Source organism: Rosa rugosa, chromosome 3, assembly GCF_958449725.1.
Source record: "Rosa rugosa chromosome 3, drRosRugo1.1, whole genome shotgun sequence".
In the NCBI taxonomy this organism is placed as follows: domain Eukaryota; kingdom Viridiplantae; phylum Streptophyta; class Magnoliopsida; order Rosales; family Rosaceae; genus Rosa; species Rosa rugosa.
In genome coordinates, this window is record NC_084822.1 from 53,126,839 (window position 1) to 53,265,084 (window position 138,246).

At 38.3% G+C, this 138,246-nt stretch overlaps 18 protein-coding genes and 2 long non-coding RNA genes across 24 annotated transcripts; 12 read left to right on the forward strand and 8 right to left on the reverse strand.

Moving 5' to 3' along the window:
* Positions 1–4,454: 4,454 nt before the first annotated feature.
* On the reverse strand, positions 4,455–11,007 carry LOC133737937 (uncharacterized). The gene is made up of 10 exons (XM_062165396.1): positions 10,999–11,007; positions 10,789–10,878; positions 10,118–10,153; positions 9,510–9,628; positions 9,296–9,397; positions 8,898–8,948; positions 8,710–8,787; positions 7,062–7,112; positions 5,154–6,975; positions 4,455–4,497 (listed from the first exon to the last, which is right to left on the reverse strand). Exons 4-10 carry the CDS (start codon positions 9,550–9,552, stop codon positions 4,455–4,457), a joined length of 2,190 nt encoding a protein of 729 aa, XP_062021380.1. The 5' UTR covers positions 9,553–9,628; positions 10,118–10,153; positions 10,789–10,878; positions 10,999–11,007.
* Positions 11,008–13,943: 2,936 nt separating this feature from the next.
* On the reverse strand, positions 13,944–21,868 carry LOC133738045 (vacuolar protein sorting-associated protein 35B). Of its 2 annotated transcripts, XM_062165480.1 has the most exons (22): positions 21,647–21,868; positions 21,476–21,572; positions 21,245–21,368; positions 20,785–20,970; positions 20,579–20,666; positions 20,325–20,381; positions 20,145–20,234; positions 19,896–20,018; positions 19,738–19,812; positions 19,563–19,622; positions 18,871–18,987; positions 18,425–18,664; positions 18,286–18,351; positions 18,039–18,128; positions 17,447–17,536; positions 17,241–17,330; positions 15,694–15,762; positions 15,430–15,510; positions 15,180–15,287; positions 14,989–15,092; positions 14,797–14,910; positions 13,944–14,719 (listed from the first exon to the last, which is right to left on the reverse strand). In XM_062165480.1, the coding sequence occupies exons 1-22, from the start codon at positions 21,737–21,739 to the stop codon at positions 14,509–14,511; spliced, it is 2,373 nt and encodes a 790-aa protein (XP_062021464.1). In that variant the 5' UTR covers positions 21,740–21,868; the 3' UTR covers positions 13,944–14,508. The 2 variants fall into 2 exon arrangements, with proteins under 2 accessions (XP_062021464.1, XP_062021465.1); XM_062165481.1 differs by lacking the exons at positions 21,476–21,572; positions 21,647–21,868 and having other exon boundaries at positions 20,785–20,950.
* Positions 21,869–24,521: 2,653 nt separating this feature from the next.
* On the forward strand, positions 24,522–27,001 carry LOC133738205 (protein kinase STUNTED-like). Of its 3 annotated transcripts, none has more exons than XM_062165669.1 (6): positions 24,522–24,763; positions 25,097–25,535; positions 25,612–25,860; positions 25,959–26,119; positions 26,220–26,447; positions 26,525–27,001. In XM_062165669.1, exons 2-6 carry the CDS (start codon positions 25,106–25,108, stop codon positions 26,894–26,896), a joined length of 1,440 nt encoding a protein of 479 aa, XP_062021653.1. In that variant the 5' UTR covers positions 24,522–24,763; positions 25,097–25,105; the 3' UTR covers positions 26,897–27,001. The 3 variants fall into 3 exon arrangements, with proteins under 3 accessions (XP_062021653.1, XP_062021654.1, XP_062021652.1); XM_062165670.1 differs by lacking the exon at positions 24,522–24,763 and adding an exon at positions 24,790–24,911; XM_062165668.1 differs by lacking the exon at positions 24,522–24,763 and having other exon boundaries at positions 24,956–25,535.
* A 193-nt stretch (positions 27,002–27,194) lies between these two features.
* LOC133738207 (uncharacterized) lies at positions 27,195–29,449 on the reverse strand. The gene is made up of 3 exons (XM_062165671.1): positions 29,270–29,449; positions 27,906–28,158; positions 27,195–27,814 (listed from the first exon to the last, which is right to left on the reverse strand). Exons 1-3 carry the CDS (start codon positions 29,339–29,341, stop codon positions 27,363–27,365), a joined length of 777 nt encoding a protein of 258 aa, XP_062021655.1. The 5' UTR covers positions 29,342–29,449; the 3' UTR covers positions 27,195–27,362.
* Positions 29,450–29,700: 251 nt separating this feature from the next.
* On the forward strand, positions 29,701–31,965 carry LOC133738176 (uncharacterized). Its single transcript, XM_062165636.1, has 6 exons — positions 29,701–30,128; positions 30,309–30,443; positions 30,551–30,629; positions 30,795–30,889; positions 31,357–31,524; positions 31,613–31,965. Exons 1-6 carry the CDS (start codon positions 29,801–29,803, stop codon positions 31,771–31,773), a joined length of 966 nt encoding a protein of 321 aa, XP_062021620.1. The 5' UTR covers positions 29,701–29,800; the 3' UTR covers positions 31,774–31,965.
* Positions 31,966–33,276: 1,311 nt separating this feature from the next.
* LOC133739640 (probable BOI-related E3 ubiquitin-protein ligase 2) lies at positions 33,277–34,762 on the forward strand. Its single transcript, XM_062167424.1, has 2 exons — positions 33,277–33,987; positions 34,068–34,762. Exons 1-2 carry the CDS (start codon positions 33,649–33,651, stop codon positions 34,584–34,586), a joined length of 858 nt encoding a protein of 285 aa, XP_062023408.1. The 5' UTR covers positions 33,277–33,648; the 3' UTR covers positions 34,587–34,762.
* Positions 34,763–39,039: 4,277 nt separating this feature from the next.
* LOC133737939 (uncharacterized) lies at positions 39,040–43,298 on the reverse strand. Its single transcript, XM_062165397.1, has 4 exons — positions 43,248–43,298; positions 40,864–41,102; positions 40,654–40,715; positions 39,040–39,444 (listed from the first exon to the last, which is right to left on the reverse strand). The coding sequence occupies exons 1-4, from the start codon at positions 43,296–43,298 to the stop codon at positions 39,350–39,352; spliced, it is 447 nt and encodes a 148-aa protein (XP_062021381.1). The 3' UTR covers positions 39,040–39,349.
* Positions 43,299–46,668: 3,370 nt separating this feature from the next.
* Positions 46,669–51,629, forward strand: LOC133735560 (protein FREE1). Of its 2 annotated transcripts, XM_062162962.1 has the most exons (11): positions 46,669–47,765; positions 48,774–48,860; positions 48,955–49,086; positions 49,223–49,354; positions 49,486–49,551; positions 49,638–49,748; positions 50,016–50,036; positions 50,483–50,575; positions 50,793–50,826; positions 51,009–51,079; positions 51,273–51,629. In XM_062162962.1, exons 1-11 carry the CDS (start codon positions 46,854–46,856, stop codon positions 51,348–51,350), a joined length of 1,737 nt encoding a protein of 578 aa, XP_062018946.1. In that variant the 5' UTR covers positions 46,669–46,853; the 3' UTR covers positions 51,351–51,629. The 2 variants fall into 2 exon arrangements, with proteins under 2 accessions (XP_062018946.1, XP_062018947.1); XM_062162963.1 differs by lacking the exon at positions 50,016–50,036 and having other exon boundaries at positions 46,670–47,765.
* Positions 51,630–55,621: 3,992 nt separating this feature from the next.
* On the forward strand, positions 55,622–57,846 carry LOC133735561 (GDSL esterase/lipase EXL3-like). Its single transcript, XM_062162964.1, has 5 exons — positions 55,622–56,038; positions 56,581–56,711; positions 56,813–57,046; positions 57,136–57,391; positions 57,493–57,846. The coding sequence occupies exons 1-5, from the start codon at positions 55,636–55,638 to the stop codon at positions 57,681–57,683; spliced, it is 1,215 nt and encodes a 404-aa protein (XP_062018948.1). The 5' UTR covers positions 55,622–55,635; the 3' UTR covers positions 57,684–57,846.
* A 1,875-nt stretch (positions 57,847–59,721) lies between these two features.
* Positions 59,722–61,026, forward strand: LOC133737940 (uncharacterized). Its single transcript, XM_062165398.1, has one exon. It carries the CDS (start codon positions 59,722–59,724, stop codon positions 61,024–61,026), a length of 1,305 nt encoding a protein of 434 aa, XP_062021382.1.
* Positions 61,027–63,768: 2,742 nt separating this feature from the next.
* On the forward strand, positions 63,769–65,892 carry LOC133737941 (uncharacterized). The gene is made up of 2 exons (XM_062165400.1): positions 63,769–64,163; positions 65,190–65,892. Exons 1-2 carry the CDS (start codon positions 63,769–63,771, stop codon positions 65,890–65,892), a joined length of 1,098 nt encoding a protein of 365 aa, XP_062021384.1.
* A 27,578-nt stretch (positions 65,893–93,470) lies between these two features.
* On the forward strand, positions 93,471–96,517 carry LOC133736573 (GDSL esterase/lipase EXL3-like). Its single transcript, XM_062164114.1, has 5 exons — positions 93,471–93,789; positions 95,156–95,286; positions 95,395–95,628; positions 95,725–95,980; positions 96,075–96,517. Exons 1-5 carry the CDS (start codon positions 93,504–93,506, stop codon positions 96,263–96,265), a joined length of 1,098 nt encoding a protein of 365 aa, XP_062020098.1. The 5' UTR covers positions 93,471–93,503; the 3' UTR covers positions 96,266–96,517.
* Positions 96,518–100,556: 4,039 nt separating this feature from the next.
* LOC133736575 (uncharacterized) lies at positions 100,557–103,663 on the forward strand. Its single transcript, XR_009859616.1, has 3 exons — positions 100,557–101,819; positions 101,944–102,453; positions 102,682–103,663. It is a non-coding gene; the product is annotated as an uncharacterized LOC133736575 (long non-coding RNA).
* A 1,451-nt stretch (positions 103,664–105,114) lies between these two features.
* LOC133736574 (GDSL esterase/lipase At5g42170-like) lies at positions 105,115–106,896 on the forward strand. The gene is made up of 5 exons (XM_062164115.1): positions 105,115–105,499; positions 105,611–105,741; positions 105,838–106,071; positions 106,154–106,409; positions 106,492–106,896. Exons 1-5 carry the CDS (start codon positions 105,247–105,249, stop codon positions 106,683–106,685), a joined length of 1,068 nt encoding a protein of 355 aa, XP_062020099.1. The 5' UTR covers positions 105,115–105,246; the 3' UTR covers positions 106,686–106,896.
* An 850-nt stretch (positions 106,897–107,746) lies between these two features.
* LOC133736572 (uncharacterized) lies at positions 107,747–111,834 on the forward strand. Its single transcript, XM_062164113.1, has 3 exons — positions 107,747–109,474; positions 109,851–110,330; positions 110,931–111,834. The coding sequence occupies exons 1-3, from the start codon at positions 109,358–109,360 to the stop codon at positions 111,636–111,638; spliced, it is 1,305 nt and encodes a 434-aa protein (XP_062020097.1). The 5' UTR covers positions 107,747–109,357; the 3' UTR covers positions 111,639–111,834.
* Positions 111,835–112,932: 1,098 nt separating this feature from the next.
* Positions 112,933–114,424, reverse strand: LOC133736057 (uncharacterized). The gene is made up of 3 exons (XR_009859391.1): positions 114,298–114,424; positions 113,761–113,858; positions 112,933–113,338 (listed from the first exon to the last, which is right to left on the reverse strand). It is a non-coding gene; the product is annotated as an uncharacterized LOC133736057 (long non-coding RNA).
* A 2,697-nt stretch (positions 114,425–117,121) lies between these two features.
* LOC133737942 (ubiquitin-ribosomal protein eL40 fusion protein-like) lies at positions 117,122–118,073 on the reverse strand. The gene is made up of 2 exons (XM_062165401.1): positions 118,065–118,073; positions 117,122–117,672 (listed from the first exon to the last, which is right to left on the reverse strand). Exons 1-2 carry the CDS (start codon positions 118,071–118,073, stop codon positions 117,160–117,162), a joined length of 522 nt encoding a protein of 173 aa, XP_062021385.1. The 3' UTR covers positions 117,122–117,159.
* Positions 118,044–119,207, forward strand: LOC133739078 (SKP1-like protein 1B). Its single transcript, XM_062166793.1, has 2 exons — positions 118,044–118,446; positions 118,809–119,207. The coding sequence occupies exons 1-2, from the start codon at positions 118,141–118,143 to the stop codon at positions 118,980–118,982; spliced, it is 480 nt and encodes a 159-aa protein (XP_062022777.1). The 5' UTR covers positions 118,044–118,140; the 3' UTR covers positions 118,983–119,207.
* A 137-nt stretch (positions 119,208–119,344) lies between these two features.
* Positions 119,345–123,207, reverse strand: LOC133739077 (CO(2)-response secreted protease-like). The gene is made up of 9 exons (XM_062166792.1): positions 122,597–123,207; positions 122,223–122,512; positions 122,015–122,126; positions 121,373–121,883; positions 121,189–121,289; positions 120,831–121,076; positions 120,636–120,750; positions 120,335–120,545; positions 119,345–120,235 (listed from the first exon to the last, which is right to left on the reverse strand). The coding sequence occupies exons 1-9, from the start codon at positions 122,794–122,796 to the stop codon at positions 119,676–119,678; spliced, it is 2,346 nt and encodes a 781-aa protein (XP_062022776.1). The 5' UTR covers positions 122,797–123,207; the 3' UTR covers positions 119,345–119,675.
* Positions 123,208–135,997: 12,790 nt separating this feature from the next.
* On the reverse strand, positions 135,998–137,635 carry LOC133739817 (protein FD-like). Its single transcript, XM_062167624.1, has 3 exons — positions 136,786–137,635; positions 136,590–136,667; positions 135,998–136,504 (listed from the first exon to the last, which is right to left on the reverse strand). Exons 1-3 carry the CDS (start codon positions 137,323–137,325, stop codon positions 136,445–136,447), a joined length of 678 nt encoding a protein of 225 aa, XP_062023608.1. The 5' UTR covers positions 137,326–137,635; the 3' UTR covers positions 135,998–136,444.
* Positions 137,636–138,246: the final 611 nt, after the last annotated feature.

Genomic DNA, 138,246 nt, shown 5'->3' on the forward strand with positions numbered 1-138,246 from the left:
TTCAGATCCTGAAGTATTCTGACAAATGAATCTACTTACACACAGCAATCAAACCCAAAACATACCAATTGAATGAAAACTTGGGGAGTTTTGCTCACCTGGGTTTTGGTCAAACCCCGGAAATCTACAGCCTCATGGGGATTTCCACTTTCCCAACTCCTTCCCACTTGAGGAGGCAAAGAATACTACAAACAAAAACAAAATTGAAGCTTTAAACAATTAATCTAAAGTGAAAAATGAATCACTTAAAAACAGAGGAAAAAGGCAAAAATTTACCTCGGGTTTTGCGTCTAGTACCAAGAAGAAGAGACGTCACTTCTTGCTCATGGCATTATCAACCTTAGAAGAATACCTGTGAGCATCATGGACGAATTTAATCAGGAAACCAAGGGATCTACATAACCTGAAAATCAAGACAGAAATTGAACACAACAGCACACACAATAACCCACAAAACCAAAGCTGTTCATAATTTACCTCTCCATTCATTTCATATGCAAGTAAAACCTCATCTGAATTTGTTGCTTGAATTAATGAAATTGATGACTTATAAGGTCCCCCTTGAAATCATCAGATTCTGAATTCAAAAAGTACACCCTTTCTTCCAGTGTTCAAAGTAACAGCTATCTAACCTAAAAAATGCATATCAATCTCTGTTAATTGCAAAGAAAAACTCAGAAACTGGATGAGGTATGTGTGGCAAAATAGTAAACACATAATGTAAGACTTTGGTTTTTGTACATGAAGGCATTTACCTCACTACCATTGTTAATGAAATACCCACCTTGGTCATAAAGACACTTGTCCATCAAGTATTTCTGCGACGATAACTCGAATGGAGCATAACTGGGACCTGATACGAATACTGAGAAGAAAATTTTATATTACAAATCAGTAAAGCCCTAACTTTTAACAAAACCCAGCCAGGGGCACGATGACTATCAAGCACCACATACCCAGTTGTAAAATGCAAACAAAAACACATCTTCGTACCTCAATCAATTCGTTTCAATACTGCGTTCTTCTTCCTTCAACTCCTGATTCTAAATGCCATCATGTTACACTGGTAACAGAATATGAAAAATGTGTAAATCAGCAGTAGATGACTATACCATATTAAAGAGAATGGTACATTCCTATTCCTTTTTGCATTGATAAGTAAACATAATATAAAAGTTCAAAGAAAGCCAGAGGGCAATTCCATAAAATTTATCACCACACAGATTCACACAATGTAGACAAAATAGAGTCATATTGTTACTGAAAATTACAAACCTGTTTTTGGAGAAGTTGGGGAAACCTAAGCTCAATCTTAGTTGGAGAGCTCAATTCTGAAATGTTTATAGGTAATTCACGTGGTGGAGAAGGAGGGGATTGCAGAGCTGCAGGAGGGGACCGTGGCTTTGCAGGAGGTTGTTGTAAAACGCAAACGAAAACACAGTTTTGTACCTCTATCAATTTGTTTTAATACGTACTGTGTTCTTCCTCCTTCAATTCCCAGAAGCTCCAAAATTATCTGCCCTTTGTGTACAGATCGAGTAGACAATTGAATTATCTACCTTTTCCATTTAGCTTGTCAAATTTTGTAATTATAAAGACAATAGACTTGTAATTTAGCTATCTGGAAAACCCAATCGACCAAGATGATCCTAGATATACAGTTGACAATATAAATCTCTTCATGACAAAACATAAAGCAGAGAGAAAATGCAATTGTATATAATCATGATTAAATCCATATATGTATACACACATCAATTCAAAATTGAATTTCAGAAACCACCACCAAACTACTTCAGAAACCATCATATTTTTATAGACCAGTTGGGAAATTAAAGATTCAATTTTGAAGAACCCAACAATCAATTATCAGGAAATTGAGATAGCTTACCTGAGTATTGGAAGTATTCACCAACAATCAATTACTTGATTTCTTCACGGGTTCTTCCTCCCTTCCAAAGAAGAGACCAACCATTCGGAGATTGGAGAGGTCGAACTCAAGACCGGAATTGTTGATTCTGCACCGAAGATGGTGATAGCAGCTTCCCGAAGATAGAAAGAATCAACCACTTTCCTTATATAGTACAATCAATGGCAGCGTGTAAATTGGCAAAAGATGAGTGCAAGGTTGTAATTCTAAAGGTCATTCCTTCAAATTTTGAACTATTCTATTTCCATCTAAAGTAAACAACGTTGCTTACCTTAAGCTTTTGGTCAACTGCAAATTCACTATGCTTTCACCTTCTTCTAGATGAAATCATTATCCTCCTCTGGTTGCAATCGTTTGTTTCATATGTATTGGGTCCACATTTAGATCAATTGAAAGTGATAGAACACATATTTTCAAATACTTATTTTAGTGAAATTAAATGAAAAGTATTTATTACTTTGGTCACATGTTTTAATTCATAAATTTTGTAAAATATCTTTGTAAACTATGTTTTTAGTATATTTGTTTGGTAGGGTAAAGCTATGGTATGTTAACATTTCTCATACATCAACTATTTTTACCACTTTAAGGACTCATGTTACCACTTTGAGGACTAATATTACTATTTTGAGGACTCATATGGTAAACTAAGAAAATTTACCACTTTAAGGACTCATGTTACCACTTTGAGGACTAATATTACTATTTTGAGGACTCATGTGGTAACTAAGAAAATTTACCACTTTAAGGACTCATATTACCACTTTGAGGACTAATATTACTATTTTGAGGACTCAAATTACCACTTTTAAGGCAATTGTATGCATGTCATACGTTAACATTTTGTAGAATTTTCCTGTTTGGTATATCATTATTGTTCTTTGTCAAAATTTTTAAACCATTTATCGATGTAACTCTTGAAAGCGCAACATATAATTGTCCATGAGTAAAAACAGGTTCAGGCAGATATATACCGACTTGATTTAGTGATTGACCTTGGCTTTTATTAATTGTCATAGCATAACATGGTCTGACTGGAAATTGACGTCTTTTAAAAATAAATGGCCATTTATTTTCAGTTGTTGTAAGAACAATTCTAGGTATAAAAACTTTTTGACCTGTATTATTTCCTGTCAATATCTTAGCTTCTATTAATCGATCAAATAAATTTATAACTACTAATCTTGTACCATTGCATAATCCAGAAACTTGGTTTAAATTTCTCAACAACATGATTGGCATTCCGATCTTTAATGTTAATTTATGCGATGGTAATCCACTGAATTCGAGTTTATTTAAAAATTCTATAGGGTACAAAAGATCAATATTTTCATTGCTTTTAGAATTTGGTGAAATACTGTCTGAACTTAGATAAGTTTTTAAATTACCTGGTAATAAATTTATAATATAATCATTTATATCACGTACTGTTGTATTTCGTGGTGTTATTATTGCACGTTCTTTTAAATAATCAAATTTATTGTAATTTGTGTTAAAATCTGAATAAGTTGCTAAGAAAATTGCTTCTATTGGATCTGTATAAGCACGAATAAGTATATTATCTGGAATTTGAACCCAAAATGTATCTCTATCATTTTCATAATTAAGCGAATGTATTTTACCTTCTCCGATTTGTAATAACCAGTTTGCAAAAGCTGAAACATTTTTTTTATCTTCGTCAGTTAAATTTTTTTTTGATAGTCTCATATTTTCTGTTAAATGAAATATTTTAAATGATTGCCAGAGATATGAATGGTTTAATGAAGCTTCAATTATTTGCTCTTTAGTTCCTCCTGCAATTACATGTAAAATTTGTCTAAAATCTCCACCCAATAAAATAGGTTTACCACCAAATGGTTTATCAATTTCTATATTATTTGAATTCGATAGAATATCGCGTAGAGATTTATCTAATGATTCAAAACAATATTTGTGACACATTGGAGCTTCATCCCAAATAATTAATTCTGTTTTCTCAATTAGTTTTGCAAGTTGAGTACCTTTCTTTATTGGACATATTGATAAATTATTTACTGTAAGAGGTATTTTAAATCTAGAATGAGCAGTTCTGCCATTTGGAAGTAATATCGAAGCAATTCCAGATGAAGCAACAGCCAAAACAATTTTTCCCTCTGATCTGAATTTGCTTATTATTGTATGCCATAAAAAAGTTTTACCAGTTCCTCCATGACCATGAACAAAAAAAGTATTACATGTTTTTTCTTGAATTGCTCTAATGACTTCATCGTAAACAATTTTTTGACATGTATTTAATTGAGTCACAAAATTTGCATGTTGACGTTTTAATTCAAGGCAATTATAATCCAGCTCTTCTCGTAATAATTTATTGTTTAACAGTAACATTTTATTTATATCAGGCATTGGCAATTGATGATCTTTTAAAGAGCTTGATGACAAATTGAATATTTGTTCTAATTCAAATAACAATTCATTTTTTAATTCCAACTCGGGTAAGTTTAGATTTGGGTTTCCAATTTCATTTCTAGCTTTATATAAAATGTCATCACACATATTTACCCAATGTGATTCTAGTAACTTTAGAGGGTCTGCAACATTGCAAAATAGAATTATTGTAACAAATAGTTGACGAATTTCATAAGCTGTTCCAACTTGTGAACAATTTGCTAATGCTTCAATCCATTCTTTATCATCACCCAATAAACCTAAAGATCGACATGCTTCTTGATAAGAAGAGTGCACAATACCATTAATTGTTTTTATTGAATCGAAATCACGACAGCCTTTTTGAATATTTAATAACATTCTCATAAAATATAATTCACCTGCTACTGGATATATATATCTTAATCGACCAATCGTATGGTATTGTTTTCTTGGTGCCCAATATTTTTTATCACTATGCCAAACAAATTTAGTTGGAAATTCTACATAGGTTAATTGACGTCCCTCTGGATAACTTTGATTTGCTCTAAACCATCCAGTAAGCATAGTATCTTCTGTACTTTTACATTTAATTATAGATTCAAGAGATTCAGATTCATTAAAAACTATATTTTGTTCTGAAGGCATATGAATTTGTAAATGTTGAACAGCAGGATGTCGTTGATGAATCGGATATTCAAATAATCTCCACACAGATTCATGAGGAGTTAAATAACGACAATTAAGATGAGTTTGAATTTCATCATGAAGATCTTTATGTAGTAAAACTCGAGCTCGATCTGGTCCTTTATTAATATACTTAAATAGATATTTAATTAACATAGATTGAGAACATGACTCAACATTAATATGAGCGTTATATTTTAATGATAAATGTGAATTGTAAGGTACAACAAAATTATTGCCAATATGAATACCATTTTTTATCACAAATTTCGTATAATCATCACGACGTCTATAAATTGGAGGTGAATTTGCCTCAAATATAGTATTTGCATTATATGATTTAGGAAAGAATTTAGAACATTTTCCATCTCGCATGCAAGGAGATTTTGAATTTATTTGTCCGCAAGGTCCATGAATCATAAATTGACTAACAATTTCAAAAAGTTCTGGATTAATATTTTTGTCTGGTAATTCAGCTGAAATAATAGAATCTATATCAGCTGCTGTATAACATTTATATTCTTTTTTCAACCAAAATAACATATGAGCATGAGGAAGCCCTCTTTTTTGAAATTCTATTGTACAAACATCTGCTTCAACTTGTCCAAAAGGTTGTCCAGATTTGATATAAGTAATCATATTTTGTAATTTTATTCTAAAAATTCTAGAAATAATATCAGGTCTATGTTCGGCTTTACATTTAGTATTTTTTTCAAAATATCTTGATATTTCTATCCACTTAACATTGCAAGTAAAAGTTATAAACAAATCAGGATTACCATATTGTCTACAAATTGCCATAGCATCTTGGTAATTATTAATCATATATCTAGGACTTCCAGTATGAGAGCTTGGTAAAATGATTTTTTGTCCTAAGTTATTACCTTTATTAATTCCAGCTGAAGCTGCAGTAGAAAGATCTTTATAAATTTCACTTCTAAGATTTTTCTGATTCATTCTAATCCAATCTAAACAACTTTCTTCAACTGTTGCATAAGAATCAACTAAATATTGTTGAAACAATCGTCCACCTTGTAATAAAGTATTTGATTCATAATTTCTATCTTGAATTTGATATGCAACATAACTTCGCATTGACATTTTTTCTCTTTTTTGTTCATGATTTGGTCCGATTCGTTCCATTCGTAAATCTAGTTTATATCCATCTTCACCATATGGAAAAAGAATTGGATACTGTAATGACATATATTTTGGATGTATTTTAGAAACTCGCTGTAAGCATCCATTATTTGATTCGATAATTATGTCTTTATTCGAATTATATTGTCCAATGTCACCAACAATTAAACCACCAATTTCTTCGCTTGTTGGTTTTTCATAGTGTTTACCATCAATAGATTCGCAATTAAGTATACTCATATTAAATGAAGGTAATGAAGAATTTTCACATTTATCTCTCATTATGCGATATTCATTTGTTAATTCATTGATTTCATCAAACATTTTAATAAGTCCCTCAACGATATCTGATTTGATATTTTGATTAACATGAGTAGGATCAATAGCATTAATACGATTTGAAATTTCATTTTTTGTATCATATACATATAACTGAGCATATTTAGGAGATTCACCATCAGAAGGTAACATGGAACCTATTAAATGATGTACTTGACCACTAATTTTAAATATATAAGGACCATATCCAGTATTTATTTTATGATCAATTGCTGCTCCCATTGATGTAAAACAAAACATTGAGTTATAAACTCTAATATTTTCTTTAAAAAGTCTGTCATCTAATAATGTTTTAAGAAAATTGGGAGTTGGTCTGAACTTTGGAAGCTTGACTTGTCCTTTTTGACAACAATTTGTATATATAATTTCTGCATTTGTAGATGATTGTTTTACAGCTTCTTCAAACCAGAAATATGCATCGCAATAAGAACATTTATAAATATTGTCTCCAGAATCTTCATACTCCGTAGCGAATCCTGAAATCACAATTTTTTCCTTTGTGAAACAATTGGTATAATTCATAATTGTTAAAAAGCAATAGATAATATTCAAAAGAAATAACCTTGTCTGATTCTCTGATAGAATGCTTGACCAATTGAATGTGAATACTCACCTGTAATTGAAAATGAGCCACATTATTCATTAATAGAAAAATGAGATCATCATTATATAAAAATAATCAAAAGTCGTAACCTGTGAACATCCAATCAACAGCTAAAAGATGAAATTTGAACAAACCTAAATGAGCTTTCAGCTGAAATGGCCAAAATCCTACCATGTCTAGACTCTGGACCAATCATTCAGATATAACTAAACAAACATTAAAACTTAGTTTCAAGATTGCAGAGGGTTACATCGCTCTATACATATGTGATATCTATGTCTTTTTGTTGGTCATCTTTTTCAATTGGATGTTGCTCCAATCATTTTAGTCCAGCAAGTAAAAATTATTCTAGCTGCCACTTGAATTAGTGCTATTACTGTTTCTTTTATTTTAAAGTTTTTCAATGATCTCTTCTTATGCCTTTGATGAAGTCATAGCATTGCAAGGACTTTTTGCAAGAGCACTGAACATTTGTATCTCTAACTTATGAAGCACAACTGCTATACAGGTTTCCTTTTGATTCGGTATCTACCGAGGCCTTTAAGTACTGTAATATCAATATAAATTTTTTCCAATTTTGGTTCAGTGGTTTCCATTTAGTTCTGTTTTAGTTTCTTTAAGTGAAAAGGGGAAGTGTTTAAAGGGACATCCTTATTACTGCTGTGTTCAAATGGAAGAAGAAGAAAAGGAGTAATAGATCTGAGTTTGGTTTGGAGAGTAGGGATTTCAGGTTTGGAAATTCGCGTTTTTGCAGTTATATTCTTCTTCTGTTAGTTTTGTTTGTGCTGGGGTTAGAGATATGGGCATTTGAGTGGAATGGTTTTATCAATTTTGCTAACTTAAAAACTTTTATGTCTAGACTCTACTTAGTCTATTATGTCTGGACTCTGGACTAATCATTCAGATATAACATGCTTTGCTGGAAAATGGTAACTGATATCTTCTACTAATGGAAACCGGTGATAATTTACTAAATAATAATAAGATTGTGTTAACAATAAGATTTTGTTAAAATCAAAAGAATTAGAGAACTACATGTATAATCAGTTAGACAGTTTCTAGAACTCAATGAATTGTCAAATTATTAAAGCTTGGCTGTGCTATTTACATTTTTGTTGGGTAATAGTTTTTTTTTTTTTTTTTGCCTCTAACACAATCTAAAACCGAAAGGGTAACAGACACAAACACAAAAATAATAATAATAATCACCTATTTGTTTATTTTATATCATGATTGATATAAAGTAAATGCAGTAGAAAGGGTAACAGACACAAACACAAAAATAATAATAATAATCACCTTTTTTTTTTTTTTTTTGCCTCTAACACAATCTAAAACCGAAAGGGTAACAGACACAAACACAAATATAATAATAATAATCACCAATTTTTATTTTTTTTTGCCTCTAACACAATCTAAAACCGAAAGGGTAACAGACACAAACACAAAAATAATAATAATAATCACCTATTTGTTTATTTATATCATGATTGATATAAAGTAAATGCAGTAGAAATTAAACAGAGAAACAAATTATTCTGTAAATGTGGTGAAATGAAGACCAATAACTTAAATCCAAAGCAGATAAACTCCTCATAGAATGTACCTTCTGTACTTGAAGCAGTATTTTGTTCATCATTTGCACAAAAACTATTTGACATTTCAGCAGTTTGTTGTTGAGACACTATAATAAAAAATCAAGTGATATCAATTAATTTACACTTGTAGAAACAATGGTTTTACCTAAAACTGTTTATACAAATTAATGTCCCCAAATGTATCAAATATGCTTACCAGTCTTTAACCTCTTTGACCTCCTTGATGTAACCTGATGATATTCATGATCTGTAAAAAAAAAAAAAAAAAAAAAAAGATCATTAGATTGAATTACTGTTGGAAAACAATTTTCAGTACAATCACGTTATGCCAACATTTTTCTTCTTCTTCTCAATACAATGTTCAGTATCATCTTTGTATACTTATAACATTAGTTAAAACTCAGTTCAACAATTTGTTATAAAAATATATTTACAAAAAACAAAAAACCTATTTGCATTTGTATATCATGAATTCATTAATCAAAATAGACATAAACATTTAAACTGCAGTATATCAAAAGCAATTATTTTGTAAATGTTCTGAATATCAAACCAATAAAACCACTGTTGGAATTAAATCGCTGTAAAATGTACCCTCTGCATTAACTGATACATCCCTATTCAGAATTACAGCAGAATTCTGTTCGTCATTTCCACAGAAACTATTTGATGCTTCAGTAGCTTGCTGTTGACATGCTATAATCAAAATTTAAATAATGTTAGTCAATTTACATTTCTAAACAGACAACAGCTTTTGTTCAAACTTTTTACATAAATTAACATCTGCAAATATATCAGATATGTCTACCTGTTTTCCACCTCTTTGATCTCCTTGACTTGTCAGTTCTCATTGAAGTAGAATTCTGACTATTATCAACTGTGCTAGCATTCTCTTTGTTTCTCTCGATACGATTTTCGATGCCATCACTGTATTCAAAGATGTAATTTACTGAAAAGTTTAGATAATTATTGTTCGTAATAACAATTTGTAAATTAATTTATAAACTGATAACATCAGTTCAAACTAACAAACTGACGACAAACAAATTAATAACTCTTTAAGCTTAGTTTCAAGACTCAATAAACAGTCAATTGATAGTCTTGCAAAATCAGCAGTCAATCAACATACATAATCAGTTCTCTCTATTTCCTCTCTAAACAGTACACTTTCTCTCTGTCGCTCCATCAGCATAAGGTTATGCTTCAGTTTCTCATCACAACTCATCATCACCTGATTCATCTGAGGATCTTCTGAACAGAAATACTTACAATCCTAACAACAATCAACTCTAACAACAATGAAGTCCACATTTTATTAAAATCAAGTCAAGAACAATGAAGTCCACATAAGACTAAGATTTATTTATATAGAGATTAATAGTTGCAATTCTAATAACATGATCCAAACATTTGTACCTAAATTTGAAATACTTAGAACACTGTTCCTGATATCTGCAGAACAAAACACAAAAAAATTGATGACTTATTATAGCTATACACACAAAACAGTGTCCTTAATACAATATTTGATACTAAATAACATGTAAAAGCAGCACCCTCTAATCTGCAGAACTAATAAATTCCAATAATCCTTAGTTTCTTATTCTCCAATATCTCTTCTACATTCTGTTTAAACTCTGAATATCTCTTCTACACGCAAACAGCTTATCATGAATTTCACAACTTCGGAGAAAACCAATAAAAACCGCCAAAACAAAAGCAGCAACATACAAAGAGAAAATATAAACTGAGACATTCATATATGTTAACATTCTCCATATATCAGTCAATATCAGGAACTAACACCAGTCAATGAACTAATAAAAATTGATCACTCGATATATATTATATACTAACCATAGCCACGATTTTGAGCTTATAAAAACATGTCAATTCATTCAATTAAATAACCAAATCCATTACACTCAATTCACCTATGAAAATCAATAAGAAAGCAAGAAAAATGGAATTATACACAGAATTTTCACTTTCATACCACATATCCTTTGATCTGTGATAACTATACTAATAATCATTGATCACAATGTTCATTATACCACAACAACAACAACACATTCACTCCATACCTGAATAACAATAGAACACGAAACCAATAGCAAATAACAGATACAGGAACAATGGCAGAAAAACAATTGAGAGTCTCCTTTGCATAGAACCTACAAAATCAAAACAAAATAATCATCAGCACCCCAAAACAAACAAATCACCCAAAATAATTGAAACCATATTAATTGAAGACCAAAATTTTTCAAATCGCCCAAACATCAAAATCTGACCTCCAACCTCTTCCAACCAATTACTGAAATCGCAAACTCCACAACAAACAATATCCCTGAAACATGAACACCCATATCAATTCAAAAGCAACGACAGCAAAAACCCCAATGAAAACCCAAAAATGTAGAAATTTTCAAATCGCCCAAACATCAAAATCTCACCTCCAAGCTCTTCCAACCAATTACTGAAATCGGAAATCGCACAATGAACAATATCCCTAAAACATGAAAACCCATATCAATTCAAAAGCAACTACACAAAAAACCCCAATGAAAACCCAAAAACCTAGAGATCTACCGCGTAATACCTTCGATGTTAAACCTTTCACAATCCACGCAACCAAAAGCCGACCACTTATCCAAACCGAACAGAAACCAATCTCTTCCCTTCTTCACGTGATGATTCCAACGATTTAATAGCTTCTATCGCCTTCCTGTGCTCTACTCCCTTCGACTGCAAAAAGCCAACCTCACAATAGCCACCATCGAATAACAACGCACTACACCAATGAGACAGCGAAAAAGACCAGGGGCAAAAGCGTCACTTCAAATCGGGGCCTTAGGAACAGTGCTTAGGAACAGCAACTGACCTTTTGTATATAGGAAATTTCTTCTTCCTTTTCTTGGTCGTGAATAAACATTTCTTCATAACTTATTTCCAAATTGGACGTTTATTTCTCCACAAAAAAAAAAAAAAAAAAAGGGACGTTACGAGGAAGCTAAGGAAAAAATTGACTTCCGTTACTAGCTCACATGGTGATTTTAGATCTAATTTTTTTTTTTATTATTAGGTTTATGAACTATAGCGCACGTAGAACTGTAGAAGTGTTCACTTGATCAGTAACTAACTAAATAAACTATATTAAATCACTCTTAAATGTTAAAAACAAAACATATCAACAATTAACTAAGAAAACAAAAGAATCCCTCTCTCCGGGAGAAAACCCTAAAGGCCGACGTTTCGATCTGAGTAATCATCCTCGTCCAGCGGCGCACGGACGCATGGGTTGGCCTCTGGCCTCGCCGTCATCATGGAGTCTGCTGCCGGACGGGTATTGAATGGCTATTGCTCTTGTTCCATCGAATGGGGTTTGCTCGAGGCTTGTCGGTGGTTTTGGCTGGGATGGTGAGAGGCAGTGGTCGTGCTAACAGGTCCGGCGATAAAAACCCTGATGAAGGCGCCACTAGTCTGACTCGATGGCGGTGTGAGGTGAGAGGGCCTAGATCGAGATTGGTCTTCTCCGTGGTGGAGTGGGTCGGGGCGGCGTGGCCCGTGACGTTTGGGTCGTAAGCGGTGAGTGCTAGTGGCGGCGCGGATTGAGGCGGGTGCAGGTCGTGGCGGCGCGAGGCGGATGAAGCGGCTTGGTTGTTACGTACGACGGGACGTGGGCGTAGGAGGACTGGACTGGACCAAGCTGATGGGCCTTGGGTTGACCTTTGCTTTGGTGGGCTTTGAGTTTCTGGGCTGGGGTTCTACCCTAGTCCAATAGCTTCTAATTTGGGCTGGGGTTCTACCCTAGTCCAATAGCTTCTAATTTGGGCTAGGGTTTAGGCTCTTGGCCCAAACCTATGTTTTTAACTTTTTGTGTAATTACAATAAGTTTCTTGTATTAGAAACCTAACGAGTGTAGTTTGGTTTGTCTATTTGCTATGTTTTTTCATAGCTTATAGGCTCACTTTTAAGTGAGCAATAAGTTCAAAGATAGTTGGTCTATCCTATGTACCACTGTAGCTCCTCCACGAATCCTTGTTCTGGCCATTGTTGTGTGTCAGCTGGTGAGTATATAATGGTATTCTTGGCATGCGCTATTATCAATGGAATTACCATTATTTCAAAAAAAAAAAAAAAAACACCTCAACTTAAAAACAATATTCTCTACCATCGGATTTATATTCAAGGGTGATTAAGCATAATTTCTTTAATCAGGTACTAACTAAGTAACCATGCTCAAACACAAGTAGTGCAAGCAACTACTGCGGTGCTTTCCAAGAAAGTCGGAGCAGCGAAAACCCTAAGAAATTTTTCTATGCCTCGTCCGGCGGTGCGTCCATGGGACGTCGTCGTCGGACGGGCGAACTAGTTGTGTCAGTCCACCGGGGAGGACCAGGAGTTTTTGGGCAGGAGCAGAGGGCTGGAGGCTTGGTCGCGTCAGGAGAGAGAACGACCAGCAGAGGGGCTCGTCCTTGTTTTTCGTTCCGATCTGCGCGGCCGAGGTTTTTCGAGCAAGGGGGTGCGACGGAGGGATTCTGGTGCGCGGCGGAGGCAGGTTGTCATTGCGGTGCCCTGGTTTGGGGTTGAGAAGGTCTGACGGAGGCTGTGGTGATCGAACCAGTATCGGATCAAATTTCGGTCTGGAATCATGATCCACGACGTTCCTGCCGACGTCGTCAGTTGGTGGCGGTTTGATGCGGCGACGATGATCTATCGGAAGCCGCGGTGCTGGTCCGGCTACACAGGCGGGTTCACTCCGACCCGCGCTCCTTGGCTTGGTTCTTGGGCCTTTGGGTCTCCCTTTGGCTACTGGGCCGTATCTGGTAGGCGGGCTTTTTACTCCTTTTATTTTCTAGTTTTTTGTAGGCCTTTTTTGGGCATTCTAGTGGTTTTTTCCTTATCTAGTTGTAGTACTGGGTCTTAGTCTTGTCGACTTAATTCTCAGTATATCTAGTTGTACACCAATTGAGGTCTCTAGGCGACTAGATGTACTGTGTTCCGGATTACGTTGGGAGGGCTGGATCCTTCTAGTTTTCTAGCGCCTCCGGCATAGTACCAAAGGGGGATTCCGCTATGTTTATGATGTATTCAATGTCAATGAGTGTCCTAGTTTCTATGTACCACTGTGGGTACTAATACATCTTCTTCTCTGTCTTATATGACAGCGGAAGGGTATGTAATGGTCATTCTGGCCTTTGATCAATATATTGGCTACTGCCTTCTTCCAAAAAAATAAAATAAATAAATAACCATGCTCAATAACGCTTGATTCCAAATTCAAAATATCACGTTACATGTCTATTATATTAAATGTTGTTTATGATTTTTCTAACAAACACCAACTAACTATTTGTCTAGTAATATATTCTAAATCGAACTTCGTTGTATAGTTTCTATCTGTCAAACAAATAACCAACTATTTTGTATCATCTGTAGTTCTCAACCCTACACAAATACCACTTGCGTCAAACATATCTTTCACGGGGACTGTAGATATCCCTTCAAACTCCAACTACCTTCAAATTTAGAAATGTCGGGCCAAAAGAAGAACAAAAAAAAAAATGAGCTTCGCTCCAGGAGCAACAATGACACAAAACCGTCATCTAGAATTTCTAGATGCTACTAGTTGCTTGTCCTATCAAACGCAGAGGGAAGAAGAACTGTACACGAAGCTTCGGCTGCCACTTTGTTACAGTGGCATTTTTGAGCCATTGATTACTCATCCGGCTGCCACTCACCATCATTTCAACCCAAACAAATTTGTTTGTCCTTAAGTTTAAGAAGAAGACGTGAGTCAGTCACACCTTGATAGATGCATATTTTTCACCCATTGCCCCACCTTTCTGTTTCTGGAACTGTATGTACCGCAATGTGCTGGCAAAAAATGCATCAGAGGCTGGTTTCACATTACAAGAGTCACTTTGCAACTCGGTTGTAATTAACTCCACCAATCCCTGAATTGCAGCACTGGTAATCTGGGGGTTTCCTTTCTCAAAAAAGTAGAGGTACCTGATGCATTATTCATCAATCAATACGAGATCACCACAAAAGAGAGACTTCAATTTGGCAGAGTAAACCCTACTTACTTGTTTAGTATTTCAACAAAGAGTGTCACTGGCCCACTGCTACCCCGAGTTACACTGGCCATTTGTTGAGCAGCATTTGCAATTCTCAAGGCACGCTTTAAACAAAGCAAGACCCTGTAACAGAAAGCATTAGCGGTCATGACTTTGAGTACAAGAAACCGAGTCTAATAAATTGAATTTCGGCACATTTACCTTTCTCCATCTTTAACACCATCCTGATCATCAACCCAAAACAGGTGTGAACATGCATACACTGCTCTGCACTGGTCAGGTTTCTTCAAAAGCTTTGCAGAATACTGACACAAGGAAGAGCATATGTTATTAAGGGGTTTCATGAGAGTCGAAACAAAACGCTGAATCAGATAATACGAAGGCATTATTACCCCTGTGGCCTTGTGTGTTAAAGTATCCCTATTTTCAGTGCCAAACACATTCATCCTCTGAAGAGCCCCAATAATGAGATGTATTGCAGTCACTTGAGCTTTGGAATCCTAAAATCGAGTGCATAATTATGCAGTAGAACTGTTAAGGCTAATGTAACACTAGTCTCTTTATGGAAATATTGAGACCATATAAGCCACTTCCATGAAATTCTATTTAATAAATTTAAATACGAGACTGACAAACAAGTACCGCGATTTCTTCTTCATATAGTACAAATGCCTGAGTGAAGAATTCATAAGCAACAGGTTCAAGATCACAGTCGTTGGCAGCCTATTATTCATGGAACAAAACAAAAGGTTAGCCTGCAGCAACAACATCAAACAGAATTCAAGGCTTTCTTTGATTAATGGTAATAGCTCTAACTTCAAGGTTTACAGGATATGTGCAATTAACACAATACAGACAGCATTAGCCTGCAAACCACACACTCCCCGAAATGTAGATATGGCATACCTCAGCACAATGTAAGTACAGCCTTAATGCCAGTTCAGGAGACGGAATAGAGGAAAGAGCGTCTACAGTCTGAAACAAAGCAGACAATATCACAATACGCACACAGATGAGATCTAGAGTAAATGAAGACCACACATAATGCAGGAAAAATACAAGCACACAACATATGAAACACGTTATCCACTGAGAGAACTACACACATGGGAAACTGGAAAAGGTAAAAAAGTAGATTGTGGTAACTATACCACCAGATAACATAGATTACCAACTTTGTTTATCAATTAATCTATAGAAAATCTTCCACAGCAAGATCTACTGCATAAATATTATAACAAAGGCGTATTCATCTAGGGGGGTGAAATTTGCACACCCCCTTTTACATTCCACACACCCTTTGCATTTTTTTAATATTTCTTATCAATCCACTATATTTCTCTTCCAAAACTACCCTTCTCTCTCTCTCTCCCCCTCCCTCCCTCCCGGTTTCCACTTGGGCAACCCACACTTTAAGCTTACTACTTGAATTTTCATCATCAAAACGAATGGTGAAGGCCAAATTCAAAGTACTAGTCTCCGAATTCAAAACAATCTTTCGATTCTTCTTTCCCTTTCCCCTCTTAGCTGGTGTCACTGCAATCCTCCTAAAAAGCCCTCCATGAGCAGTATATACATGGCCATTTATAATGGACGCAAGAGGAAGCCCTTCAAAGCATCCCATGCATTTTCTATACACATGTTTACCTACTTTATCTTTACCATCGTCATCTCTATACTTGACTAGCACTTCCTTCTCAAACCCATAAACAGAAGTACAGTACTTGGATTCATGGTTACCTCTCAAAAGATAAACACTTTTCGGCATCAACACTTTCCAAGCCAGTAAAATCAAGAAAGTCTCAAGACCCCAAGCTCCTCTGTCAACATAATCCCCATTGAAGACGAAGACTCAATTCTCCGAAGGGTACCCAGCATCCTTCAGAAGAAAAAGAACGTCGTGCAACTGGCCGTGGACGTCTCCGACGACGACGACGGTGGAGTCAGGGCCGCAGTCGTCGATCTTGACGCAATTGGGTTCTTTGTGGAGAATCTTGGAGGCGCAAAGAGCCAAGGAATCGAAAACCCGGACGGGAAGAACCTCCGGGAATTGGGTTGGTGTTAGATTTCTTGAAGACCAATCGAAGACGGACATGAGGTTCTGGACCCAGTCCAGGCTGAGATTCCCGTCGGGGGGCCATTCGATTGGGAAGTCTAGCTCTGGCGGCGGCGACGATGATCCCAGGATCGCTGGTTCTGCAACTTTCGGGACTTGGTTTAAAGATAAAGATTGTTCTTGATGTTAGGATGTGGGTAGCGGAGGATTATAGTGAGATGGGTCAGATTCAGATTCAGGCGGAAACCGGGAGGGGGGGGGAGGGGGAGAGAGAGAGAGAGAGAAGGGTAGTTTTGGAAAAGAAATACAGTGGATTGATAAGAAATATTAAAAAAATGCAAAGGGTGTGTGGAATGTAAAAGGGGGTGTGCAAATTTCACCCCCCTTGATCTATTACCTGATTTAGAAACTGAAAAACTGTCTTCGGTGTGGCAGGCATATCTTCTCCAACTACCTCTCCATCCTGACCTTGCAGTCGCCTAACCAACTGCCACAACCAGTATGTGAGCTCTTCAGGATGACATCATTTCAACAAACTCCAGTATGCATATAAAGACATGACGAAATAATAATATGTAACAATAGAAGCACAAAGAGACATACCCCAAGTGCAGAAAATACAAGAGGAGGAACAGTAAAAGGTAAGCGCTTTGGCCCTCCATTCATTATGTGCTTCTTTACCGTACATATGATCTGAAATTCATTTAATCATAACACTAAAGTAAGATTTCTGGAAAACAGGACAGCCACCTAAACACATATAAGTAATGAAAATCACTACCTAGGATTCTTGGTCATGGACATGAATGCCCTGTTTTAATGTTGTTGCCTACCCTAATAAATTAAGATGCTTCTTTGTGAATCTTGAATATTGAGAAAAAATTATTTGACTACTCTAGCTTTTCTTATGATTACTTAAGACTAACAAACATAAGAAGATACACACAAGCTTCTAGAAAACTATTTGCAAAATGCATAATTCTGCAATTCAAATATGCAAGTGATGCCAATTCTGTCAAATGGTCAGAAAGCCAATGGGATATGGGCTGTCAGGATTATCTGTTCTAAGGAGACTGACTCACAAAGGGATCTTAGGATTATCATGCTCTCATGAGTCTGACAAAAGAAATTTCCAAAAAGGAGTAACATTAGCATCAAGTAAAACACCAGAACCTTCAAAATACCAACCACTTACCTTTAACATTTCTTCTGGATCATCATTATAAAGCATGTGTATAAGGCGAGCAACAGAATTTTGCTCATCATGAAAATCCTCCTCGTCAAGCTGTAAGTATGAAATAGCAAAAGAAAGAAGAGAAAGACCTTAAATGTCTAGAATGGAAATAAACATACATTTTGAAAGGTAGAGACTTAAATAGTATGTTAATGAGAGATATTAAAGAAATAAATATTTCTATTGTAATAACAGTTGGGAGATGAACCTCATCATCAGAAGTACCATCCAAATCCTTGATCAGCCCTTTGATTAATTCAAACAATACCTCCACCTGGAAACAGCAGATATAAGAAATTTTCAAGAAGACAAATCGATGAAATAGACCAGACAGAAGAAGCATCTACCTTATCAGCAGTGGAGATACAAGAGTCGTTTTTCATAATGCTTTGAATGATAACCATTGCCATGACTTTATTTGTTCCATTATCAAGGTGATCCATAACTCGAGGATAATTAGAAAGTGTGAGGGCTGTGACAATGTCATTGTACTTTTCCAAAGGAGCACTTAATAGTGCGACAACCTGCTTTATGGCTCTCTTGTCTTCAACCTTAGTGTTTCCCGGTAGCTTCCTAACACATGCTCCCTGAAAGAGGAGAAGAAAAAGATACAAATAAACCCATCGCTTATTAACTTCATTGGTTTAGCATGGCACGGATAATCCATATGCAAATGAGAACTGAAGGAAGATGCAATCCATATTATGTGCCCATGTGAGCAGGCATGTCCAAGCCAAATCCCATGGGGAAGTTTGGAAACTAGGCACTCAAGTTAGTTTCTTGAAGTTCTTACCAGTACTTGATCCACATAATCTAGACGATCAGGATGAACACGGAGTGTGAATGTAAGAAGAGAGACGTACAAAGATATGGCTCCAACAATAGGCATGTCAACTTGTGCTTCTATCACCTGAAATTTATATAAGCTGTTTATTATATCGTATAGTTTACATATCAATCAAGGGTTTTAACAGTATACTATTTCATTATTACAAAACACTCAAACATTCAAGGTAGCATACTGCCTCTTTATGCTTCGTTCTTTTCCTTCTTAGTAATTTATTTCCTCACCTCTTTGCATATGTTTGGGATTATATTAGTAAGTTCACTGAAAATTCTGATTCTTTTGGCTTTTCTAATCTTAATACAAGAAAGAAACATAGTACAAGCTTAGTTGAGAAGTAGTCCTCAAAGTGACATTCTTTCTTCATTATTACAGTTACTTTCTCTTTTTACTCAAGTGGCAAAAGTAGTACTTTTTCTTCCCTAGAAGTAGCAAACAACAATGAATACTAGAATGTAACAAAATATGTCTAGTGTACTTTCACATGTTGGAAACAATATAAAACCACACGTTTACAATTCATTTTCATAAATAAATAAAACAAACAATTATAGCAGCTTAAATATTCTGAAAATAGGAAGTTTGTATCTAGATTTAAAAAATAAATAATAATTAAATAAACTCAATGCAAGCCAGCTTACCCTCCCAATAGCACTACTTAATTTAGCGAAAGCTTCGACTTGAAGAAATTCGGGTAATACCTTGAACAAAAAAAGTGCACAATCATCAACTTGAAAAAATGCCAAGAAGAAACAGCACCCAAATGAGGAAAAAAGAAAGAAATAGGGACACTAAGACGGCTTTTAGATAACTCACATCTGTACTTGAAGCAGCATAATTTGATAACCTGTCCATTAATTGAGATAGCACTGTCTTGATATCCACTGTTGGCTGCACTTGAAAAGATATTATACAAGGGGAAATCAGTCAAAAAGCTGCTTCCTCTGGCAACTGCAAGGGAAATCGTTATGTACCTGAAGCTGGGGGCAAGCACCCAATAATGTCTCCAGTGTCTGCAAGTGGTACTCATCCGGAAAGACCTGGATCAGGCAATCCATCAAATAATACTGGGCCAGCTCATCTTTACAGTTGATAACCTGAAAAAACCAGGTGGATGGAAGTTTGAAAGAAAATTAGAAAGTACGCTGTATCACATAGCTCCAAAAAGAAAAATATCTAGAATTAACAAAAAGTGTATTGAGAAGTGAAGCCAATTAAAGAACCTGCTCTAATACTCTGGGAAGAACAGTGTCTTTGTACATTTGGAGTTCCACACCCTCTATCTGACTGAGAACATGGAGATTTTTCCCTACCTATCAAGGAAATTCAGAAAAGTGTAATTTCACATTAAGATGTGTAATGCACTATTTCATCTGCCGATAGATTCAGAATTTCGATATTACTAGATCACGAAGTTCGCTTCTTTCCTTTTCATGCTTCTCTCTCGCCCGACCAGGTCCCTGCAGACCAGAAAGCCCAAAGAAGGCCTCAACTCAGGATCTTCAAAGAGTATGAATGATTCATAAGCACCATAACACCTGCATGACCAAAAATCATGCCCTCATGACTCACTTTTACCTCTATGGCATGCAAGTACTCTGGTGCCATGCATGTCAAGACAAAACAGCAGATAAAGGTTCATAGATATTGAACAGACCTGATACTGCATTCGAACCCAAAGCTTATTCATCTCTGTAAAATTCTGTAGCACAAAATCTACGGCATCCGTAACAGTGTCAGAACCTCTGCATAGAGAATCGAACATGATTCAAATCTATTGCATTTACATATCTTTCCGATCTCAAACACAAATCATTGATTATGGTGATTGAAAATAATGTTGGCCAAAGAAAAAAATCTCACCCTTCATACTCGGAACCGAGATCAGGTAACTTATCTCTACTGACTTGAGAAAGGTAACTCCTTAGAAAGAGCCCCCGAATCGGATGTTGAACAGCACGACACATTTCCACAAGGTCTTTAAGCACGTCTTTGGCAGGTGCTTCCTTCGATTTAATGTACACAGATCCTACCGTACATAGGAGATACCTGTTAAATACAAAACAGGAACCTCATACGCACTGCCGATAACAATATAATTGAAACAAGCATCTCACTCAACAACTCTATAGTCCATGTGTTCCTTGATATATGGCTATGAACAAAACGAAAGTCTGAACAACTACCTCATTGCAAGACTCATCTAAACAGAATAGCTATAGATAACCAGGCTAGAGCTAAAGAACTGTCCAAACCTCTTTTCATGATTTCAATAATGTTGCTCATTATGAACTAAAGAAAAAGTCTAGGGATTTTGACTTACAATCTCGGTAGAATGTTGCCAGCGTGCTGAACAAGCTCGTAGAGATCAATGATCGAAACGCCATGCCTGCTCTCGTCCTTGAAGAACATCTCCAGCTTCCTCAACTCATCGAACGCTCGCATATCTGTCAAAATCGATCACCACCGCACAAAATCAAAATTCCAGTCACAAACACCAAATCAAATCAGTTAATTACAAGGAGAAATCGAGCGAAGAGCTACGAGACGTTACAGAGTTCGTAGTATTTGTGAGGCGAGAGCCTCGAGGTTCGGAGCTCGGAGAGCATCTGAGCCGAGTATTTGAGAGCGTCTCTGAGATTGTTCGCGTCCTGAGAAAAATTGAAATCAAAATTAGGTTTTCGGAGATTGGGGAATTGTATGAATCTAATGGAAATGGGAGTACCAGAGCTCGATGCATGTAGAAGGCGTGGTGTTGAATGCCGGCGATGCCTTCTGCGAGCCATTTGTCCTCGTCTTCGATTCCGTCCAGTAGCATTCTCTCTCTTCTTTCTCTTCTCTCTCTTGGTGAAAGAAATGTTGAATTTTAGCTGTGTGAGATGAGTTCGAGTATATGATCTGGCTTCGTACACTGATAGTTGATACAGTCAGAAAGTTCACGAACAAAATAAAACTGATTCTGGTAAAATATTCCGACAAACCCGAATAAGCCCCACCGACCCGACCCGGCCTGGATTATTAGTGGTTCGATTGGTGGTTTTCCTTTTTCTTCTTTCTTTTGTTTTTTTTTTTCGTTTATTTCACAATGAAATTAGATAATAGTCCAAAATTCTAACAAAAATTTTAAGCAATTTCTATTTTTTTAAGTCTATAGTCCTCTTCCAATTTTTTTCTTTTTTTCTTTTGATATATGTCGCAAGAAGCTAGCCATTGCTACTCAAAAATTTCACAAAAATCATCAGGAAGAGCATCGATGACTTGTGGAGGAGGTTGCATCAGATTATGCACTTCCAAATCATATTCTTTGTCCCGCTTTGAAAAATATATAAGCAACCTTGTTGATATCTCTTTGAACATGCATGGCTTCATAAATAGGAGAATTATTACGAAAAAACTTGCATCTACTAGTAACAGCAACGTAAGAGCTTAACATGGCTCGAACCTAGAAAGTTCACCTTATTTTCTTTGTATCTTAGCCACTAGCCCAACCATCGCTGGTCTCTACCATGTTGTGTACGTATATCATACAATTAGGATTAGGATTTATTCCAAATGTACTTAGAATTTCTTGTGTTAAACAGATTAGATAACTATAAATACTTTAAAAGGGAAGATAAAAATATTATTTAGATATTTCCAAACATGGGACAGGTACGTTAATTATTTTTATAATGTGTAATTCTATCTAATTGGTTATTCATCATATAAGGGCCTGTTTGAATGAATGAAAAAGATGTAATTTAATTGAAAGTGAGGATTTCTTATAGGGAGTGAAATTCACACTCCATATTTTACAATCTTAACTCTATGTTTTTTTTATTAGTATCTTAAATGAGTGTGAATTTCATTCTTCCTTGACTCCTTTCTTATTTCCTATACGTTATTTACCTCACTTGACACTCTTAGCTTGGAAATCATTAATTTCTCAGTGAAAATAAATGAATGGATTGACATTCTCAACTTGGAAATCATTAATTTCTTAGTGAAAATAAATGAATGGATTGACTGTCCAAATTCTTCACTTCAATTCCCACCAAAATAGGTGTGATTTAGGGCTAGTTTGGGATTGCTGCGACTTTTTTAAAAAACTGCTGCTGCTGTGTTGTGAGAATAATCAGCTGTGAATTAAAACAGTTTCGTGTTTGGTAAATAATATTTTTAAAAGTGCTGTCAGTACATAAAACAACTGCAGAGTGTGTTTTAATCCACAGCAGCTTCTAAAAGCAACCTCTAGGCTGCTTCTAAAATCTGCTGCCAGTGACCTATAACTTTTAATTAAAGCTGCTTTTTATTTATTTACCAAACACAATAAAATCTAAAATTTTGAACAAAAGCTGATTTTTTTAAAAGCGAAGCAATCCCAAACCCCCCTTTATTATTTCTTTGCAGATCCTTATTTTAATTTATTAATTTATTTCTAAAACAAGATTTTTTCTGTTTTAGTTTTTTATTTATTTCTAAAAAAGTTGCAGTGGGTCTCCCTTACCTGCGCTCAACATCGATCAATCGGCGAGAGGCAGGATCGGGGCTCGAATGCGTCAGATCGAAATTTCTCTGGCTTACGTGATTCGAGGGTTGGTTGGATGGGTTTGCACAACCAGTGGGTTGTCGTTGGTTTGGGTGCGAGTTGGGTGGTGGGTTTGGGTTGCTGTGGTGGCGGGTTCTGTTGGGTGATGGTGAGAATGCGGAGGTACGATGGCATTGGTGGTGCAAAGGTGAAGACGATGTGACGGTGGCAGAAGGTCATGGGCGATACTGGGTTGGGCTAATGGACTGCTGCAATTTTTCTGTTGGCTGGGATGGAGATTGTGCTTGGAATAAGTCTTTGGGCCTTTATTAGCCTGCTATTATTTTTATTGCTTGCTTTTATTATTGTTTTTTAGTAGATTGTGGCTTTATGCCAGTAATAAATTCCTATCACTCTATGATAGGGCGACGCGGGCTTGGTCCTGGTATGCGCACTCTGTGTGCCATGTTTGGCCTAGCGAGGCGGCGAACTATTTATTTGATCAAATGGACGCAACCTCCTAGTGGTAGGATGAAATTGAGTGTCGCTGGATTTATTTCCGTGCGGCAACACAGTGGGAAAGCTATGCTATTTGTAATGATGCTTCTTCGTGATAGAGTTATTTTTCCGGTATGTCACCGCTATGTCAAAGCAAATGGAGTAACCATTCGTGCACTCTTTGCTAATTGGTGCTTGTTAGAATATATAGTTTTTGTGTGGAGTCTTGGTATATTTTAGAATGTTCTCTTTATGCTTATTGTAATATGGAATTCAGGCTCTACATCTCCCCTTGTATTCTGCAATTTCATTAATCAAAGCTTGAGGGCAGCCGCACCAGCCATTTAAAAAATAATAATAATAATAATAATATTAATAATTCATTACATATTTTTTAAGTTCTAAATATATCTAACCAAAGAATGAAAATCACAATTAATAGAATTTTAATTGATATAATTGTAGATTCTATCATCTAGAAATTTCTATGAAGAATAAATTGGCCCGAGATAAATCCCTTACTTTGTCCTTACTTTGTCCTTAACCTCATAATTACTCCCTTAGCAAAATCTCTAAGAAGCTGAATTTTTCAGCAAGTCGAATTGAGTCTCAAATTTAGAATGAATGTGGTGGCGATGTGATAGGTAGCACCGTAGCAGCTACCATGGTCAAAATGCCTATAAGTTTGACCTGCCGGAGAGATTAGTCACATTAGGTGTACTTATTTGGCTGCAATATTCAGTATTTTAAAAGAGGGGGTTGGTCAGGTTGGTTGGATTAGATGATTTGTATGCGAGAATAACAAGCCGTCGGAATTTCAAAATGAAGAAGATCCGGGTCAACTTCCTTATCCTTTTTTTTTTTTTTTTGATAATATATAATGCAATACTACCTTCTGTTTGTCTTATCGTCTCCGTTCTTAAAAGATGAACTCGCCGAGAATTTTCTGTTGGTCTTCTGTGGTAAACGTTAATGTTTCTGTTAGGTAATGTTAATCTCAAAAACAAGTACAACGTGGAAATCATTTATAATAGTCAAGGTGGCTGAGCTTTGTTAGTGTTATTATATAGTTCCGAGCATAGTATCATATATATAACCATGAATAATATGAATTACTAGGGTGAGTATACGAATTCAAGGCGGCTGAAGCTAAAGCTTTTGAGTTTGCAGGTGTAAACAATGAGGACCAAGAAGCGGAATTCATCGGAATCTGATAGAGGTTGGTTAAGTTGCGATATGTCAGAATCAACTTTTGGCTGGCCCCTTCAGAAAGTAACTGTTCCTATGGAGACTCAGGGAGCTTGTGAAAAATCAGATGATGATTCGAAGAGTTGGGAGGTTGAAGAAGATGAATATGCATCACCTTTATCAAGGCCTGGTTGGCCTCTCCTTCGTGTAGCAACCTCCGAAACCATGAGTACTCCTGGTAGAAAGTTTGAAGCAAAAGATGTGTCTGTAGTCGAGTGGGTGATGGGACTTCCTAGTCGAACAACATCAGTCAATCTGCAGCTTGCTAATGAATTGAAGTTCCTCATTAAGAAAGACTCAGAAGGTTGCAGGATGTTTGGCTACGCCGAAATAAGGACTGCAACTTCTCAATTCTCCTCAGGTCAGTTATAATCTTCACAAGTTGGTGTTTATATCATTTGTGTAGTTGCCTTTCTGAAGTATTTGTTTGTGAACAGATAATCTTATCGGCGAGGGAGGGTGCAGCAGTGTGTACAGAGGAGTTCTCCGATGTGGGAAATCCGTGGCGGTGAAGATTTTGAAAGTATACAAGGAAGCTGGGGATGATTTTTGCTTGGAAGCCAAATTTGTGTCTTCAATTAAGCATAAGCATATAGTATCTCTCATTGGCGTGTGTGTGGAAGATGAGAATCTTGTTCTAGTATATGAGCTCTTTCCTAGGGGGAGTTTGGAGGAGAACTTGCATGGTAAGCAATACTATATAACTTCAATGGTTTAATTCTTTCTGTAAAACCCATTGAATTGAAGGCTGAACAAAATCTGTATATATTTGATTTTGAAGCAGATTGTAATGATGGTTCTGTACTGCCATGGGAAGTGAGATTCAACGTGGCAGTTGCAGTTGCTGAGGCTCTAAATTATCTACACAATGAGTGCCCTCAGCCGATTATTCATAGAGACGTAAAATCTGCAAACATTCTTCTCTCAAGTGATCATCAGCCACAGGTATATATATGTCATGCTTTGCCCTGCTTCATTTTTTTGCACCATACTGAAGATGTTAGTGCTGATTTAGTTCATTTTTCGGATGTTTCAATGTACGCAGTTATCAGATTTTGGGCTTGCTATATGGGGATCAGTGGATTCTAGTTATGTAATAAGTAATGATGTGGTGGGAACTTTCGGATACATGGCTCCAGAGTATTTCATGCAAGGGAGGGTCAGTGACAAGGTTGATGTGTACGCCTTTGGTGTAGTTCTCCTTGAACTACTATCAGGAAGAAAGCCAGTTGATGTTGAGGCTCCAAAAGGACAAGAGAGCTTGATCAAGTGGGTAAGAACTCTATCTTAGTATGTCAATATGTGTTTAATTTTCATTTACTAAAAGCTTGTCACATTCTGTTGATTCAGGCAAGAAAGCTATTAAAAATTGGAGATCTTAAAGCATTGCTGGATCCCAAGCTAAGAGCGGACTATGATATTGTCCAAATTCGTAGAATGTCTATGGCAGCAAGTCTTTGCACAAAGTCAGCTCAAATTCGTCCAAATATGAGGCAGGTACTGAAAATCTTAGGAGGGGAGACAGATGCCAATGAGTCAGACTATTATGAAGCCGAAGATGACAGTTTACTGGAAGCTGATTGGAATTCAGTTTCCGAAGTGTCCGAGACAAAGGATGATAGCATTTCACCATCAAGTTCTACTGATACAGCATCCAGTGCAGGAAAAACTCCCCGCCTTAAGTTGAAGGACTACTTAACTATACATGATCATCAATTTTGAATTTTGGATGCCTCTAGGGTGGTGCATATTCAGTTTGCTTTGCCACCAGATCATTCTGTTGTACAGTACATTTCAAAGGGACAGATTAAGTTGTATATTCAAGTACGAAGAGATATACAGAAAAACTACTCTTCCGGAAAAAGTAATCTCCAGTATGGATTCCAACATTGGGCAGTAGCATAACAAAACATAGAAGATAAAAAATGATGATTTCTTTGATAATAGTGGATTTCGAGTAGGTGATGATGCCTTCAACAAGAATAATATCAAATCAATGTAGTCCTCTTGATGCTCAGTGGAACTATAATGATGATTTCTTTGAATAGAAGTGAAATAATTCAATTACAAGAGGATTTCAAGTGGGTGATGATGCCTTCTACAAGAATAATATCAAATCAATCTAGTCCTCTCGATGCTATACTATTACTATATAAGCCACCCATGTATACAAAAGAAGCTAGAAAAACTAAAATGGAACAGTAAAGGGTAGTGCGGATAAGCCAGGCTCAGGCAACCAGTGTGCTTGTGGCCACAACGTCTGACTTGTACAACGGGACACCACCTCATTGCTAGCTTTGAATCTTTCAAAACCACGTTTATTTTCCTGCTTCGTCTCAAAAAGCCAATCTTCATCACCACAATCGTCGTGTGCTGTCTGAAGTAGAGGTTGAACCCAATTACCAATCAAAGACTGGTGCAGTAAACCCCTATGGTCTTCACATGTTGACACCTTTTGGTCCGAAGTACAAGTGGCTTCCTCAAATTCTACATTTGTCTCTGCACTAGGTGCATGAACAATTTCTGTCATCTTTAGATCTGTTTGGAAATCTGACTTCCCAGAAGTATGCTCGGCACAAGAGGCATGTGAGGACTCTGCATCACTGCGCTTGGGCAATGATTTAATGCGAATGATGGTTCCTGTTTCAAGATCAAAATTGAAAATAAGGGTTAGGAGAGACTAAATATGGATCAGGTAGGCACCACCATCTAATTAAACAGACAAACTCACTTTTCCTCTTTGTGCCACTTTGGATGCCATCAGACAAGTAGCAAATGTTATCAGACAACCGTTCTTCGGTAATGTCACTTTTCTCCAGTTGATTTGATTCTACTACTTGAGGGCCCCTTGCTATTGCATCCGCTCCCCAAATAACAGCGCAAGTAGATAACTCATCCTCTTTATGCCATTTTCTCTTCTCCCCCTTCTCTTTCTTCTCCTTCTTCCTATGTGTCTTGGCTTTCTTCTCCAATTTTCTCTGGAGCTTTTGAAGCACCAGTATAAAAAGTGAATAAGATTGGAAGAAAGAAGGCCAATCAAACATGTCTAAAGCAAAGAAACAGAGGCGCTACGCAAATTTTGAAGGGTGAACAACGACAAAAAGGATTAACTAAAGTGTTTTAATAGACAGTAGTGAGCCACTCCAGGTTCAAGTAACATTACCACCAATCCAATTTGTCCACTTATCACTCACTTAGAACATATCAGTGATAATATATCACTACACAGTGATTCGTAAAAGTAAACCACAATAAAACCTAGCATGACTGAAACATAGTTTAACAATTGATTTTCAGACCAAAAAATCAAAACAAGGACTAAGGGCATGCCCCTGACACCAAGTTCGTGTTACAATTTAGTTTCAAAAGGCAGCAGTGACCTACTTAACTCTATTCATTTGGTTCAGGATGAAGGGCACCTCGCTGGATGCTCTCAACTTCAATGTTCAAGTTTGAGGTTTAAGTTGTCTCAATTAATTTGAAAACCTAAAGAAGAATCAAAGCCAATTATTTGATCAATCTAGGATGCAATACTTACAAACACATAAACAGGTTGGCATCACAGTTCAGAACCCATCATTCTACAGAGATCCCTCATTTATCAAACTAACTAAACTATAAGCAGAGTCGAGTTTCACATATTCACAAAATCATCAAATCCCACACAAAATCATTCTTAACCAAGTAACCGTTGAGGCCCCCAATGTTCATCCAACTTCAAAGCATGCTCAACACCCCTATATTAATAGGGGATTCTGAGAATGCAATTCTATCACATAAAGAACCAGCGAAAGTCCGAATACCTACTTGGGCAACTGGGTTTTTTCCAAGCACAAAACCCATAAGCTATAAATCACTAATCAATGAACAGATGGGTTTTTCTTCGCCAAAACTAGCAATAGGGCAAATCTAATGTCGACTAAGAACAGATCTAGCGCCAATCTCAGACACGAATTCGGCCCACAAAAGTAAACAAATTTACTACTCAATCTATTCAATTCAATTGAATACAATCGCAGACACATATTTTACATGGTGTTGCACAAAGAGATAGGGGAGAGGCCAAGTAAAGCATCAAATTGCTCTCAAACAAACCTTAATCGGTTCGAGCAAGGCCTCTCTATTCACTGCCTTCACGGAAGGCGTGTAAGGCAAGCACCGAGACATTTTCCGGCAACGATGAATTTCCCAACTACTAAAAGCTTAACCAGCTCCCCCAAAAAATGAAACCCTAGTAGAGCTTAGCGCGAGGGTTTGGAGGCGGCCAGCAAATAACAGAATGATGTGGTTCTCAACAGCATAGGGCATATATATATATATAAGATCTAGATTGACCGACTCCGGACTTTTTCATGCCAAAAATACCCTAAAAAATAGTTATAATTTACTGACTCGATCACAATACTTCAGGGGAAGGTACTTACTTTATTGGGCCTCTTTTCGTAAATCTCGACCCGATGTAACCCGACCCGATTCTGACAGATTTTTAGTGTGTCTACTTTTCCACAGGCTTCTAAGCCAAAAAAAAAAAAAAAAAATTGCGTGGCCCCAAAACCCTGATTAAACCCTAATCCAAGTTGAGCAAAATTGCAGAGGTGAAAAAGCTGTGAGCAAAATTGGATAGTCATGAGAAGGGTTAACGGAATCGCTTTGCTCGGCCGCACCGCCGCTGGTATTGGCGGCGCCACCAGAGTCAGCGGCGCAACTCCACAGCGACTGGTTCAAGCAGCGACGATAGGCTCGTGCTCGAATTCGAATCCGCTGTGGTTCAGTCGTCAAAGCTCCGGCGATCGCTTTGGCCTATCGAAACCCTCAGTGGCTGCCGGAGGCGCCAAGTGCTTCTCTACTTCCGTGGCTCAGGAGGTGCACTCCCACGTCTCCGCCGATAAGTTCGCTCCGAACGACGTCGTTCTGTACCAGTACGAAGCCTGCCCTTTCTGCAACAAGGTTAGAGGTGAGCAGTGGAAATTGAAATTCGAATTTTCGTTTCACAATACCTCGTTTGGTTGCTTTCTTTATGTTTAAATTTGAATTCAAGTTCCTGCAGCTTTCAGTGGAGTAATTGATCCTCATTTCCAAATTTAAGTTTGGATTCACTTGTTGTTTTTGCTCTGAAATTTTTTCTGTATCTCAGCATTTTTGGACTATAATAACATTCCGTACAAAGTTATGGAGGTTAATCCCATGAGCAAAAAGGAGATCAAATGGTCTGATTACAAGAAGGTGCCGATATTGAAAGTTGACGATGAACAGATGGTGGATTCTTCAGGTTCTTGTGTATTCCGTTATCGGATTGTAATTAGTAATTTGTTATCTCTAAATTTCATTTTTGGAGTTCGCTGTGTTTTGTTAAATATCCGAGTTTTGTTTGCGCAGATATAATTGATAAGCTATTCCAAAGAATCAATCCTGAGAACAGTGTTGTCGATAGTGAGGAAGAAAACAAGTGGCGCCAGTAAGTCGTTTGCTTCCACTATTGAACTTTGTATACATTCATGCACGGTACTAATCTTACAAGAGACACCCTGTTTTAATTGTTTGATGCATTTGTTTGTATTTCTCAGGCATTGGTGATTATGTGTTTTTCGGCATGATTAATAACTGATTGCTTGTGATGTAGGTGGGTGGATGATCACTTGGTGCATGTTTTATCACCAAACATATATCGAACTCCTTCAGAAGCTCTTGAGTCATTTGATTATATAACCAGTCACGGTATGATATCAGATCGATCCTGAATTCATTTACTGTATTCATTTCACAAGAACATCCCATATGCACAGTTTATTCATGAAAAACATTTGTGCTTGGCTTATTTTACTATACATTGTATTGTTTATTGGATTGAGTGTTTATGATTGCTCAATTCATGAACCATATGTTTACTTCCTTTTTTAAAGCTTTTTTTGAGATTCAAATTACTTCTGTAGAAGAACTTCATAACAAAACATAATCTGTGGAAGCTCTACAGCAAGACATTCTCACAAGCTTTTAGTTCTTCTGTTCATTGCACTTTGGACTCAACACTTCGGCACTTCCTTTACACTAATCTGCTGGCTACTGCACCTTTGGATGGTGCTGGAATTCAGCGCATTATGTTCATTATCAGCACATCCACACTCCTTTAATCTAATTTGGCAGTAACTATTCTTAAATCTCTTAAAACATCCTCTTACTTGCAGGGAATTTCAGTTTATCCGAAAGGCTAGTAGCCAAGTATGGTGGAGCTGCAGCAATGTATTTTGTATCAAAAAAATTGAAGAAGAGACACAATATCACCGATGCTCGTGCAGCTTTATATGGAGCTGCAGAGACTTGGGTGGATGCTCTGAAAGGCCGGCAGTTTCTTGGTCAGCTCATCAGAATCTGATGTTTGATTAATTAATACTAATTCTATGATTAGAACTGTAATAATTGGATGATCTTGTCGTTTAACAGGTGGGTCAACTCCTAACTTGGCTGATCTTGCTGTATTTGGTGTTTTGAGGCCGATTCGGCACCTTAAATCTGGCAAAGAAATGGTGGAGAACACCCGAATCGGTGAATGGTATAGTCGAATGGAGAGTGCAGTGGGAGAGTCTGCTAGATTCAATGCCTAAAGGTGGAGCAAATTAGTTGCTTCAGAAGTATCCTTGACTCTACTCCAGCCATTGGTTGTCAAGTCTTAAGGAATCACTAATAAATGATACGTCACTAATAATTTCAAATTTGCCACATATCTTCTAGCTGTATTGCATTACATCATATACTATTCAACCTTCACAATAAGGCTTTTTAGGAGTCAAGTGTTATTTTGGTTTTCTTGTTACTATTCAACCACTCATTGGAACTCACACGGGTCAAGTTTAACATAATTGGGCCGGATCGCCCAAAGAACTTCCTCATTTTTCGACCCAAATCCAAATGCTTTGATGTTCAATCACTTTGTCTGATCTTGTTAGGGTAGTCCGACTAAAGATCAAGTTGGTTGTTTTTTTCTGAAGGAAAGATCAAGGTCAAGTCGGTTGTTAGGGAGCAACATCAACTATAGCTCAATGTGCCACAGATTTTGTTGACACGTAAAGGAGCTTCATTTCAAAAAAAAAAAAAAATGGAGCTTCATTATGCTCACAGTATGACCAGCTCAGCTCGTAGCGGCGACGTGGCAAGCCTTAGTCACTACTCACTGCACCAGATTCACAGAACATTAGCCTTTTTATCTTCACGCGGTCATTGCAGCCTCATCTTTTAGACTAGAAGCGTTATCATCAGAAAAGTCTTGCTAATTGCACCATCAAGGGATTCGTCTCTTTCTCAAAAGGGCCCCAAGGGATCCAATACACGATAATCTTTTTGCGATGTTTATGACTGCCTACGTGGCAAGACATTAATAGACCGGTAATAAAATCCGACGTTGAACCTTCTGTCATTTTTAATTGGAAAGTACTAGCTATATATGTAATGTAGTTTTCCTTGTTTCATCAATCGATTCAGTCCATCACTGACTCGATACTATTTACTGCATTGTCTGTAATTGTTTTCGTAGTAGCTGTAGCATTAGCCATTAGGGCACAGCAGAGCTTCGAGCCAGGTTTCTATGTATGTAGCTAGATTAGTCAAATTGGACATTGAATGTAAAATAGTAAATAGTAATATAATAAATGTGATTCGTTCAAAAATAGGAAATAGAAAATGCTATTCTTCAGCCTTTCCCAATGACCAAACTGACATCTCTCTATTCTGATTCTCTAATCTATAACGTCTGACCCTTTCACGTCTCAACTGAGTGAATTTCTCTTTCACCAACACATCTCTCTTTTTTTGCTTTTTCATAAAAATCTCTCTATCTCTCTGACCCGATAATTCTGTGACCTCTGTCACAGTATCTGCATGTGTACGTCGTCGTTTACCCGCCACTCTTTCCTCTCTCCCATCAATGCCCTCTTATTGGTTTTGAAGCCTTCTGGGAAGACTCCTATTACAGCCCCTATATTCCTTTTTTAGTTCTTTAATTACGCCAAATAGAATCAAATTAACCCTTAAAAAAAATCGTTGTTTAATTAGATGATAAATATTGAATGCGTGTATTTAAGAAAGACTTGTCAGTTTCCTGCTATATATATAATAACCAAACACCACCCACGGGTTTCTTTCATAATGGTCTCTTTCAGTTAAACCAGAAACCACAGCAACAAAGAAGGCAAAGGTTATGCCAATAAAGAGAGGTCAGAGAGAGAGAGAGAGAGAGAGAGAGAGAGAGAGAGAGCGTTTAGATAGATAGGTAGAAAGAGAGAAAGAAAGGGTCATGCGTCTTTTCTGATATAACAACAACATGAACCCTCATCTAGCTTTAAACCTACCACCACCTCATCCCCATTTGGTTTCATCATCCTCATCGTCAGTTCTGGACTCTTTCTCTTATTAATAGTTCCTGAACAATTATGTGACCAAATCACGGAGGCGTTTTAGTTTTGGGTTCCACATATATTCTCAACATGGCAGTTCAAGCTCAGACCATGTATTTCTCAGAAAATTTAGGCATGAGTGGCTTTCCACAGCAACAGGATTGGGCTCTGATCAGCCCTCCTCCACTTTCCGATTCCGGGTTTGATCATGACTTCTTTTCCGGCATCATTCCAAACCCTCAACCTTATCAGCAGCAACAAGCTCCTCAGTTTCATCAAAATCTAGAAGCTAACCGGTTAGGAGTTTCTTCTGTTTCTCCTAATTCCACTTGCAATAGCTTCCTTCCCACAACGTCATTATTTCCCGATACTCTGACCGCTCAGCTCGACTTGCAAAGGCGGGAGATAGATTGCATTCTTCAGTTGCAGGTGACAACTTTTATTCCAAATCTTTTATTTTTCTCGGGTTTAAGATTCCATTCAAAATTTTAATCAAGACTTCAATGCAGAATGAGAAGCTGAGATTTGCTTTGCAAGAGCAGAGGAAGCGACAGCTGGCGGCTCTGTTGAGCAACTTCGAGTCGAGGACGTCGAGTTTGATGAGGCAAAAAGAGGAGCACTTATCACAAGCGAGAAAGAGAGCAATGGAGCTTCAAGATTGCTTGAGAAAAGCGGAGATGGAGACCGAGACGTGGCAGAGATTGGCCAAAGCAAACGAGACGACGGTGATGGACCTCAACAACGCGCTCGAACAGGTCAAAGAGAGAATGGTCCTGTGCAGCAACGAAGCCGATGATGCAGAGTCCTTCTGTGGCTCGTGTGAGAAGCAGCAGCAACAAGTGCTTTCAGAAATAGTAGCTCACAAAAAGCTGGGTTTGGATTGTAAAAGCTGTAATGCTAGAAGGTCGTGCGTGCTTTTTCTTCCTTGCAGACACCTCTGTTCGTGCAAGTTTTGTGAAGCTTTTCTTGATTGCTGCCCCGTGTGTAAATCCACCAAGGAGGCAAGCATGGAGGTCTTTTTGGTCTAACACCAAAGAGCTTGCCTTCCCTTTTCTTTATTTAATTGTTGAGGAAGTACACACTGTTGATACCAGTACTTTCCCGGTCCGTCATTGTAGTCGGAAATTTTTTGTACTGAAAATTCATCATGATGTGGTAAAAAAGAAGAATCTTATTAACCCTTTTTCCTGTTAGGTAAATTATTGTAAAATATGTAATCTTACCTGATTTAGATTAAGAATCTTTGAGAAACGATGTGTTTTGATGCAGTGGGGTTCTTTATTGTGGTCACTACTCACAAGAACGTTCAGGCCAGCTAACGCTGTCATTTAGCCGTAAGAGGGTACGGTTCTAAATTCGTAACTGACAAAAAGGGCAGGGAAATGAAAGATGATATTGAAACCAAAGTTTGACGTTTATGATGAAGATTACGAAGCCCTAGCCTGCACCGCACCAGTCACCACCGCCACAAATGGTGTAATTTTTTTTTGCTTTGATGCTTTCAATGCCGAAGTGATTAAGATAGCAATTACTAATATAAGAGCGTGATAACTATCTTCATAACTAAAAGTAGTTAAAACTAGAATATAACTAGTTAAATATTGAGTTATGATTAACTTAGCCTAAAATTAATTAAATTATAAAAAAATTTTGAAATAAATATTCTGTTAGAGATGCAATAGGTCAATGCTCATAATACCTGGCGCGTAAAAAGCCTCTCAGGCGGGCTTTAATTTCTCTGCACCTCCGTTAAAGCGTTTCACGCCCTCGGGGTAAAAAAAGTTAAACAAGGTAAAGCCATCATGGCTTGGGCAGAGTCTTTGGTATTCGCAAAGCAAAAACTGCTTTTCGGGTTCGAGTCCATCACCATGGGACATGGGGGGACATGACTCTATCAGAGGTCCTAGAAAGAAAGAAAGAAAGAAAGAAAGAGAGCACGTGGGGCCCTAGTTAGGAGCTTTTAGTCTTTGATGTGGGTCCCGCGCGATGTAAATGGGTCATGCAAACAATGCGTATGAAAAAAACAAAAGAACCGTTTCTAGAATAAAGGCTGAGGATGATGTGGTCTTTTTCGAGAAAAGGAGATCTTCTGATCTGCATGGAAAATCGCAACCCTAGCTGGTTCTTCTCTCTCCTCACACACTTTCTCTCTCTAAATATGAACAGCGCAGTAGTCGCTGAGCCAATTGTACTTCCCAGATTTCAACTGGTCTGGGCATTAGTTTGATCTAATTATAAAGCTGCAAATATTAGATGAACGGCTGTGATGTGTTTACTTCTGGGATCTAGGGTTTTAGTTTTGAATTAGGGGAACATTGGAACAAGGTCTTCTTCATGGTTCGTTTGTCGTTACTGTTGGATAAGGCAAGTTCTGTTTGTCCCACGAAAACATGCACGGTGCTGCAAACTCTGTGATAAGGAGGAAGAGGTAGAACTGCTTGGGGTCTCGTTCCAAAATAGCCATTTCGAAAAGTGAGTTCTTACGCGAATGGGGTAATAATTAATGGGAATGGGTAAATAGAGTTTACCCAGTGGAGTCAGCGGAGCAGCAGTTGCGTCTTCGCTGTTAAAGGAACAAAAATGTTCAACTTGTTTTGGTTCATCAGCACTGGCTTTGAGTTTGTATACAAGTGCTGTTCTGCTTTTTATGGTATATCAGTATCATAAGTCTTAAAAAGAAGAGTTTTCAAGAACTCGTAAAGCCAGAGAAAGAAACAGAAAAATATAATGAAAAAATAGGAAGAGAAGAATAAGTTTTGTTAGAAACTGAGATTTCATTTTTTAAAGACAATGATATCATCGTAGCTTTAACGTCTTCAATCAAAAATATATTACGATCGACAACTCTTGTTGTATAAGTATATATTAGTCTCTTGACACATGATGTCATTTAGGCTTTTATTTTTTTTTTATCGGGATTCATGCTTTTATTTTTAAAAGTTTGAAAGAGATAAATAAAAGGGACAATGATAGAAGAGGTCATTTTAAAGTACTTTATGATAATCCAGACACCACAAATGTCCCCATGATAATTAAGGGCACCTATTAACAACCTACCACTAGAGTTAAACTTAATTACAAAAACTGCCACTGCTGGCTCTCTCTCCCTCCCTTCCGTTAATATGTTATCCATTCAACCCTTTACCAAAATCTATCTCTCTCTCCACACAAACCTGTACCATCTCAACCTCCTTGACCGCGACCACCTCCTTGAGACCTTCCTCGGCTTCTCCGACTCGCCGCCCTTGCCGTCGATCTCTCATTCGAGCGGATCCTCGACTTCCGCGACTCCGACGCCGATCAGATCAAGCTCATTGATCACGCCCTGCAGTTGGGATCGGTGCTCCTCGAGGCTCCGGTAAGAGCTCGGCGAGACGACGAGCCTCCAAGCACAACCCCATCGCCTGGGCTCTCCCTCTCGACCTCACCATCAAGGTAAGTCCAGGTTTTATTGTTGAAGTAAAAATTGAACTGTAATTGTGGCCAGAAACTGGTTTGATCGTGTTAGTTTTTGCGCATTCCGACAATCGGTTCGTTTCTTTCGTTTTGAAGTTGCACTCTGCCGCTTTCAGTAGCAAACTTGCATAACTAATTTTCATGCTAATAGAGACGATCCATATGGATCATTTTGAGGTTTCGAAAGAGTTAGCTTGTTCATTTTGAAAGGATGAAGTTGCCTTTTGCTTCTTCTTTTTTTACTTCGGTGTTGGTTTGTCAGGGTTCTTTTGCATTTCAGTTGTGATGCACAAATCGATTTTCGGTCTGTGTAAATTTCTGATCACTAATTTTCGTCTTAATGGAAATGATCATATGGATACTTGGATAGTTTCGAGGTTCCAGTAATTTGTTATTCATTGTGGTGATTATAAGAATCTTTAGCATCATTTGTGCATGTGGAACTACTTAGTTTATTAATGATTAGATAGGAAGTGCATTATTTGAGTAATGTGGTGATATGCAGGTCTTTTCCATGCTCCATACTCAAAGCATACGCTATCCTGCAGCTACTTATTCAATGTTTAATAAATGTGCCATGGATCTTCTTGCTATGTGAATATTGACTTGACAACAGTTGTCCTAAAGTTGACAATGGAGTAGTTTCCACAATGATACGCAGACAGGGAAAGATCTTGAGTAAGTGTTTATTTGCAGCCAATAGTTTTTGGAACTTCATACTCTATAATATTTTTGTGCACGTGAAAGCTGTGGTGAACATTTTTGGTTTACATTTGGTCTTTTAGCTTCCTCCTTTCACCTGTATTTACATATTGTTTTTCAATTTTGGAGTAATGCTACTTTGAGGATGTGATACTCTCATTTTGATTGTATCTTTGATTTTCTATATCTGATTTAATTTTGATCATGGTTATTTCAGGTCTCTTAAGCTTGGTGTAGTAATTTCAGGCCCGGCGTCAATTGGATACAGAATTCCATTTACATTTATGCAAATGCTCATAATGATTTTCTATATTGCTGTAACATGTATACATAATTCCATTTACATTTATGCAACTGTTGTATATAGTATTTTTTTGGTTGGAGCTGCATATTCTAACAAAGAAGTTGAACTGTGATTTCGAGATGATAGAATCTATGTTATGTCACAAACGGTTCTTTCGTCATCTCCCTGGTGTCGTTATATACTTTTTTAACATGTCACTGTCAATTACTGGCCAGGCCAAATCTCTAGTAAGCGAGGTCACTAGTCAAGTCACTGTTTACCTTAAGTCACTGGCCATGTCATAGTCATGAACATGTCATTGTTAATCCCTGGCCTGTGAAGTCATTGCTCAGGCCAAATCCCTAGTTAGTGAGGTCACTGGCCAGGTCGCTAGACAAGTCATTGGCCAGAGAAGTCACTGGAAAAGGCCAACTCTTTGGCAACGTGTGTTAACCTCATGTCACAGATTATGTAACTGATCATGTAACTGACCATGTAACTGACCGTGTAACTAACCATGTACCTGATCATGTAACTGACCATGTATCTTACAATGTATGTAACTGACCATGTAATTGATCATGTCACTGACATTGTCATTGACATGGCATGTAACTTCACTGGCTAGATCAGTAGCTGGCCAAGTTACTGATCATGTAACTTGCAAACTCAATGCTAACCTTCTTATTTTAAAAATGGAACAAGAACATGTCAAGTCACTAGCTAATGAAGTCATTGGTCGGACTAAGTCTCTAATAAGTGAGGTCACTGACTATGTCACTGGCCATGTTACAGTCATGAACATATCACTGTCAATACCTGGCCAAGTCACTGGTCAAGTCAATGTTAACCTCAAGTTACTGGTCATGTCGCTGACCACATCACAATCAATCCCTGGCCAAGTCACTGTTAACCTCAAGTGACTGACTATATCACTGTTAGCCTCAAGTCACTGACAAAGTTACTGGCCATGTCAAAATCAATCACATGTCATTGACCATATCACTGATCATGTAACTGTCAAAGTCACTGGTGATTTTCTCATTTTCACAATTTTGTACAGGATATACAAACAGAAGACATGAGCTAATTTAACATAAAGTCGTAAATTTATGGACTGTTTTAACATAATGAATAACTTTAACTTGGATCATAAAAAGATATAAAAAAAAAAAAACTAATTGATTTCGTAAGCTACTACTGTATGATTGGCCAATGACCTGCATCCTAAGCCATAAACAAATTCTAGGATACCAAGTTGCCTTCAGATAATCCACAAAATTTTATGCATCAACAAAATCTTCCATGAGATCCGCAAACAAACCATCTGTTCCTCTTTGTTGACATATGTCATCTACTTCCTGATGAAGCCTTCTTGATACTGTAGCTCGCATCTCGTCCTCCAAACATTTCTTTACCAAGTTTTTGTGCCATGCATGACAAACCTGCTAAAAGCTTATTAACACTGAGCACTGAAATACATCCCTGAGTTCAAAGAAAATAAGGGAATTCCAATCCATTATCTTCAACTAATCAATTGAAACAAGAAAAAAAAAATACTACTCCAGATTATTTCAAATAGTTTCCTGTATTGCCACTGATCCAAACACTAAAAGGAAGCCTCATTAAATAAAGAAATAAAATTGTTCAGCCTTCAAGCCCAAAGCATGTTGACCACGGATAATAATAGCCGTTGAGTGCACCAAAACCATAACTATGAATATATTGGATTATAAAGGAACGGTTGGCACACAGCCACATACTATCAACTCAATAGTGTATTTTGCCATGATTCTTCTTGCAGTTTGGTGGAAGCTAAATACCATTAATTCTATATAATTCAGTGTATGAACCAACATCAGCATTCCCATCTACTTCAGTAATCTATAAACACTAACTCAGTATACAAAACTACATGACATTCTGTACCTTAAAGCTTTCAGGCCCAGATAAGTAGATAACCATGTTAAAAATAATAGTGCCCTTTAATTTTCTATAACTAACACAACATACATGAGTGATGTAAACTTGATAGTATTTTACACTGCGAACTTCCTAAAATAACTCGAATTCACAGTTATACAATAACTTCTCATATTCTTTAGTAATCACACACATACACAAACAGAGTATACATGCTGCATATATTTCAATAGAATCAAGATTGAACTTTGCACTATTATGCACTTCTCTTTAGATAAAACCCTCAGTAATACATTCTTCTTCTAATAAAAGTTGCTATAACAAATCCCCTAAAACCTTATGGCAAATCCTGACTTCACTATATTTCTACCAATTTACCTTAAAGCTATATGTACGGACTGCAGCCTTCACCGGCCAAATCCTAATAACACATCAACAAAACCATGATGCATCACAATTCACATCTCAGTGATCTCACCAAGGTTGTTCTGAGATGTAGTAAAGGTTTTAAACGAAACAATAATTCCATATATGCAAAACAATTAACTGATTTACAAAACCGTTTGATATATAAACCTCAATAGCCACCGCCATCAAACCAGTCCAGTCCTAAATCACACCAACAAAAACCACAACTGATCTCGATTAAAATCGAATCATCCAACCCAAAAAACAACGAATCATCAAAGATTGTTAAGAGAAGAAACAAATTAGCCAAGGAATGAGTTAACCTCTGAAACCAATAAACCGCGGCTCTATAACATCAGCAGCCTTCTCTAGATTAAGCCAAACCCTATTAGCACAGCAACAAAGAACAAATTTGATTTTGATATCTTAAAAACCAAACGAATCAATCGATCGCAGAATGAATCGAAGAAGAAAAGAGGCTCTGAACCTATTTCCGAATCAAATCTAGTGATTAACACAACAAATGCGCTTACCAGTGGAGGTGGTGACAGCCGGTGAGGTTTTTCGCTCGTCGAAATTTGGCATCGTCGGAACAGTCTCGAGAACGCTTCTCTTGGTGTCTTGGCCTATTTTGCGGTCTCCTGCTTCCGATTGTGGATAACAAATCACAGGCGACACTGAAGCAGATATCGGCTTCGCGGTCAGTGATGAAAATGAAGAGATCGACGTCTTGGTTAATCCGGTAAGGAACTGCTTCTGGAGGTCTGTGTCTCTGTGAGGGGAAGAAGAAGAGAGAGAGAGAGAGAGAGAGAGTTGGCTTTAAGGGCAGAATGGGAATCAAAAAAAATAAAAACTGACCTTTTTTTACATCACCTCATTATTCATAAGGACTAAATTAATATTACTAACAATTCATTATGGACCTTTTTATCAAGTGGAAAACTAGGTGACATTTTTATCATTTCATACTCTAATATGACCTTTTCCATCATTTCCCTTAAATAAAAACTGAAAAATAAAAGAAATAGATAGTGAGTAGTTATTTTCAGTTTTATGGCTAATATCAATTTTACCCTCTCTTGATAAAAATGTTGTTCTTCTGCATATTAATAAACTATGGTCATAACATAAAGTTTAAAAGATTTAACCATATATTTAAATGAAAATTGGTTTAATTACATAAGATTTCGAAATCAATTTGAAGAAAATACTTGTAATTAAGGGTTGTTCACTCCATTTGTACCATTAAAATTGCCCATGCAACTAAACTATGACGACATAATAAGGATGGTTGTTCTTGCAAAACCTAGCGCTTTGCTAGGGGAGAGAGCAGCCGCCCACGCGGTTTGCTTCTGAATCTTCCTTCATGAATATGGAGGATTTGGGTGATTCCGGTGGTGCGGTAGGGATCTGGCGTAGCAGCGAGGGTTGCTTGCCTCGTTTCTCTTCCATGCGTCGGAGTTACTATGGTGATTCTCGAGGCCATTGGAGGCTCGGATGGTGGAATCGCTTTCCACTTCTGGTGGTGGACGAGCGTCGTACGATGGAGGCGAGTCTTGGTCGCGTACGGCGGTTCTGGATTCGCGTCTGGAAGGTTGATATGAGCGACGTTGGGAGGCTTGCGACGGGCGACAGAGCGCCGGATGCTGAGCCGATAGGCCGCAGCTTTCCCAAGCTGAAGATGCTGAGCGACGGCGTGGTGCAGATTGGTTTGAAGATCCGGATTTGGGATCCGGGTCGGATCTGGGTCTGGATTTGGGCTTGGCACTTGGCCTGGATCTGGGTTTTGAGGTTGATTGTCTTTTGGTTTTCATCTTTTTGGTTCTTAGGTCACTTTGGTGGAAGATTGATCTCTGTTTGGCGTATTTTTTACGTGGAAGATGTTTGGATGGTCACATCACCAGTTACATTGTTAGAAGATTGCCCTTTTGTGGATGGTCACACTATCAGTAACATAGGTGGCAGATTGTTCTCTTTTCGACGTAAGATGTACGAGGAATCTGCTTGGTCGGTCATACCACCGGTTACTTTGATAGAAGATTACCCTGTTATGGTTGGTCATACTATTAGTAACTTTTCACATAGCACGGTTTACACCCGATGCGTCCTCAGATGCATTTTTGCATCCAATCGTATCTTTGCTAGGTTTTATGTTCATTGCTTTATTTTCGTATCTTTCATTTATGATGTAGTTTATACATCTGTCTTTTGTAATCTTTCTTATTATTAATGGAGTTGACATTTATTCTCAAAAAAAAAAAAAAAGGATGGTTGTTCTTATGCAACTAATCAAACACTGAGGCCTTATTTGGTTCGCCGGAAGAAAAAATATTCTTTTATCCTTTTTTTTTTTTTTGAACAAATGGCTGGTGCGGCTGCCCTTAAGTCTTGATTAATGAAACTGTCGAATGCAAGGAGGGGACATTAGGCCTAAACCCTTAATTACAATAAGCATTTAGAGTACGTTCCGAAATCATATTAGGAATCTCTACAAAATGAATGTATTCAACCATGGACCAACTAGCAAATAGTGTTCTACTAGATACTCTATTTGCTTTGACATAGCGGTGACATATTGGAAAGATAACTCGATTACAACGAAACATAATTACCAATATCGTAGTTTTCCTACTATGTTGTCGTCGGAAGATAAATCTGACGACACTTAGTTTCATCCTGCCACTAGAAGGTTGCGACCATTAACCAAAATGGATTGTCGCCTCCTTAGGTCAGACAATGCACTTACAGTGCATACACAAGCATTAAACCCGACTAGCCCTACAAAATACATGCAGAGACCTATTGCACGCCAAAGGCGAGACAAAAATAAACAACTAAAGTAAATAAAGCTACATACTAAAATAAAAAACATAGCCCAAGCAGGGCCCAAATAGAGGGCCCAAGCCCAAACACTAACCGTAGAGACCATAAGACCACAAGCAACCACCAAAGCTTGGCCCAACCCCATTACTGCCACTGCCAACGGACCGCCCTCTGCTCCGCCTCACCGGCCACTTCCGCCACACCGCCATGATCAACCTTCCACCTTCCCCATCGCGCCGTGGAGAGGCACCAAACCTTCCAAACATCAGACCGTAATCACGCGACCCTACCCATATCGGGTCAGGCCAATCCTGGTCCAACCCTGCCGCCACGACCTCATCTCCTCCATTCCGATTCCGGCCCAGCGCTAACTTTCCAATCCGTCGACCCTACAACCATGTTGGTCCAACCGCTGCACCAATCCACTCCGATCCTCTTGTCCAGAGACACAGCCAACAAACCCAAAGGGCCAATAGATCATGTCCAATGACAACCTCACAGGATGCGACGCCGGACGGAAAGAAGAGAAATTTTGAGAAACCCTAGCGGTCGACAAGTTTGCACACTTACTCTCATTCTTTTGTCTTTTTTATGTGATGAAAAATCAAAATTCTCATGAACTTTCTATTCTTATATTTGGTAACATTGAGAAAATTGTTAAGAAAATCATAATTAATGCAATAAAATAATAAAATGTAAGTAATTAATGCAATGAGTTTTTTTTTTTTTTTTTTGAGTGGAAGACGTCAATAGAACCAACACACACACCCATGCAGATCCCAGCATAGCCAAACTAATCACTGCACCGCAGACGCACGAACCATTGGGTGTTTTAACTAACCCAGGTCCCTCAAATCTGCTGGCCACGGGATGAAGCTGGGATTCGAACTCTAGACCTGGGGGTTCCAAACTAGGCAGCTCGACCAACACACCACACCACGTGGTTAATGCAATGAGTTAGTAGGGAAAATGAATCAGTTGGTAACATTGGAAAAATTGTTAATAAAATCATAATTAATGCAACAAAATAATAAAATGTGAGAAATTAATGCAATGAGTGAGTAGGGAAAATGAATCTTCTTTTCTTTGGGAAATTTGTTCCTCTTCTTGTGCTTACTAACCACATGAAGTGAATAAGTTTCCTTTTTCCCGAGTCATCAAATCCGCGAACCAAACAACTCATGAGATAAAAATCAATTTCTTGGTTCAACACTACATCTTGTTCTTCAAAACGAGCTATGCAACATTATGTCCAAACCTCCAACCAAATGTAATGAAAAAAGTAACGAAAATACCCACGCAATCTTAAAACGAGAACAAGATCTAAGACCAAACTCATCACAACTCACATTCTATTCATCTCTATCAATTAAGGACACATACCATCAAGCTATGTAATGGAAGGACGAGCACTTGGGAAATATATTACACCAAAGAGGCACATAAAGTATTACTCAAGTGATCACTGAGTTATGCATAAGAGGTGTTTAACCAATAGATTATTGATATTGCACTATAAAGTGCTCAATTCAAGAGGTACATGACTAAAGAGGTTGTAGAGGTTCTTAAGAATACATCTAAAATGTGCATAAAACTAAAACTGACAAGGTACATGAAAGTTTACCCTTGAGGTGACTTGATTATTAGATCGAGGACCAAGTAGATCGCATGTCCAACAAATCCTGAGTTAAACTCAAGAGGTCATGCTCCACAAGAGTTGGGCATAACAAGATTGAAAAACTCAGCGCCGATTTGGTAACAATTAGATTTCTAAGGTACATGAGCCTTGATATAATAGGCCCAATGCTGGTTTAAGGCTTCATAGATATCTACATCTGAAGATTATAGTCATACTACTTACTCTGCGCTCTGAGTCTTTCTTAAGGATCACAAAAGACATCAACCTACTCATACTAAAATAGGCCCTAAAAAACACCTTAATCTTTAGGCACACAATTCCTATAATACCATAACTTCTACTAGACTCTACAGTAATTTTACTGACGTGAGTATCGGAGGGTTTTTGACCGGCACCACGCTAGTATCAGCCCCTGCTAGATTTTCATTTGTCATACGAGTTCTCGTGGACAATCAGAAAGGTGAAGCCAACTTGATTTGGAGGATTTGTGGACCGGGTGAGGATCCTCTCCTGAGCAAATTAAACACCTGAGCTTTTCATAATAAGCTGCCACGTGTCCAAATACACATCTAACGGCTCTAATCTTTTGTTGCACTTCTTTCATTTTTTGCAGCTTAATCCAACGATCAAAACATTCTCATTCTCTCTCTTCTTCTTCTTCTTCTTCTTCTTCAACTTCGTATTCCATTTTGCGGTTCAATCAACTGCAGTCCTCCACCTCCATTATCTCCACTGGACCTCTATCTTTCTTCATGATCATTCTGATTTTTTTTTATTTTTCTTCCTTGCTCTCTTCACTTTCATACAAACCCAAAAAATAACAATCCAAAATTGAAATCTTTTGAAGTTCATCCTTCGAGACCTGGATTATCTACTTTGTTTTTGGTTTGATTCTCCAAGCGACTGTGAGTGGGAAGTTGAAGCCGGATGAAGCCGAGAGAGAGAGAGAGGGGTGGATTGCAAAACAACAAATCTCAAGTTGTTTTAAATGCCAAGAAAGCATACTAATCAATCAATTGCAAAGTATAAACGCAAAAAATAATTGGTTTAATGAGTCATTCAAGTTGAGGACAGAGAGAAAGAGTATTTGACTATTATCTGTAAGAAACCGAAACGTTTTGGAGCTGAAGATGCGGTCTTTAAGAAAAAGAAGCAAACTTTGGGAGAAATTTTTGTTGCTGGGAAATTGCATTCATTGTGAGTATATCTTTTATTACAACTTTCCGATCAGTAATCAAGTATTAGGCAATGGAATATTAGAGAGAAGAAACATAAATTGAAATCAACAATTGAATCACAGCCCCAAATTCTACCCATCAAATAACTCATCCATTGAATCTTAGTCCCAGAGTGAACATGAAAGATTGCTGGACCTTAAATTGATGGGAAATAAGAGGGTGAAGAGGCATAAGAAAGAACTGTTTAGAGCGGGAGATGATAGCTTAGATGTGGCAGATTTAAAAGAGAAAGAGGTTTTGTCATAAGAAGATTTCATCTGATAAAGAGTGAAGAAGAACAGAAGAGAGAGAAAGGGAAGGAAAAGAAGAACGTGCAGTGAAGGAAAGGGAAATCAGAAGAGAGAGGAAGGAAAGAACAAAGAAGTGATCCTTCAGAGGAAAAGAAGAATCACAGACCGTTAGATTTGATAAATCCACGTGTCGTCATCTGCTTCAAAGCTCAGGTGTTTAATTTGCTCAGGAGGGAGAGGAGCTCGTAAACGTCATTCTTTGTTTGTATTGGAGGAGGCCCAATGCATGGGCTAAGTTGATGCCCATTGCGGACGCAATTTTGAAAGCAGAAACCCGGCCCATTTAGCGTAGAAGCGACGCGAAACCCATTATGATTCAAACAATACCGAATCTCATCTGATAGACCGCCGCAAATGGTCGAGCATTCATGCTAACCTACTCCAACCTACAGAGAAGCATTACCTCTGGGTCACCTTTCGCAGTTTACTCGTCGTCGCCTTCCTTTCCCAAAAAGCACAGAACCATCTAGCAACCCCAATTCCGTCCTCCTCCGAAACCTATCTCTCTCTCTCTCTCTCTCTCCAAATCAGCTATGCAGCACGGAGATTACTCCTCCTCCGCTCCATACTATCAGTACCCTCCCTATCAAAACCCTAATTCTAATCCCAACCCCATCCCTACCACCACTGATCACCTCCACAACCCCTACGCCTCCGCACCGCCCTTCACCGCCTCCGATTACACCCCCTATTCCCAATCCTACCCTCCATATTCTCAAATTCCCGATCCTGCCCCCCCAACCGCTCCTTCCTATTCCCCTCCAATCTCCAACCCTAATTTGCCGCCCTTCAATCCCACACCCCAACCGCCTTCTTTCCCGTCGTTTGAGACCCACGCGCCGTACCAACCACCGCCGCCGCCGCAGCCGCAGCAGTCCTATCATCCTTCGTACGATCAACCCCAATCGGCTCCATCTTACGCGCCAGTTCCCGCGAACACTAACGTCAATTCAAACCCCTCTTATCCAGCTCCGTTTTCGAATCCAGGATCCCTAGCCGCCGCGCCGCCGTACGAAAGCTCCTACGAGAATTTGGCGAAATTCGATCACGGTGGCGCGTCCTATTTAGACGATAGGTACGGTGGTGGTGGTGGCGGCTACAACCGGAGCCAGTCCGATTTGGGATCGGATCTGTATGGGAAGCGATACGATTCAGGTCGGAGTGAAAGTTACGGCGACGGTGTTTATGCTTACCAAGGTGACAAGGTGGAGCCCTATGGGGCTCGCGGCACGGCGCCAAAGTCGTCGAGCTCGGCTTTGTTTGATGATTACGGGAGGGCGATTAGTTTCCCTTCAGTTAAAGAGTCGTCGGTGAGCTCAAGCAAGATTGTTCGGGCAGTGCCGAAGGCAGATACTCAGGAAGACACCAAGAGTGGGGTGCTGAAGTTTCGAGTTAAGCTTTTGGCTGAGAGCGGAGGACAGAGCACCATGGATGTTCTTTGCCAGGTATGACACATTGTGTCTATGTTATTCAAATATTCGTTATTCTGTTCATTGTGCATGAGATTGTGTATTATATAGGAAGATATTGGTATTGTTAAGGTATGGCTATACTGTGAAGCTTAAGGATGTACACCCGGTATAGCACGAGAGATGATTGTTTCCTAGTTACTAGATCGTTGTGTTATTTTGGATATCTATTTTAGATGCTAAACCATAAATCTTACATATAAGAACCTAGGAAATTGAAAAATTCGGTGCATAGCCTTAGAATTGGGGCGCATAGCAATAGAGATTGACCACTTATGTCATCGCATGGTTTTGAAGGTTCACTTTAGATGCAAACTTTTGGGCATGAATGTTACATCAAGAACATGGCAATTAGGTTTAGGTAGTTCATTTCTAATTTGTTAATCCATTTTCTGGTGTTTTCTATTACTTGCTTCACTAGCTTTAGGTAGTTCTTCGCTTCTATATTTTCTCAGTATCCTGCCAAATATGGATTTTATATATCACCTCTGAGACATACTGATAAGGAACTGGCATTGGCCACCACATTTAGTCCTGTTAGTGTGCGAGCTTGTATTCTGATTAAAAGAAGAATCCATTGTGATGTGGGATTCAACAGAATTCTCTGTATGCCATTTGTATGTTACTATTTATAAATGGCAAATGTGATTTATAATGTTAAAAATTGCAAATGTGCTCAAAGATAGTCTTTTAAGCTGGTTTAGAATTGGAGCGAAACTCTTAAGATTGAACTTGCTGATCTTCACTATTTAAACTTCCATGTGCAGCAAAACAAAAACAAAAAGTTCCATATGCTGCAACATACAACTTTGTTATCTCTCAATATCCTTTGAATCAAGAAGCTGTTTTTAGAATTTTTTTTAAAATCATTGTGTTGGTTTAAACAATGGATAGTGTTTCATACATCACCATTTTATTGTACTTTTAAATCTTCCATATTGGTTCAGATTTGAGAACAATGGTTGATGAACGTTTCTCTCTCAGATTGGTTTGGATGGTATTCGTATGCTTGATCCTGCTACCAGTCGGACATTGAGAATATATCCCCTCGAGACCATCACTAGATGTGAAGTAAGTTCTTTTGATTATCTACTGTTACTTTTTTACTGCTAATTTTGGCTTGAGCTATCACAATAACTTGGTTTTTCTTTTCATTCTCATATAGGTAACAGATTCATCTACCTTTGCTTTTTGGTCAAAGAGTTCTGTTGACATTGAACCAAGACGGATTAGATTGCAGTCAAATAGTTACACTACAAACACCCTTTTGGATACAGTGACTGCTGCAACCGTACAGGTTGGGATTTGACATACATGGATATTTATATGCGTTTCTTGCAATTTGAAAGCTGCATAATATAGTTATCATGTTATCATGTTTTAAATCTTGAATGATATTTAGTTATGCTCTGTTTTTGCCGATTGTGATTCAGCTCAAGGAGATGGGTGGCAGTAGCAGGCCAGCTGAATCTTTGAAGACAAATGAACAGTCTGCAGAAAGGAAGAAAGGATTAACCGATTGGATGAACATTATAAAGCCAGGAAATGAGGAGAAAGATCATTGGGTAATCTTAGTCCCTTGTTTTTTTGGGTAGAATGACATAAATGTTGCAGTGTTTATACATTTTTGAATACAAATGTATGCAGTTTTTCCCTAATGACTCTTGCTTATTTCATTATCTCTCTTTTTCTTTAGGTCCCTGATGAAGCAGTTTCAAAATGTACAGCATGTGGAACAGATTTTGGGGCTTTTGTACGTAGGGTAAGTCTAATTTTGATATGGTATTCTTTGGAGTTTGTTATTGTGCATGCATGTTTGCTTTGAACTTACGGACTTCTTCATTTTAGCATCACTGCCGGAACTGTGGAGATATCTTTTGTGACAAGTGTACCCATGGCAGAATTGCATTAACTGCTGAAGAAAATGCTCCGCAGGTTCGAGTTTGTGATCGGTGCATGGTATGTCTCAAAAATCTTTGAGGCTTTAATAGGGTGAACATGTCATTCCAATTACATCTCAGAACCCTAGATGTGATTCCATTTATATTTGCAGTGATCTTTCATTCTTCACTAAAATAGACTCTGATGGAGTATTATCTTATAAATGGTTTGGTTTCTACATGATATTCCGTGATGATTTAGTCTTTTAGGATCAATAAGCCATAAGGTTGTACAGGGTGTCAGTTATGTTCTTAGTTTCTGATGGAATGCTTCATTTATTTTCAGGGAACTAGGTCAGTTTATCAGGTATTTTTTTTTCAGTCACACTTGGATTATAAGATTGACACAGTTTTTCTCTGCATTCAGTGTTAGTCACCTTAAGAAATAATTGTTTTTGGTTTGGGTAGTCTCATGTAGGCAACCACTGATTAGAGTCGGAATTTTGGTGAAAGTATATTTTACAGAGATCTTCTTTGTGAGTCCACGTATTGAATTAGGGGAAATGACTCTTGGCATCAATCGACAAAGTAGTTATAGAGAATAGTAAAGTATTTGTATGGCTTGTAATTGAATTTGTGCTGAATATCTTCTCATACCGATCTGTATATGCACTTCTGTTGATTGCTTATAAGAAAAACTATATTCTTTGGATATTAGGTATTTGTTTTGTACAAGTGTTTTTTTTTTTTTTCCAGCACAGAAAAACCGCCCTTTCTTATTGTTGATTAATTACAATGTCATTGTCATTGCAGGCTGAAGTAACTCAGAGGCTGAGTAATGCCAAGGAAGCATCCAGTAAACCTGCAGCATTGCATAGTCATGAGGATCTTGCCAAGAAGCTTCAGGTAAAATTGGTGTTCTCTGCCTCTGTTTTCTTATAATGCTTATACTTTAGAATTCAGTCAGGACTATCTAGATTTATAATGGATTCAATTATTCCACATAAAGTAAATTTAAATTATGACTATCGCGAGCAGAATGTCTCATGAGTCTGCATCAAGAGAGGTGTTTGTGATACATGTATTGGGCGTGAACTGACATCTCTTTTTAATTTTTGAACAGGCCGAGATGGAGAAGAACCGCAGGGAATCTTCAGGTAGTTTTTTAAATTCTTGTGAAGGTTGAATTGTAGAAGTTTGGGTTGGCCTTCCATGAGAATCTCAATTGTGGGTCAACCTGATAATTGTTCAATGAGGGAGTTATATCAGTGGCATTTGCTGCAGTTGCTAGATATTCAAATTTTTTCCTTCACACCCTCATTTGCATGCTCATTCTCAGGTTCCAAGTCGGATGGATCTGGAAGACGGATGAGAGAAGTTGCTTGTCCTACATGCACTGTCCACTTGCAGGTTAGAAGTTAATTCATGTACATAATTATATACACATGTATGCTGTACCTGACAGTTATATTTTAGTTAGTTTCTTAAGATGCTATCTCTGCGAGATACATAAGGTTAAACTATTCTTGTTTCAAAGGTTTGAGGCGTATTAGTGTATATATTTTGTTTCCTTTTGGTGACAATGGTAATGGAATTTTTGCAGGTCCAAGTTCCTAGCTCAGGTTCAGAGACAATAGAGTGTGGGGTTTGCCAGCATCCATTCCTTGTGAGTGCTCACTGATATGAACAGATCTTAGGACTGATGGCGTCTAAATCTCCCAATATGAAGTCCCTGGCTTCATATTATTTAATTGGATTTGGATTTGCTTTTGTTTCCTAATAATTTGGAAGAGCTTTTACATACCATTGATTTTCTGGTTTGTATTGAGGTGATGGCAGCTTGTTTCTACCATGTAGCTTGTATATGAATATATATTATTTCAAAGCACCATCAACTGGGTCATGCCTTTTGTGTAAATTGATGTTCATATATATGCATTTTAAATACTTGATGCTCCAATTGTAGGGTTGAGACGTGATATTTTATTCCTGGGTGTACCTTGTATGTTTCATCCACTTGAAAATTAGTGGTACATGTTATAAGTAAGGCGGGCCATTATTGTGTTGGGTTGGAATTCTTGATCAAAGCTTGTTTGACCCAGGGTTGAATTAATTATTTTGCCATGTTCCCATTCTTTTGCTTTGTTGATGTCTTTTACTAGTAGTAAAGACATCAACATTGCATATATGCATTTCAAAAGAACTTGTTGCTTTTTAATGTTGCTTTTTACTGCTTTTATAAGTTCGTAAAGAATGTGTTCTATTTTTCTCTCACTTAATCGGTTCATCGGATTCTTTTCTTTTTGTAATGGAACTCTTCTGCCATAAGTCCTTTTCCCTTTCTGGCGTTTTGTGGAAGTGAAAGCTCTTGCAGTAGAATACAGAGAGTAAAGCATCGAACTTTGATGACTCCATTAATTTGGTTGTTGAAGTAATTTATTGTAATTAACGTTTAGCCCGTCTTTTCCCCTTTTTCTGTGGTTGTCTAGAAGTGAAATCTCTCTATCGCATTAATCACTGCCTCGGTTGGTTGACATGCAGTTGTCACCCTCCTGTTTCATTTTGCTCTCTTAATTTCTGTGTAATGTTTGCTACCACCGTGTTTTCGTCTCTTTCTAACTTGCAAAGAGAAGGTTGCGAGAGTTAAAGCCGAAAAGCCTAGTCACACTGAAGTCGATCGGGAAGTGAATTGCTAAATGGGACGCTGATCTGAGTGAAACAGCCTAACTGACTAGCTAGCTGAAGGGAAAGCTGTGTTCGGTGATCATCAGTTCATGACTAGTTGAATCCCCATTAATTAGTAAACCGTTGGGAGTGTGGGAGATGGATAGGCTTTAAATCATGCTAAAAAGTAGACGTTGAAATCTGATAGCGTCAATGTTGGTTCCACGTCCTTTAACAGAAAAATTATTCTTTGGTGGTCCTGGACTGTAGTACTGATCAAGGTTTTAAATATCTATCGGAACTTTAAAAAATGGAGATATCATAAATATCGGGGATATAAGAGAAAATATATCTTTTTTGAAAGAGTCAATTTATTTATATGTATAATACATATGAATGTCAACTTCATCTACATCTAAAAAGATACTCTAGGTGGTTGAAAAGCCGCTCGCTGGTCTATGAAAATGCAATGATTAGACCAAGACATATAACCCATATAGTACGAATTGTAGTGATGAACATGATAGTTATAGAACTCTTTATAGCTGCCGACTGTTTCCCCTATAAGAGGATAATAAAGATGAATCCAAATGGATGACTGATCATATACTTCTCCATATTGATTATATTCATAAGCGTCATAGCCAAATTGATTGTTGCATTCATGAGATTCATTTGAGATTCTACTGCGCTCTGTGCCTAAACTGATAAAGTCAAAACTTAAGGCAATTGAAGAAACATCAAATGGGGTACTTTGATCATCAGTTGCACATCTAGTCCTTCTCCCATATCGAGTCTTCTCTTGAGCACCATGACCAGCTGTTCTCACTCCGTGGTCTTCATTTTGGGTGGTATGATCAAAATTACATTCACAGGTAAATTGGTTTAATCCTCCACCTATAGAAGATTGTCCATATTCATATCTTTCACCTCCATCACATGTTCCGCTTCCACCCTCTCCACCATCATCAGAACTATCTGAAGTTGCTGTACCACCCCATGCATCATCACTATCTGAATTATCTCCTGGGTTTTTAACAACTTCATCAGATAAGATCCTCTCTACGTTTATTCCAGCATTAGTTGCAGTTTCTACAACTTGTGGAAGAGGTTTTGTAGCTTTATCATCGAGGTGTGAAATAGATCTAGATGATGAAGCATAACTTACACAATGGCATTTCTAAATAAAATGCCATTCCGACTCTAAGAGATTGAATCATAACTTACATTTCTGACATTTCTAAATAAAATAATACGTTGATTTTAAGTTGTTAATAACGATAGCATACCAAGTCTTAAACCTATATCAGTCTGTTTCTCGTCACCAATCATCACACTAATGTGGATAACATCTAAATATGTTTTTTCTTTTCTTTTTTCCTGCGAGACAATACTAGTTCTCTTCACATATGCAGTATGCCCTTAATGCATATGTAAATGTACGGCAGTTTTTCATGTATTTTCACAATCACTTTATTAAAGACTAACACAGTAACACCAGTACTGTTTAGTTTCTCTGGTTGTTAACGAAGTATCAAGAGCTCCTGCCATGTGTTTCATTTTTTTTTTTACCTTATATACTGCATATCCATAAGCTCAAAGACGCTTATATCTAGTTTCAGCAAGAAACCTTAATGCTAAAAAAGCTGATCATGCAGAGAAATTAAATACAGTGTTATAGCTTAGAAATTTGACCCAAAGGCTAATTAGAACAAACAGGCTCATTTAGAAGTGTGCAGCTAGCTAGCTACGTAGCTTGTACGTACGTCAGATGTCAAACTCACAGCTTAATTAGATGGTGCGACAAGCTATTATCTTCCTAATCGATTAATTATATCGGGTATGAATCTCTCTCTCTCTCCCCCCACTGTGCTGGTCACTGCTGTTTGTCGGCAAAACGGTTGAGCAATTAACACTACAATAATGACTACGCACAAATGCACAATGCAAATACGTGGATCCAACAAATAAAAAGCAGCCTTGTCCTTTTGGTAGAGATCCCACGTTTCCTCTCATATCCGATGGACCGATTCCCTCTCAACTCCCGTAATGTTCAATCATTTTAATCGTGATGTGCATCACTCTCTCCATCCATGCACATCTCATGCAAACAAGTACGACAGACAAAGCTAGTCGTCGAGTTTTCTGGGTAGCTAGCATCGTCAAGTTTTCTCAGAGACCTCCAGCTGACTACTTAATTAAGAAAGAAAATGATGCTTCCGGATTAGCCGGTAGATAATAAACCTAACCGCACGTAACGATCAAGTAATGTACTACTAAATTAGAATGTGATCGATCGGTGGTCAATTTTTAGTTGGACCAATCAATCATACTCGATATGCTTCTATATATCTACGGTATTAATTTCTTGCTTTCTGCTACTACGTACTGCTGCTCCCAAACGTACACAAGAATTGGTCTGGGGAAGTGTTTGGCCTGAGGAAGTATATATATCAATATCATCGTAAAATTGAGACCAGATAACCCCATTTGGGGACATGTGTCGACCATTTATTACATTTTGCGTTGCTCTCTCATCTACTACATGTGTGTTGACCAAGAAGGCCAAAAATTGGCCTTTTCGGGTCCTAAACGAACTAAACTCCGAATTTTTTCTAGTGTTCTAATACTAGTAAAGCGTAGTTAAATAACTTAGGTAAAGTGTTTGATTGTTTCGGAGATACTTAAATCCTTACGCATACCTAGATATATATAGTTGGAAAATTCTACAATGTGTTAACGTATGACATGCATACAATTGCCTTAAAAGTGGTAAAATGAGTCATTAAAATAGTAATATTAGTCCTCAAAGTGGTAATATGAGTCCTTAAAGTGGTAAGTTTTCTTAGTTACCACATGAGTCCTCAAAATAGTAATATTAGTTCTCAAAGTGGTAACATGAGTTCTTAAAGTGGTAAATTTTCTTAGTTTACCGTATGAGTCCTCAAAATAGTAATATTAGTCCCCAAAGTGGTAACATGAGTCCTTAAAGTGGTCAAAATAGTTAATGTATGAGAAATTTAACATACCATAGCTTTACCCATATATAGTTAATTTGTTACATTGACATAAAATTATGAACCTAAATTTATAGCCTGTTTTACCAAAGTAGTATGCATCTACTGCTTTGATCCAATTGAAACCAATTGAATGTGGCAGTTGAAGATGCAATTTCACACCTACTTTTCTAAATTGGACAGCTCGGATCTTCTTGACTTTCTTGTTGTGTGCAATAAATGACTGGGAAATTGCACCTGTTAAACTGGTCTATATATGGACACCCACTGAGAGAACCCTCCTGCATGAGCTTAAAAACCAACATTTGTCACTTATTCTCTTGTATGCTTCCTCTTTGGATCGGAGGAAATTCCAAAAGAATGGGATTCCTCTTTATAGAAACCTTCTCTTCTTCTTCTTCTTCCTCTGGTTCCATAATGTCGTCTTCGAAGCAGCTCTTGATATTTGTTTGTAGTCTTGCTGTGGTTTTAGGGCAGTACCCCAGAATCACAGAGGGTCGGGTGAATATACCACCAGGAAAGTCAATGCCGGCGGTTATAGTGTTCGGTGATTCGATCATGGACACCGGCAACAATAACAATCTTAAGTCTGCTGTTAAATGCAATTTCCCTCCATATGGTGAAAATTTCCCAGGAAAAGTTCCAACCGGTAGATTTGGCAATGGAAAAGTCCCCTCAGACTTCATAGGTACAACTATATATCATACTATATATACAACTATAACAGACAAATTCCTTCATATATATAGATCTCCGACAAAGATTGTATGGTTTCAATTTCCGCAGCATAAAACTTGTAAACTTTTATGCTGCATATATTGTTTTAATTACTCTAACACCTTCAGGAGGTAATTAATGTATGTGATCAGTTTAATTTTGCACACCTATTTTATTTTTAATTTTACACCTTTACCACCGCCAAGTTTTATGCTGCATATATTGTTTTATTTACTGTAACACGAGGTATGTGATCAGTTTAATTTTGCACACCTATTTTATTTTTAATTTTACACCTTTACCACCGCCTCAATATATTGATTTAGCTTAATCTTTCCTCTTAGACTTAATTCGTCTGTCCATCTAACAAAGTGACACTTTATCATTATACTTTACGTTTTATGGATTCTATTAAAGTGAATTGGACTTGAATGATCATCTAAAATTAAAAATAGTAATTAATTTCTAGTTGAGTTAATATATATATATATATATATCCTGGTTGATCATCAGCTCAAGAACTGGGAATCAAAGAGTTTGTGCCGGCATATGCGGATACTAGTCTAAAACCTGAAGATCTCAGCACTGGAGTCTGCTTCGCTTCAGGTGGCACCGGATATGACCCTCAGACCCCCGAATTAGTAGTAGGTCTATATGTTGCATATAACTTCAAAATTTTCAATTCAATTTGGCTCCTCATGTATTTCTTAGTTCTCATCCAACGATATACACGATCATACTGCAGGCAGTTTTATCGCTATCGGAGCAGTTGAACATGTTCAAGGAGTATATAGGGAAGCTGAAAGCCAATTTTGGCGCGCAGAGAACAAACTTTATCCTCGCCAACAGTCTCTTTCTGGTGGTCGCCGGTAGCGATGACATTGCCAACACCTATTTCACTATTGGCATCAGAAAGGCAGAATATGACGTCCCTGCTTACACTGACCTTATGGTCAACTCTGCCACTAGTTTCCTTCAGGTAATTACATTTTAATCGTATAAACTCACCGGTCATTATCCTTAATAATTTGTTTAATTAATGTGACTCTATACTTAATTAATTGGCAGGATTTGTATGCACTTGGGGCTAGAAGGTTCGGTGTTTTCAGTGCACCGCCGATAGGTTGTGTACCTTCACAAAGAACTCTAGGTGGAGGAATACAAAGACAGTGTGCAGAAGAGTACAACGACGCAGCGAAGCTATTCAACTCTAAGCTGTCGTCCAACATGCAGTCCTTGAATACAAAGCTGCCCGACAGTAGAATGGTTTATATCGATGTTTACACCCCTCTACTTGATGTCATTCTTCACCCTGCCAAATACGGTAAATAGTTAAAATTTTATTACATCTATCCATGTTTAACCTCAACCGATCGATCATCAAGATTAATATACATTCTGGTGTGTGTTAATTATCTTGTTTAGGGTTTAAAGTGGCGGAGAAAGGTTGCTGTGGCACAGGGGCACTAGAGGTAGCGATATTATGCAACAAATTGTCTCCAACGTGTGAAAATCCGGCGGATCATGTATTTTGGGATAGTTATCACCCTACTGAACAAGCATACAGAGTACTCATTCCTCCAGTTCTCCAAAAATACGTAAACCAATTCTTCTGAAGAAGACATATGCAGTTGCCCTAAACCCAATCATTCAAGCTTAATTAATAAACTTGTATTGTTTTAATCTTCTAATTTCTCCAGACAGTAATGTGGTTTGCCTTTTCCTTATCCATGTATTCTTTGAGATCAATATTATACCTCCTTTTTTGTTATTGAATAACATACTGTATCAATATATCAAACTGATTAAGTGCATTGTTCAGACATGCTTGATTATTCAAGAATAAAATTATAAAATAGATATAATTATTTGTGGTGCACTGAATGATAATTCTGTCATGGCAGCACCGCCAACGTAATCACTATCAAAACCCAATGGATATATAATGGAGATATGTTGCAAGAGATCCCATAATTTTCTAGATGAAATGAAGCTTCCCAATGTGCGAAGTTTAAAATTAGGTTAAAAGCATCACATGGTATCCCCCTATAATGATTAATGAACCCATGCATATATTGAGGACCAGGTAAATATCGCATTGTAATGTCAGTGTCAGTCTCCACCTACATACATAAATAACTGAATCATAACTACGTAGCCAGTGTGTTAGGTCTTTTTATTTTATTTATTTATTTATTTATTTTTAATAAAGGATTAAAAGATTTCACTCCTACTCCCATGGTAACTTGAACTCAGGACATGAATCCTAGGTAGTGAGCGCTCTAACCACTAAGCTAACACCACTTGGTCAATTTAATTCTACGTACGCAAACCATCCGTGCTCGACATGCCATCTACTTGTATATTTCACATGTTTATGTTTATTAATTTTTCTATAGAATTTTATTGAGTGATAGCAGGTTTTGGGTTTAGATGCAATTATTTCATTTTGATAGCCACCGAAAACGAACAAAAGGAAAATCTATACATTTAATTTTTTTTTTTGAACAATAGTATTTGGACGGGTGTTGATACCCGAAAAATCATACAGTAAAATTAGTACGTTTTTATGACATAAATTAGTATAAACGCACAATCCGGATAAAGTTCTACGGTATTCAGGAATTTTATATTCATTTCTCAATTTTAATCTGCCAAGCAAACGCATCCTAGATGTGGACCCAAGCCACATCCACGCAGTCTTGGGGCTTGCAGACGTGGGTATGGTGTGGAAGGTTACGGAAACACATGATGTTCGTCTACTGATTTAGTGTCATTGGTGATTTCGGTCTTGGGTCCGAAATCTAAGCCCAAAAGACTTAAATCAAAGACGAAATGGTGAAATAAGAAGATTGGGCTAGTTCCTCCTTTAAAGCCCAAAGCCCATGCCATAAAAAGTCCAACTTCCTTTTTCTTCTTCTTCGTTATTCCTTTCCCTGCAGCAATAGTATCTCACATTTTTCCCTGCAACAATCTATATCGCACCTTTTGTCCCCGCAACAACCCAATACATGAATAGATAAACCAAGATAAACTTCTTTTTCCAGAAAAGCTATATGAATGGAAGAATAATCATTCTTTACTCCAAGTGCTGCCACCATAACATCCCAATTGATCATTCTTTACCCCAAGTGCTACCACCATAACATCCCAATTGAGCTTATAAAATGAGATTGGAAGCAAAGGGGAAAGGGGAGGGCAAAAAACCCAGAGAAATCAGGCTTTCTTTCAAGCATAAACCCAGTCTTCAGCTACTACTTTCCAAACTGTCCTCCAAACCTTCCCAGAAACTCCCAAATCCAAGAAAACCCAAGATTCTTTCACCGCAGTGTGTTTCTAGCTCCCACACCATCCTCACGCTGTCAAGCTTCACACGATATCTGAATCACGCACAAAATTCCCTTATTAACATCAGGTTATTGAGTTAATTTTGGCCTAGTTCTGCATAATTCAAAAAAGAACCCCCACATTTTGGCGACTCTGCTGGGGAACTAGGTTGTGATTCAGGTCATGGCTCCATCTAGCACAAGCAAGAAAAACAAGAGCACGCGCTCTCAAGAAACAGTCAGCGAGTTTGCTGCAAGGCCTCAATTCCAGCAAGAACATGAAGAGCAGCAGCAGCAAGAACAAGAATAGGCAACAGGAGAGTTAACCATGATGGACCTTGTCCGTATCCTCACTAAGTTTGGAGACACGCAAAGAGAACTCATACAAGCTGTTAAAGAATTGAAGAATCCAGTCCCCGCACCGAAACCAGTCACTGAGCCAAACGATACAAGGGAGAAGGTTTCGCAACAAGAATCAGCAGCCAAGGAGTCTGAGCAGAAGGGACCATCTTTTGTTACACAGGAGGATGTGGTTGCAATACTAGAAAAAGAGTTTCACCGCGCAAACGAGGATTGGAAGTATATCCCTCAACCTCCTTACCCATCAAGCTTGACTTCCCTGCCTTACCCTAAAGGGTATGAAACACTAAATTTTGTCCTCTTTGATGGGAGGAAGGGAAGCCCCAAAGAGCACATTAGTCGTTTCATTGATGCACTCGGACCTCATGCGGGGAATCATAATCTCAGGCTTCGTGAGTTCTCAAAAACACTCACTGATCGTGCCTATACATGGTACACCACACTTGCTGCAGGCTCTGTTCGAACTTGGGAGGAGTTGGCAAGCAAATTCTGCAAAAAATATTTTGAGCACGAAGAAAGAGTTACTGTTACTCAACTCAACTACACTCGTCAAAGGACAGCCGAGAACCTCGTCGACTTCGTTCGCAGGTTTCGTGACTTGGCCCTTGATTGCTACGATGAAAAAGGAGAGCAATCCCTGGTAGAAATTTGTGTCAGCAACATGCTACCAGAATACAGGGTCTACCTTGAGAATGTTGGTATCGCCCAATTCTCCGGACTAATGGATGCAGCAAAGAAAACAAGCTTGTCTGTAAAAGCGCAAAAGAACTGGCGGTCTGACAAGAAGGATGCACACCAGACCCTCACAATTGAAGACAAGTCTTCTTATAAAAGAAAGCGAGAAACCTATCCAGCCATCCCTTGTGGCAATGAAGAATTCCATGCCATACTCGATTCAATGTTTGCTGATGGTGTCATCAAAATACCGCGGCCACAAAAACCTCCCACAACGGAGGAGAAAAGTCATCCCCGCTACTGCCGTTACCATCAGTTCGTTGGACATCCCAGCCCAGCTTGCCAAGTTCTGCGAAGAATTCTCCATGAAAAAATAAACGATGGAACGCTCGAGTTATCTACCAAGCCGCAAAGGATTGATGAGGATCCATTGCCAAGGCGAAAGGGGAAGGAGACATGCGCTGTGATCACCGCAGCCAAGGATCGTATAGAGGAAGACATGAAGCATAACACAGCATACCAACACCAAGGTTTACAAACCTTTAATCAGTCTTCTTGGAGCAAGTACTCTAGGCTTCAGGGTTACAATACCCCATGAGCTTGCATAAATGAATGCGAAAGAAGTGTGAATTTTCCAACGTTTGGAAGTCAACACTTGGGGGCTTCAGCCAATCATGCTGATCAAAGCAGGAATATAAATCAAGACACAGCAAGCATGGCTTATTTCCGCGGAGAGACAAGTCAGGCATGTTGTGTAACTGAAGTTAATGATGTAATGGAGCATCACAAAAATTACCAGCTCACTGCCACGCATATACTTCAACAAAACCCCAAGTTCAAATCTCTGTTTGATCAGTTGGAGTATGGGCCCCAAGCTAAGGATGCTGCTGCAGAAGCTTTAATACGCATCTCTGAAGAATATGGACCGCAATGCTTTGCCGCGGAAACTAGGAGAACAATATCTGTGTTAGAGAATGACAATGCCATAATCTTCACCGACTTAGACATGGAGGTGCCATATCCAGACCACAGGAGACCTCTTTATTTAGAGGCTCAGATCAATGATGTGTTTGTGAGAAGGGCACTTGTTGACACAGGGTCTTCGCTCAATATCATACCACTCTACGTCCTTAAAGCTGCAGGCATCCCACAATCAAGAATTGTGAAGGCGGAGATGAGGATATCTGGTTTTGCGGAGGCAGATGAACTCTCCATAGGCTATATACAGTTGGATCTTAAGGTAGGACCTATCCGGTCCTGGACAAAATTCCAGGTCTTGGATGTGAATACAAGCTACCATGCCTTGCTAGGACGACCATGGCTCAACAAGCACAGGCTAATACCATCCACCTACCACCAATGCGTCAAGGGGAGAATTGGCCTCAAACCTATCAGAATAGCAGGAAATCAGTTGCCATTCCATGAGAGTGAGGCTCACTTCACTGAAGCCGAGTACTATAATGAGTTCACAACTGAGGGAGGATCTGTTCCTTCTAAAGTAACAGGCATGCCTCTGCCATCGTGGCCAAATATCAGGGATATGAGTGATGGAGACCTTTCTCCAGTAATAAGACAAGAAGACAAAGCTCAGGCTCCACCACGGTGTTCCAAAGTTGTCTTGCCCAACGGGCGCACCATCTACCGCTTATGACGAGTTGCGGGGCCTGGCTGCAATTTGCATAAAGGTCCCATACAAAGAGGTATCATGGAGAATGTATACAACATAGACGAAGGGATATCCATGACACCTACATCTCCTACCACCCTTCAAGAAGCATTGCCGGCACCGAAATGCATGCAAGATGGATCCACCGCAGTAACTGAAGAAATGGAAGCTGTGAACCTGAGTAATGATCCTGCAATACAAAGGCCCATACTCATTAGCAAGAACTTGTCACTTCAAGAAAGAGAAAATCTTGTAGCATTACTCAAAGAATTCAAAGATGTATTTGCCTGGAATTATGATGAAATGCCTGGTTTGGATCCAAATCTTGTATGTCACACATTAAATGTGGAACCAGGAACTAAACCAGTGGTGCAAGCAAGAAGGAATTACCACCCAAGGGATGAAGTACAAATCAAGCAAGAAATTGAGAAGCTTCTAGCTTGTGGTTTCATCAAGTCCATCAAGCACCCCACATGGCTCGCAAATATTGTTCCTGTGAAAAAGAAAAATGGTCAAGTCAGAATCTGTATTGACTATAGAGATTTGAACAGAGGTTGTCCAAAAGATGAATTTCCATTGCCAAATATGGACATGCTCATCGACTCAACTTCAGGACAAGGCATGCTATCCTTTATGGACGGATTTAGCGGTTATAACCAGATCAAGATGGCGGCTAGAGATGCAGAGAAGACGGCATTCCGCACCCCGTATGGAAATTTCCACTATACAGTCATGCCGTTCGGTTTAAAAAACGCTGGCGCGACGTATCAAAGAGCCATGACTGCTGTTTTCCATGACATGATGGGAAAGGAAGTTGAAGATTATGTTGATGATCTAGTGGTAAAGTCCAAAACAAGAGAAGAACACTGGGGCATGTTGAGAAAAGTACTAAAGAGATGCAGGTTCTATAATATTAAGATGAATCCTAGGAAGTGTTCATTCGGAGTATCGATCGGAAAATTTCTTGGCTTTGTGGTGCATAGCAGAGGAATAGATGTCGATCCAGACAAGTCAAAAGCCATAGCCTCCACTCCTCCACCGTCAAACCAGAAAGAATTGAAGAGCTTTCTAGGCAGGCTATCATACATCAGACGCTTCATTCCAGGCTTAGCTGCGGTGATAAAAGCCTTCACTCCCCTCCTCAAAAAAGGCATCAAGTTTATGTGGAATGAAGAATGCAAGAAGGCTTATGACAAGGTGCAACAACTTATCACCAAGCTACCAACTATGAAGGCACCAATCCCTGGTGTCCCTCTCAAGCTATACCTAGCTGCAACTGACACAGCGGTCGGAGCTTTACTTGCCCAAGATAATGAATGTGGAGAAGAATGCGCTGTATACTATGTGAGTCGCTTGTTGGGAGAAAGTGAAACACGTTATCCCAACACTGAAAGGATCTGCCTTGCACTCATCTACGTAGCACAAAGATTGCGCCACTACTTCCTAGCTCATAAGCTCCAACTCATGGTGAAAACTGATCCAGTAAGGTACCTACTCATAAAACCAATCTTGTCTGGCCGATTGGCTAGGTGGTTGCTGCAGCTGGCAGAGTTTGATATTGAATGTGTAGTGCCCCACGCCATCAAGTGGCAAGCAGTGGTTGACATGCTTGCTTTATTCCCGGAAAGTGAAGAAATTCCCCTCATGTAGGATATTCCTGGGGAATTACTAGAAATGGTAGGAATGCTCACAGATGAAGAAACTGAGGATCAGCAACCTTGGACTCTCTTCTTTGATGGGTCGGCCACAAGTAATGGAGGTGGAGGTGGAGCTGGAGTTGTGCTAACAGACCCTGCAGGCAACACCAAAGCTTTGTCATTCAAGCTGAATTTCCCATGCACCAATAATACAGCTGAATATGAAGCTTTCATTATCGGCATGTCCACCGCAGTGGAAATGGGTGTTAAGAATATCAATATCATTGGAGATTCAAACCTGGTCATTAACCAAATGAGGGGTGATTTCGCAGTAAAAGAGGCAGCCTTAGCACCATACAGGACCATAGCCGAAGAATTAATGGGAACATTTGATCAAGCAACTCTGAAACATATACCTGGATCCACCAATAGGTATGCGGATGCCTTGGCTACTCTTGGGTCCAAGCTGTCATTCACAAAGGAGCAGCCAAATATCATGGTTATCCAAAAAAAACAAACCATCAACAGAAGCACTAGTTCTCTCAAGATTACCTGAAGAAAATGACTGGCGAAAGTCCATAAAAAGCAGTTTGATGTGCCAAAGCAAAAAAGACAACTTGAAAATTCTGAAGGAGTATGTGACCCTTTATGAGGAGCTATATAAACGACTTCCAGGCGGTGTTCTGGCCAGGTGCATTTGTGAAAGAGAGGCTAAAGAAAGATTAAGCGAGGTACACAAAGCTACTTGCGGACTGGAGCAAGTAATCAGTCTATACAGGCGGCTAGAACGGAAGGGATACTACTGGCCAAAGATGAAAGAACAAGCCTCTGAAATACAGGCTGCATGCTCTAATTGTTCCATGTTACCTTCAAAGGGGAGGTCCTTACAGTAACACCAGCAGATGATTGGAGAAACCCATATTTAGAGTTCCTAGTCGACAAAGTCCTCCCGACGGATGCAAACATTAGATACAAGTTGAAGAGGACATCGAAGAGGTACTTTATGGATGGGGATGTGCTATACAGAAGAGGATTCAACGGGAAACCATTGCGATGTCTAGGAACCACAGAGTCACAACAAGTGTTAGAAGAAATGCATGCAGGAGAATGCGGTGAACATCAAGGCAAAAGAAAACTTTACCGCCAGTTGTTGAGTCTGGGCTATTATTGGCCAACAATGCAAAAAGATGCTCACCTAAAGGTGAAGAAATGCCATACATGCCAAGCACATGCCAACCAAATTCACAAGCCATCAACCACTCTTCAAGACATGCGTACACCTTGGCCCTTCCACACTTGGGGGCTTGACTTTATAGGAAAAATCAATCCATCATCTAATGGGTGTGTTTGGATCATCACAGCAACAGAATCGTTTACAAAGTGGGTAGAAGCCGTTCCTTTTCGCAAAGCCACAGGAGCTGCAGTGTGTAACTTCATAAGGGAATATATTGTTTGCAGGCATGGGATTCCCTACAAGATTATCACAGACAATGGAACCCCTTTCGTGAACCAAGAAGTTAGCAAAATGCTCAAAGGATATGGGATCAAACATCGCAAGTCTAGTCCTTATTACCCTCAAGGAAACGGACAGGCAGAGGCTACAAACAAAACATTGCTAAGAATCTTGAGCAAGATGGTGTTCGAGTATGAGCAGGGATGGAGTACTCATCTTCCAGATGCCTTATGGGCCTACCGAACCTCACCTAGAACCGCAACAGGTTTCTCCCCTTACTCCTTGGTGTATGGATCAGAGGCAATCTCTCCTGTAGAACTGGCAGTCCCAACAGCTAGAGTATTGACGGTAAATGACACGGAATGGGATGCGAAATCCTGCTCTGATTGGCGGCTCATAGACTTGGAAGCAGCAGATGAACAAAGGCAGCAAGCTGAAGAAAAGATGGCAGCATATCACAAGAGGGTTACTCAAGCCTACAACAGGACAGTCAAAAAAAGAAATTTTAAGGAAGGTGACCTTGTGCTCAGAATGGTTGACTGGGTGAGAAAGCAGGTTTCAGGCCCTTCAAAGTTTGCACCACAGTGGGAAGGGCCATTCATCATCAAAGAATCTCACAGCAGTGGCTATTATGTGCTTGCCTCCATTATCGACGGAATTCCCACAAGTCCCATAAATGGAAAATGGTTAAAACTCTACTGTTGCTAGCCCTGCAATTTCAGTTGTTTTATTTTCTACGAGAATTACTTCTTCAGTACTTCGATTCCCGACTTTTTGTAAATACACCACCATGGTGATATTACAAGTTTGTAATATTTCCAGCAAATAAATGAAGAGGCACTCTCATCTTGCTTTCTTGTACCTGCACACAACAACAAAAAAAAAAAAAAACAAAAACAAAGCAACAAGTGCAAAGTCAAATATGCACAGCAAATACAAAGTTGTGAGAAAGTTGATCAGACCAAAGTCTCATTAACGACAAAAATCTCTAGTCCAAGTCTTACAAAAAAAAAAAAAAAAAAAAGAGGAGCTGACAAAGTCACAAAGAAAAACTAATACAAGCCACGAGTTGTACGGCTTTGAGGAACCCAAGAGGACCCTAATATGCAGGACATGCTATCTGAGCTAATGTCATCGCCAAGTCTAAAGTGTAAGTCTTCTCGCGCCTTTCCTAATTTTTGTTCAAGATGCGAAAGTGTTTTCTTCAACTGAGATATAGCTTCCTCCATTTGGATGATCTCCCTGCAACTACTCTCTAATCCACTGGGCCTGAGCATATAACCAAAAAAATCCCTGGCAGCTTGCTTCAAATGATCAAGCATAAAGTCGACTTTAAGCCCCCAATCTATGATGTCACGACATGCATCCCTCCAAATCAAGAAAGCCTCCTCGTTTTTCACTTCCTCAGTCTCCATGCTATACAACACAGAACCAAACTCCTCAACCAATTTTTGCTTCTGACGGACACTTTTTCCTTCTACAAACAAACTAGAGAAGCTACCTCCACCGTACCTTTCCGCAAATTTAGTGAGTGGAGCCACAAACTCTGAAGGGACTTTTCCACCCTCAAAAGAAGATTGGATACCGCTCAATGGGCGTGCAATATCGTCAATAGTAATACTTAAGCGATCCTCAGTGTCAAAAGAAGAAGTAAACTTTCTAAACCGCATCTCCAAATCAGCTTTTGACATCCTTTCTGATTTATCCAAGTTAGGAGCAAGAGAGCAAGCGGAAGTAGCGCAAAGTGGAATCTCTCTACTGGTCAAGATTGCAGCAGCAACGCCATTCTCCCTTGGTAATGTCTTAGAGAGGTGGGGCTCAAACGATGTCCTTCCAATTGTCAATAAAACTGACCCGCCCTGTCCAAAAAGGGGAGAGTGAAAGATTCGTGAGAGACGTACAGGAGGACAAGAATGCAATATGCAAGACTCGTAAAAAAAAAAAAAAGGGCTTGATTATGTGGACTATGTCTATTTATTCCCATATTCCACATAATCATGGGGGCTAAAACACACTATAGTCAACGCCAAGTAATGCATTAATAACTCAGAACACTACATACCGGCTCATTATGATTATCCTCGCAAAGGTTACCATCTGCAACAGATTCTTTCCCCAAATCATCGGTGCCAATGTCCTAATAAATCACATGCGAACAGAATAAAAAAAAAAAATTTCAATACTAAACTGGTCGCAATTGACACCAAGTGATCCTATACCAATTCACAACTTTGCGCACCTGCTTGTTACGATTATTCGCACAAGGACCGAGAGCTACAGCAGAGTCCTTCATTACAACACTAGCACCAGCTACCTAACAAGTCACATGCAAGGGAAATTTTAGAAAAAAAAGAAAAACAAAAAATATATATATATATAATTCATGCAGGAGTACAGAAACCCGAGTTTGGTTACATACTGGGTTATCACCGCAGTAATCCCCTTATTCAAAGTCGCGTTTCGATTACCCTGCAAAACAACAAACCGTTATGCAAAGCACAAATACATGCCAAAAGCAACTACCAAAATCATATAGTAGCAGGCAAAGAAGCAAATATTCTCTTGCGAAATAACACAAAATCCTCAAGCATATACAAAACTCACCCGATCGTCATTCTCCTCATATGTGTCAACACTATCACTAAGGGGGTTACCCTCGCTATCATCACTTGGCGCGTCACTAAGATCAACACAAACAACGCCCTTAGACGAAAGTTTACGTTTTGAAAAACTCATGTTGGCAACGCGGGAACTTCGCCTGAGGACATTGGGTGAGGCATCACGTGTAACCTTTAACTTAGTGGCTCTACGTGGCTTTGAGCTAGAAGCAGTTTTCCTCTTCTTCCCTTTTCCATCAACCAAATCCGACGGTAGTATCACTTTAACACCAAAGGCGCTTTTAACAACCGGAGGAGGAATGCGGTTCTTTGCCACCTTAGGTTTGAAGCAATGAACCTTCCTTTTACTCTCTTCTCCATTCTCAGTAGTTCTGACTTTGCCTTTTACCACCAACTTGTCACCCTTCTCTATTCTTGTGGTAATCAAGCCCGCCTCAAAATCATTCCCACCTTTAAGATGACCAACCACACGCTCTATACCATTCGAGTATACCTCGATATAGGGAAGGTTAAGTCTAGACATCACACCCATGACACTGCTACTGTGGAGCAGCCTCTTGTTCTCGCTGCTAACTTTTGGACACAACCTAGTACCACCAGCCTTAATAAACCTCTTGAACTCGCACAGTTGCAGTTCCCAAAATCTCAAGAACGCTAATGTAGGAGAACCGACACTATCCTTCTTCCCAAGAATATCAGAAAGTATACCGCTGCAAGAAATACCACATGTCCGAGTGAAAGCCATAATGCAATCCCCAAGATGTCCACCGTAGGATAGATGCGATGGCACATCCTGATCGATGCCAAATTGCCTCTTAACTCTATGAGGGGAATATATCTCCATCGCAGGGTCGAAGAAATCACCACATGCTATTATGGACTGCGCACTAGTAGCTAGAAGCAACTCAATGGATTCCAAGAACGGTGATGAGTTACCTTCTGGATAAAAGAAAGGAAATGTCTGGAAGTCGTGAGCAGTAAAATACGGCCTGAAATTGAATTGTCCAATGTCATCTAGGACAGCAGGCCTAAATGCACCCTTCTTGGCTTTCCTTCTGAACCATCTACAGCACAATGGGAGTCCTACTAAATTGAAATCTCTTTTGCCTCCCTCAAGTTGGTGAAGGGACTCCGGGGTTACAGGTTCCACGGCCAAACCTTTGAATCTCTCCCATATGAACACTTGAAGGAAGAAGGTGGATACTAAAGAATCAATACCGTACTGCCCCGCACCTTCTTTATCATCCTTTGAAATCAGATCAAGCTTCCTGTATAGATGACTAAGAAAGAGAGGAGCAAGCGGAAAACAAGTACCAGCTGCTAGCATAATGGCCAATGGGAAGACTCGCTGCTGCACATTCTCATAGGGAAAATCCGCAAAAATAAACCTGCTCAACCAATAAGCAAACATAGCTTCGACCCGACAACCAGAGCCAAAACCCGTACCATTCTTAAACTTGCCTCCATCCGTTGAACCCCAAAAGTGTCTCACCCAGTTACAAAAACGGAACACTTCTTTGGAATTATAAGCACCCTTCTCTAAAACCTGTAGCTTCTTCTTCTGGGCCCTGTCCAGCTCTATATTAAGGGGATGACCATCCCCAACGATTGGGATCCTCATAATATTGCAAACATCTTCCAGAGAAGGAGTAAATTCCCCCCACGAGCAGATGAACGTGTGAGTTTCATGACTCCATCTCCGTATCACATGGCGGAGGCAAATGTCGTCTTTGTAAACCTCAGAAAAGTCGGAAATAAACAGTGAAATCTTCACTCCAGTCCCTATAAGGGCCTCCTCAAGCTCTTCCTGCTGAACCTCAAAACTAACCCATTCTGGCCAACCCGCAGTGGTCCTCGCAGGATACCGGAAACATATAGGCACTGCAGGGTACTCTCCTCTCTCAATAAGCAACCTGGATATGGACTTGGAAGAAACAAAACGCTCAGAAAATTCACGAAATGCCCCATCTGAGCTACCTTCACAATCCCCCGCGGTAGAAGTAGGAATGAGACCATCCTCCAGTGAGAAGTAGTGGTCACGAAGCTCAATGGGCTGAGAAGACTCATATGCTCGAGCCATTGCAAACAAAAGAAAACCCTTCTGTCAAAAAAAAATAAAAAATAAAAAATAAAAAAACCTGTGAGCAGCAGCAATTGGTTTTTAGTAAATAGTAAGCCCTGTCCAACACCAACAAGCAGGCAAAAGGCCAAGCCCAATCATACATTAACAAAGTACGCAATACCATGCCAAAATATGCCACGACACTATAATATATTGTGATAAATCCACCATCGGTGCATTGCTCTCAAACAAATTATAACAACCAAGCAAACACAGCCCTGCACACCGATACATGCAATCGTTCTACAAAAAAAAAAAAAAAAGAAGAAGAGGAAAACAAGATGAATAGACAAAAGAATGCTATTCCTAATCAACTACAAGCATACACATGCATATTCCAAGCTAAAGCCGCATACCTTTTCGTAGTACCTACCTCAAACACATACACAACGCGTAGACATATAAGCATGCAGCACACAAAAAAAAAAAAAATGGAAGTTGTGCTACTACAGTAAAAGGGACACGACAGCAAGCTTATACAGTTTTGGACAGCAAAAGGTGGATTTGTGTTGACCAAGATAAAGAAGAAAAAGTAATAGCCTTAACTCCGAAAGTTGACAATTTGCCTACAACTCACCATAACTCTAAAAGTCTGTTTCCAATTGTTCTTTCAATCCTTATTATCCTCAAAATGCATTCGATAGGTTCGGCCTTTTCAGAATCGCTAACTACCAAATTTCCACCTAATAACCTATTTAAGCACCGCCAACGTAATCACTATCAAAACCCAATGGATATATAATGGAGATATGTTGCAAGAGATCCCATAATTTTCTAGATGAAATGAAGCTTCCCAATGTGCGAAGTTTAAAATTAGGTTAAAAGCATCACATGGTATCCCCCTATAATGATTAATGAACCCATGCATATATTGAGGACCAGGTAAATATCGCATTGTAATGTCAGTGTCAGTCTCCACCTACATACATAAATAACTGAATCATAACTGCGTAGCCAGTGTGTTAGGTCTTTTTATTTTATTTATTTATTTATTTATTTTTAATAAAGGATTAAAAGATTTCACTCCTACTCCCATGGTAACTTGAACTCAGGACATGAATCCTAGGTAGTGAGCGCTCTAACCACTAAGCTAACACCACTTGGTCAATTTAATTCTACGTACGCAAACCATCCATGCTCGACATGCCATCTACTTGTATATTTCACATGTTTATGTTTATTAATTTTTCTATAGAATTTTATTGAGTGATAGCAGGTTTTGGGTTTAGATGCAATTATTTCATTTTGATAGCCACCGAAAACGAACAAAAGGAAAATCTATACATTTAACTTTTTTTTTTTTTTTTGAACAATAGTATTTGGACGGGTGTTGATACTCGAAAAATCATACAGTAAAATTAGTACGTTTTTATGACATAAATTAGTATAAACGCACAATCCGGATAAAGTTCTACGGTATTCAGGAATTTTATATTCATTTCTCAATTTTAATCTGCCAAGCAAACGCATCCTAGATGTGGACCCAAGCCACATCCACGCAGTCTTGGGGCTTGCAGACGTGGGTATGGTGTGGAAGGTTACGGAAACACATGATGTTCGTCTACTGATTTAGTGTCATTGGTGATTTCGGTCTTGGGTCCGAAATCTAAGCCCAAAAGACTTAAATCAAAGACGAAATGGTGAAATAAGAAGATTGGGCTAGTTCCTCCTTTAAAGCCCAAAGCCCATGCCATAAAAAGTCCAACTTCCTTTTTCTTCTTCTTCGTTATTCCTTTCCCTGCAGCAATAGTATCTCACATTTTTCCCTGCAGCAATCTATATCGCACCTTTTGTCCCCGCAACAACCCAATACATGAATAGATAAACCAAGATAAACTTCTTTTTCCAGAAAAGCTATATGAATGGAAGAATAATCATTCTTTACTCCAAGTGCTGCCACCATAACATCCCAATTGATCATTCTTTACCCCAAGTGCTACCACCATAACATCCCAATTGAGCTTATAAAATGAGATTGGAAGCAAAGGGGAAAGGGGAGGGCAAAAAACCCAGAGAAATCAGGCTTTCTTTCAAGCATAAACCCAGTCTTCAGCTACTACTTTCCAAACTGTCCTCCAAACCTTCCCAGAAACTCCCAAATCCAAGAAAACCCAAGATTCTTTCACCGCAGTGTGTTTCTAGCTCCCACACCATCCTCACGCTGTCAAGCTTCACACGATATCTGAATCACGCACAAAATTCCCTTATTAACATCAGGTTATTGAGTTAATTTTGGCCTAGTTCTGCATAATTCAAAAAAGAACCCCCACAACGGGAGAGGCAGCCAGCTCAGGAACATTAATTATGAACCACTCATAGCTCGCAAGAACCCAACTAAACTGGGTTTTGGGGAGATGAGGGAGGCAACAGTTGCAGACTTGCAGTTGTGGTGGAGAGAGAGAGAGAGATAAATTAAAAAAGATTAATTTGTTAGTATTAACCATAGTTAAGTTATTGAGTGGTGATACCACCATCAATGTTTAGGTGATGAGCAAATTTGAATCCACTAACATCTGGGTTCAGCGCCAATTACCACGTGAGAGCAGTTAGATCCCGCAGCTTAAGGTTTTAATTTCAACCTTAAAATCCTGTAAGCATCTGACAGTAGAGTCTCGTGATGACTCATACTCTCAGGAAGCTGACACCTTCACCAGTATCGCATGGGTCCCGCAAGACCCCGGTACTCAGTAACCTACCAACGAGCGACTTGTGAATGTTGGAGCTCAACTTGAGTGAGGGTTCCACTCAAACCAGCGCCTTGCCATCTCAGCTAACCCTTATTCACATCTAGACAATTAATTTTAAAATCGATGGACTCCAACACTTATGAAGTGCGAATCAACTTCCGAAGTCCTTGATTAATGTGATTGACAATGGTGAATATCTTTCTCCTGGTGCCCTCAGTCTTCTGACCTAGACAATCCAATATAACAAAAATCTATAACCGAGGGAATCTTAACCAGTAGATATATATGTTTGGCTCCAGTTTTTCTTGAGTTGGTCAACAGTAACTTTTCTGTGCGGGCGTTGGGGGTGTCCCTTGACCTGACTTCTTTTGAGCGATTGTGGACGAGGAGAGCACCAACCTCGTCGCGGGATTTTTTGTGCCTCGTGGTGAGGACTTTTGTTGAGCTTCTTCGAAATCACACAATCGATAATCGACGTTGTAGATCGATCAGAGCGAAAATCACCGGGAAGTGGGGAGAACTTGCTAAAGTGTGACTTTAGCTTGGCTGGTTTGCGAAGGCGTTACCCTTGCTTGGCTGGTTCCGTAACCGTTGTGGTCGCGGCACTACAGTCGGCTCCTGAGGAGACTAGGACCGAAGCACGTTGACAGAGGGTTTGGTGGTACTGACAGTCGGCTCCCAAGGAGACTGGGCTGGAGTGTGGTCACCGGTAAGAGAGAGAGTTGGTTGTTCTGGGGAGGCTTGTATAATCGTAGAGATTAATTGATGAATTGTCTGTCCTTACTTGTTGTAGCCTCTATATATAGGCTACCAAGCCATAATGGTTGACCTTAAACAAATCATGATGGGTTTTCCATTTAAGCACTAATGGAATCATGATAGGTTTTCCTATTAAGCACTAATGGAATCATGGAGCACTTAATGGAATTATGGAGTACTAAATGGAATTATGGTGGGTTAGGCACTTAAGCACTAATGGAATTGAAAATGATGAGTTTTGGAGTGGTTTTGAGTCACTTTCTGCTCCTTTATTCCTTCAATTATATCTCCACCAAGAATTCAGAATGGGCCTTCGACTTCTTCATATCAAATTATCCACCATGAGTGTAGATCATTCTGGTAAAATTTCAGAGCTTACTTACATGTGTTTGGGCCGTAAACGCTGCTGGACTCCTTACAGGTCCGGTTTTCCAGTTTTGTCTTTCAGAAAATTGGACTGATTGTTTGAAGGTTTTCCACTCCAAACTAGCTCTTGCACTATTCATAATAAATGATCCTTGGGATGTTTAGAATTAATCTGGAAAGTTTTAGCTCATTTGGATTTCGTTTGGTTAGTCTGCCGCCCCTCCTTCCTTGTTTAGCTCGGTTTCTCCTAGCCGAAGTAGGAAAATGTGCTAAAGTTGACTTTTCATTTCCATGCTTCCATCATTTCCTTTTCTTGCAGCTCGCATAATCTTCCATAATTCTGCAGGTAGGCTTTATTTAGCCTCTAAATAATATATTTTGAACTTGTCCATAATATATAGCTTGAGCCACTGACATTGGCTCAATTTCTCCAAGACACGCCTTGTCAGGCCAAAATGCTCATTTTGGGTTCAAACATTGCCCCCCCAGACCTCGAAGTCAAAAGCCTTCGTCTTGACTGAAGAGGTCTTGAATCAGCACTGCTCTTATAATGTCGTTGCTCCAAAGCCACTTGTATTGGCTTGACTGAAATTACTTGACTGATTCCATATAGGCCTCTAAATAGGTCATAAAGCTTGAATGCCACAATCTGAATTGCCTTTGTCATGAACTGACGCTTTTTTTGCCAACTTTATTGCCCCCCATGTATTTGATGTCTGGTATGCAGTGAACTGGCGAAACTTGGGCAGGTGTTAGGAGATCAGAATTTTAGCGTGCCCCCCATGCAAAGGAGACTGCTTTTGATCGCGAATGAGGATCCTTCTCTTCCTTGGTGGTAGCTTCGCCATGTGTATAGCAGCAAGTATCTGCCTTGTTCGCTAGCTCTCTGTTGAGAATGCGATTGCTGCAGAAGAAGCCCAACTCGATGAACCTTTAGCTGCTTCTGAAGAAATGGGCCGCAACCTGACCCGTGTCAGAGAACGGGCCACTCGGGTTCAAACAATATATATATATATATATATATATATATATATATATATATATATATATATACAACAATCCACATTCTTACATAAACAAGGGAAAAAGTCACAAAGAGTACCTCAACTTAAACTCATTCTACACTTTGGTATCTCATCTTCTAAATAAATCACTTTGGTACTTGAAAGTATTATTTCTATATATATAACATTCATACACGCCGTTACTAACACCGTTAACTCAAGGTGCCACATAGCTTTTTCTATGGGTGTTTTCGTCCCTTAATGTTTTCCCTCGAAAAATCTCATAGCTTTCACTAGATCAATTAGTTCCCTCCAAAAGTTATAACTCCCTCCTAAATATTTGTTCATGGTTTGCAATATTCCCTCCAAAAGTTAAACCCAACTCAATATATATCAATGTGTCATTTCTGTCATTGATATATTGTGAATGGATGGTTATTACCAGAAATGGGAATAGCTTCTGAGACTCACCCTTCTCCGCAATTGTACTCATTTTTGGCTATGTGATTGATTGGTATAGGCTGGGTAATGGTCCAATAGCTAGTATCATTGGGGACCTGGGACTGAATTTTTGGTTACTGCAATTTTGTTTTTTATTTTTGGTTAACTAGTTTTGTTGGGCATCTCATCTTAAAAGGGTTGTTGTTTTAGATAGTCGATTGGATGAGAATCATAATATTTGCCTTTGTATTATCAATGCAACAATCTCCCTTTGTCCATGATCATGCTACTACAAGTACGTATGTAGGGTGCTATTATAAGGAATGAAGTGTCACAGTTGCTACTGCTACTAAAATTATGTACTACTAATATTCATGAGTTCAAATAGATTAACAAGCTCCATAAGACATTTGCATTGTTTCAAAAGTACAACCATTTGTTACACAAAATATTCAAAGGAGCAGCATCAATTGTACTTTAATTGTTTTCTAACACAAAAGGATAATAAAATGTCATAGAAACAAATGGCCATGAATGTCACAAAATGTCATAAGTTTGCAACTGCAAGCATCAGTACTTCTATGGCTTGTGGGCTCCTGGTTTGGCTCCATCTCCATTCTTAGTGCTTGTGCCAACGTTAGTTGCTCCTAGTTTCTTGAAGGGTTTAATCCTATTTGTAGCCTTTGAATCGCTGACTAATAGATAAGGGTAGGAGAAAATGTAAATGGACGAGAACACCCATAAAAAAAGTCATGTGGCGCTTGAGTTAACGGTGTTAGTAACAGCATGTATGAATGTTATATAGAAATAATAAGTTGAGTAAAAATTCTTCCATGCTTCGAGCTTGCCATACTTGGGCATGTCAGCTTAGTATGGACCGTTGGATATCAAGTCTGAAATCTAACGGTTGAAAATGTTGACCGGATGACCTGTTATTCTATTCTCTTTCTTTCAACACTATCCCATCATCAGCATCAACACTAACACAATGGGACAGTGTTTGTAGCTTTGCGTGATTATCATCAATAGATTCACTCCCCAAATTCATAACTAACAAAAACCTAGGGTCCCCAATTCAATTAGATCAAGATCGAGAACAAGAACTTTCATTCTAGTTCATGGCCCAAATCTACCAAATATCAGAATTCCAAATCAAAATTTGATCTTTCACTATAAATCAAACCTATGCGATGCAGCTGGGACCTCATAATCCTTGACCTCGATCGACCTCATTGTTTAATATACCGCAAACCCAGGGCCAAACCCGACCCAATCCCCGACCACCCTCATATCCACCTCACTTTCAGCTATGACCACACTTGCTTCTCCACCGCTTCGAAGAGGATCGTCGCAACCACAGCCAAATGACGCAGCTTCATGTAGCGGCAACTCTTCTATTATCCATCACCGGCAATCATGCATCAAATCTCACCTAAACCCATCAAATCTCACCAGCATCTGTTTCTGGCAAGAGCCAAAGTTGGAAACGAACCAACAAAACTTATAATAGCTACTATGAGCAGTAAAATTAAAAACCCACCTCGGCAGAGGCCGACTCCCCCCACACACCAACTTGTCCAAAACTACAATAAAATTGAAAACCAATTTCACCAAGACGTAGAGTTCGATGAGAAAGCTAAATTTCATACCTCATGCACTGTGAAAAGTGACCCTACTTGTCGGAAACTTGGAGAAACCGTTGGCGGCTTGGCGCCACCAAAACTTTCGGATTTCGATTGTCCTCCCTCACCCAAAGATTGGGCAAATTGAGACTAGAGGCATAACGTGGCGAATAGACAAATCTAACTGCACCGGCCCGCCGCTGTGAAGCGGCCTGAAGGCGGAGCTCCAAAATCGGTTCTTCTTCATGGGTATTCGAGTTGAGGAGACGGGTCGGAAGCTGGATCGTCCGATCTGACTTGGGCCATTTATAGGCCCGAAATTATAATTAAAGGACTGTCCTGATTAAGAGGTGCTGAGATCAAAGGTCCAGATCGCACCATCTAAAATTTTCTTTTTGTTAAACTAATTTAACTAGCTTCAACCTTTTGAAAATTATAGAAAATATCTCGGCTATCTGAAAAAACCTCCAAATTTTTTTACAAACTCATCGTGTAGCGTACTTTATTATAGTGTTCAAGCCTTGTATCTGTGGTTGTTATGTCATCATTCAACCAAGAGGTTATATATGTTATTTCGGTTGACTAAGTAGATCGAAGTCGAAACTATGATGAAATTGGCTAAATTTTTGACAACATACATATAATATTCCAATACTATCATCCAATGGTCAGTTCCCCCATTTTCATTTTTCTCGATAGGATTGCTCTTTGAGACATTTGATATATAAATTTATGTTTATAAAGGTAAATACAGTTGGCCAAGCAGATCAAAATCAAAACGAATGCAAAATTGGCTGAATTTTTAACAACAACCATAAAAAATTTCAATATTCCTATCAAACAGTCTGTTTCTCCAAATTCATTTTCCACGATGTTGTCGCTTTTTAAAGGTCCTCATCACTTTAAATGCAACCTACTAGTTAGACAAGAATTAGTAGGCACATTGATATTTCTTACGGTCCGCAAAATAGAAATAGAATTTTTTTTGTTTTTAATCATTCACATGTATCCACGGCATATTTATAGACGTTGTGTGAAAAAATTAGCACATTTCATGGTCGTTATATCATCGGTCAATCAAGAGGTTGTATACGTTACTTCGGTTGATTAAGTTAATCGAAGTTGAAAATATGACGAAATTGGCTAAATTTTTTACAACATGCATAAATTATTCCAATATTCTCATCCAACGGTCCGTTCCCTAATTTTCATTTTACTTGATGGGGTTACTCTTTGAAAAATTTGATATATAAATATATATATTTATAAAAGTAACTATAGTTGACCAAGCGGATCGAAGTTGAAACGAATAGGAAATTGGCTGAATTTTTAACAATAACCATAAAACATTTCAATCTTCCCATCTGACGGTCGGTTTCTTCAAATTTATTTTCCACCTTGTCGTCGCTTTCGGAAGATCCACATCACTTTAAATGCAATCAACTAACTATACAAGATTAGTAGGCACATTGATATTTAGGTTTTTGTCCATTTACCCCATTTCTAGATATATTTTTCCCACTTACCCCATTAAGTTTTTTTAATTCCCTCTTACCCAAAATACTCTAAGGAGGTCTTCCCTAATACCCCATTAATATTTTTTTTTTGTATTTTAATTTTTTTAATACCATTTTACCCTCACCCCTTTGTTACTTAGAGATAGAGAAAGAGAAAATGAAGAGAGAGAAACCATAGGAGACTTCGCCGGAGCCCGGTCACCGGTCGCCGGAATCTGGCCAACTTTCGTCGGAACCCAATCACCGGTCGCCAGAATCCGGTCACCGGCGGCCGCCCACCGGACTTTTCAGAAAACCTCACCGGAAAAGTTTATTGCCCCAATAGACATCTATTGCCCCTAAATAGAGGAGCAATAGACGTCTATTGCCCCCCAATAGACGTTTCGATCACCGAAATGGTAACTAATCTTTCTAAAATTAGACAAATAAAATTATGATTAAAGAAAAAAATGAAGAGACTATATCAATTTAAAAACGTCTATTGCCCCCCAATAGACGTCTATTGCCCCCTAATAGAACTTTCGATTGATGCAATGTGAACTAATCTTCCTTGAATTAGACAAATAAAACTTTGATTAAAGAAAAAAAACGAGGAGATTACACCAATTCAATTCAATTTCTTTTTTTTTCTCTTTCTGCCCCATTACTTAAAAAAAAAAAAAAATAATAATCTGATTTTGGCACCCATTGCATACTCTGGGCACCAAATCGGATGTCGTGTGTCTTGTACGAGTTCAGGACCCTAGAACTGATGCAGCAGACCTTGTTCTGGCTGGAGGACGAGTTCAGGACCTTGGTGGAGCGCGGCCGCGAGTGGCTTGATCTCAGTCGCGCGTTTCGGAGCGAGTCAAATGGTAACTTGTCGTTTGACTCGGGGGCTGAAGACGACGAAGACGAGGAGGAGTGATCGGCGACGGTGAGGAGCACCAGATCCCTACGGTGCAGCCGATCACAGACTACGAAATCATCATCGACGCGCTGCCGTTTGGGACCATCAACGATCTTCACGAGATCGCAAAGCGGATGGTGGCGATATGCATTTGAGGGTTTCGTCGCCGTTGCTGTAGACAACTTCGCTGGTGACAATGTTGTCAACAGTGGAGTGACGCAGAGAGAGACATAAATCCGGCATCTAGAGAGAGAGAGAGAGGGATGCCGACATCGTGCCGGAGTGAAGAAAGAGAGAGCGAGTTTGCATCGTGCTGGAGAGACAGACAGAGAGGATATTGTGTGGCATTTGGTGTAGTTGTTTAATTAAGCTAAGAGTAAATTTGTCATTTTCTTATAAATTGGGTTAGTGGGAATAAAAATTTGTTGCTGGGGTAAGTGGGATAAGTTTGGTCAATTTTGGTGCTTTGGGTCAAGAACCCTTGATATTTTTACGGTCCACAAAAATCATTCACATGTATCCACGACATGTTTATAAACTTCATGTGAAAAAATTAACACGGTTTGTGGTCGTTATGTCATCGGTCAATCAAGAGGTTATATATGTTATTTCGATTGACTAAGTGGATCGAAGTCGAAACTATGGCGAAATTGGCTAAATGTTTTACGACATGCATAAATACTCTCATCCAACGGTTGGTGCCCCCAATTTTCATTTTTTTCAATGGGGTTGCTCTTTGAGAAATTTGATATATAAATATATGTTTATAAAGGTAACTATAGTTGACCAAATAGATCGAAGCCGAAATGAATACAAAATTGGTTGAATTTTTAACAACAACTTCGGGTTCAAAATTCAGACAATTCCGTCATAATAATGACGTCGATCCACTTGGTCAACCAATTAAGGCTTAATAACCCTATATTTTTTCACTACAAGCTTCAAAGAACAAGGGTGTCATCAGATCGTACACTTGAGACACTATTCGTTAGATATGACAAGTACATAATTTTAGGCTTCGGGTTCAAAATTCAGACAATTCCATAATAGTAATGACGTTGATCCACTCAATCAACTGGTTAAGGCTTAATAACACTATGCCAAAAAACGAATCAGACGACAGTTTTTCACTGTCGTCTGATAGGGTAAATTGCTGTTGTTAATACTCATGCCGTCTGATAGAAGAATTAGACAACAGCAAAAATGCGTCGTCTGATTTGCTTTTGTACGAGAGCAGGCATGTAAATGTCTGTTGTCTGAACACCCGAAAGAACAACAGAACTTGGTGTCATATATGTTGTCCTAAGCAAAGTCTGTCGACATGAGCCTAACGGAAAGCAACTTGTGAAGAGAAGTCAGACAACAAGCCTTGTGCAGAAACTGTTGTCTCTTTCAATCTTCTACATTAGGATTTAACTTAATTATGTTGAGTTTATTTAAGTAAGACAACAGAAAATTGAGAAAACCATTGTCTGTTTATATTTGATATAACAGAATAAGCTATTTTGTTGTTGTGTGTTTTCTAATTGGGCAATTAAATATGTTTGAAAAGTATTGTAGTTAGGTGGTTTATACAACAGTTTTTGCATTCCACTTTTTGATATTCAATTGTTAGACAATAGTTTTTAGTTGGATTTGTCTGAGAGAGAATCATAATACATCCAAAAACACATCCATTGAATCAAAAAAAATAATAATTCATTCCATCAGCAATATGTTCATCCCAACATTATTAACACATCCTAACCCTCTACATATATACCTAATTGCCAAATACGTAAACTTGTCCATAAATGTGTCAAATGCACATTAACCATCCATGTCTATATATACCTAAAGGCCAAAAACATACTAAATTAAATACCAAAACAGATAAAGGAAAGAAGAGCTCCACAACACTTTGGTTCCCAATTGCATATGCACCTATATTGGCTTCAAACCCTTCTCTTTAGCACCTGCCTGTTCAAACAAACAAAAGAAAAAGTAAGGGTTGCAAGTCAAAAAATGAAGCAAATGAGATAGATTGATTGTTAATAAAGCTGTGTAAGAATGAAAGTAATGCAGCACTTGATCAATAGAATGAAATTGATAATTATCAATTAATAACCCTTTGCACTCACACACGTCTCATATGATATTATCCACATTGTTGAAATGCTGATCATGATTTTAAGAATTAAAACGTAGTTTCCAAAAGCAATAGCAGAGACAATGAAACAAGTAAACACAAAAACAACTACAAACCTTCTAGTTTACACACAACCTTGAGGACTATAGTCTGCACACAAAAGAAAAGAAATAAGTTAATTACCTATATCTTGGTAAATCGAACAACTAACATGTACCTAGTTCAGTGTATAAAAATTTATTCAAACATATTGGCAGTCTCATGATGATTACAAACTCTCAAATTAACCACAACTCTTTTTTATCTCAACACCTAAAGAGAAAACCAGAAGCAGAATTTGGGGTGAATTGATCACAATAAAATCCATTGCAAGTGTTGACCTGTAAAGAAAGCATGGTGAGAATGAATGCTATTTTACAAAACGCCAATGCAATATAAATGAAAAGTGAACAAGAAACTCTTACCACTAAAGGAGCATCTGTGAGAAATTGACAAAAATTGTAACAAGGGGTTTATATAGCAAACTTTCAGTGTCACAAGTTTTATATTATCTAGTACTTTGTCAAAGTTATATAACCATACAAATGAGTCGTTAAACATTTAGAACAACGAGGAGGCATGCAGAAGAGGCAGATAACCATGGACGTTATTCATCTGAAGAACTTCTTCGGTTGCTTCATCGAACTACAAGCATACAGAGAGTTGCATGTCAAAACAACTCACAAACAATTAACAAAAAATTCACATCAAACTGAATAAAACTCATTGGCTAAATTCCAAATCACTTGTCAACTCAACAAACCACACCCAAGTAAAGCCTATTTCTGCAATAATCGAAATAAGGCTTCCTCCTTGCATATCATAACCGCAAGCATATATTGTAACATTGGGCATATCTAGGGAAGGAAGTTCTCCATATGAGCATTGTTAATCAATTAGTGTCATTTTGATGCTGATAAGAATTATACTATATTGATTTTGTCCTGAAACAGAGGGGTTGGGGATGCATGCTACCATAGCCACAAGTCTAGACATATTAACTACTAAAGCAAGTAATTGGCTATATATACTACAACTTGCAGAGACGGTAGTACAGAAACTTAGGCTCATTGTTATATTTAACTAGCATTTCAATCTCAACATGTGAGGATGGGCAGAACTCAATTCTTCATTTGAAAAACATACTACAAAACAAAGCAGATCTTTCATGTGGAAAAGCCATGTACTGCTACTGAAAGAAATTGCAATTGATAGCATTTTCAACTTATAGATCAATTAAATGGATGAAAGTCAAGCATACCTCATCAATTAGAAAGTAGAGCACAAGTAAACCCTTCAGAAACAAGTTGATTGATTGCGTCTCTGAACTTGTAATAATCATCAACTTTGTTGTAGACTTGATGAGAAATTCGACAATACCCAATTACCGACTCAACCTCCCCATTCTTGGGATTGGGTTTTAGAGGGTGTGAGATTCGCAGAATTTGGGGCTGGAGATGAGAGAGCCAAAGCTTAGAGACGCATATGAAGCGGATGAGTGATCGAGCTGGTAAACGTAGGAGGACCTGTTTCAGGAGGTCTTCGTAGTTACCAACTGTTTCTGCTGCTGCTAAGCTACTCTGCATTTTTTCGTTTCCGTCTTCGAGTCCATCTTCGTCTTCGATATAAAATTCTAGGTCTCCCAATTAAAAACCCCCAAATTACAAAACCCACATCAGAAATCTAGGGTTTGGAGATTTGCTTACATCGGGAATAGAGATCTTCAACCAGTTCGGTGGGCTTCTGTATTGATGGGGCGGCGGCGAGAGAAAGCTAGGGTTTTGCAGAAGGGGGCGGAGAGAAAGAGTAAGAGAAATTTGGGTTTCGATTTCTCAATCATCGTCTATATGGCGCTATATGTTTGATCTTCCCACTTTCTCTTATTTTTGTAAAGGCGAAGGAGAAAGATGGGCGTTGTGAGAAGAGAGAGGTAGTTTTGTTTCGTGGAAGAGAGAGAAAGCTGACAGGGAGAGTGGGAGAGATAGATGGCTGCTCGGGGAGATGAAGAGTGATTTTGAGAGAGGGAAGCGCGAGCTCGGATTTTGGTCGAATGGTGGGAAGTGAAAAATTGAAAATTTGGCCAAGTGTTAAAGTCAATTAAGAAGGGCGCCAGCATATATATATTGAATCCTAAAACTCAGACAACATCAATTCAAGTACATCGTCTGATGGAGAATGGAACAACAGACAACTAAAAACTGTTGTGTGAATTAACAATCAGACGACATCTATTTCAGCCATTGTCTGAATTAACAATCAGACGACATCTATTTCAACCATTGTGTTAATAGTAATTGCACAACAGAGAAGTAATAACTGTTGTCTGATTAAAACAATCAGACAACATCTTTTCTCAACCATTGTGTTAATCAATCTTGGACAATACCAATGTAATAACTGTTGTCTGAATTGATTGATTCAGACAACATAAAAAAAATAACCATTGTCTGAATTACAATTGCACAACAGCAATGTAACAACTGTTGTCTGATTCAAAAACTCAAACGACATAATATTTCTTGCTGTCGTCTGATTTAATCAGACGACAGTTAAAATGTTTGCTGTCGTCTGATATGTGTTGTCTGATTCCGAAATTGGTGTAGTGACTTTGCGCTACTTCCGCTTGCTCTCTTGCTCCTAACTTGGATAAATCAGAAAGGATGTCAAAAGCTGATTTGGGCATATATTTTTACACTACAAGCTGCAAAGAGCAAGAGTGCCATCAGATCATACATTTGAGACACCGTCCGTTAGATATGACAAGTATATCATTTTAGGGTTCGGGTTCCAAATTCAGACAATTTCGTCATAGTAATGACATCGATCTACTAGGTCAACCGATTAAGGCTTAATAACCCTATATTTTTTCACTACCAGCTTCAAAGAGCAAGGGTGTCATTGGATCGTACACTTGAGACACTGTCCATTAGATATGACAAGTACATAATTTTAGGCTTCGGGTTCAAAATTCGGACAATTCCATAATAGTAATGGCGTCGATCCACTCAGTCAACCGGTTAAGGCTTAATAACCCTATATTTTTTCACTACAAGCTGCAAAGAGCAAAGGTGTCATCGGATCGTACATTTGAGACACCATCTGTTAGATATGACAAGTACATCATTTTAGGCTTCGGGTTCAAAATTCAGACAATTCCGTAATAGTAATGACGTCGATCCACTCGGTCAACCAATTAAGGCTTAATAACCCTATACTTTTTTCACTACAAGCTTCAAAGACCAAGGGTGTCATCGGATCGTACACTTGAGACATTGTCCGTTAGATATGACAAGTACATTTGAAATCAGAGATGCTATCTGCTTCCTGTTTCTTGGGGATTAAAGTTAATAAAATGGAGTTGAAATGAGGAGGGATAAACCCATGACGAAAGAAACTCTGAACAGCAGAGATTACCTCCGGCCCAACAACCCTCCAACAGAACTTGAAGAAACTACCTGTAAAACCATCCGGGCCAGGTGCACTAGTGTCATCCAGGGTGTTGACTGCTTCAAGGATCTCGTCTGCAGTCGGAATGGCTGTGACGGCTAAATTCTCCGAGCTAGTCACCATGTTAGGAATTACTCGCTCAATAAGACCAGTGTCCACAATACTATCATCTTTGATAAACATGGAAGAGAAATGGTTGACAATGTGATTCGAAATCTGATCCAGTTGAAGTAAAACATTTTCTCCCGACCGTAAAGAGGCAATGCCCTTATTCAATTTCCGGAGCTTGACCATATTATGTAAAAAAGAGGTGTTCCTGTCCCCATCAGCTAACCATTTGAGTCTTGCTTTATCACGAAGAAAAATATCCTGTAAGGCTAAGGCATTCTGACAGCTGGAATGAGCCAAGTCTTCTCTCTGAATCCTCTCCTCCGAAGGACCCCAGTTTGAGATTTCATATTGGACTAAGTCAAGGGTTGTCTTTGTGGATTTCACTTGCTGATGTACATTACCAAAGGAAGAAGAGTTCCACTCTTTGAGCATAGATTTCAAAGCCCGAAGCTTAGAAGCCAAGACAAACAGTGGACAGCCCCCATAATTTAAATTCTCCCAAAAGCTGCCAACCAAATTGAGGAAACCCGGTTTTTGCACCCACATTCTCTGAAACCGGAAGGGGGGTTTGGAGATGCTTGAAATACGGGAACAAGTGATCAAGAGAGGACAGTGATCTGAATGCGCTCTTGTCAGCGTGCGACAATCAAAATTACTCCATGCATCCATCCAACTAAAATTACAAAGTGCCCTATCCAACCTTTCATATATTCTTCTGTTTGTCCAAGTGTAGGATAAACCCTTTGTGTGAACATCCAGAAGCTCACAATCCGAACACATCTTTTGAAATTCTTGGCAAGAAACAATACTAGGAGGATTTCCCCCTCTTTTCTCATGCGCCCCAAGTAGGCAATTAAAGTCACCAAAAACCAACCATGGGCCATCAACCAATGTTGAATGGATATGTATTAGATCCTGCCATAAAGATCGACGACCTGCGATTGTGGTTTTGGCATATACAGTAGTTAAAGTGCATTGTACACCATCCAGCGTACAAGAAACTGTAATCTGTTGTGCAGTAGAGGAAACTACTACCGGTTGGATATCTCTATGACAAAGAAACCAGAGGTTGGGGTCTTGCAAACCCCGATCATTAGTAGAAAAGGGAACTAGATTCATACTTCTCCAGTAAGTAAAGGAATTGAATCAATTAGAACAAAAGGCTCAGACAAACAAACTATAGCAGGATTATGAAGACGTACCATATTACTTAAAGCCCGTTGTGTGACATCCTTGGCAATGCCACCGACATTCCAATAGAGTATCTTCATTTGGTTATTTTAGTATTTGCTCCCTTCTGCATGAGAGCACGACTTGTTGGTTTGCAAAGCTGGGTTCTTTTCTTTGACTTTTCAACTGCCTTTAGTAGCTTCAATGATTCTTTGGATATCACAGGGGTGAATTCCCCTTCTTCCCTTAGAGTAGAAGAATCCTCCTGTACGATAGACGTTGACTCCTCCGAAATCTCATTGTTCCGATTCTGAGCCAGAAGAGTTGGAGATATTTCAGACACTACCGGGGTAGATGTTGAATTGGCCTCCTGCAAGACAATATTTTGCTCCAACCTAGCAAAACCCGGGGGAACACTCTCTTGTGAAGTTGAAGGCTCAATTAGAACTGGGGGAACACACTTAGCTGGCTCAACCTCATTGACTTGTGGGACAATCATGAAACTCATTTTTGAACGCTGTCGATGTCTCCGAGATCGTGAAGCTCTAGGATGCTTCCTCTCAGACCGTTCAAGAGACCGTCCCCTGTTTTTGGAAGTCATCTCGACGGAGTTTTCTACACTTGTTGATCTGCAAGTATTGGCCACATGCCCTACGATACCACAAGTGGCACAAATATCTGGCTGTGATTCATACTCTACACCAATCACCAAAGCCTCACCATTTGCTCTAGTGATTCTGAGCCTATCAATAAGTGGCTTCGAAAAATCCACATCAACTAGAATTCTGGCATAGAGGCCAATTGATCGGTTTTTGGTTCTCAGGTCCAATTTCAGGGGTGTTCCAACTCCTGATGCTATCTCAAAAAGTGTTTGTTGATCCCAATAGGCAAAACCAAGATCCCAGAAACGAATCCAAACTTGGGCAAAGGTGTTTTTGTATGTCATAGGTGAGAACGAAGGCGACCATTTGATTAGCCTAAGCATACCGGATTTCAGCTTTACCGTTCCCATAGCCCAAACATTCTGCATATCTTCTAGGGATTTAAACTGCAGCATGAAGAAACCCCTTCCAAGGGGCGCCACAGACCAATTATCCAAGCCTGGCCAACAACATTTCAATTGTTGAATAAGATCAGGGGTTTTAGTTGGGGAGGTAACCCGGCCAACCAAATTGGTTTTGCACTTCTCTAGTCCCCGGAGGAAGGGCTCTTCTGAAATTCTAATCGAAATCATCCCATTCTCTGTGAAAGGGGCAGGCAGATCACTAATTGCAAAATCAAGTGGCGACTCTGCAGAAACTGCCGCCGCATAAGACTGCTTCGACGTTTTAGGGTTTTGAGTCTCCATTCGGGTCCCCTTGAGACCCTTTGTCTCCTTTGCTTTTTTGTCTAGCAGAGGAGGTGCTAAGTAGAGGTTTAACTTTGTTGGTTGACCAAGGGAGGTTTAATCGTATTGCATGTCCCAAAAAGGTAATTCCTCCTTCCCATGTCTTATTTGCGGATGATGTTATGATTTTCATGCAAGGTACATCTCGTGGCATTCGTGCTTTGATGCGATTCATGGATGAATATGCTCTAAATTCGGGACAAGTTATTAATAAGGCCAAGTCTTCTGTGTTCCTTGGAAAATATGCAAGAGCAAGACAAATAGTAATTCAGCATCTTTTGGGCATTCGGAAAGGTGATCTTCCTTTTAGCTATCTTGGTGTGCCTATCTTTCAAGGTTGTCCGAAAGCAGTTTACTTCAGAGCAATTGCGGACAAGGTGAGATGTAAATTATCTGCTTGGAAGGGTCTCCAGCTTTCACACGCAGCTAGGCTTCAACTTATTGCTTCAACCATACAAAGTCTACTGATTTACAGCTTCCAGGTTTATGAATGGCCACGGTCTCTGCTACTCAAAATTCAACGTTGGACACGTAATTTCTTCTGGACAGGAAACCCTCTCAAAAATGGTGCAAATTTAATTGCTTGGAATCGTTGTTGTGCTCCAAAGGATCAGGGCGGCCTGGGTCTAAAAAATGTAATACATCTTAATAGAAGCCTTCTGTTAAAACGTTGTTGGGAGGTAGCTTCAGGCATTTCCATTTCAGCAACTTTTCTTAAGGGCAGATTCTTGAAACAAGGGTTAATCCCTTGCACTTACTATAAAAAGTCATCGGTATGGGCCGGTTTGAAAAGGCTTTGGCCTCACATCCTCTCAAATCTACGCTGGTTAATTGGTAATGGTGAGAGTGTTTTGTTTTGGACGGATAATTGGTTGGGTGAACCCATCTGCTCCATGCATAATTTTAACGCTGATGCTCTGCCTTTTCTACGTGATCGGGTCAGTAAATTCATTTATGATAATCATTGGGTTATTCCTCCTTTTTTCTCTTCTTCCTTTCCAGATGTGTCTGAGTTGATAGATGGCATTATTCTACCGCCTGGACCTGATATGGATCAAGCAGTTTGGTCTTTAAGCTCTTCTGGTCAACTTAATGCGAGAGATGCATACTGTTTTATTGCGCCTCCTGGCTTTCAGGTGAATTGGGGTTCTCTGATTTGGCATAAATCTATACCACCAAGGAGAAGTTTGGTGGCCTGGCAGGTCTTCCACGGGAGGTTAAAAACAGATTTCTATCTGCAAAAAATTGGGATTAATCTCTGCTCACAATGTTCTTTTTGCTTTAGAGATTCTGAATCAGTCTCACATCTATTCTGGAATTGTGATGTTATTCGTCAGGTTTGGCTGTGGACTTTCTCATTATTTCGTATTCTCCCTCCACAGGATGCATCACTGCATTATGTTCTATCTCCAGAGTTAATGAGCCGCCTTTCAGTGGCGTCACGTGAGCTATGGCGCATTGCAGTGTGTACACTTCTATGGTGTATATGGACAGAATGCAACAAAGTAAGAAATAATGATTTAAAGTTCAATTTCTTGCGTTTCCAGCAATACTTCTTTCTTGCCTTCAAAGAAGGAGCCCAATTAAGTTTCAAGCCGTGTTTATCTTCGTATAATGGTTTACCAGCTTTCAATCTTTTGGGAATTTCACCATTACGTTGCTCTGCTCCCATTTTTAAATTGGTGAAGTGGCAGCCTCCTCCTGAGCAATGGTTAAAGGTAAATACAGATGGGTCCTTCAGGAGCCCGGGTTTAGGTGGATCAGGGGGTATTTTCAGAAATGCTAATGGTCATTTTTCTGGTGCTTTCTCTTTCAATGTTAATGTGCCAAGTGCCATTGATGCTGAGGTCTTAGCAGTGATTGAGGCAATCCGGGTGGCTTGGGTCAGAAATTGGACTCATATTTGGCTAGAAACTGATTCAATGCTTGTGGTCCATTACTTTAGGTCTCCAAATCTAATTCCTTGGAGGCTTCATAATCAGTGGCTAAACTGTCTTCACCAGGCTAGTCAATTAAACTTTCGTGTTTCTCATATTTATAGAGAAGGCAATATGGTTGCAGACAAGCTGGCAAACTTTGGTGTCTCCAATAAGGGTGGGGTTTGGTGGCTCACCATCCCATCTTTTTTGAAAGAAGCTTTTGATCAGGATTTATCCACAAGACCTGCGTATCGTTTTTCTTAGTTTTGTCATTTTGCTTCGGGCTCATTTTTCTGAGTTCCAATTTGTACTTTCCTCTCTTTGGTTTATGTTGTCTCTTTTGTTTGTATCAGCGGTTGCTAGTCCACCGCTGTAATACCTTTGTATTAGCTTCTTTTTTTTCCTATTATTAATAAATGGAACCGGGCGTGGGGCTGAGCCTCCCAGCTTAGCTGGGTTCCAAACCCTTGACAAAAAAAAAAAAAAAAATACATAATTTTAGGCTTTGGGTTCAAAATTCAGATAATTCCGTAATAGTAATGACGTCGATCCACTCGGTCAACCAGTTAAGGCTTAATAACCCTATATTTTTTCACTACAAGCTGCAAAGAGCAAGGGTGTCATCGGATCGTACATTTGAGACACCGTCAGTTAGATATGACAAGTACATCATTTTAGGCTTCGGGTTCAAAATTAAGACAATTTCGTCATAATAATGACGTCGATCCACTCGGTTAACTGACTAAGGTTTTTTTTCTTATTTGTATTAACTTCGCACTTCGAATGGCTAGATCGTTAATGAATACAAGGTTTGGGACACAATATTAGAGTACACATCATGATAAGTCTGTACGAATTTTTGGGAATTTTTACAGACACCCGAGCTATTTATTATGATTTTTAGAAGTTTAAAAATTTTAAAAATTATTTATGTATTATTCTTAAAAACATAGAAATTATTTGTTAAAAAAAAAAATTCTAAGAGGTGCGATCTGGACCGTCTACTCTCCACTGTTTGATCTGAACCGTTGATCGAAACTATTTATCTGGGCTCCAAAGATTGATGAGATCAACATTCTAGAAGAGTTCTCAATCCGGACACCAGCGAGGATGACCAGACTGGAACTCCGGTGCCAGGCGGTGTCACGGCGGCCCACCAGCGAGGACAATGATGGCTTCTTTCCCGCGCATTTCGTCAAGTCTGTCGAGGAACTCCCCTACAACATCCGTCATCCACATCGACGTCGTCCTGGCCTCCGCCGTCAATCTCATCAGGATCATGTCGGCTCATGGTTGCAAGGTCTTCGCCGGAGATGAAGGTGGTGCTGCCGCCGTAGTCAGAGTCCAAGGGTGCACGTCGGGGATTATAATGCCAGAGAGCTTTGAGTAGTCACCGCTACAGTCACCTCCGACTCCATTGAAGAGCAGAACTAACACCATGAGCAAGTGGAGCTTCCACGTTGCTTGTATTTCTCTCTGCGATTCTTTCCCTTCTGTTTCTGGATTTTTTAGCAGAACAGGAGAGAGGAAGAGGTGACGAGGGCAAAACGGGAAGATGAAATTAATGATCCCATCAGCTGACCAAACTAATGGCTGAGAATTTGGCACCTCTCTGGGACCCACTAGGCTGCACTGGGTTCTCGCTACATTCCAGAACTTGCCTTAGACTAATGAGTAATGAGATACTGTCTTCTCAAAACAAAAAAAAAGAGTAATAAGATACTGTCAAGCCTTTTCCTTGAACATTGAAATATAAATAAACTGTCACGTGCACCTCACATATGTGGACCCAATAATCCGAGTATGGAAAACTCCGAGCATGGAAGACGTTCCTAAAGTTGAGGTACTAAAGTGATTTATTTAGAAGATGAGGTATTAAAGTGTAAAATGAATTTAAGTTGGAGTACTTTTTGTGACTTTTTTCTCATTAACAAATAAGACTGAATTATTTGAACTTGAACGTACGTTCTAACAATTAGGCATTTATGCTGCAGTACGATCTTTGAAGTGGAGAAGCCATGTGATATGGAGGGAATGGTGGGGTGTGTGGGCAATGGGCATTGACAATTGAAGCTAGCTGAAACAGTAGCCAAGGAGTGAGCCCCTTGGATCTTAATTGATATCAATGTACGGGGTCAGGATTAAAGAAGAAGGGACGCTCGAGGAGGAGTTTACCGGAAATGAAGGATATGGGGCTGCAACTAGTTTTACCTACTTTTATGGCGGGCTTACATCAATCTTCTTTCATCGATTAGAATAAGTTGGTGTTGAATTTGATCGGTTGGGAATAATAGGCAGAGCGAGTTTCATAGCTTGGGTTAATTATGTAGTACCTGCAAACTACCCAAAGATATATCTGACGTACTGTTGTAAATGTTAGAATGTGTTGGCTAGAAAATAAGTCTGATGATTAGCTAAATGCCTAAAAAAGTTTGATGTAGTGTAGCCTGTACGTTGTCCTTACTCCTTGGCATGGGTAAGGGGATCTTGGAGCTTAGCTTTGGCCCCCTGAACTGTAGAGTCTAGGAGAGGAAAAGAATTGGATAGACAGAATGGGTTGATTCAATATTCACAAAATCCACGATATGACTAGGCTTTTCGGCTTTAACTCTCGCAACCTTCTCTTTGCAAGTTAGAAAGAGACCAAAACACGGTGGTAGCAACATTACACAGAAATTAAGAGAGCAAAATGAAACAGGAGACTGACAACTGCATGTCAATTTGCTTGTACCAACCGATCGAGGCAGTGGTTAATGCGATAGAGAGATTTCATTTCTAGACAACCACAGAAAAAGGGAAAAAGACGCGCGGGCAACTAAAACAGCTAATTACAATAAATTATTTCAACAACCAGATTAATGGAGTCATCGACGTTCAATATCCCTCACTAAATTATTCCGTAGTCTCAGATTATCACATTTTGATGATTTGGAACAAACTAATTGGTCTATATGACCTTATTTTGATTGTAATAGTAATTGATAGTATCATATAGCGATCGATACCGCGGACAGGTGCTAATCCGTGACCACATAATAATCACTTAAAAAAAAATAGTTGCACTCAAATGAACTATAAAGGAAGAGAGGGATACCAAATTAACTTTCACGAGCCCAACAGTTTTACCAATACCTGCTAAGTAGCTAGTTTCCTGAAGGCATTAAGAAAACTGGGGTACAATTCCCATGTACTTTATATCAAAAAAAATTCAAATTTGTACAATGTAATGGGACTAATGTCCTTGGTACGGAATAGTTGAGGGGATTCAACTCATTCAAGGCTGGATGACCTAATGCTTGAGCTAGCTGGTTCTATAAATAATACATACAGGGAAAAGAAGCTAGCACATTTACAGAACAATAACTGAGTGAGCCGTGACTCCCTTGCAAATTTGGGGCACTCCTCTTCCTCAATGTCTGTATGGTCGAATCACATCCCTCCGGCTGCTCGGGCTGCTTTCCAGTTTGATCTTTTCGGTAGTGGCTGTGCTAGGGCAGTTAGTCTTTAGTTTCTGTGTTTTGTTTTTTGTTGGTTGTAGTTTTGTTCATCGAGAAAAAACAAAAAAAACTGAGTGAGCCATGATGTTTATTATTCATTATGTTCAAATATATCTAATACGTCTTAGTTGACTAAGTGAGCCATTCATTCTATTAACTACCATGCCAACTGCATGTGCGTAATTTCATATCTACTGTCATCCTTACCACATTATTATGTGAAGCATAACACAATTACAGAACACGTTTAGTTACCATAATTAGCAACATTAAATCATGCCCATGCATGTAATTATTGCGCGGCACAAAGAGTTAATTAGAACAGCAAATCTTAATATAATATGTCTTTTTTTTTTTTTTTTGAAAAACATAATCAAAGTTGGTGTGACTCCGTACTTTGATGATATTGCTTCACTTTGTGAAAACTGCTAGTGCAGGTGGATTTGTTGGCCTAATTTAATCTGTCATGAGCTCTGTTAACCTGTTTCAACTTCCAACAATATGTTGCAATATGAATAAATGCAAGGAAAACGATACAAGTAATACGGCTATATATAAGACCTGCAGGCAATGCAAGTACAACCAGATTCAGAATCATGGATGCAGCACGAGCAATAGTACCGTGTATTCTTTGTTATATTCTGATGTGCAATGATAGCGTCGGAGAGGGTTTAACCCTGAAGCAGATGAAGCTTAAAATACCAGCGAACGTAAGTGTTCCGGCAGTGATTGTGTTTGGAGATTCAGTAGTTGATACGGGCAACAACAACAACAACTTCAAAACATTTGCTCGCTGCAATTTCCTCCCTTATGGCATAGACTTCCAAGGTGGACTTCCAACCGGACGATTCTCAAATGGAAAGGTTCCTGCTGACCTTTTAGGTACGTTCATTATTTTATGGTTGATTTTTTTATCCTCTTAAGGCCATCTCCAATGGATGGTTCTAAATTAAATTATAGCAACTTTTGGTCAAAACTCATCTCCAATTGATGGAATAGAACATAACAGTTCCATTTTGCAGTTCAAAAATATTACAGCTGGTTGAGCTAAAGGAAAAGTGGGCCCCCCATGTGCATTAACCACAGCTGATTTGAATTATAGAACTTATTAGTTGAAGTTAATTTGATTATAGAACCTACTATTTAAATGAATAGTGTCAAATGTAGAGGTGGCAAACGGGCCAGCCCGGCTCATTTTAAGCGGGCCTAGTCGTGCTTCGTGCCGTGCTTGAGCCGGCCAATTTATTATCGTACCGGGCTCGTGCCGGCCCATTTACTTAAACATTAAGCCCGGTCCGGCCCATGGCCCGAGCCCATATCGTGCCGGGCCGTGCTCGTACCGGGCCAATAAACGGGCCGTGCTCGTACCTACCCACTATAAAGCACGATTTTAAAATCTTAATTTGAATAAATAAAAAATAATTTTATTTAATTATTTAGAAAATTCAACTAAATTAAGTTCTACAATGTTTTTCTCAATCTAAGCTTTTTAAGATTAGTTTTCTAATAATTTTTTATATTCCACTACAAGAAAGAAAGAAAGAAAGAAAAAAATAACTCAAAATATATTGCTTTTAGTATATTATTGTGAGATTAATCTTTATTAATATAATGAAGATTTAGTATCATATTATTCTTTCCTTCATTCTATAGTTGTATTATTATGAGATTAGTCTTTATTAATAAACATATATTTAATATTTAGAAAAAATACTTTATGTCAAAACAAGGATATAATGTTTTATTTCACTATTTTGATAACATAAAAGAAATAGCATAGGTGGAATTGTCATGAGATTTTAAATAAAAAAATATAATATTCAAATCTCATTATTGTGGTTTTTTGATATTTTTAAAAACAAAATGAAATTTTGTGTTTGTAACGGGCCGGCCCACAATATGTCGTGCTCGGGCCGTGCCGGGCCCGGCCAATGGGCTAATATTCCTAGGCCCAACCCGACCCGTTATTCTAACGTGCTTGGGTCGTACCGGGCCGCTTTTAAGCGTCCCGGGCTCGTGCTTAGCGGCCCGTTTGCCACCTCTAGTCAAATGGGGTTGCATTTTCTTGGATAGAACAGTTTTTTGCAACCCTGAGCTGAAGAAGGCCTAAGAGATCAATTAAACTGAGAGATTGTTTAGTTATTCATCAACAATATCAAATACATAAGAAATGTGCTATATATGAAGCTTCAAATTAATGTGTCTATTTATGCACTCTTTTGAGTCTTTTCATTATTTTGTTGTCCAGTGGAAGCATTGGGAATTAAGGAGCTGTTGCCACCCTATATGGATCCATCCCTAGAGCCTAATGATCTCCTTACTGGTATTAACTTGGCTGCTGGAGGTGTAGGTTATGACCCTTTGACATCAGAAGTCGCGGTACGTACTACTATTTCACATAATAATTCTTATAGCTTTTCTAAGTCGAAAACCTCGTACATTTTTATTGATCGATCTTTATATATGATAAATGATGAAATTAAGTAGGCAGTTGAATCACTGTCCGATCAGCTGGAACAGTTCAAAGGGTACATAGAAAAGCTGAAAGGAATCGTCGGAGAAAAGAGAACAAACTTCATCATATCAAATAGTTTGATTTTAGTGGTAGCAGGAAGCAACGACATTTCGAGTACCTATTTTGTTAGTGGTATCAGGAAATTGCATTTCGATGTTCCTTCTTACACCGACTTCATGCTCAACATTGCTTCACAATTCTTCAAGGTGCAGAACAGTTAGCCTCACTCGATACATACACCAAACTTATATTGCAAGCAATTACTAGTATATGGATTAATAGATTGTACGTACGTATGTTAGGAATTATATGGATTGGGGGCACGAAGAATAGGCGTTTTTGGTGTACCAGCTATTGGGTGTGTGCCATCCCAAAGAACAATTGGAGGAGGCATCGGAAGACATTGTGCCGAGAATCAAAACCAAGCAGCGGAGCTCTTCAACTCCAAACTATCTGCAGAGATGAATCACCTTAGACACACACTCCCCAACTCAAAGTTCGTTTACATAGACGTCTACAACCCATTTCTTGATATCATCACAAACTCTAATAAATACGGTAAATATTTAATATTGCTATATGTCGTACTAATGTAATTACTCTTACAGAGATTAAAGATAAAAACATGATATGTATATTACATGATGATCAGGGTTTGAAGTTGCAGACAAAGGGTGTTGTGGTACTGGTTTGGTGGAAGTAACAAAACTGTGCAACCAGTTTCAGCGAACCTGTACGGACACCTCCAAATATGTCTTTTGGGATAGTTACCATCCAACTGAAAGAGCATACAGGATCCTTCTGCAGCAAGTCCTCACGCAATCTCTAAGCGGTTTCTTTTGATCGAGACACAGACACTAGAGTATAGATTAAATTCCATGTGTTATACAAATATATATGTCAATTATATATATGCGTCAAACTTAAGTTCTTATTGTCTCATCATATACTTGTACGTTGCCAGATATCTGGCTGGATTTACTCCTGGGTTTTGTTTCTACAAGATTTTCATTTATGTATGTACGTACTCATGGGATCGATCTCTGGTGTCTTGGCTAGTTTGGGATCAATAAAATCAATCACAAGTTGGAAAATGCAAGTCTTGCAACAACTATATATACACAAGATGTTAACCGTACCATTTCCAAATTGAATTGTTTCCAATTATTTTTAGGTTGGATGCCTCAATTTACTATCATTCTAATACTAACCAATCGGTAAGTTCATACACCTGGAATTAACGCAACGATCCGAATTCGAAAAAGCCAAATTAGACTCTAGATTTTTTAGTGCATATTGAATGTGTACATACATGCTTGCAAACTTAATTTCACACGTATAGTATTGCACATAGTTAGTAATTTTTTATATTATACGCGAATAAAACACGTACTTATGTTTTTTTCAAAAATACTTCCGTATTTCGTATTTTTGAAAGGGACTTGTTAAATTTTCCGTACTTTTGAAGCCAAACTATTATTCATGTACTATACACAATTTTTACAATTTTTCCGTATTTTACAGTTATTATTGAACAAAAATGCATATAAGTTAATATTTTTAATTAAAAAATTAATTATTTAAAAAATATGTTGCCAAACTTTTCAACGAACTATTTGAAAAAAATATCTGAATAATACACGTACATATTTTTTGCATACTATACACGTCCCAATTTTTACTAACTATGGTATTACATGCACATGCGATAAAAGATTTCGTGCAGACAATTGATCTTAAAGTTGTTCATAAATTGAATTTGTCATTATGTCTAGTGGATATTTCCAAATTGAACTGTTTCCAATTATATTTGGGTTGGATACCTCAATTTAGTATCATTCTAGTACCAACTGATTGGTAAGTTCATACACCTGGAATTAACGCAACGATCCGAATTCGAAAAAGCCAATTTAGACGTTTTTAGTGGCTGAATGGGTTTGCATATTGAAAGTGTACATACATTCTTGCATACTTAATTTCACATGTATAATCACCACAACAATTGTGGGCAACAACCACACAACTATTGCCACGAAATGACTGAATGGTGGATAATGGGGTCATACCCACTGTTCTTGAACAAGTTGGTGTCCAAGGGCGGAGCCACATAGGGGGCACGGTGGGTCTCGTGCCCCAGTGAAATTGTGTATATATATGTTATCTGGTTTTATTTTGATACTTACTGCTCTCTTGTTGCAGTGGTAGAGGCACATATATTTGTTAGGTTGGTCTCTGGACCAGCATTCAATATGCTAATTCTTTTTTTTTTCTTTTTTTCTTTGTAACGTTAATACTTATTATTTCTTCTCAGCAAACGTGCTAATATTTTTTTTTTCTTTCTTTTTATAACATTAATAGTATTATTTCTTCTCAGCAAAAAAAAACATTAATAGTATTCTTTCATATAGTTTCAAAGTTCAAGGAAAAATTATATTTCCATTATGAAAAATTGTCTAAAATCTAAAAACTATAAGTTTGATTAATAAAATATGTAACTTAAAAAAAATATTGATCTTTTTTAGCAAAAAAAAAAATTAATCTTTCGATAATCTTATTCTAATTTGTATTTTTATTTCAATTTTGATATATTTTAAGTTTAAGTTTCAATTTTTTTTTTTTTAATCTTTTGGGTGCCCCAGTTGAGATCAATTTCTGGCTCCGCCACTGTTGGTGTCTATATCTCCACGGAAAATTCTACAAAATTTTAATGTATGACATGCATACAATTGCCTTAAAAGTGGTAATTTGAGTCCTCAAAATAGTAATATTAGTCCTCAAAGTGGTAACATGAGTCCTTAAAGTGGTAAATTTTCTTAGTTACCACATGAGTCCTCAAAATAGTAATATTAGTCCTCAAAGTGGTAACATGAGTCCTTAAAGTGGTAAATTTTCTTAGTTTACCATATGAGTTCTCAAAATAGTAATATTAGTCCTCAAAGTGGTAACATGAGTCCTTAAAGTGGTAAAAATAGTTGATGTATGAGAAATGTTAACATACCATAGCTTTACCCATATCTCCACGTACAAACTACAAACCATTGAGGGTTGCTATGTATTATTTTATATTTGTGAAAGTCTTCTTTACTAGAAATAGCGACTGGGCCCAATTTTTATATAAATTTTTTAAATTTTCTATTATTTTCTTATTGAGTGGGTGTTTTTTTAGAGAAGTTTTAAATACACACCCTTAATTACTTAATACACACTCCTTACTCAATACACCTACCATTTAATTTCTCATTCTAATATTTTACTAAATACACAACCCAAATTATCTAAAATATCCTTAAACGAAAAAACCATGAAATACACTATTATTTAACTACATTAAGGCTACTATCTAATTTGATTAATATATATAATTGACCATATTAATTACTTGTGTTAGTTATTAGAAATCCATAAGGATTCATTATTGTTCCCTTCAAATAGATCCTTAGAAATAGATTTTGTATTATTTGAGTTCTCATCCACCAAACAACCTATTGATCAAGTATAAAATTTTGAGTCGAACATTCAACCAAAACTGTATTAGTAGTTTTCTCCACAATGCCGGAACTACGAAATTGTCATTGGATGGTCAAACAAATTAACAATTACAAAATTTTATACCTGTGATGTTTTATGTTAGATAATAAATTGACTAATTATAACTTTCAGAAGAAAAAAATTGGACTAAAAAGTGGGAATAAAGCGATATGTTTTAAAAACATTTAATGCCATTGATTTCGAAATTCTAAATTAGGGTAAATTTCGCAAACAGTACACCAAGTAAAGGCCACTAATAATTCTTATACACAAAGTTTCAAACCAAACATTACGGTACACGAAATCTGAAACTCGACCCACTATCAGTACACGATGTCAATTTTTGACACCAAAATGTCCATTATGCCCTCAATTCTTTTTTTTTAATAATTTTTTTTTTCTGTTATTTTTTTTTCCTTCGTTTCTTCTTCCTTCTTTCGGGCTCACTCCCTCGCCGCCTTCCTCACCTCGCATAATAGAAAAAAAAAAAAAGGACTCGAGTCATTTATAAACGAAGGAAAAAAAATAATAGAAAAAAAAAATTATTAAAAAAAAGAAGAACTGAGGGCATAATGGACATTTTGGTGTCAAAAATTGACGTCGTGTACTGATAGTGGATCGAGTTTCAGATTTCGTGTACCGAAATGTTTGGTTTGAAACTTTGTGTATAAGAATTATTAGTGGCATTTACTTGGTGTACTGTTTGCGAAATTTTCCCTCTAAATTATATGGTCTCTCACCCCATTTAATTACAATTTATTTAAGGAAAAATTAAATTAGATGGTTTCTAACTTTATTCTTATTTTAAATGAGGATGCCATGTATAGAAATTTATGTGTTTATAATTATAGAATAATATATGGAATATATGATTATTATTATTTTTCTTCTAATAGATATATGTCTATTTTAGTCATTTTACCTACCTATAAAATCTGATTTGAAATGTAAAATAATAGGGATGTGTATTAAGTAGTTTGGGGTGTGTATTTAAAATTTCTCGTTTTTTTATTTTATTAAACTTCATGAGTGGGTGTTGTTTTTATTTGTTTTACATTAAAATTGAAGAGACCTAGCTAGCTCCCTGTTTTCCTTACTTTAAGTATATTTGCCACTTTTTCTCCCAAAAAAAAATAATGTATATTTGCCTCTTGGAGTCTTGGTCTTATACTGACCTTCATTTTGATTGGACCAAACAATTAGGCCACGTTTGATAGAGTAGATAAGATTTGATTAGGATTTCAAAATGGATTAGACTAGATTAGATTGGATAGGAGATGCTAACTCCAAACCAATCTTGCGTTTGTGTAATAGGATTGGAATTGGATAACTAATAAATTTAAAATAAAAAAAAATAAAAAAATAAAAAAAACAGAGCCATGGACTCGTCATCTTCATCTTCCACCTCTGCAACCTTCGCTCTCAACTTTGCCATGGCTGCCTTAGTCAGCGCCTCCCTCATGGTGATTTCTGCCTTCTAAATCGACAAACGCAACGTCGACCAAGTCATCGGCTACCTCATCGAGATCCACCGCAAGCTGCGGTCTTGCGTCCCCACCCAAGAGGACGCCGACGAAGAAGATTACATCGAAAAAGACGATCAAGAGTAGCAGCGAGGGTTTGGGTTCGGATCGCAAGATAGTTATTGATCAGGAAACGACGCCGTCCATGTGGTTGGACGAGAAATTGATTCCCTCTTACAGAATCTCATCCTTGCTGCCCAATCCGAATGAGAAGAGGCGGTTTCATCGAGGAGACCAAGTTTAATCTGCTCTCGAATTATCGAGCTCCTAGTTTTTCTTCTTCAGCGGACATGATCAATTTGTTTTCTCGATGAGGTCGAAGACGAAGGCGCAGTATTGGATGGGTTCTGCTTTTTTGATCATATCATATCCAGATAGATAAGATTTATCTTACCTTCTCAGCAAGATTTGATATGAAGATCTGACATGATTAAAATTTTCTGATTACTTGATATCTGGACGTCCAAACACAACTCCTCATTAGATAAGAGATAATTAATCTTGTCCAGGTATCATCTCCAAGCAAACAAACGCGACATTATGGACTCAGAACTAGAGAGGATAGGATTATAAGAAAACAAAGTAGCATGGTTAACTAACTAGTATCAAATAAAAAATGCTCTCTCTTTCTCTCTCGAGAGGAACCCTAAGGCCGCAACCGGCCTTGATCGGCGGCGGCGCTGCAAATTTCTTGACTCTCGACAGAGAGGTTTCGTGGCTACGTAGTGGCTCGGTAATTTGGATTTGGAAGGGTGGCGACGCTTCTCTTTCTTCTCCCCTACTTGGCGACGACGGCAATTGGCTTCGACCGTGTCCCATGATGTTAGGTTTGGATCGGGTTTGTCCTTTTGGTGGATCGAAGCAGCCTCTGATGGCGGTTAGCTTCGCTATGAAGGCGCGAGACTTCTCGTCTTCAATCTCATCAGTGTTAGGTGAAGCTGGGCCTTTTGCTTTGGGCGATGTCGGATGGGGACTCGATGATGGCAGGGCTGCTCTAGTCTATCTGGGTTCAGATCCGATCGGGTACACCTTGGCTTCTGTCTCTGGGAACATCGGCTTGGATTTGGTGCGTTGCCCCGGTGGTTGGATCGATGGGACCGGCGACCATATGATTGGTTTTCAGCCTTGGTCTGGGGGCGATAGCGATTCTTGGTTGGATTTGTTTCTCTTGATGTCAAGGCAGGCGGCGGCGGTACAGTGACAGTGCTGAGCCAGAAGCAACTGTTGCAAGATGGCAACGATACCTTGGCATGAAGGCCACATATCATAGGTTGTTTCAGCTCAATGTCTTTGATTGGCGCGACTTTCGTAAAGGAAAGAAACTAGATAAGGCATGGGATATCAGGGTAATCATACTTACCTACTTAAGTGTTGGTTTATAATTTTAACTATGACATTCTTATTAGTTTAAAGTTTAATCATTTGCAGCTTCATAATTTAATAACATTTTTTGTATATGTGTAATATTAGAGAACTCTTGATTGGTCGAACCCCGAAACTCAAAAGAAGAGTGGGAGGATAAGGTTTGTGGTCGAGAGGAAGTTGAATGATCGTTGGAAGACATTTAAGGTGAAACTCCAGAAAGTATGGTATACCCCAAATGTTGGCACTGAAGAGCGTTTTAAATGCAAAGATGGGAGCTAGGGTAAGCAAAAAGCAATGGGTTGCACTAGTTAACCATTGGGAAGATAAAAAGGAACATGTATGTCTATGGGATGCATAATGTTTTGATATGGCTGTGTGATATTCGTCTTAAAACATGAACTTTACTGCCATAACTGTGCGCACTAGAAGCAAGGATTGAATATATCTATGTTTAATGAAATCAGCAAAAGTATGGGGTAGTTTATAATTTACCTTACTGTAACATATTGAACCTTGATGCAGTGGCGTTCTATTGTGAACAAGCAGAATCGGGCAAAGCGTATGATGATGCACACAACTGGCACAAAGACATTTGCAGAGATCAGGAACAAATATGTAGGTCGTTATGTTATTGACTAGCCATACATATTGAATTAATCTGCTAAGTGTTACATATAAGAGTCTATGTTTTCTCTATATATGAACTTAGTCACTCTAGCAGTAACAGAGAACGTATTAAATTATGAGTATCTACTGTGAGAGAGTGTACTAGCTAGTTGTGAGAGAATGTAACTAGCATGTCTTAATCTGTGGTAATTAGATTCTTGGTTTATATGTATGTAGAAAAAAAAAATGGAGGTGTAAACCCAGACCGTTGCACAATGTTTGAGCTTACCCATGTCCACGACTCTGAAAAACCTGATGAACCACATTCTAAACAAGCTATTGTAAGCATCAAATATGACTTCTTGACATATTATTTTCAAGTTCTTAAGCGTACTCAGCATTGATATTGTACTTACTGTACCACAGTGCTCTGAAGAACTGCAGCAGCAAGTAAATTACTTTATATCTTATCATGTGTGATGTTTTGTACTATACTATACTTTTCGATGTTATATGCTTTTTCTTGCTATGGACTTCACATGATTAGTTTTAGTAATAAGAGCTTCTTTCTTCATTAGTTCCACTGGGTAATTTTGTTGGACAATATGAACTACATTAGTATACAAAAAGCTTCCCAGAAACTTACTAATATAATCATATATGTCAATGTAAAAGATAACATATGACTAAGTAAACTTGCAACTGTATGATAATGCCTACATATTTTAGTAAGTTTATTGGATGCTACCTTTGGTCATGAAGCATGAATGACCTAGCATTCTGAGACAACTTTATTGATTGCAGTTAAGTTATAGAACTGTGGTATATATATTCTCATGCTAAAACATGTCAATGATCCATATAGAGAATTAACCAAGAAGTAGAAAGATTTGTATTGAATTTGTGCCAGCCTCCATATGTTTGCAATTGGAATTTGGGTAAGCTCACATCTCTTATTGTAAGTGTCACTTAATATTTGACTAACAGCTTTGTTCGTGTATCATCTTCATACCTTATGTTTATAGACAGATTTTGCAGGAGTTGGAGTTGTTGGAGCCTTAACGTGAAGTTGTAGTCATAAGCCATTTAGTTCAACAGGGGCTTAATTTAGACAAGTATAGATGTACTGATGTATTCCAATTAGTATAGGAGGATAAATTCTTATTAGTACAAGGCATGTACCCAAATTTTAGTATTAAGAGACTACTGTAGTATTTTTATGGGCTAAATACAAATTACTACCTTGTGGTTTAGTTCCAAAATCAATTCAGTCCCTGAACTTCTAATTTCATCAATTTTGATCTAATAGGTCCAATTTGTTAGTTTTCCGACAATTGAGTTATTTAACTTGTTAATGTGGCTCATATATGGCCTATGTTTTATGATGTGGTGTCGAGGTGGTCTGCATAGTCAATTTATGAGTGAGTCCTACTATTAAAAATAAATAGTTTTTCAACAAATAATCCAACTATAACTTGAACCCAAAACAAAATATTAATGAATTGGACCTATTAGATCAAAATTGAAAGTGCAGGGATGTTTTTGATGAAATTAGAAGTCCAGGGACTGAATTGATTTTGGACCTAAACCACAGGGTACTAACTAGTATTTAGCCCTATTTTTATTTATCAAATTTGAGAATTAATTTGATATTTTTAGTGGTTGTTTCGACAAATAATTTTTTTTATAATTTTTATGGATGAAGACACGCACAATGAAACAAAGGTGGCTTGTACATATATTATAATAGATTAGTTGAATATGTTGGTGGCAATTTCAATTACATGGGCCCACCAACTCACAAACTAAACATACGTGACTTTTTTCTTCCATAGCAACTCCCCTACAGCGTACTGACTCAAACATAAGTGGCTGCAGCGTTACTTTTGCAGATAGGCACGTTCATCGTGGGTAATTAGTTGCTATTGGGGTTAAAGGCACGCATAAGTGATGTGGCTTTTGCTCAAATTTGTAGTGGTGAATATTGCATGCACATGCTATAAAAGATTTCGTGCAAGCAATTGATCTTAAGATTGGTCACCAATTGAATTTGTCATTCTATTGGATATTTCTAAATTGAATTATTTCCAATTATTTTTAGGTTGGATGCCTCAAAATAATACCAACCAATATATCGGTAAGTTCATACACGTAGAATTAAAGCAATGATCCGAATTCGAAAAAGCCAATCTAGGCTTTAGATGTTTTTAGTGGCTGAATGGATTTGCATATTGAATGTGTACATACATGCTTGCAAACTTAATTTCACACGTATAGTATTGCATGCGCGCATATGAGATAAAAGATTTCGTGTAAGCAATTGATTTTAAGGTTGGTCACAAATTGAATTTGTCACTATGTCTAGTGGATATTTCCAAATTGAATTGTTTCCAATTATTTTTAGGTTGGATGCCTCAATTTACTATCATTCTAATACCAACCGTCGGTAAGTTCATACACCTGGAATTAACGCATGCAACGACCCGAATTCAAAAAAAACCAATTTAGATTTTAGATGGTTTTAGTGGCTGAATGGGTTTGCATATTGAATGTGTACATACATGCTTGCAAACTTAATTTCACACGTATAGTATTGCATGCAAATTTCGTGCAAGCAATTGATCTTAAGGTTGGTCACACCATCCGCAAACGATGATCTCATAAGCCATGACCATGATTTCCATGCCTTGCCCATTCCTTCGGATTTCACAGTAATAACGAGGAGAAGTCTTAATTGGAAGTAAGTAACCAGTTAATTGGTCTGTTCCCGGTCTGAAGTGAAGATTAATCAAACGACCGGCAATGACTTACAATGTCCTATGGTTGTTTCTTTCTCTGGATCTGATATTTACCAGTGCCCTAGCTATTGTTAAGCTACCGAAAAATGCAACAGTTCCTGCTGTTTTTATGTTCGGAGATTCGATAGTCGACACAGGCAACAATAACAACCTAACAACCATTATAAAAAGCAATTTCCCTCCCTACGGAAGAGACTTTCCCGGAGGAGTTCCAACCGGAAGATTTAGCAATGGCAAGGTTGCATCCGACTTCGTTGGTATGTAATATATAGTTAATTAACTATAGATCCAAATCATTCTAGCATCCAGTGCCTAGTAATCTTCTTGTGTTCCTTGTTTTATTATTATTATTATTTTTTTTTTTTCAGTGGAGGAACTGGGGGTCAAAGAATACTTGCCAGCCTATCTTGATCCAGATCTACAAGAGACGGACTTGCTTACTGGAGTAAACTTTGCTTCAAGCGGCTCAGGCTATGATCCCTTGACATCTACAATTATGGTAATAATATGAACACATCTATATAATACGTGCAACTTTAATTATTTAATATCTTCAATACATATTCCAAGTTTCTAACGTAATTTTCTTCATCAGAATGCTATGCCATTATCAAAACAGTTAGACATGTTGAAGGAATGCATTGAGAAGCTGAACAAGTATGTCGGAGAAGAGAAGGCGAACAGCATTATAAGCAACAGCTTTTTCATGGTGGAAACAGGAAGTGATGACCTTGTGAATACCTACTATCGTACACCGACACGTTTCTTTCAGTATGATATTTATGCCTACACTGATCTCCTTCTCACCGAGGCTTCGGCATTTGTGCAGGTAATTAGTTCATTTGTTCACTAAATCGTACTAGTATTGCAAACATATAGATCAATGATTATTTTTATGCTATTCAATGAAGAAATTATATGAATTGGGAGCACGGAGGATAGGGATCATAAGTCTGCCACCAGTTGGATGTATACCGTCACAGAGAACATTAGCAGGAGGTACAGAAAGAAGGTGCGTCGAGAAGTATAACGAAGCTGCTGAGCTATTCAACACCAAGTTATCAGCGATGGCGGATTTTCAGACCAATAACCTACCAGATGCCAGAGTCGTCTTCATGGATGCATACAATCCTTTCCTTCATATCCTCCAACACATACACAAATATGGTAACCAATTTAATTTGATTACATATGTATTTATCTCCTATAAAACAGTCATTAAATATGCATGCCTATATCTATGGTGCAGGATTTGAAGTTGTGGATAAAGGGTGTTGTGGAACAGGGATGATAGAGGTGATCTTTCTTTGTAATAGATGGGCTCCTAACACATGTACAAACGTGTCGAGGTATGTGTTTTGGGACAGTTATCATCCTACGGAAAAAGCATATCAGATTCATACCCATCAAGTACTCCAAAACTCCATCCATTCTTTCTTCTGATCATCGAAGATGCCGCTGGCTGATGATCATTGATCTGGCCTTGCTGGATATTCATGTGTAATCGATCAGCATTTGAAGCAATCTATCAGCATTTATGATTCAGTTGACAATTGGATCAGTCTAATCTATTTTGGTGTTAAAAGAACCTGTAGACATATACTTCATCCATATATGCTTAATTACAGCTAATACAAAAATCAACTTATTTCAACCAGCTCTTCAAGCTCAGTGGTTAGAGCACCCACTACCTAGGATCTAGGTTCTAGGTTCGAGTCGCCATGGGGGTAGGAGTGAAATCTTTTGATCATCTTTCACAAAAGAAAAGGAAAAAAAAAAAAACCAGCTCTTCAAGCTATGATCCTTGAAAAACTTTTTCAGATAATTGAAATCCCATACTTTTTAGGGAAAAAATTACAAACAGTGTTCCTGAAATATCGGCCACTAGTAACTTTCGTACCTAAGTTTTTAAAAATATCAGATTGGTACCTTGACTTTTAACCCCGACCCAATATTAGTATCAGACTATCAGGGAACAACAAAATCGTTAACCCCGTCAACTTTTCAAGGGTAGAATCGTCCTTTTCACTGTTCATCTTCTCCAAAGCTCTCTCTTATCTCTTTGCAATCCCAGATTTTTCATCTTCTTCTTCTTCAGTAACACCAATCCTATCTCTATTTAATGAATCACACAATTAGCTAATCATTTCCAAAAATCAAAACAAACAAAAATAAATCAGCAACAAATCCCTTAGTATTTCCAGGAGAGTGAAAATTTAAGAACCTTGGTTTTCTTGAAATTCTCATCTTCCATTATTTTACTATCAATTCATACAAGCTATTTTGGCCTTCTGGGTTTTCCCCTCCTTCCCCAATATCTGGGTTCTGACTCTAATAACCCAAAAAGTTGAGTTCTTTGTGTTTTCCCACTAATCCCAAAACCCATGAAATAGGCTTCAAGCTGTAAGAAGTAAAAGCCCAGAAGACCATGAAACACTCCTTATTAGAGTCGTTTCTAATGTCTTCCATCTCTCATGACCACTCTTCAGTAACACCATATCTCCAATCATAGTCCATGTGCTTCTTCTTTCTTCTCTTTCTACTTAGGTTTTTCCCATGAAAACTCACCATTATTCTTTCCAAATACATTCTCCACCCTTACCGATGGTTTTACCGACAACCCACCTCACGAGTTCCATCCTTAAAATGAATTCATGAAATATATATATGCTCCACAAAAATTCAAGACCACAAGATTCAAGCATAACTTCATCCAAAATCCATACTTTTCTGTGTTTAGAAAAAATGGGTGGAATGTAAAAATGAAAACCAACCATCATTCAAAAGGAACATGCAAAGAGGAAGCTTGCGATTGAAGGTGTCGATCTTCCTCATCTCCTCCTCCAATCGCTTGACGAAATCGTCAAGCTTTGAAAGCCTCTCGGTCACATTTCCAATCAAAGAAACCTCTTTGAGGAAATCATTGATCGTTTTTGGAACCAAAATGGGTCTAAAATCCAAGCTCAGTTCAAGATGAACCGAACCCATCTTCACAAATTTAGAGAGTGATTTAGATCCCTTCCGGTATTGGGTTCTGATATCTCTTCCTCTCTATTCGCTTTTGCTCGCTTTGGGTTTGAGTGTGTGATTCGTGGCATCGCGTATTAATCGAGGTAACTGAGGTATGAAGAAGATGAAAAATCTGGGATTACAGAGAGATAGAAGAGAGCTTTGGAGAAGATGAAAGTGAAATGACGATTCTACCCTTGAAAAGTTAACGGAGTTGACGATTTTACTGTTCCCAGGTACTAATATTGGGTCGGGGTTAAAAGTCCAGGTACCAATCTGATATTTTTTAAAACTGAGATACGAAAGTTACTAGTGGCCGATAGTTCAGGAACTGTTTGTGATTTTTTCCCTACTTTTTAGGACGTTTACGTACAATCAATCACTAGAGATTAAGTAGTTGATCCTTATTTTTTGTAGATAATAATTTAGATACTATTTAGAAAAATATTAAAAGAAAGAGAAAATGAGTCCATATTTATGAGTTCTACCTGTTGGATACCATTTAAAAATCATGCTTTACGAGTAGTGAGTTCATGACATGGAATAACTTCAATAAAAATAGGGATTGACATGGTTTGACATGTTTGAACGTGTCATATGGTCGTCTTCTGAAATTCATGTCACTTAAATTTCACATATGTTAGGGAATAAGAGCATGAGTTTTAGAATATGGTTGAAGTTGGGGTATGAACTCGCATAGTTTTTAACTTTTTATTTTTGGATAACTAGAGTCTATTAGGAAAATTGAAATGATGGGCTGTTGAGATAATATATTAGCCCGATGGGTTCTTGAGATGATGGGCTATTGTTTGACATATGCGTGACTCATACGTAGCCGGCTCGTGGAAGGGCCCAATGGGTTTCCTAATCCGAGTGCTGAAGAGAAACAGCGCACCGTAAGAAAATAAAAAGAAAAGAAATTAGAAAAAGGGAGAAGATTCCAGTAGACCAATCTCTACCAGCTTGCCGCTCTCTCGTCGGCTCTGGATTTTGAAATCCAAGTACCTGAAACAAGAATTGTTCCTCCCTGAAATTCACATTCTCAAATTCACAGTAGTCTTTAGTCGTTGTGGTCTGGCTCTGTGGCTCTCGATTTGGGCTCGGAAATGGAAGCCAAAGCTTTCGCAGCAGACAAGTTTAAAGCTCTGACGAAATCCACCCAGGACTTCTTCGACAGTCTCATCCATGGGCCTCCTAAACCTCCACCTCGCCGCAATAATCCGGTATTTCCAAAATTCCTCTCTCTGTGTTTTTTTTTTTTTTTTTCCAGTCCATTTCCCACTGTATTTATATGCATATGCTTGCTAATTCCTGACTTGATTTTGCCTTAATTTTTTCTCCAAAAGAAGAATATGTAGTTTATTAATGAACGGAGGTGCTGGATTTGTAATATTTGTACTAGACTAATAACATTTACGGTCACTAATTTAATCTGAGAGAGATGAGAAAAAGTAGTTCTTATTTAGCTTGGAGTGAGAAATAGTGAATAGTCGATCAGTTAGATAGAGAACATTCCATTTGGGACTTTTGGGTGTGGGTTAAGGAGCAATAAGCTATAAGATGAAGCTTTACAAGGTCTACATGTTGTGGAATTTTCAGATTGCTATATTGAAGCGGTTGCAACGAGAAGCGTTTTCGGACTTGATGAAATTGAGGGATAGACAGGATAAAGTTGAGAAAATTGTGTCCTTGTATGGGACTTCAGGAGGAAAAGGGAGTCCTTTCCAGGAGGCCAACACCCTTATCAGGGGAGAGTTTGATCACTTGGGGGCGTTATCATTCATGCATAATGATGATGAGTCTCATCAAGAATCCGAGGCTCTTAGTCAGGCAGGAATATTAACTGGGATTAAGTCAAGGTTCAGTGTTGAAACAACTGTTCGAGAAAATGATACGCTTGTGGCAGAGTTTGTGGCCAGTGAAAAACACAAAAATGATCTCTCTGATCTTTCAGAATGCTCGCTTTCTCTAGCAAAAGTGGCGTATACAGCAAATGTTAGTGATTGGTTATCTGCAATTGCAATCCCAGTGGGAGCTCAATGCAGGGATGTCGCAGTTCTTACAAATCCTTCTCATCAGGTATCAAATCTTCGCACTAACTTTGAGACTCGCCTAGATTGTTTGGTCTATTCATTTTTGTTTTCTTCATAAAAAAAAATTTTAAAAAAAAATTGCATGCAGGTATGGGGTGGTTGAGTGGTGTTCAGGTTCTTTTTGGTAACATTAAGGTCATGAGTCATGAACTAGATATCAGGCTACTATTGCTTGAAGACAGTAATGGCTGTAAATGGTATGCCTTTTGCTTAGTTTTTAGAAGGAATTGTCTGGTGGATATAACAAATTGTCATTATGGCTCAGTTGGACAATCCTTGCGCAAGAGTGTTATTTTATTGAGACATGTGTTTGGTTTTCTAAGTTGAGTGATATTAATCCTATCATTGAGAATGCTGCACATGCAAGAGTGTTATTTCTGTTGAGACATGTGTATAGTTTTTTAGTTGAGTGGTATCAATCCAGAGAATGCTGCAGATTCTGTTGTGCCTCATTGTACATACTACTTGTCATGGAGAATGATGCTTGGTCGTAACAACATAATGTGTTTTCTCATTGAAGTTTCACTGGAATTGCCAGTCAGTCTTGTGATGAGCTTTAGTATATCACTTTTTCTTTTCCTTGCAGGGAAAGGGCCTAACTCATTTTTCATCATTTGGACCACCTCTTTTAAATGAGCGTAATGGTAGTGCAATTGGCTTGATGGTAAAAAAATCAAATGTTGTTGCTTCATTGGCACAGTTTGTTTCTGGACAAGTAGGTTCTAGTAGAGTCGGGCGCTGCTTCAGCACTTTTGGGCAAGTTGTCTGTCAACTCCCTGCAAGAACAAAGCTCTCACTTCTGGGTCTTCACCAAGCGCCTAAATTATCTAGTGAACATGTCAATCATGTAGCTTCTAACTTTGGATTAGGCGATTTGATACAACATCTATCCCCTGAGACAACAGTTGAAGCATATACTCCACCCCTGGGAACAAGCTCACAGGAAAATGTGTCAACTGGACCAACTGGATCCATTGCTCTGATGCTGGAATCCGAAATTGATGAGATTACAAAGATTGGAGGTTGGATTGAGATGAAGCAATCGAATCCCAAGAATTTAGAATGGGCTGTTACCGTATCTGATGACTCTGAAGATTCCTTTGGATGGGGAGTGAGTTTAAATGGTGGACTGGGAGTCGAAGGCCCCCAAAGTTGGAACCATTTCCAGGTTGAATCCTACTTGAAACTTAACTTGGGTAAGAGACTGAGTGTAAAGCCAGGTATCACAACACATCTAGTGGATGGCAAACCCAGAATGACTGCTCTGATGCTTCGATCTAACTGGTTCCTCTGAGCGATCAGAGTCTCATTTTTGGTGCTAATTACTGGAACTAATTGATCCAAGGGTTCCAGCACATTTATCTTTTTCCGGCACATCAAATTCTGAATAGTACTTGGCTTCTTATGTTCAGATGTTTTGTATAATGTAAGTTTGACTCTAGTGTAGTGAGCATTTCTTCCTCTTCTGTACCAAGTATGTGTTATTATTAGTGGTGATCGTTTTCATGCAGAATGACATTTTTGGATGAGAAACTCGTGCCATTAGTGAATGCATTGTTTTCCGATGAAATAAACCTCAAAATATGAGTAATGATTTTTGGAAGAAGCCTTACAATTATTTGATAGCTATGGTTCTTGGTGAAAGTCATGAAACCCAGGACCATCAGGCCAGGTGAATATTTATCAGTCACCGTGTTCAAATCGATGTTGGCAGAGGTCTTGAGCTCGACTTCATTTTGATTTTAATGAAAGAGAGGAAAAATAAAAAAGAAAAATGAATTTAACTGTGGGAAAAAGTAAAAATACTTTGACGCAAGGGGTTTTGATTTAGCTGAAACTTAGTTAGGCTTGGAGTGGGCGAATGTGAACTAGATACTCAAAGAGGTCCGGTGTTCGATTATCCGCTTGTGAAAAACATCTCATAAGGAGAGTTTTATCTAAATCAGGTCCCGATACGGAGTGTCATTATTTTTTCAATAAAAAAAAGTAAAAAAGAAAAACTAATATGTGTTATAAACTAGAGAATTAGAGAGAGATAAAATAGAGAAACAGAATATAGGAGGAGGTAGAAGTGTGTATTTCATTCTCATTAGACCCCTTTATATAGGAGTAATGTTTACATCATAAGGACATAACTAATGAGTATTTACAGTGGACAACCACATTTATATAATATTTATAACACTCCCCCTTGGATGTCCACCACTAAATGATATGGTGTTGGACGCGCTTAGGGGGGTGTATTCAATCTAGATTTTAAATGATTTTGTGTGACTTTTTATAATCCGTGGATTCTCATGGATTCTGCAGAATCTACGGATTGTTTTAATTCCATATAGATTTGAACAGATTCTAATGTATTGTATTAGCAAGATTTGTGTGGATTTTAATAAGTGCATGGATTGTTTTGTTTTGTGCTATGTTGTAGTTATTTATTTGTTTATTATCTTGATTGCAAGCTCCTTATGTGAATCGTACTGATTACCAGCTAATTGATATATCTGAAGATGGCATTGTAAGTACTTAATACACTTATCAATATCAGAAGAAGTAGAAAACGATTAGAAACAGGCATAATCTATGGCCTTTCAAACAAATATAAGCAAAATATGCATAGATAAGATTTTCAGCAGCACTTAGGAAACCTAAGCACAACATAAGATAATGTATGTGCTAAATTCACAGGGGTAGGAGACTTTTTGCAGAAGAAGTATGTAGGCAGTAAGATCAAAGCAGTTAGAGTCTTAGAGACCACTCTGCAACAGCCACCTAAGAAATGATCCACTTGCTAGTGCCGTCATTGGCAAAATAGATACGAGATAGAAGGCTTGATGCAGGAAACGCTACGAGCATTGTCACACTGCTTAGAAGTAGAAGAATCCAATATGAGATTGGCTTGCTTTTATATTCTTCCTAAGGCACTGTCTTCAGGGCAGAAATCCAGGCACGCAATGAAACTGGAGGATTTGGTGAATCCTCCTCCATTCTTCCCCCCTAATATGAACTTCCCCCCTAATATGAATAAACGATGGTCAGAAATTATCCATAATAGACTTGGTTAAACAATTAATGTTAACATTTTGGAGAACAGTAAATCCAAACACTGATGATTTGAAGTTTGAACAATGCAAAATCATGGTTTCAAAAAAATTACACTTTTCTCTTTCTTCTGTGAAGAGGAACAATACATAATGTGATTGTATATGCAGTAAATCAGTAAGATTGAACACACAGTGATAGTTCGTGATTATATGATACCTAGGGAAATTAGGGTGGAGCAAAATATAGAAAAGGAGAACAAGAGGGAGGAAACACAGATGACTACCAGAAATAGATTGGCATAGTAACACAGACCATAGTGATTACTATTCAAAATGTAAGAAGAACATAAAAAACAGATAACAAAGAAGACTTACGCATGGTCCAAACTAACTTAGACTTGTTTTATGTCCTCTTCTACGGATTCAAACTTACACCAGAGAATATCAAATCTGAAGCATAAGCCACAACACATCTGCAAAACATATATATTACGATAATCAATGATACATATTGGTAGATGGTATCGTTTGTTCCTCTACATCCTAACCACCCAAAACACAACCAGCACAACACCTCTCGCCAAAACAATGCCCCTTTCCTGCCACTCAAAAACTTGAATCTCTCACACATTAGGGCATTACATGAGTCTGGATAATTCAAGTTCACATTACCACCCTTAACATAGAGGATTTTGAACAGAAAGAACTCTTACAACTCATCTGAGAAAGCTAAAAAGGGAACAAATAGATCAACCTGGAGGACGTAATCAAGTTCTAGTTTTTCAAACGAAGTTGAATGCACCAGATATAAGAATTAAAAGAATAACTTATGATCAATGATAATTCTGCTTTCATTTCGTTCAATTCGCTCATACCACTTTGACATGATGAATTCGAGTTAAAAGCCCATACCTGTAATATCCAATTCCTCCATTGATAGAGAACTCTCGAGCAACTCGGTGCATGATTACCACCCAACTCGAAAACTTGAATAGAATTGAATTTTTGTTGAAGAACTCGGCTATGGCACACGGTGTTCGATAAGTAAAGATACAAGCTTGCTTGAGAACTCTTTTCACCATGAGGAAGCGCTCAGCATCAGATCACCAGAGACCAATTCCTAGAGGCCGTCAAATCGAACAGAGATTGGAGCCTTGATGTGATTACGTATCAGGAAAATGGGAGTACCCAAATGACCAATTCCCAGTTTCAATCAATTGGAGACGCTCTACATAAGGTGGATGTCGTTGTCGGTTCATCTTCTACTCGGGTTTCATCTTTAGAGTGAGAGAGAAAAAGACGTCAAAATCTCACCTATACAGACTGGATTTCTAATAGGGTTTGGTATTTATACCGAGCACTTCAGAATCCTTCACAATCCAGTTACTAATACAATCCTTCAAAATCGTTGGTCTTTTGAATACCACCAGATTTAGAAGAATTTTTTAAAATCTTAATTGAATACCACCAGATTTATAAGGACTTTTTAAAATCTTAATTGAATACCACAGGATTTTAAAAGACTTTTAAAATACAAAACAATCCAATAGACTCCTGATTGAATACACCCCCCTAATTAATGTTGCCTCGTCAAAAACCTTGCCAGGTAACAAAAACCTAGTGGGAGAAAAACAACCCTGGTCGAAGGAGAAAAAGAGTACAACGCGCATATGTCCTAGGTAGCATGATTTTGAATGCTCCCCTGATGAGAATCTCCCCCTGATTTTTGCAAGCTTCAATCATGTATGCAATAAAATACATGCACCATGTATATTGGATATGGTGTGTCGATCACATAGGTGAGACTATGTGTGCTTTGCATAAAAGGGGACTCATCATGAATTGCAATTCCTGCGAAGGTTAGGGTAATACCAATAAAACTATGATAATAAATCTTACCTCAAGTAGAACCAATTTCATATGCTCAAATTATAGATAAAGATATTAGCAAAGAATAACAATATAAAGGAACAACAATTGACACATTTACCTTTATACAATATTCCGAGCATTGAAATTTAAGTATGGCATACTTAGCCATAAATATCAATTTGTGTAATTGATAATTTCATATAGGCTCAATATGAGCTCTAGATAAATTCATAACTTCGCGAAAGTTAGAATATGTTGCAACATTGTGAGTATGATTCGAATTCGATTTCTTAGTCTTGTCATAGTACTCATTGAGGCAATAAGTCACTTTGACCGTAATTGAATGAGTATGTATGAGCTTTAGACTTTTGATTCCATGAGTGAGCTTTAAGCTCATTCATTCATGGACTTGCCTTTGGCAATATGAATCGGTCAAGGATTTGATTAAGCAATATGCATGCTTATAATGACACATTTGGGGATTTGCTTTTAGTAATTTGCCTTTAAGATTTTCATAATAATCATGACAACCTGCTATAAGCCTCTCGTCAATATAATAGCTATATGTAACACTGTACTTATAGAAAAGTTGTCGCTTAGAGAAGAATGCCCATGTCTCTATAAAGAGAATTGTGTCATAGTGATTTCAATTCACTTTAGTACACCCTTTGTAATTTTTAGGGTAGATAAAGTCCAAGTATATCATCACGTTTACAATATTTAAATTCATTGGAATTGCCTCCCAATTTGGCCAATAGTATGATTTGTCGACACAATAAAACGTGGTAGTATATAGCCCTTGATGATATTTAGTTGCAACTACAGATGAGATATCATCAATGATCATCAATTAGAGATCTATCACACATTCAAAATATATGCATGCATTAGCTATAATAAGCTTATTCATATCAGGTACCCATGCCTCTTTTAGGGGCATTTGTTGTCTCTCAAGGACAAATTAATTAAAGAATGTGGATCTTTATATAACCTCATAACGAGTGTTATAGGGCTTGTATAATCTTCCCTTATAGCTAGGGAGATTACAACATTGGACTTGGTGAATATATCCCACATAATGCACGCCGTTACAATAGTGTTTCCTCCCCCTAACGGCGGGAAGACCATCTAGTTTGACCATTCGCAAAATATGCGTGCAAAAAATTTGGATTGGAAATCCATTGGTGGGTGGCGAGCCCAAACCAATTTTTAGGTCAAAAACTTGTCTTTAATAAGTGTCACTTTCTCAATTTCTCATAATTGATTGAGACTTTTTCTTAAGATAATAATAAGACATGGTGAATAAATATTTACAGTGGACAACCACATTTATATAATATTTATAACAATATGTGAATTTTACTAGAGAAATTTTGAAAAGTAACCTAATTTGGGGACTTGAATTGATTTTTAACCTTGTTTTGTATATTCATTGAAATCTAACCCAAATGAGAATGCAAAAGACTATAATATCCTTCAAAATAATAAAAATATCTAAAAGCTCATATAAACCTTGCTTTCTGACTTCTTCCCTTCAATTTGTACGTTCTTTTATTTTTCTTTCTCCAATTGATAGCACACACTGACACACAGCCACCAAGATCTCCGCCCAATTTTAAACTTTCAATTATTAAGGCCAACTTTCTTCCAATGAAAACTTTCAGATACAAGAACATGAATAAGTTTGTTGGCAGGTGCTCGAGTCGATATACAAAGCGAGGGGAGCCGATCATAATGCACAAGGAAATTAAGCATAATTCTCACTTTTTCAGTGCATAGCGACTAAACAACAATACAGGTGGCCGGGTTACTGCATTTATTCTCAAAAGTCACAAACCAAATATTCTCTTCACAAAATGAAAACTAACAATCTTGAACAAAATCTCATTCAGAAAAGAATGATTAATTTAATTGAACGGGATCAAATGCAGAAGCCAATGATGTAAAAAGACATGGCATTCCCCCAACGCAATCAATGTCTACTTGATCTTCTTCTTTCGCCTCAACTAGCTGGTTGTTGTGTCCACACTTCTTCCTACAGTTGACAACACCGCAATGAAGGAGTGCATAACACTTGCGGCAGATCATCTTCTCTTGGTTATACTTTCTAGTCAATGCCATGAGAGAATGCTCGATAATACCACCACGAAGCCTCAGAACCAAATGCAGAGTTGATTCTTTCTCAATGTTGTAATTAGCAGGAGTACGACCATCCTCGAGCTGCTTTCCGATGAAAATGAGCATCTGCTGGTCCGGGGGATACTTTCCTTCTCCTGGATCTTGGCCTTGACACGCATTGTCGATAGTGTCACTAGATTCAACCTCAAGGGTGATGGTCTTCCTGGTTACCGTTTTCACAAAGATCTGAATCTTCTCAAGCTCTGTCTCTCTCTTGCTCTCTGTCTCCGTGTACGGCTAAAAAGGATGCAAACAGTATTCATCCTATGTAAAACGGCATATAAAAACATTCGTCGACTTATCCTTGACGTTTTCAATGCAAAATCAGCCTTCAAGAAATTGAGAATACCATAATTTCAGAGCTCCAAAGTGTTTCAAAAAAAAAAAAGTGTTTCAATCAACATGAGAGTATTTAAGTCATTTTACCTTACCAAAATGTTAGTTTTCAACTATTTCTTAAATGTGGGTCAAAAGTCATTTTCAAGGCTGAAAATTGGTCATTTATCAAAATTTCTCATTTTACTAGGTGTATTTTGGTAATTTCAAGATGAGGGCAGTGTTGAGCAGAGTGTCTGATTTTCGTATTTGCTTTTCCATATTATAAACTCATTTCTTTCCCTTCCTTCCACCTCCTCCATCTCTCTCAATCATTTCATCTCTCTCTGTGTAGAGGTTTCTAGGGTAACCACAGCAGCGATCGAAACGATGTCGTCCGGAAGGAAGATAACGCTGAAGAGCTCCGACGGCGAGTCGTTCGAGGTGGACGAGGCGGTGGCTTTGGAATCGCAGACCATCAAGCACATGATCGAGGACGATTGCGCCGACAATGGGATCCCTCTCCCCAACGTCACCAGCAAGATCTTGGCCAAGGTCATCGAGTACTGCAAGAAGCACGTCGACGCTGCTCCTAAGTCCGACGACCGCTCCTCCTCCTCCGGCGACGATGAGCTCAAGAACTGGGACGCCGACTTCGTCAAGGTCGACCAGGCCACCCTCTTCGATCTCATCCTGGTCCGTATTACTGCTGCTTTCTCTTTTATCGCTGCTTCAATTGGCTTAGGGTCTCATGTAATCTGATAAGAATTTTGTTGTTTGATCATGGAAAAATTGATTTTCTTAGCTTTTAGGACATTCGGTTCTCGATAAAATTGTTGAATAAATTTTTTGATAATATTCATGTGCTTAGCATGACCAGTGATTTCATTATATATACCGCCGCAATTTTTATAGAGGAATCTAGGACAGTTTAGCTGTATGTAATTGGTGAGCACTGGTCCTTTAATTTTCCGAGGAATTTGTAGATATATGTAGTGTGAAAATGCTGTTATTATGATCTATATGTGTTCCCTATCTTTGAGTTCTTTTGTTTGTAGGCTGCAAACTATCTCAACATCAAGAACTTGCTCGACCTTACTTGCCAAACGGTGGCGGACATGATCAAGGGGAAAACACCTGAGGAGATTCGCAAGACATTCAACATCAAGAATGACTTTACACCAGAGGAAGAGGAGGAGGTCCGCAGGGAGAACCAATGGGCTTTTGAGTGAAGGTCATAAATATGAAGAAACCTGTTTTTGTTGTTTGTTGCTCTTTATGTGCTATGGTCTGTCTGTTTCTGAACTGCTTTTTCTTTACTTAGTGAACTACGTTTCGTTGGATATGCTTCTCCACAGACAATAATTACTTTCCTCCATGTTACCCCTTGCCCTTCTAATTTACAAGTTCTATTGTTCTCCAGTTCTCTTTCGCTATATTAAATGTGATTCTAATTCTATGCTTTCTTGTTCTTTTCAGTTGCTTGCACCCCTTAGGCTTTTTGAGTGCTCTAGTTTCTTAGTTTTGACTTCTAAATCCTTGCATCTTAAGTTAGGTCAAGAGCTTGTACTCTTTTGCAATATGATTGGCGAAATCTGCTATTGAGCCTCATAGTAATGAAACTAGTTGTTGGTAATGGAAGTTAGGGACTGAATTATTGAAAAATATCAGTTCTCTTTAAGTTACTGCGTACCAGTGCGGAAGTCATTCTTAGGTTGTCATGCTTTGATTTAATAGATATTCAAGGATTTATGAAATGCAAACCCTGTATGCTTTAAATAGCTATGTTCGCTGGCTGTTTAATCTTGTGTGCAGTACGATGGATTGACTTGCAATTCTTAGATACAGCTCTACCCTGTGCTATTATTAGCTCAGATGTTCTATAATAGTCATTACTTACTGGAATACTCCTCTCCTGTCAGTTTTCAAACACTTACAACAAATGGACTTCGGACTTTATACTTTCCATTGCTCCATGTAAGAGACCCAAACATGTCTTCCTTGGGAACAGATGCGGTTGAAGAGAAAACCATTTGATAACTGAGCTTCTGGTTGTTCTTTGAAAAATGTAGTTTATCAGGAATCACTTTGACGCTTAGACCTCTAGGTGTATCCACGATCGCTGTGAAAACCACTTCACCATCTCCTGCAACATTTGTAACCTTCCTGCTTATATTCCTGCTTTCTTTTCCATTGAATTTGGAAATTGCTATTGATGGGTAGTTGATGTTGGATATGTAATCAGCCTTGGAGTCTTTGGGGCAAGCAAAACCTATTGGAGCAGTTCTAGCGATGGTTTTGAGTTTGGATGTATCAAACCCATAATAGCAGAGGTAGTTCAAGTAATCAATGGTGTCAGTTTCATATACCAGACCTGGATGTAGCGGTCCAGTTACTGTTACTTCCCCCGCACCATAATCGTATGGTGTGGCTATTGAACTTGAATCTGTAGTGATTGGGGTTTTCAAATTGTTTATTCGAGTTGCTGCAGCAAATGGATTGGACAATTAGTTTTGGGAGGGTAAAGGAGCCTGTAAAGTTTAGGAATACCATTTTGTTTGTTAGTAAATCTCTAGTCCTTGACCTGTTGTCATGATGGCTGATCTGATGGCTGATGGACTCCATGTGGGGTTTTGAGATTTGACGGTGGTTGCTATCCCAGAAACATGTGGGCATGCCATTGAAGTCCCTGAGAGCACATTGAATTTTGGGGCCTCTTTTCCAGATGGAGTAACCTCCATGTCATTGCCCGTCCAAGCTGCAAGAATGTCCACACCAGGAGCTGCAATATCAGGCTGCGTAGAAGTAAATTAGAAGTAATTGTTTGCTAGTTTTGGTGACTTATTCACCTAAAATTTAGAAGCCTGCTTTCATAGTTTGCTTGCCTTGAGTATGTTATTTGTGGCAGCTGAAGGGCCCCTGGATGAAAAATATGCAACCGTGGGCGCTGGTTTATACTTTGTCACAGTCTCTGTTGGTAAGATTGTTGCAACTGGGTTTCTTCACAGATATTGAATAACTTCCGTCAGTCGGTATTGAATGAAAGGTCTGGTGAATTTGGATTTGCTTTGTTTGTGTACCTGGTTGAGTTGATATAGGAGAAGATATCTTTGGCATCCTTTAAACTGATCGCGGTTGCAGGAACTGCTCCATATGTGTCTGCTATTATCCCGATATGATCATCCCTGTTAAAAATTACACCTATTCCGCCAAGACTCTTCACGGCCTCAATTTGGTTGTCGGTAGTATAAAAAGGTACATCTGTGTCGCAGATTACAATCTTTCCCTTGATCGTTTTTTCGTCCAATGAATGTCTGTCGCAGTTTCTGAACATTTAAGTACTGGTTTAGATGTTTATTTACCAATTAGATGGTGCGGATAAGAGCTGTGAACATGCATGTCATGAGAGAATCGAAAATGGATTCATATGAAGTATACCTTGCTTCGGGTTCCTCAGCGTCTGCTGTCTTGGCAGATGGTGCATATATCAGTGGGTACACAGGAACTTTCTGGAGACTAGAAAAATTTATGCCTTCTCCCTGAGATTCACAATAATCATTTAGAACTATCATATATCATTTATAGAAAGCTAAACCATAAAAATTGATGCACTGTGAATCACCTTGATTACTTTGTTTCCCCCCAAGACCACATTAGACTCAAAGTTCCGGTCAATGGTAGAGGCAGCAACAGTCAATAGCCAAGGCGCAAAGTTCGCAACTGTTTCGCGGTTCGGTCCATCATTCCCTGCCGAGGACACGACTATAATCCCCTGCTCCACTGCATGGAAAGCTCCTATTGCAATGGGGTCACTGCTCAGCTCCGGCTGATAACTTGACGAACCAAGGGACACAGATAGAACATCCACCCCATCACTGATAGCATCATCGAATGCTGCTAAAATTGCCGATCCATAGCAACCCTCTGTTGTGCATACTTTATACATGGCGATCCTTGAACCTGGGGAGCCTCCCTTGGCTATCCCAGCAGCTAAGCCATAGTAGGATGCACCCGGTACAAAACTCCCTGCCGCTGTGCCTGCAACATGCGTACCATGGCCCACTAAATCCCTTGGTGAATCGTTGTCTGTGATTAGATCGCTGGAGTTGTAAAATCTTGCTCCTATTAACTTCCTAATATTTTACCCAGAAACAAGATTCAGATCTTCTGTCAAACTGGGAATTATTACTTACTATACATGAAATTAGATCGTCTTCTCGATTTGTTTTTGTCCAGTACTTGTATTTGTTAGTAGGAGCTTTACCTATTACAGCTGGATGAAGTAAAATCAGGTCCTTTCATGCATGCTCCCTTCCACCTTGATGGAATCGGACCCATATCCTTGTCATTAAAACTCTCCGACTCCGGCCAAATACCTATTATATCATCAATGCACACATTTTGCAGTCAGGCACTCAGGTTTAGTTAACTCTCAGAATTTGAAGTGCATACCAGATAGAAAGTTCAATCACCTGTGTCTAAAATGCCGATAATGGTGTCAGATCCATTAGAGTCCGGTGCTGTGTCATCAGCAGCACCATCATCATTCTCGGAGATGCTGTTAGGAAATGAGTCGATTTCTAACTCAGTCTGATACTTGAGGAAATCCCAGGAATGAGTGGTGTGGAGTTTCAGTAAGTGATCAGGAAAAACAGATATAACTCCAGGTTTTTGAGCCATCGACTGTGCCTCCTCCTCTGATAGCCGAGCCGCGAATCCTGCGAAACCATGCCTGTAAATGTGCACCAACGCATTTGCTTTCCTGTGACAATCACATATATATTCAACTTATTTTAACTTAATCTTCCATTCTGTACGTAGGCTCAGTGTATATGGAGTAAATTACCGTCTCGACAGAGAAGTAAGGAGGCGAGCATGGTCAGTCCTCAAGGAAGCTGTAGTGCTGGTTAAAGAGTTTGGAGCTGCAGATCCCATGTACACAATATAAACTCGGCTGCTGTTGCTCGTCTGATCAGTGCTAGCTTTAGTACTAGTAAGGAAGAGAACCACAAATGTCAAGAAAATTGAGATGCCTGCCATGCCCATACTGAATGAATGAAACACCTGAAGGCTTGAAGTAATGATCAGTAAGCTAATGAGTGCTTTATATGTGCAGGACAAGATAATGATGGATAGGGTACTTAGGCATTTTTGGTGGTGACCAAAGACGATGAGCTAGCTAGTAAGTAGCTAACCGGGATATACTTATTTGGTGGTACGAGCACGCGCATTTCTTCAAGACAAGCCACGTAGCTGCATATACTAAAACAGGCAGCAATACCATACTAAACTATACTTCCACTCAATCCCACTGTCGTAGTGCGGTGGATATCTGGGTGGTGTTGGTGAGGATCGTAATCATCGTATCATACCGTGACATCATGTCATTAGATCAATGCAGTATGCATTGTTGTCTAGTTTTGAATAACTTATTTAGAATGCACGCCATTCTGTTGTGAGCAATTTAAGCCTAAATTATGGTAACAGGTTTACCAACTGCGTCCCCATTCCCTTTGTGCTTAAAGTTCAGTTCCTACCTTGTAGGAATCTAATTATCATGAGTAGCCTTGGATCTCTCCAAATCTAACTTCAAACATAGAAGAAACTATAGTGAATAGTAACCAATTCTCACTGTGATTTGCATTTCTGATGATTAACTTGTGGGGTTTACGATTTGATAGACCAAAGAGAGAACAGAGTGGAGTCGGTGGAGTGTTATTCTCCATCATCTGCATTCGAGTCTTGATTTAGCTTTATCCTTCTAGTCGAAAGAATCTCTTTAAAGAAAATTTACTAAAAATGGCATCCTTGCTTTGTGTTTCAACTTTGAACTCCTTTCATAAGTACTCTATATTTACGAATCTATGGCATGATATTTACCTACTAACGGCTATATATACACAGTGCTCCGTACAAAGGTGGAGGTAGACAAAAGATTTCAAGTAAGCTAATTGATAAAGGGATTTTGCCCGTTGAGAGAATCTTGCGTAGGCCACCCGCACGGGACACGTGGTGGGGAGGGCCAATCACTGCCCAGCAGGGGGGTGTTTTGGGTATTTCACTTTAGGGAGCAGGGGCAGTTTCGGAAAAAATGAAAAATTTGCTTGCTTCTGATTTGATGGCCCTAAGGCCACGTGGTGGGGAAACCCCCACCTAAGTATTTGTCTTGCCCGTTTGCCCAAAATCATGAGGTATTTTGCCCAATCAATCAACCAAGTTGGTATTTTGCCCAATTACACAAACTTTAGGGAAAAAGACTCCTAAGGGTAGTTCTTTTTAGGATAGTGTCAAATATATCATATGCTGACTTTTGGGTCTAAAACTCATTTTTCTTATAAAACCCTGCATAAACTTCTGAGAAAAACAAAACTAGCCTTCAACATGCCCAAGTTTTTCACCTAACGGTTACTTTAATAGGCGGAATCACTACTGCTTGTTTCTATCCTAAGCTGGAGGCAATTCTTTCTAAGAAACAGAAAATCTGAACTTAAAGGTAGTACATGATAAAGGCCGAACACAACAATCAACAATAACATAAAACTTGAAAATTTTAAATATTTGACGAAGTGGATGAGCAATCTGAAATTATTTATGTAAACATAATTACAAGCTAAGAATTCAGAGCCTCATTCTCAGGTAAACAGCTAAAAAACTGTTTAGCTATCCATAAGAATGATTACAGATACTTACTTGTAATGAAAGCACGCTACTTCACACTAGACAGGAAGGAAAGAGCACACTGCTACTATGACTTTCTTACTTCTTGAGAGAAGACTCTTCTGCTCAATTTTCTGATGCCTTACAAACTGAACCTAAAGCTCCTTATATAGGGAGCGGAACTCAAACCATAATTCAAAACATAAAAATGTACAGCACAACTCCATTATTTCTGCTTTCGTGAGTGCTCAAGATGATGGAGGTCGCTTGGTGAAAAGCAGATTCTTTTAGGTGAAATGTTTTTCACCTTTGTTCTTTTCTGAAAAGCAAAAAGCATCTTTAGGAAAAGTCAAAGTTGCTTTCGGTGTGATTTTACACCTGCTGCTTCACATGTTTTCATCTGTTTCAGAGTTGTGGCCAAGGACAAAAGAGCTATTTTCCATCCTTGCTTTAGTTCCATTTTCTTCCACGTCAGTATCTTCATACATTTTGTAGTGGTTGTCGTTTTCAATCTTCTCGATCCATTGAAAACAGGCTAACGTGGAGTCTATCTCTTTTCTCTTAAGAGATAGAAAAATGTCACTGCTAATTACGTCAGGGTGGTCATATGCAGTAACAATAATTTTTTCTCCTGCTGCCAGGAGTGTATTTTCTGTATCTTCTTCGATGATCTTTTTAATATATTCTAGTGTCATGGCCTTCATCCAGGGAATGCTAGAATTTGGTTGGCCATTGTATCCAACGCATGCAGGGTGAAGATACTTCCCTTGAATGATTCTCACATAGTGATATGGAGAAATATAATCAACTTCCCCATTTGTCTTCTGAATCCACTCTGGAGGAGTAGACCTAAATTTTAATCTGATGATGCAGTCATTTTTTCTGACGTTCTTGACTGTGTTGACTCTGAGGGGTGGTAGTCCCTTGAGATCATCATTTGTTTTAGTCCAGAGATTGTGGACAAAACCATTTTCAACAAGCCAAAGCTTGTGTTCTTGAGGATGTTCACTTTGAACATTGACCACATATCTTCCAACATAAGGTCCAGGGACAGTGAAGAGGGTTGGAGGTAGACATGAGTCAGAATTCTTACTTCCAATAAGATTATGGAAGTTGAACCATTCGGATTCTTTTAGTGCTATAACAGGAATTCTAGCACTCTCAAGATCTTCAAGATACTGGACTTTCTCATTCTGGACAACACTCTGCTGTGTATTTTCATAAACTTCTTCAAACTGTGGTCTAGCATTTTCATGGAGTTCTTCAGCTAATGCAAAGAGAGCTGGGAACATGATTCCACTGTTTCTTTCTTGAAAGGCGAATAAGAGGTTATCTAAAATTGCCTTTTGGTGATATGCTAGCCTTCTGCCAGTTTTGAACACAAGATCAGCAAAGGTTTTTAGTTCATAATTAAAAACATTTATAACTCCAGTTGGAGTTGATTTGCTTTTTGGCAAAGCAACAGCCTTCAACGGTCTTGATGAGCCTTTACCGTCTGCCGTTTCAGACGGGCTAGCCAATCCTTTACCCTGAGATTGATCAGTTATGGTTAGTCCTTTTGGACTTAGCAAGAATCTTTTGAGGATTTTTTCTTTTGATTCTTAAACATTTTCAGGTTCTTTCCCAGTTCTTCTGTTTCTGGTAGGGCTGGGCACGGGCCGGTTATTGAGTGATACCGAGCCCGGTACATAAAATGTGATTCGGGACGGGCCGGGACGGGACTTGGTTTTTTCAAAGTCGGTACCGAAGGTACCGAAACAGATCGGGATCGGGTCGGGCCCAGGCCCATTTCGGGATCCCAGACCTTTTTTTTTTTTTTTTTTTTCCCCCTATACACACACTCACAAGTACTTAACACTTATCCAAATTTTCCATATTTCAATCATTACAGGATGCATATGTCCTCCTAGAACTACAACTTATAAGTCTACACATTCAATTTTGCCTTAAAACAAATCAAACAATGTAAAATGACAAGAAAAAATGGTCTAATGTAAATGGACAATATGTACAAACTGCAAACAACCAACTCAAAAACTGGAAGTCTGGAATGCTGGAATTTAATAATGCAGTATTGCAGATTATGCAGTAATGCAAGAATTTAGTAATGCAGTAATGCAGGAATGCTGTATTGCAGATTATGCAGTAATGCAATAATGCAGAAGCTAGTAATGCAAGAATGCAGTATTGCAAATTATGCAGTAATGCAATATAACAACCAAGTAAAAAACTAGAATGAAGGAATGCAGTAATGCAATATGCAGTAATGTAGATTATGTAGCAATGCAGTATAACAACCAAGTCAAAAATTAAAGATTTAATTTAATTAATGGGTTATTATCACAAATGGTACCTGAACTTATCCTCTATTTTATCGATGGTACCTGAACTTCAATTTTGATCACAACCAGTACCCGAACTTTTCGATTTCATTTTAAATGGTACCTAAGGCCACATTCGGTCACTATTCCGGCCAAAAAACCCAAATCTAAAAAAATAAAAAACAAAAAAACAAGTTCAAGGCAAGTCTATGACAAAAAAATCATCACTATATATGATCGCAACCCTTGAAATCATCAAAAATCATCACTATGATCGCCTCCCATGCCGTTTTTAGTCGGAATAGTGACCGGAGGTGGCTCTAGGTACCATTTAAAATGAAATCGAAAAGCTCGGGTACTGGTTGTGATCAAAATTGAAGTTTAGGTACCATCTATAAGATTGAGGTATAATTCAGGTACCATTTGTGATAATAACCCTTAATTAATTTAAACGGGACGGGACGGGACTACCCGGTATCGATTGGGCTAGTACCGGTACTGGGCCCGTTTTCACGGGACGGGACGGGACTAGCCCAAACAGTAAATTTCAGATTTTGATCCCGGCCCGTATCGACAAATTTCGGGACGGGACCGGGACTTTGGTTTTGGGTGCTCAGCCCTAGTTTCTGGGAATGCGACCTTCGTCGTCATCTCTTCGGCTGAACATTGCCATTTCTCTGGTTAAGGCGTATGGAAGATAGTTCTTGTTTCCTGCAATTAATTCAACATTATAATCATATTGGTTAAGAAATAATTGCCAATTTGCTAATCTTCCTCTATCAGCAGCTTTATCAAGTTTAAAATTTTTAAAATTCTTTACTCTAGCACAATCGGTGTGTACAGAAAAGGGTTTTCCAAGAAAAGTTGAAGAATTTAAAATTGTTTTCTTGACAGCCAAAATTTCTTTTTCCCCTGTAGGATAATTTTGTTCTGCAGGGCTGAACTTGCCACTACAAAATTTACAGATCTTTTAATTCAATGTTAGTTCCAGGCATTTTTGCTAGAACAACACCGGACCAGTAATTATCACTAGCATCTGTTTGGAGAATGATTTCATCATTTTCCTCCGGTTGTTGAAGAGGAGGGAGATTCTTGCAGAGAGCATTTATCTGCTTTACGATTTTTTCATCATCTGTGAAGTTCCATTTTCTTTTGGAACTTGTTGTAGGAGATAACATTGCTGTTAGTCCTGAGATTTTGGGAATGAAGTCTCTCCCATAATTAATGACTCCTAAGAATCTTTCTAGACTCTTAGCATCAGGAATTTTATCTGGGAATTTCCAGATTTTCTCTAGGATTTTTTATGTTTATTCCAAGGAAATCAACTTCATCTTGGATAAAGAAGATTTTCTTCTCTCCTAAAATGATTTCATGCTGAACTATCAGCTTTACAACCTCATGGAGGTGTTTCATGTGTTCTTCTCTGTTTTTGGAGAAGACAAGAATGTCATCAATGTAGACGACACAGAATTCAGCATGTTTGAAGATGTCATCCATTTTTCTCTAGAAGATTGAAGGGGCTTGTTTTAAGCCAAAGGGCATTACTAACCATTCGTAATGTCCTTGTGGTGTTCCACATGCAGTGAGAGGAACACTATCTGGATGCATCCTGACTTGCCAAAAACCCAACTTTGCATCGAATTTTGAAAAGACTTTAGCTCCTCTGAGCTGATTGATCAGTACTCGTACTTGAGCAATTTGATAACCGTCTTTAACGGTTTTCTTATTGACATCTCTGTAGTCAATTACCATTCTAGCTTTTCCTATGATATTTTCTGCATGATTTCTCACGTAGAATGCTGGAGCATGATGAGGGCTAGTGGATGGTTGAATTAATCTCTTGTTCAGGAGATCTTCAATATCTTTTCTGAATTCTTTTTTATCTTCCTCTTTGTACTGAGGAATAGCTTTGACATGACAGATAGCATTCATATCATGTAATCTTAACAAGTTTGGACCACTATTCTGGTGCGATCTCTGATATTGAGTAGTAAAGTTTGGACCTACTACACTTTTTGCTTGCGTAAGTCGGTCTGTCCAGAACCCGTTCTCCTTTTCTGAAGCCTATCGCTTCTTCATCTTGAATAAATCTTTGTTGGAGAATGAAATCATTTCCCAACAAGAAATCTGATTCTTGGCCTTCTGATTGCCAAAGTGTGTGGATGATAAATGTTCCTCCAACAATGTTAATATGAACATTGTTAGCTACCTTATTCATAGTAAGGTGGCTTCCATCAAACTGGACACCAATAGCTATTCTTTTCTTATCTTCTTTCCAGAGTTCTTCTGGAATTGTAAATCTTTTTGCAACTGTAAATCCCGATCCATTATCTACAAATGCATGTAGATGATATTTTTTGTGGTCAGGGAATTTTAATCCAATCTCTATGTAGTTGTTGTATCTACTAGTAGAGACGGTCTTTGATTGTTGTAGCTCCTCTTGAGCTAATTCTTGTGGTATGAATGGTTTACATTCTTCTTCAGGACTGTTTTCTGGCAGTTCAACCAGTTCTATATTTTTCATCGATTTTTTCTTCCTTTATTTTTTAGGAAGAGGGTTCTACAATTTCTTGGAACAGAGTTTCAATTTTTTTCTCCTTTTGTTCAGAGAAATATTCTTCATATTCTTGTTCTACCAATAGGCTGATAAGGCCATTCTTGGTTTTTCTTCTTGCTTCAGCTATGAAGCATTCTTTGTGATAAGTCTTTTTTGACTCTTCACAAAACATAGGAAGCCCATTCTTTTCGTGACATAAGCAGTAGTCACAAACGAATGTACCAGGATTCACCTGATAGGAAGACATTACTGCTTCTGTCTTACTTTCTTCCTAGTTTTTGACTTTTAGAACATTCATCTGTCTAGATTCTAAATATTCTATTTCAGAATCAGATGATTCTTCTTCTTCAGACCAGGCAGAGTAAACTGACCTGTCATATTCTTCTTCATCAGAATAGACTATTTCATAACCCTTTATATTTGCTGTTTCTACTATGGGCTCATATTCTTCAAATAGAGCTTTAGTAGATCTTTTACCCTTTTCTGGGCATTCATTGGCATAGTGCCCTTCAGCTTTACATAACCAGCATCTGCAAGCTTTCTTGCCTGGTTGTTTATTCTGATGGTTGGTTTGATGATTCTTCTTTTTCTTGAAGAATTTCTTTTTTGGATCTTCATCTTGTTGTTTTTTGAAGTTGGAACTTTTCTTGAATTTCTAATCTTTTTTCTTATTACTCTTTATGAACTTCTTTGAGTAATATTTTTCTTTTTTCTTTCGGAATTTGGATTCATGACATCCCCAGTTGGTAGACATATCCAGTATTCCATAACAGAAGTTTTCAACTCCTTTGAGCTGTTTCTTAGCCATTTTGGCTTTAAGATTTGCTTTGCATTGCTCTTTTAGTAATTGCCGGATTCGATTGGCAATTCCTCCAACTGAAAATCTTTCAATTGGTTTTTCAGCTATGTTTTCTCTCACAGCTGTTCTCCATGGTTCAGGAAGTTTTCTGTGTAACAGGTTTACTAGATCATTATTTTCTAGTTCACCTATCGTACAGTAGTATTCTTGAAATTCATTCAAGTATTCTTCAAAATATCTCATGTCACAAATTTTGAGAGCATAGATATTTGATTTGGCCGTTTCTTTAGCCTTTTCACTCAGATTTGAGAGATCTCCACAGAATTGATCGTACAGGGGTACTGCAAAATCATACGGAGATTTTGAATTTTTTATTTCTTCTAGCCAGTCTCTTCCTCTGGCAGTCTCTTTGAAAGACAAATAATATTTTTTTGCTACTCCGGTGAGTGTAGTTTCATAGTACACCTGAAGATCTGGTGCTTCAAATTTTTCAAGGGTGAGAGCAGAAGCCATCATGAGGCTATCTACCCATTGGTCAATAGCTTTTCGTTCATCTAGAGCTTTGTCTAAATTTAACCATATACCATAATTTGTAATTGGTACCCTAAGCATATTGTCTTCTGGGACAAATCTTTGAGAATTTCTTTCTTCTTTTCTACCTGTAGGAGCTTTCTGTACAGGGAGTTTCAGTTTTCCTTTTTCTCTAATGATGAAAGTTTTGGAATTGGAGCTTTCTCCATCTTCCATTTCGATATATTGATAAGGAAGTATTTTTCGTACCTTTCCTGGTTTGACAATTTTCATTTCTTCGATTAGTTGTTCTAATCGTTCAATATTTTCGCAAGATTCTGCTTCATCATAGAGTTCATAGAGCTTTTTTGCTCTAAGCATATTGACTGGTCTATTTAGATCAGCTTCTAATTCTTCTTCAGTAATATGATCTGTTGTTTCTTCAACAGTGAATTTGGTACCACTAATACTAGCTTCTCTAGTGTTGTAGCTTCTTCTAAGAAGATTTTTATTGATCCTGACATTTCCAGGACATACGTAACTTTTTCTGTGATCGTCGAATTTTAGACTGATATCTCCAGTCTTTCGGCTTTCATATATTGCCGCTTTGGCATTTTCTGGTGGTTTTTTCGGACCAGATAATTTCCATTCAATAGGAAAAGTTACTTCATTCCAAGTAACCTTGTGAATCTGTTGTGAATGGTTCTTCTGACTGGTGAGGAATCCAATAGTAAGACCTGAGATATTTGATATCCTTGTCTTAGGTTCTACTGTGGTACTCATCAGTTTATAGTATATTTTGTATACTATTGCAAGTTCCTGCATATCTTTTTTCATTGATATGCCATCTGTCTTGACCCTCAGTCTGAGACAGTGGGCTGCATCTTTCAAGCTGGTTGAGAAATTTGGGAAACAGTTGAAATATGCCACTTGATTGCATAAAGATGCCACTTGATATGCCACTTGTCTTAGGTTCTACTGTGGTACTCATCAGTTTATAGTATATTTTGTATACTATTGCAAGTTCCTGCATATCTTTTTTCATTGATATGCCATCTGTCTTGACCCTCAGTCTGAGACAGTGGGCTGCATCTTTCAAGCTGGTTGAGAAATTTGGGAAACAGTTGAAATATGCCACTTGATTGCATAAAGATGCTTCAAGTGTTCCCATCAGACTAGCTTGAAAATCTGTTAGTCTATTGTCTTGTAAGACACATAGAACTGAACAGTTTATACCTTCTCGGGCAAGTAATTTTATGTCAACTTAGACTGCTCCAATGTGCATAAATTGGTAATTTTTTGTTCTTGCTCAGGCAACTTCATCAGGAGTGATCATCAAGAGATCTGTTTCTCCTGTTGTAGAGGGGGTTGTAAATTCTAATAATTTGAAATGATGGCTATCCATCAGTTCAAACTTTCCCCTTTTGTAGATTTGTTTAAAATCTAACTTTGGAATTGCGGAGTTTTTTACCTCCTGTTCAATTTCATTGTATTCAAATTCTTCAGCATTTAGGAGTTGTACTCCTTTCTTTTTTCCAAAGATGCTCATCATCTTGACATCTCTTCCTACCAAGTGTTTTGGTTTTTCATACCTGATACTAGTCAGACTAGTAGAAGGTTCTAGAAAAATCATGTTTGGCGTAGGATTCTTCTCGGGCTTTTCTAATGGTTTGAATCCATTAGCTTTCTTTGATTTTACTGGAGGCTTTTTCTTATCCTTCAGTATATCTTTCATAGAATCCAGCATTTTTTGCTGTTCAGTGATTTTTCTGCCAACACTTGTCAGCTGTTCTTCTTCCCTTATAGGAAGTTCTTTGATATAATCTATTTTGTGCTCCAATTTTTCTAATTGGGCTATTATATCTGGTAATTTATCTAGATGATCTTGATATCTAGATACTTCTTGTATCAGGTTCTGATGTTTCTCATCAGAAGATTTTAGTAGAGAATTCAACTTCTCTAATATCAATTCAGACATTGTCCCCATTGGGGATTCCCCTTTTGAGCTCTTTGCAGGCTCTGATACCAGTGATGTGCGGATCTATCCAATGCTCAAATAATCAAGAGGTTTTTGTTCCTCTCGGAGAATATATTCAAGATCTCCGATTGATTTTTCAACTTTGTATATTCTTTTTGAACTATGAAAATAATATCCCAATAATTGGGAGTTTCTCTTTTAAGCCTTGACCTGTAATCTTTTAACTTTCTCAGCTTCTCTTTTTCTTCAGCTAACTCTTTACTTGTGTTTTTGCAAATAGCAATCAATTCTAATTTGTCTATGATCGAAATTATGAATAGTGAAAACTTAACTGTTTTCCTTCGAATAGAGGATGAATTTTAACTGCAATTATAGTCTAAACAAATAAATTCAAGATGGGCTCACCACGTTTCATCAAAAGGAAAAAGGAGAGGGAAATAAAACTGTTCAAATTAATAGTAATATGCAAGGATCGGAGAGAGAGATGAATGAATGGTACTAATAGTATAAACATTAAGTGAAAAGAATAGTTGGGAGAAAAAGGAAAAACTTTTGTGTGAATGGGGATAAAAATAAGTTGGTGGAGTGTATGAGATGTATTTTGGTATTCTGTGGGTAAGTGGTCATTATCTCATTGATAAATGTATTGTTTGTCCTCAAAAACAATAGTGTGAATATTAGCGAAGATAATACGCAAATTTTTTTATTTTTAATAAAAAAACTTACCCACATAAAGGTGGATATATAAGAATACATTTACTCTGCCTCTAGCATCTATTAATTTCTTTGTAGAGTTCTATGAAAGATAAAAAAGTTTTTTTTTTAGAATGAAAAAGTTTTATTCAAAACTAACCAAACTTACAAAATATGGGAATGACCGGTAGTGGACAAGAACTCCCCACTCTCCTCCCTATAAAAAGAACTAGTTACGGGTCCGTCATAGAGATAGACCACAGTAGTATATAGAGATAGACCTGCTATATTTGAACTTAGTGCTTACTTAAAAGCAAGCCTATAAGCTATGAAAAAAACATAGCAAATAGACAAGCAAACTACACTCGTTAGGACTCATTAAGTAACCTAACAAGCATGGTGCCCTAAAAAATAGGGAATTATGTAGATAAAACAAAACAAAACTAAAATAGAGTTCATAGCCCAATAGCCCACAGTCTGTCCTAGCCCGAGCCCGACAATAAGTAGCCTAACCAAGCCCTTGTCGCACTGTGCAAAGCCACCAACAGCAAAACACAGCAGCCCTACCGTGCCACGAGGAACACCACCATCATCTCCCGAAGCTGCCATCCGAAGCCCTAATCCAAATCCTTACAAGAGAAGACTCGACCCAACACGGACCGATCTCCACCGCACCAAGCCACCACCTGAAAACCTCGCTACCTACACCTCTATCAAAGCCACCACCTATGCGTTGCTCCTCGACCCACCATCTCGTCGTTGATCCCACATGCCTTAGCGCAGGAAAGGACCATGATTCATCGCCGATGTTGTCAACATCCAAGCCAAGAACAAACTGAAAACAGCCATCAGCAGGCCTTTGAGGTTCGTCTAGCAGCAGCCCCAACATCATGCGACCAAGGCCGACATAGATGCAGGACCACCACCCTGATGAAATCCAGATAATAGGTTTATCGCTGAGAGTTTAATTAAACCGTTTGTCTAAATAGATTGGTCATAAGCTAACCCAAAAATAATCATAAATGTGAATCAAAGCTAAAATACGAGGAGCGAAGGCGAGAATTTTCTCTCTGCCTCTCCTCCAGCACCGACGAACCTTAGATCTGGTGCTTCGACCGTCAATGACCTTGGCTTACATAGAGAAATTTCTTCCTCGTGTTGCATGTCTGACGTTTTCATTTCATGGTCTCTTCTGTTAAACCCTCCGGTTTTTGCACCCATATTTCATCGATTTATCGCCGGTATTACTCCAATACGAGATTTGCTTGTGCAGCACTCAGATCTCGTGGTGGTGATGGGTGGTTGCATCGTGGTTTGGATCCTAACCAGCCATGGGATCCCGGATCCACATTGGGGAGGCGACGGGCCGACTAGCTCTTTGTATTGTATACGGCTGGTTTGGATATGGGCCTGGTTTTTGTTTTTATTTTTATTATTGGTTGGTCTGGAATGGGCTGTGACCTTCAAACTCATTCACTGTTGGGCCCGTATTTAGAACTCAGAAAATTTTGTATAGGTATGGGATTGTTCCCATGATATAGTAACTCCGGAGTCACTCTTTGTACACTCTGGCTCTGTTACATCAACCTATTAAGTTGTTGACGTCCTTCTCTTAAAAAAAAAAAAAATTAATAATAATAATAATAATATAAAAATAAAAATAAAAACCAGTCGACAAGTCGAACAACCACCACTACGTAAATATGTTATCTCTTCTTTTCAAAAAAATAAAATAAATGTTATCTCTTTATGGTGGGTTTGAGATTGGGTTAGCAATGGATTTAGTTTAAGCATTCAACTCTCCTCTAATGTAACATAAAGAAATAATTAAATAATAAATAATGTCTTAATTTTTCGGGTTCTGGGGAACGGACACAAAGCATAACTGGCAAAGTGTTAGGTTTAGGGAAACCGTCAAAACGCTTTTTATCTCTTGCTTAATTACACATTCACTAATCACTTTTTCACCTTAGCTGACCCCTCTTCTGTCTCCAAGTCCCCTCCTACTTACATCCTTTAATTGGAAAGATAACCACAATCACATAGCATTACTATTATAGTAACAAGATCCATGTCTGAGTGATGTGTGACTGTCTTTGAAGTTGACACAAATTATTGTTTTATGTGATGTCTGTTTCACTCCACAGAGGCACAGAACAAGGAAGATAATATAAGGAAAAAAAAAAACAAAGATAATACAAGGAAAAAAAAAAAAAGATAATATAATTTTCAAAAAGTATTGTACCATCACATTTCATCGCTTTATGTCTGAGTAAAATAATGTCATACAATGGACTACTTGTAAGATATGTAATAAATAATGTACAGTTTCTACAAGTTGCCATGTGCAAGTTGTGTTAAAAATTAAAATGGTTTAGATAATCATCTATATATGTAAGAAGAAATTTTCATCAAGTATAATCTTAAGAAAAAAAATCCAATAAATTTAGACAATTTATAAATTCATTATTTATATATTTTTTCTCAGTCTTTTTTTTTTTTGAAAATTAATACTTCATTAATCCCACGTGAGGGTAGGACTAAGAAAATTAATTCTCATTCATTTAGTCTATAAAAATAGGAGAGTGAAATTCAAGCTTCTTAATTTACAATCTAAACTCTATATTTTCTTTTTTAGTATTTTAAGTTTTGTCTTTTTGTAGTATAAATTATAAAAATGTGATGTTAACATACTATAAAAAGAAACATGGAGTGTGGATTGTACACTGGAGAGTGTAAATTTCAATCCCCTAAAGATATTGCTCACAATACAAACATGATTATACAGGGCAAACATAGACCTCAGAAAATCCAAGAATTTCTAATAAAATAGTAAAAATACCCACAAAGAAAAAGAAAAGAATAAGATACTGAGGAGAGTAAGGTAAGGTAATAATGTGGGAGAGGAAATTAAGGGAGTGAAAGAAGACTACATGATAATGAGTAGCAGGTGAGTGAAAGATAAGGTTTGGGAAACAAGAAAGAAAAAAAGTCTAAAAGGGCAAAAAAGATAAGGTTAGCCAAACATGTCCCATCCATGATTCATATATGCCTAGCAGCAATCTTGTCTTCTTTGTACAAGAACAGGGACAAAAAAAAAAAAAAGAAAAAAAAAAAAAAAGGGAGTTAACCCAATTGAGTAGTTTGGCATCCAAAAACCAAACATCTGTTTCCTTTTTCTACACAGAGTGTGCCCTTTTTGGAGGAGTTGCTGCTGCTACAGGGGCTGCTAAGGAGATCTGCAATCCCACATGAACAAACCCAAATCAATAATTAAGAACACCAAATTATAATTTACCAAATAATCAAGTAACCCCCAACTACCTTTTCTTGCTGTCTTTTAAGTCTGGCATTCTCCTCCCGCAAATGTGCTAGTTCAAGTTCCAGCTCACTTGTATAAGCCTGCAAAAAGTTCCCAAAACAACTCATTTTCAGGAATGAATCTAACCAGAAAAAGTAATAAATCGGTTAGTATGAAACTATGAACCAAACTGGAGAGTCTTAGCCAGAAAGTACGTACTTGCTTTCGTGCTCGGGAGCGAGAGGCCGATTCTCTGTTCTTGATCATCCGCTTATGCCGGACATGCCTAGAGTTCTCTCCATTTTCTTCTAACGCCCTTTTCTTGCAAGACGGGGAAGAATCCAAAGCCTCCGACGAGTTATTCGCGTGCTTATTGGAGAAAGAGATCACAGAAGATGAAGGAATAGTACTAATACGGTGCAGTCTTTGCGCGTTTGGCGTCACTGGTATTGGTGGAGCAGTAGTGTTGGTACTAGCAGTAGCAGTAGCGCTTTGAACTTGGTACTGTTGAAAATGATCGGAACCGGAAGAACTCAAGCTGAGGAGAGTGGCCGGTGGCTGTGGCAGTGGCGCTAGATCAGTAGCAAGAGAAGAAGGAGTGAGTTTGGTGGACGCCGCCGCCATGAAATCCTGAAAAATGAAGCCACGAATAGCTGCAGAGTCGTTACGTGAGGCGGAGCTGCCGGCAGCAGCCGCCGGTGAGTTGTGGTCACAAAGAGAAGCTAGGCTTATGTCTTTCCACACATCCTCCATCGTCATCGGAATGGGATCGATGTTTCAGATTGAGATGAAGGGTTTTGGAAGTAAGCAAAGAGATGGAAGGCCCTTTGTTTTTGGATCTGTTATTGTTGTAACTAATCAAGAAGAGCTAGGCTTTTAGTTTTGTCTTGTTTCCAAAATCCACTTGCTATTATATTAAGGGGCACATGGGATTAGAGTACCTTTTGATGGCGATACCAAATGGAGTAATAACCTACTAGGGCTCGGAACCTGGGATCATAATCAAAATGGCAAAACATTTGCAGCCGGCCCTGTCTCTCACTCTCTTCAGCTCTGGACTCACCATATAATAACCTTTTAATTTTTACTCAACATACCCTAGAGATCTCAAATTTTAGTTTTCTAACTCAGGTTTAGTGCATAAAGCTGTTTAAATCATTTGTTAGAATATAAATATTTTTTTATATTACATATTAAAATAATTAATTTAGAAAATTTTACAGTGACATTTATCTTGTAAGTGTATCAATTCTTTTAAAAGTGTCGATAATAATTCTCTATGATTTTTTTTTTGCTGATTAACAATAGTCATGATTAAAGTTCACTAGTAACTATTTATATTGTCAACCCACATACATATATATACCCCCACTACAAAGTGATAGGATTATGCTAATGTATTACAACAGCATGCCTGCTATTAGCCACTTTGTTTTCCTTCTGGGATGATGAGGTTGTTGGCCATTTTCTTTTAATGAAACTGTACTTCAAATATATTGTAACGAAAAAAAAAAAGGTACTACATATTTTTTTTAGGACGACGGAAGACTAATCCATTGATCGAAATCATGACGACCTCACTTGGTCAAGCATGAAGGGTACAAGCACCCCTCATATTACAATGCAAGCTCACGAAGAGTACTAACTCCAAAAGAAATCCATACTTCAAAACTAAAATCC

Bases quoted from the DNA above. Each gene is read 5' to 3' on its own strand.
- LOC133737937 (XM_062165396.1), bottom strand. From the start codon at position 9,552: ATGAGAACTGACAAGTCAAGGAGATCAAAGAGGTGGAAAACAG. The intron at 9,398-9,509 runs GTAGACATATCT...TTTTGATTATAG, and splicing joins ATCAAAGAGGTGGAAAACAG to CATGTCAACAGCAAGCTACT. The intron at 4,498-5,153 runs GTATATTAATAA...GCAATGTTGCAG, and splicing joins TTAATTAAATATCTATTTAA to ACCCTCTAAAGTTACTAGAA.
- LOC133738045 (XM_062165480.1), bottom strand. From the start codon at position 21,739: ATGCTACTGGACGGAATCGAAGACGAGGACAAATGGCTCGCAGAAGGC. The intron at 18,352-18,424 runs GTAGATGCTTCT...TGCTGTTTCCAG, and splicing joins GTATCTCCACTGCTGATAAG to GTGGAGGTATTGTTTGAATT. The intron at 15,093-15,179 runs GTAATAATGCCT...TCCTTGTGTCAG, and splicing joins TAACACACAAGGCCACAGGG to TATTCTGCAAAGCTTTTGAA.
- LOC133738205 (XM_062165669.1), top strand. From the start codon at position 25,106: ATGAGGACCAAGAAGCGGAATTCATCGGAATCTGATAGAGGTTGGTTA. The intron at 26,120-26,219 runs GTATATATATGT...CAATGTACGCAG, and splicing joins CAAGTGATCATCAGCCACAG to TTATCAGATTTTGGGCTTGC. The intron at 26,448-26,524 runs GTAAGAACTCTA...CTGTTGATTCAG, and splicing joins AAGAGAGCTTGATCAAGTGG to GCAAGAAAGCTATTAAAAAT.
- LOC133738207 (XM_062165671.1), bottom strand. From the start codon at position 29,341: ATGTCTCGGTGCTTGCCTTACACGCCTTCCGTGAAGGCAGTGAATAGA. The intron at 28,159-29,269 runs GTTTGTTTGAGA...GTGCTTCAAAAG, and splicing joins CCTTGCTCGAACCGATTAAG to CTCCAGAGAAAATTGGAGAA. The intron at 27,815-27,905 runs GTGAGTTTGTCT...ATCTTGAAACAG, and splicing joins AAGTGGCACAAAGAGGAAAA to GAACCATCATTCGCATTAAA.
- LOC133738176 (XM_062165636.1), top strand. From the start codon at position 29,801: ATGAGAAGGGTTAACGGAATCGCTTTGCTCGGCCGCACCGCCGCTGGT. The intron at 30,129-30,308 runs GTGAGCAGTGGA...TCTGTATCTCAG, and splicing joins TTTCTGCAACAAGGTTAGAG to CATTTTTGGACTATAATAAC. The intron at 30,890-31,356 runs GTATGATATCAG...TCTTACTTGCAG, and splicing joins TGATTATATAACCAGTCACG to GGAATTTCAGTTTATCCGAA.
- LOC133739640 (XM_062167424.1), top strand. From the start codon at position 33,649: ATGGCAGTTCAAGCTCAGACCATGTATTTCTCAGAAAATTTAGGCATG. The intron at 33,988-34,067 runs GTGACAACTTTT...ACTTCAATGCAG, and splicing joins ATTGCATTCTTCAGTTGCAG to AATGAGAAGCTGAGATTTGC.
- LOC133737939 (XM_062165397.1), bottom strand. From the start codon at position 43,298: ATGGGGTTGGGCCAAGCTTTGGTGGTTGCTTGTGGTCTTATGGTCTCT. The intron at 40,716-40,863 runs GTAAGCGCATTT...CTGTGCTAATAG, and splicing joins GGCTGTCACCACCTCCACTG to GGTTTGGCTTAATCTAGAGA. The intron at 39,445-40,653 runs GTTAACTCATTC...AGCTTTTAGCAG, and splicing joins GCGGTTTATTGGTTTCAGAG to GTTTGTCATGCATGGCACAA.
- LOC133735560 (XM_062162962.1), top strand. From the start codon at position 46,854: ATGCAGCACGGAGATTACTCCTCCTCCGCTCCATACTATCAGTACCCT. The intron at 50,037-50,482 runs GTATTTTTTTTT...TTGTCATTGCAG, and splicing joins GAACTAGGTCAGTTTATCAG to GCTGAAGTAACTCAGAGGCT. The intron at 50,827-51,008 runs GTAGTTTTTTAA...GCTCATTCTCAG, and splicing joins GAACCGCAGGGAATCTTCAG to GTTCCAAGTCGGATGGATCT.
- LOC133735561 (XM_062162964.1), top strand. From the start codon at position 55,636: ATGAGCTTAAAAACCAACATTTGTCACTTATTCTCTTGTATGCTTCCT. The intron at 57,047-57,135 runs GTAATTACATTT...ATTAATTGGCAG, and splicing joins CTGCCACTAGTTTCCTTCAG to GATTTGTATGCACTTGGGGC. The intron at 57,392-57,492 runs GTAAATAGTTAA...TATCTTGTTTAG, and splicing joins TCTTCACCCTGCCAAATACG to GGTTTAAAGTGGCGGAGAAA.
- LOC133737940 (XM_062165398.1), top strand. From the start codon at position 59,722: ATGATGGACCTTGTCCGTATCCTCACTAAGTTTGGAGACACGCAAAGA.
- LOC133737941 (XM_062165400.1), top strand. From the start codon at position 63,769: ATGGTAGGAATGCTCACAGATGAAGAAACTGAGGATCAGCAACCTTGG. The intron at 64,164-65,189 runs GTATGCGGATGC...TATTGTTTGCAG, and splicing joins ATACCTGGATCCACCAATAG to GCATGGGATTCCCTACAAGA.
- LOC133736573 (XM_062164114.1), top strand. From the start codon at position 93,504: ATGGATGCAGCACGAGCAATAGTACCGTGTATTCTTTGTTATATTCTG. The intron at 95,287-95,394 runs GTACGTACTACT...GAAATTAAGTAG, and splicing joins CTTTGACATCAGAAGTCGCG to GCAGTTGAATCACTGTCCGA. The intron at 95,629-95,724 runs GTGCAGAACAGT...TACGTATGTTAG, and splicing joins TTGCTTCACAATTCTTCAAG to GAATTATATGGATTGGGGGC.
- LOC133736574 (XM_062164115.1), top strand. From the start codon at position 105,247: ATGACTTACAATGTCCTATGGTTGTTTCTTTCTCTGGATCTGATATTT. The intron at 105,742-105,837 runs GTAATAATATGA...TTTCTTCATCAG, and splicing joins CCTTGACATCTACAATTATG to AATGCTATGCCATTATCAAA. The intron at 106,410-106,491 runs GTAACCAATTTA...TCTATGGTGCAG, and splicing joins CCAACACATACACAAATATG to GATTTGAAGTTGTGGATAAA.
- LOC133736572 (XM_062164113.1), top strand. From the start codon at position 109,358: ATGGAAGCCAAAGCTTTCGCAGCAGACAAGTTTAAAGCTCTGACGAAA. The intron at 109,475-109,850 runs GTATTTCCAAAA...TGGAATTTTCAG, and splicing joins CACCTCGCCGCAATAATCCG to ATTGCTATATTGAAGCGGTT. The intron at 110,331-110,930 runs GTATCAAATCTT...TTTTCCTTGCAG, and splicing joins TTACAAATCCTTCTCATCAG to GGAAAGGGCCTAACTCATTT.
- LOC133739078 (XM_062166793.1), top strand. From the start codon at position 118,141: ATGTCGTCCGGAAGGAAGATAACGCTGAAGAGCTCCGACGGCGAGTCG. The intron at 118,447-118,808 runs GTCCGTATTACT...TTTTGTTTGTAG, and splicing joins CCCTCTTCGATCTCATCCTG to GCTGCAAACTATCTCAACAT.
- LOC133739077 (XM_062166792.1), bottom strand. From the start codon at position 122,796: ATGGGCATGGCAGGCATCTCAATTTTCTTGACATTTGTGGTTCTCTTC. The intron at 121,290-121,372 runs GTGATTCACAGT...TGTGAATCTCAG, and splicing joins GGGGAAACAAAGTAATCAAG to GGAGAAGGCATAAATTTTTC. The intron at 120,546-120,635 runs GCAAGCAAACTA...ACTTCTACGCAG, and splicing joins CCACAAATAACATACTCAAG to CCTGATATTGCAGCTCCTGG.
- LOC133739817 (XM_062167624.1), bottom strand. From the start codon at position 137,325: ATGACGATGGAGGATGTGTGGAAAGACATAAGCCTAGCTTCTCTTTGT. The intron at 136,668-136,785 runs GTACGTACTTTC...AACTTTTTGCAG, and splicing joins GCTCCCGAGCACGAAAGCAA to GCTTATACAAGTGAGCTGGA. The intron at 136,505-136,589 runs GTAGTTGGGGGT...GTGGGATTGCAG, and splicing joins TTAAAAGACAGCAAGAAAAG to ATCTCCTTAGCAGCCCCTGT.